Source organism: Corapipo altera, unplaced genomic scaffold (assembly GCF_003945725.1).
Source record: "Corapipo altera isolate COAL_440 unplaced genomic scaffold, ASM394572v1 69, whole genome shotgun sequence".
NCBI lineage: Eukaryota > Metazoa > Chordata > Aves > Passeriformes > Pipridae > Corapipo > Corapipo altera.
In genome coordinates, this window is record NW_020884908.1 from 59295 (window position 1) to 203473 (window position 144179).

The 144179-nt window shown below is 40.4% G+C and overlaps 1 protein-coding gene across 4 annotated transcripts; it reads right to left on the reverse strand.

The window, feature by feature from the left end:
• Nucleotides 1-6328: 6328 nt before the first annotated feature.
• Nucleotides 6329-109151, reverse strand: GAB1 (GRB2 associated binding protein 1). Of its 4 annotated transcripts, XM_027652722.1 has the most exons (12): nt 108718-109151; nt 50617-50911; nt 37129-37342; nt 33965-34045; nt 29480-30087; nt 27530-27615; nt 27027-27330; nt 15434-15523; nt 13170-13263; nt 12701-12824; nt 9572-9694; nt 6329-8230 (listed from the first exon to the last, which is right to left on the reverse strand). In XM_027652722.1, exons 1-12 carry the CDS (start codon nt 108787-108789, stop codon nt 8072-8074), a joined length of 2250 nt encoding a protein of 749 aa, XP_027508523.1. In that variant the 5' UTR covers nt 108790-109151; the 3' UTR covers nt 6329-8071. The 4 variants fall into 4 exon arrangements, with proteins under 4 accessions (XP_027508523.1, XP_027508525.1, XP_027508524.1 ...); XM_027652724.1 differs by lacking the exon at nt 15434-15523 and having other exon boundaries at nt 108718-109149; XM_027652723.1 differs by lacking the exon at nt 33965-34045 and having other exon boundaries at nt 108718-109148.
• Between the last annotated feature and the right edge of the window lie 35028 nt (nt 109152-144179).

The window sequence follows — 144179 nt, forward strand, 5'->3', positions numbered from 1 at the left end:
GTTTAGATACTTAAATACTCATGGAAAGATTTCGAAAAACACTTCGACACTTAACTCACATTGACAAATGTCTACTTTCCTGAAACTATATTATCAGAATAAATAGGACATATAGGGGCTTCCGATAGAGTTTTTATTGCAGAAATGGTGGGCTCTTTATGTGTGCTGTAGACTGTGCTTGCTTTGTGCCACATGTATTTCCTGAGCCCTTGGCATTAGGCATGAATAGCTTTTTGTATCAGCCTCCAGTCACTGCTTTTGGGTTCCTAGTTTGTATACATCGTCTGAATTCCTTTCTGCATTAGTGATTCTTCTGAAGAATAACAGATTTGCTATGTTAAAAAAAAAACACTTCTGCTCACTCACGAAAAACAGAGCAGCTATTATAAAATTAATTGTTTCTCAAACCTGCTTTAATTAAGCAGAGTATTTGGGGAGAAAAATCACATCAGAAAGACACAGCAAATCAAAGTAAGACTTCACCAAAAAATTAAGTGTCTTGGGAAAAATATAACAGCATTTATTCAAATCGTTATGATGCAGGGGAGACAAAAACTATGACCCCAGCCAGCTGAACTGACGGTGTTCCTGAGGGATGCTCTCTGAAGGAAACAGAAAAGGTCTGTGCAGCTGTGGTTCACCTGAAGATAGTCAGACCTATAAATAGAAGATACTAAATAAAGATATACAGTTCAAATCAAGTTTTTTTGGTTTTTTTTTTTGTTTGTTGTTTTTTTTTGTTTGGTTGGTTTCTTAGGGTTCTCTGAGTGTTTATTTTGTGGGGGTTTTTTGTTGTTGGTTTTCTTGTTTTTAAAGCAAAGTATCATCCCATTTACAGAACAGTTACTGCTTGTTTAATTTGAAGTCTCCACCCTTTGACACAATGCACCCACTAAAAGAAAACCTCAAGAACTATCCACTGGAAATTTATCCTTTAACTTTTATGCAAGTACACCTTGACAAAAACAGGTTGAAACTACTGATGAATCTATGTGTCCAGTCACTACAAAGTGCATTATCACAAAAATTAAGGCTGGAATAAGCTTGCATAAAACCATCCCACAGTTCAAGATCAGACCTGACTATAAACCTGCACCCATTCAGCTTCTTCCAAAGTCTGAGGGGACCGTATTCCAGGCAGCTTGGGTGGCTGGCTAGAGAAAGGGTGTGAGCCAGCATTTTCTGCTCCTTGATCCCATAGTTTGAAAGATGGCCCTCCTCCTGGTACACCAAATGCAAGGATACTCTACAAAAAATATAGACCACAGATACCATAACAAAAAAATGAGGGTGAACAATAAAATTCACAGCGAGATGTGGCACAGCCTGTAAAAGGCAGTACCAAGTGTACTTGCATCCCAATCCTAAAGTTCATCGTGTTCCTTTTACGCAAGTGAAACAAACCCACCACCCACCAATCCTCTCCAAAACTAAATTTTTGCTTCAACTCTTGATCTGGTTTTTAAGCATACCACTTCTTCAGAGCTTGTTGGTGCTTTTCTGGCACTGGCCACAGGATTTCTGTCCTTACTTCTAAGCTGAGCACTGGAATTGGGGGTAGCTCCACTCCACGGGGTATGAGGGGAAGGGGGCTCACTGCAAGGCAGATCAGAGGCTAAATCCTGGTCCTGGTTGGCTCTTTTAATTTTCTTCTTGTTTTTAAAAAAGTTCAAGGGCCAAGTCTCTTCCATGGTCCCTCATATTAAGCTGTGAGTGGGCAGAGCTAATGGTAAAAATGTCTTCAGGATCAACACTTCTTTCATTTATGAAGGAGAAGAAAAATAGTTAAAACGCAGAGTATTTTTAAAGTTTTGTTCCTAAACTTATATCTACATACCTGAGTAGAAATGAAATTATTTTGAAAAAGTTCTTGGAACATTCACTTACTCAAGGAAGGTACACTGGTGCCTTGAATATTAAATTCTGCTCCTCAAAAGACCATGCAGTGGATTTGTGTGTCTGGGGAATTTGAACCCTGTTGCACTTAAAGCCTTTTTAAAATGCTGCTCTATGCCTAACTGGAGACTAGGGAGCCTAAATCTAAACACCATTTGTTTCCAACATTTTGGTCTCAACTACAATTAATTTTTAAAATGTAACTAAACATGCACACCATGATTTCTAGGTATTACTATGAAGACAACCTCAGCAGAGGGTTGAATCACCATTCTGATGCAATTAACTCCAGACTCAAACTGAAGTACTCTAGCAGGCCAGTCTGAGGCATCTCCAAAACCCCTAGGCCTGCATCCTTCAACCCTAACAGGCAAGGAAAAAAACCCCTAAACCTTTCAGTTAAATCTGGATAGTTTACAAGTGTGTAAATCCACAGCACAACTGCACAGAAACAAGCAGTGCTTCCTTCCTCTAAAGTTTATTCCCTGAAAAGAGCATAAAAATATGAAAGCTTATGTATTTTAAAGTCTGTTAGGAATTCAGGAGAAATAAGCCATAATTATACTTTGCTCCTGTTCTGGCCTTCTGATTAAGGAAAAGCAATACAGGCAACTTTCATATGCCCAGTTGTATTTGCTCACATTCAGCATCAATGATCAACTTTCCAGATACCAACAGATTTTCTGTAAACAGGGGTTTAGAATAGAAATCTATACTTCACCTGTAAGTGTAAGTCCTTGGAATTTTAGTGGCACTAAAAAAAAAAAAACCTCTAGCACTTTATATAGCTAGTTACTAGCTAGTTACAGCTAGTCCAAGAACAAGTCAACTCTCTTGCAATGTCTACAACTAAATTCAATAAAGCATTGAGATGCCCTATATAAGCCTCTTATGCTTTCCCCAAATCAAAAGCATTCTATTTCATACTTAAAATACATTTGGTTGATTCTAGAAGTAATACTAAGCCTGGTTCTACTTTGTGTTATACCTGTTAAATATTTTCAGCAGACTGGATTTCCACATCCTCTCCTGAAGTGCAATCAAACCATCTGGGTACCCTGTGCAAGCCCCACAGACACACACTAAACCCAGGACCTCACACAGCATTTAATAAAATCTTATTAGGATTGGCCTTTCTCAAAATTGATGTGACACACATTTTTTTATTATTTCACCGCAGATATACCTTACCAGAAAAGGCTTGGCAATGATTACAGATCCTGTGAGAATTTTCAAGAGCATATCCCAGTGATTACTACAAAGGCTGATTTTATAACTACAAGAAAATTTCTAGAGTCTCTGTGTTTTATGTTCTGAACTGTACAGGATTTTTTTTCTATTCCATTTTACTGTAGTACACTAAAACATTATGTGTGTGCGCAGCAGATCATACAACTACACCCTTCAACTAACCTCTTTTAAAAAAGCTGAAGCCAACATAGATGGTCCCTTTCAGATAAAATATGGACATTTTCTTCTAAAGACCATCTAGAAAGAAAACCACTGGCATCAGAACAGTTTAGCTCTGTTTATCTAACGATGAGATGGCACAACCCATAACCTTTCACCAGGTCATACATCCAATGCCTACTATCCTTCCACTTCTGATACTGAAACTTAACACCAAGGATGCCAAACCATAAACATATACTGGGAAACTTATCACGTCAAAGACATTGTTCATAACCATCTCCAGCACCTTTTCTTTTTGTCCCACTTTGAGGTTCAGTTCTCAACCTGACAAGGTACAAAAGGCTTGTTTGGTTAAGGCAAAAAGCCAAAAACCTCATTGCTTGGTATGTGGTTCATCTACACCCGATCAACACAATGTTTCTGTGGAACATTTATTACACTAATTGCTGGACAAGCACCTGTTATTTGTGGTCATGGACCACACTGGCATTCCCAAGTAATAAGACAAACAACAAGAAACGAACCTTAAAGAAGCAGCGTGGTGCAATGCACAGATACCAAGAGCAGACGCAGGAAATATGGAGGATAATCTCCAAATTTAAGTTCATCTCTTAAGAGCTACAGGTATGAATATTTAAACAGATCAAGTGACATTACTGTTGTCTAAATTGTACACTTGTATGGCAATACCATTTTTGTATTGTAGGGCCTTTGCCTTGAGCAAATAAACATCCTTTGGCTCTTCATGACACAAACTTCTATAGTTAAGGATGGAACGGAAGCTCTGTCCAGGGCTGCTAAATTTCCAAAACACTTTTGCAGGACTAATATATATATATATATATATATATATATATATATATATAAATTCACTGCTGCAGGCAGTAATAGCTAAGCTTAAATGTCACTGTGATAAAAATCTTGCTTAGCTCATAGTGCACTGTGAAAGATGTAGAGCTGCCCATCGCTCCAATGACTCCCTACATGGACCAATGAATTCTAAATTACTTAATTAAAACAGCCATGTTGTAATCTGTCTGTACACCCTAAGTGTGGCACTATGGCACAACCATCACACGAGTGGATTGTTAATATTGTTTTAACATAAATACAATTCTCAGTAAAGTAAAAAAGACTAATGATCACATTTGTATGTTTTTCAATGTCACATTACAAATGTTTAGCAGAACAGAGCAGCTGTGTTTGCACCTGCAGTTCATGAGGTGATAGTGATTCCTACACAGTGTGTAAAAGTGTGGCTGTTGGTACTTACCAGATAACACAATGTTCAGATGATACCATGGGGCGATACCGAATCACCTCTAGAGTCAATCGGAGTGCACGAGGCACTAAGTTTTTCTGTTGATTTCTGTGAGCAAGATGTGGTGTATTTGTAAAAGACCTATTACATACATATATTTGCAGTTTATAATGAACCTGGTTTACGAAGGTTATACAGCAATGAAAACTATATCCACAACTGGTAACAGGTTGTTTTAGTGAAACAAGAAAGAACTTACCTGTCTAGAAATAGAACACTTGACAAACAACATTCACAAAATACTTCTGCACCAGTATCTACTACAGTTTCCACCAGCATCCCTCCAACTAGTGTGTCCTCACAAAGCTAGTGACAGAAAGTGGCACAAAAGCTAATATCAGTCCAGTTCACTTTCTACTGCCTACAGTTTTATGATTCACATTTTCAATTTAATATTCACATCCTCAGACCATCAAAGAGCTCAGACACGTCTGCAGCATGAAGCCCCTCTAGCTTTACAGGTGAAAATGAGTCATATCATCAAAAGTTAGTATCACACCTCTGATTCTGAACATACTCTGGAAGATGTGTAAGTAGGGAAAATGTATTAGGAATAAGGGGGAGAAAAGTGCTAAGAAATCTAAATAAAGAGAAATTTTGGACTGTTATTCAAAAAGCATTATACTGTCTGTACAGTGTGAAAACTACTGTTTTCCTTAGCAGAAGAAAGGGAAAAAGCCTAAAAATTGAGAGTGGATTCTCAATCATAATAACATCAACGTTGTGAATGCTGCCAAATATTAAATGAAGAAAAATAGGTGTAATCTGTAAACCAAGGACTGATATCAGCAAACTTAAAGCAAACCCACCTTCTATCACTGGCTCAGCAAGAGAGGTCAGCCTAGGAAACTGATTCTTTCAGGCTTTTATACCTCAGTCTCAGAGATTCTCACAACATCTGAAAACATAGCATTGATATTTAAATATCAGCATTGTAAAAACCCAAAGAGTTTTAAAAATAAAACATAGTCATGTAGTTGGTCAATGTTTCAAGGACAGACAAGTTAGGATTAGGTAGAAGATTCCAAACATTCTCCCTCAAATTCTCCCACCTCTTGAGAGACTAAAGAAACATAAGTTTGAAATATTCAAGATCCTCTCGCTCCTCAGGTGCAGGCATGAGTGTAGGAGTCCACAGCGTGGGTTCTTCTCCCCAGTGGCAAGCACTGAAACAATTGTGTAGGATAAACAGCAAAGTGATACTTTAACCACATTTGTGAAGAATTATGGGCATCTCACCAGTCAAGATGCACAGCTGCCATTGCTGTGGTACAATGCCTCAAGCCAATGCCCTCAAACAAAATATCATTACATTAGTTACCAAGTACTTACCATGCCTGTGGCTGCTTCAGCTGTGGCATCAGTGAAGGAGAGTTTGTTATGGGATAGCAAGACCATCAAAGCAGACCTGAGCTACAGCTCCAGAATCTTTACGGATCTGAGATAATTTTGATGGAGCCATCAAGTTTTCCCTGACTCACATCACTGCTTCAGGCTCCCAGAGGAGTGAGAATTCACATCATTTACCTTCTTGGTGCAGGGTTTTAAATCAGAGATTCTTTTTGAGAACTGTTTTAGCTGTACATCTGTTTTTTGAGAGGTACTAAGAAGCAGTCTATGATTTTGATCAAGGGTGGTTGGTTATCCAGGCACCCTCACAGACGCACTGACCCCAGTTTGCTGTTTCACAGGACAGAGTTTACACATCAAAACCGAACAACTTGATTTATTTAAAATTCACCTCAAAATGCATTGTGTTTAGTTTCTTTTTTAAAATGAACATTCAAAGCATCAAAATATTACTAATTTAAAAAGAATCTTTGTTAAGAATAAGATAATTTACATACTGTAGATTGTGGCTGTGAGGGGAGAGAAACAACCAATGGTAGATTAGGCACAGTACTAAGGCCAACATGCCAGAAAACAATGCAGCTCTATGCTCAACTTTTAAATGATCTGGACAAAATAAAACAATTGGGTGGGAAAATGAAACCAACCACTTACTTGAGGGTGTTTGTGTAAAATGAGAGTGTTAGTAAGTTTTCTATCTAGACCTAACTCATTCATGTATTTAAAAAATCTCTATCTTCTTCCAAATAACAAAAAAATGTTTCTAAAACCAAGGCAGATTATTATTTGGAACTGGCATAGTAAAATAAAGGATCACAGTATACAGAGCTTAAAATCCTGTACCAGGAAAGAGCAACGAGTGGTTTACAAGGGGATCATTTAGGTATATTATCTAATTTTTAAAAACAGAGATATAAAATATCAGTTGCATAGGGATTTAAATATAAGGCCAAGCAGGAGATTAAAGTAAAACAGAGCTCATAAGAAGGGCACTATGGTGTCAAAACATAGTATTTCCATTTGAATTAATGTCTAATTCAAAATCACAGTATTTTGCTAGTACTAAAAAAGTGAATGTCAAACTGTCCCATTAATCTCAAACTGAAAACTGACATTAGAACTTCTAAATAGTACAAAACTAAAGCTCATTGTCTAAACCTGATCAGTGTATTAGCACAACAGTGCTTGGTACGTACCTGATTTATATACTCTACCTTCTGTAAATAATATAAAGGTTATTTCTTGTTAATAAGTGTGAGATCACAATATTACTGCATGCCATCAGTGGTTTGCAGGCTTACTTGATATTTAATTATTCAGTCTTTGAAAGTGTAAGATCCCACCCTGCAGAATCTTCACCCATTGAACACAGAACACTGTCATTAATAAAATACAATAGAAGTTCCACCACTAACAACTAACATATAAGCCAGGATTGTAGGTCTAAACCCAGTACAGTTCATTATTATTAACTCACAGCAATTTTTGTTAGGAAGGTAACCTGTAGACTTCCAAATAATCTTGTGTGTATTAAATATAAACAAGTATGTAACTAACGGTCGTCTCTTGGCATTTCAAGTAGATTATTCAATTGTGAAAGTACTTCTGCAAAATCAATTTTGAGTTGTTAAAATGAAGTTCAAATATTAATTTCCATATCTACATGTAGCTTAATTAACCTAAAATCGTAAGGAATAGTAGTGTAAGGAAAAAAGAATTCTCCAGATGAATTAGGCATTAAGGTATACTTACTGGGAATACCTGAACCAACATTGTAACTGAAAAAGTGCATAAACATGGTAATACTACAAATGTGTTAACTACAGAACAAAAGGTTTTCTGAAAGCTAAGTGATATTATTTTACATGTTATTTACAGGCTGCGATTTTTCCAGACACCACATAGCCAATTTATGATCTGACAAGTTCCTTTGATATATTCAAAGTGTCCCTTGGCTTCCATCCTATTCGGTCAAGAACCTGCTCACACACTGGTGACTCAGGTGCTGTACAGTTGAACAACACTGCCGTTGTGGTTCTGTAATTCTTCAGAATTCACTTCTTCCTGTTCTTTCAAGACAGAGCAGTATTTTCACTTCACGCTTTTCGTAGGTGTTTCAGACTCTGTAGACTGTCTCCCATCAGTCCAGGCCTCTCGTGTGCTCTTCAGTGCTAATGTTTTCTGCTGGTCGACCACCACGTAATCAACTCTCTCGTCCGCCACGCTGCTGCCTGAGCCACTGCTCTTCTTCTGGAAAAGGCAAAGAAGAGTGAAAAACATGTTAAAATAAATTACCAGCAAAAAGTAAGTAGATGTCCCAAACAGATATAAAACAAGCATAGGTTTTCCTGAAAGGTCCGACACTGTCTCTTGGATTGACCATTTGAGAAAGTAGTTAAGCCTTTGACACTGTCTCCCACAGCATACTCCTGGAAAAGCTGGCAGCCCACGGCTTGGACAGGGGCACTCTGTGCTGGGTCAGGAACTGGCTGGAGGGCCGGGCCTAGAGGGTGGTGGTGAACAGGGCTGCATCCAGCTGGGAGATGGTCACCAGTGGTGTCCCCCAGGGATCAGTGTTGGGCCCAGTCCTGTTTAATGTCTTTAATGACAATTTAGATGAGGGGATTGAGTCCATCATCAGCAAACTTGCAGATGACACTAAGTTGGGGGGGAGTGTCGATCAGCTGGAAGGCAGGAGGGCTCTGCAGAGGGACCTGAACAGGTTGGAGAGTTGGGCTGATTCCAGTGGGATGAGGTTCAACAAGGCCAAGTGCTGAGTCCTGCACTTTGGCCACAACAACCCCCTGCAGCGCTACTGGCTGGGCACAGAGTGGCTGGAGAGCAGAAAGGGACCTGGGAGTTTGGATTGACAGGAAGCTGAACATGAGCCAGCAGTGTGCCCAGGTGGCCAAGAAGGCCAATGGCATCCTGGCCTGGATCAGGAACAGTGTGGCCAACAGGTGCAGAGAAGTGATTCTTCTCCTGGACTCAGCGCTGGTGAGGCCACACTTGGAGCACTGTGTCCAGTTCTGGGCCCCTCAGTTCAGGAAGGATATTGAGGTGCTGGAGCAGGTCCAGAGAAGAGCAACAAGGCTGGTGAAGGGACTGGAACACAAATCCTATGAGGAGAGGGTGAGGGAGCTGGGGTTGTTCAGCCTGGAGAAGAGAAGGCTCAGGGGAGACCTCCTCACTCTCTACAACTCCCTGAAAGAAGGTTGTAGCCAGGTGGGGGTTGGTCTCTTCTCCCAGGCAGCTCTCAGTGAGACAAGAGGGGCAAGGTCTTAAGCTCTGCCAGGGGAGTTTAGGTTGGATATTAGGAAGAAATTCTTTCCAGAGAGGGTAATCAGGCATTGGAACGGGCTGCCCAGGGAAGTGGTGGATTCTCTATCCCTGGAGGTTTTTGAGATGAGACTGGCTGTGGCACTCAGTGCCATGGTCTAGTAACCATAGCAGTGTCTCAGAGGTCTGTTCCAACCTGGCTGACTCTGTGATTCTACGATTTTGCTGGAGGCTCCCTCTTTCCCAGCAACTACTTGTGAATCGATTTTAAACTCTTGATGGCAGGACTGCAAGACCTGAAGATCTGCTTACCTTACGAGGTGGGGTAGATTTTCCAGAATCTAGGTCCAGATCTAAATACTCTACTTGTTTGTCTCCTTTAGGTTTTACCATAGGGCTGCTTCCTCCATCAAGACTGTTGCTTCCAAACAAATTCTGAAATCATAATATAAATAACTTCAGCTACAAATGTATGTGCTAGTGGTCCACATTATCAAATATGCTTATTATAAAAATGCCAAAAGGCTAAAGGTTAAAAAAGTGACTAAGAGGTCTTGCAATCAGTTAAATCATGCAAATTTCATTGACCTTGTAGAACAAGGGGGTATATTCTATGTCAAAACTGGGACAGTGTCAATAGCCAATGGAAGGGAAAAACCCAGAAACCAACCCCCCAAATTTAAGGTTGCCACCAAACCCATCTGTGCCTTCCACCTAATGTCCCCTTCATATCATGAGATAAGAATGGAGTGTGCTTTGTTCTTTTTAACTGTAGTTGTTGTATCTCAAATTTAGCATTACTTAATTGCCAACTTTTTTGTTTCCTTAAATTGCTGTTTAATACCTACAATAATTTCAGCTTTACAGTAGTGGCAAAACTTCAAATGAAACTTTTACATTTCATTCAAAAGTCATCATGATTAAGCTGAAAATCAAAAAGTATTATTCCATTGTTAAGATCAAAATATTAAAACTTTGGAAAATATGTGTAGGGCTGCCTGAAGTGAATTTGCATTGTATATACCTAAATTTCAATTAGCTCAGACTTTTACAACCTCACCTCCTCTGTCCTCTCCCAGCCTGATCCCTCCCTCTTAACAGGTGTTATAGGAACAGTACAATAGAAGGACTCTTCTCTAAAAGATAAAGAAAAAACAGGAAGACAGAGGGCAGCAGTCAGCAAAAAATGAAGAGGAAGGCAGAAGGAAAGACAGAAGGGTAAGGCTGACAGCAACTTGAAAGAAAAAGCAGAATATTGCTGATTTTATTAAATAAAACAGAAGTATGACATGTCCAAACAAGATGCTTCGAAGCTGATGACAGAAAAAGATGAAGTATGGACTCCTTGCTCAGAGAGAGTTGCAACAAATAAAAATTCTCAAAAAGTCTATTTAATAGGCAGATTTTAAAACAAAGGCTGTGAGTTATCTGGAAACATTCTGGTTCTCTAGGAAATAAAATATTTTATGGGTTAAAGCTCAATGGGCTGGGCTTTTTAAACTGAATTTAAATTTGTATCATTCAACTCATTTAATATGAAGTGGTAACAAAGGACAACAAACACAAACAATTGATACGAAGTTCATTTTTGTTGCCCAAATTCTCTAAACAAATTTCTGCATATTTAACATACAAAAATCAGATTCTGTATCAATGTTTCCAGCATAAATTAAAAACCAAAAAATAATCTGTTATTTCAAACAAACTAGGCAGGCAGAACATAGGCATTAGAAAACAAACTTTAAATATAATACAAATGAAACTGAAAGGAAATCTGCAGAACAACCTTAAAGAAGGAACGGTGCAAGCGAACAGAAGATATTAATGACAGGCGCCCAAGCCATGGCATTAATTATACCATCCTGGCATTGGCGTTAAATCCCTGAAACAGCCTTAAGGATCCACAGAAATCCCCAGTTTGAACTGCAATTCTGTGCAGGGAGAACCGCGGGTGGCACTAATCCTTTGTGTAAAATGGGATGTTTCCTGTGCCTGTGAAGGGGGGAACGTCACCGGTTACTTACCAGCGGCCCTTGCAAGAGAGGGGCTCGGTTCTAACATCACCAGCAACCCCACTGCTGGGGCACATTTCTCCTGGGAAGCACACCTGCACTGCCCGCAGGTCAGACATGGCACAAAGCACGGCTCGGGATGCTCCGCAGGCTCCTGAGCCGCCAGAGCTGCCCCAGGGGAGTCAGCAGGAGGGGCTCGCTCAGGGGGGCCTAAGGCGCGGTATCCAGAGGCAGCAGTGGTGAGCTGAGGGGAGGGAGGCTGGAGGAGACTGGGAGGGTACCCAGAGCAGCAGGGGACAGGGAAGCAAACAGCACTGCGAGAGGAGGGGTTCCAGGGTGTAGTAGGGACATGGGCCAGCACATGCCATATAAGGAGGCAGACAAACAAACAGGACAAAAACGGTGCTAGACAGGGCCTCTCCAAAGAAGGTAGTTCATAAGTGCTTTAAAAATGGAAAATGCTGCTGTATTCCCTAGGAAGAGCCCAAGCTGGAAAACGTGGTGAAGGCACTGAACCAGGCTGGATGGGGCTTTGAACAACTCAGTCCTTGCCCATGGCACGGGAGGCTGGAACTAGATGATCTTTGAGGTCCCTTCCAATCCGAACCATTCTATGATTTTATACTGAACAAAGAGCTGAGCTCAAGATTCAGGTTTTCCTCCAGTGTTTTATGGGTATTCTAGACCACATTTCAGTTTAGGCCTAGATCTACTGCTATTCTCTTTCTTTAAACTACTATTATTGTGTCTTCTTTTTCTCTCTCTCCTTTTCCCCCACCCCCAAAGAAAAACCACAGCATGCATCACTAACTTTTCCTAACTAGGTCTTCAGTTACTGCACTGCATGTGAAACTTTATTATCTGAGAAAGTTCTCCCCCAAAGGGGAAAAAATACAGATACTCAATACACACAGACTCCTTCTATCCTCTTCTTTGAAAGAAGCCTAATAGAAGTACACATGGCTCTGTTCCCATAGAATGCAAACAACAAATATCAATCTTTTTTTTCCCCCTGTTCCTTCCACATTTCTTGGAAGATGTCCTTTTAATACAGTTTTTTTAAGCATGTCTCAGAGGTTTTTAGACAGTTTCTTTCCCTTGATGTCATAATACTGAATTGGTGCATAGCCCAAGGACAAGCCATTATAAAGAGGAGACAGTTTCTAGGGAAGAGGTAGAAAAAAAAGTAATGCCTTGAACTGCTTTGTATAATAGATGTGTGTATCAACCATTCTCTTTATATGTGACTATGCTCTTAACTTCTTCAGGGAAATCTTACCAAAATTACAGGTTTTCTATGGAATTTTTTTATTATTATTTTGATCTGGAAGTATCAAGGGAGTGATGTTGAGTGAAGGACCTGTGTTTGCATGATTTAAAAGTAAGGACTGCACAGGAAGAGAGTAGTTAAGACGTAGATTTTACATACTGGGTCTTCAGTGGACTGATTTGGATTCATGGATACATAATTCTCTTCACTGTCGTGCGAGTCACTGCTGGAAGTTGTGCTATGAACTGAATCCGGTCTGGGAGACACGGGAAACCTGGAGGAGCTAATTACCAGGAATTATTTTACAAACAATACATCTCGAATATCTTAAACCTCCTGGTAAACAACAAAAATAAGCATATTAGAGCGGAAATTTTCATTCAAGTTTACTAGAGTGTCACATTTTTTGGTTATACACAGTCCCTTATACTTAATATTACAAAATAAAAATTCACACAGACACATTTTGTTTCAATATATAGACACACACACACACACATATAACACACTTCCAAAGGAAACTCCAATTTGTATTACACAGGCTAAAAATATAATACACACACACATTTATTAACTTCCTAGTGAACAAAACCAATTAATCTGAATAAGGAAAATCTAAGAAACTTACTCTCGTGCAAAACTTCTGGTGATAGGAGATCTAACTGGGGCTTGTAATTCTTCCCATTCAGGCAGAGGTTTTATTTCTAGTGGAGCTGGTTTTGCTAAGTAAGAAACAGACAATCTTAAAGCACAGAACATTCCAGAAAAAAACTTTTATATAGTAAATTTTAAATTGTAGATACTAGTTAGGAAAAGGAGACACTGTTCAGTTCTCAGAAATGCATGTTATATTAACTTATATTCTTAATCTTTTCAAGTAATGAAAAGCAACATCAATGAAAAAACAATTAAAATGGAAATTTTTTAAAATCCACCTCAATTTAAGAATTTTGCAGTATATACTTGTACATAGGAATTCTGTTTTGAAAAGAGATTCTGAAAGTGGCAGTATCAGGTTCAGTCTTTACCCTGCCACAATGACTTGTTGAACTGACAAGCCCAGGATAGGGCTGATGGACTATTTCAGCAGAGCCAACTCTTTTCTTGGCTCACGGACAGTTATAATTATGTAAAATGTGCCCTCGCTGCCCTTACTGATGAGGTTTCACAACTCAAACTGTGGGCAGAACCTGCAGCTAAGACTAAGTCTGCAAAAGTGAGAGATGAGCCAACACCAAAAGGAGCTTGGCTCACTGCACTGCTTATCAAGAGATGAGCGGAGTGGTGGTGTGCTTCTGCCATGCATGACAGCTAATATCGTTCTTAAAAAAAGTGCAATTTTTAAATTCCATTTTCAGAACAGAACCACGAATAGACTACTAGTGAGAAACCCATTATCCCTCCCTCCAGCTTGTTTAGAAGGTCTCACGCCTTCTAAACATTAGGAAAAAAAAAAGTATAAAAAGACTAGTGGGAAAAAAGAAAGAAAAAAAATTAAACAAAAATCACAGAGTCAAACTGCTGTCACAGTTTGAATCTCAACTTCATCCTCCCTAAAACTGTTTTTAGAAAATGAAATGCAATGTCATTACAGTATCACCCCTTCGTCTCCTTGTCCCTCACTCCATGAGTTTGCTGATTCACTATTGGCAGATTCACTAAGATCAAATGTCAGGCATGTAGCATTAGTTCATGTGGCATAAGAGCTGCCTTAAGTGACCACATGAGGAACTGAGAGAAATCAGTTGCCAGATCAGTGTGTTTGTCTCACAAGGGAAAAGCAGAACTGTACTCATTATACTTTCATTACACTCACTCCTCAGACTGAGTATATTAAAAGGTCAGCTATCATATACTGAACTTAACAACTCCAAATTCAAACTTTCTGGATGACTATCAGTTTTTGGTATCCCAACTTTTCTCCTTTTCCCTGTTAAGAACTGACAATTACATGCTCCAAGCATATCAAGCCTAGTCCAGTAATTCTGCCACTTTCACTCACTTGCTTATAAAAAGCTGCCACCACAGACTCCGAAGAGGAACTACAAATCATCCATCCAGAGATATAAGGTATCACATGAGATAAGAGTGGCAGAACTGAATGTGACATAGGCAAGATGATACTAAAGCATGAATGACACAAACTGATCTTTGTGCTTGATCTTGAGCTTGGCTCAAGTCCTCTGTAAAGGTCTGAGTCTACCTGGCAGGTATAAACAGTGGGCAAGGTACTGCTCCAGCAGAAACAGAGCCAGGACTTTGTCCAAAGCCCACAGCAAAAATATTTCATCCACTTGCAATGGGCTTTAACAACCAAAGGTAAGGATCAATGATATTCCTGTGAGATTTTTAACATTACTCATAATCTTCTCTACTTCTTGTGACTATATAAGGCACCAACTCGGCATGATGGGCTCATCACACTAATTGCAAACCTCATTAAGATGCATAAACAGATCTCTGCACTAGTATAGGGGCAGAGGATCAATATTTTTCTTCATTTCAGTGTTTAGCCAAAAACAGGGGACCAAAGTGAGCTGTGATTTCAGGTTATTGCCTAACAAAAGTTATTTCAAGTAACTTACAAGTTATTATATATAAGTTACAAGTTATATGTACATGCTTCTAAATAAACAGACAAAAGTAAATCCAAAATATGAAAAACTACAACTTAAGAGATCAGAACACCCATGTCAATATCAAGGAAATGTTTCCGTGCACTGTTCAAGGAAAGCTGTTGCTTGGCACGGAAAATGCATCCATGATCTTAGACTATAACAGAAGTAAAAAGACTATGCAAGAGCTAAAGTTATTGTAGAATAACAGTTTTCTTAATTTTTGCTTCATTTATTTTTATAAAGCTCCATATACATACAGTGCTAAAGTACATACCCTTTCTTCTTGTAGTAAAGTCACCTATGGTTTGTGAATCAGTTCGCTCTAAACCATGTGGTTTAGGTCTTAAAATTTTAGGACTTTGACCTAATTGGTAAAAAGAAGACTCTCTTAATAATATTCTATTTGTAAGTGGAAAATTGGAATTTTGTAAACAAACAGCACAACCCCCTGCAGAAAGATTAATGCCACAAGCATAAGCAAGCTGCTCAAGGAGAGTTTTACAGTCTAGCTGAGGCTCACACTAAGGGCTTAAGCACCAAACCAGAAACAAAGAAAACACTGCATGCAAGTAATATGTTGGAGGCAAGCGTAAAAAGTGTACAAAAATGCTAAAAAGTGCATCAACAAATACTGTAAATAATCACTACTATTAACTGGTTTCATGAAAAAAAATCGTATTTGAGCGGTATTGAGCATGAAAGGGGAATAGTCATGTTTCAAATGCAAGTTGAGGTACCTTCAGGGAAATTAAATTCTCCTTAGTCACAATATTCCTTTGGAAACAGTGATACTCTTGGGAGGTCTCCTATTCACTGGGCATCTCCCAATCGAGATGTCACAAGAATCTTCTTCAGCAGTGTATTTGTTAAACTTGTTCCCTAGAGGTCTCCATCTCTCTGTACCAAAGAGCACCTCTCTGGCCCTGCAGGCACAGTGGGATTTTCTTTCCATGTTTCCAGCCTGCATACTGTCCCTCCACCACAGCACACCCCAACCTCCATCACAAACGACCCTGTCATGAAAATGCCAATAAGCTCCCTACAGATACCAATGGAACCCCCCTCCCAAAAAGGGTATTCTTTAGCCAACATGACCAAACTCTGCAAGTGTTCCAGGTCACATGTTAAATAAACATGATCAACAATGTGTAATAGCCCTTAGCTTCCATTAAGTCTATCTGAAAAGGTGTTAATATCAAAAAAGGTGAATGTCTTCAAGAGGTCCACCAAGAAGCCTTCTGAAAGGTAAATCTTTACAATAAATCAAATGAAAAGTTTAAATCTGATAATGTTAGAAAATTGCCCTACAGCACAAAATGGAAAAGGACTGGTACAGACTCAGATGTGGGCTGGTACTCCCAGCAATGAGTGAGAATGCTTTGTAAAAAAATAAACTTGGCAACAAACACAAGAAGTTTGCAAATCTCTACCCCAAGGGTTTTGCATATGAAGTGCTCTATTACTGTTATCACTGAAGTATTGGGAATAATCAAGTAACAACAAGAAAGGTAAACACAATGGTTTTATACTGCATCTTAACTTCTACATAGTGCTTCTGAGAGACCATGCAGGTAAGATAAAATTTATTTATTTACTAGTAGTGCTGCTTAGCAACTTCCTTAAAAAGAAAAGGACATGGAATTATTTTGACATAGACAGTTCTTTCCCAATTTCAAAATCAGATGCTCCCTTAAATGGCTCGATGTGCCGATGGAAAGGGTGAGCAGTTGGGCAATGCTGACCAAAGACACAGATTGCGAAGTGGAACACAAAAGTATTTCTGTACAGTGTACTGTTGACTGGAGCCAAGTCAAAAGCACGACCCAACATGTTGGTGTACTTAATTCTGAGCTGAACCAATACTCTTAAGTACCTTGCCTACAACTCTCTGATAAAAGCTGGCCTTTATAAAAAGACCAGGGTCTTAAAATCGATTGAACAAATGTAGAAGTTCAAATGCAAACACCTCTTATTAAGAACAATTTGATGCTCAATATCATTATGTGATCATATTGATTTTGTGTTCCGCAGTTTTAAAATCTGATTTAAAAGAAATCTGGCCCAATACAACTCAACTTAAAAATGCCAATCAATTGACATACGAGCACAGATCATAAGTACAGTGAGAAAACTAGCAGAGGTAAGAGAGTTAATGAAAATATTTAAGCAGTGTGTACTTTACAACCTCTGTTCTTATTACCAAACAGACTGAAGTGCCTGAAACCCATAATACAGAGATAAGCTCAAGGAACTCATGGCTGTGACTCATTATTTCTACTCATGTTAATGATGCTACGTGGTCTCGTGCAGCCAACCTTTCTGAACTATGATTAGCCCTATTTGTAAAACATGGATATTATGTAACTGCCTGCTTCACACTTAATTTAGCACTTACAAACCACTCCAAGATTTCAGAAGTACAGGTCCCTATAATACTTCTCTTCCACATCAGACATAAACATACAAAACTCACTGAGCTTTCATCTCTTGCTGCTGGAAGACTGTTCAACCTCAATAAATGTGATGGCAAAAAAGCTTGCTGCTAGCAACCAGCCAGGATGGTGCAATTCCTGAAGCTTAATATGTCACAGAGAATTAAAATATTTGGGCAGGGTGTTTTCTTTTTCCTCTCTGCAAAACAAAAACCCAAAAGGCCTAATCTCTGTCGAGGAGTTTATACTGTGTAACAGGAAAGACCCCATACCGGGCACAGCAAAAGGGGAGGGAAGGGAGGGGGTGGAAATCAAAATCACTAAACTGAGATTATGTATTTGTCTAAGTGCAGAACTCCTATACCCCCTTTTTGCCCATTTAAGAAGATCAAGTGACACGAGCTAGGGCACTGAAAGCCCTTAATAATATCCCTTACTGCCTTCAAAAGACAGAATTTTCCCCAAGAGCACCTCTGAGAAGCAACAAGCTGAATATAATGCGGAGGAGAAAGTGCCTCATCCAGCACACTGATCTCCCTCATCTATCCCCAAATAATCACTAAAGGTAAGTGTCACAGGGCTGTTCTTCAAATCAGCACAGTGAAGGTGGAAGGACAGCAGGGCTCTATGGAAAGCCTGGCTCTGTACAGCATTCCAACGCCAGCAATATTGAGGAACGCATTTCCTGTGGTTCCCACAGGCCCAGATTTACCTCATCTCATGTTCAGGCATTCACAAAAAACAACACTTTTAACTTACACACCTATTCTGGGAAAGATAAATCCAGGGTTAAAAAAGAAAAAAGGTTTTATTTATGTAATTTTACTTTTTTTTTAACCGAAAAGGAAATAAATTATGTTGCAACACCACTGGATGCAAACCTACAAGGGGAGAAAAAAAACCCTAAATAAATTATGTCAAGTGAAACCAACCAAACAAGAAGTGAAAATTAGATGTTTTCACTGTTCAGTCAAGTCACCACCTGTGAAATGCAAAGTGCTCCAGCCAGGAGAGAGAGAAGCTCAGCCTCTGCACGTTCTATCAGACGAACAGTGCACAAGGGCACTCTGAGCTGAAAAATCACTAATGAAGTCTATTTTTCTAACAAATGGCTGCTTGTACAAACTGCCAGGCAGAACAGGCCATGGTGGCTCCAGCATTAGAGCGCACTCAGACGCATGAATTCTGCTCCTGGCATTTCGGTGCATGTCAATGCTGCCTTTGTCTGAGAAGTCATCAGGAGAAGAGTCCATTTCACATGTTTGATTTGGTTTCAAATAATGGTTTCAACTGAAAAACCTTTCGGGTTTTGCATCGGCTAATTGTATTCTCTTGTTGTTTTCCATAAAACACTTGGAATATAGTGTTGAGGGGAAAAAACATGTCCCACACTGCAGCGAATTCCTGCATCGATGTAGGTGGGTCCCAATGTTTTGGTGGACATAACACTGAAGAGCCTCATTTGTTTTCAGGCTATTGCCTCGAAGCAGCAGTACTGAACATCACTTCTGTTAAGGACACTTCTTTTCCCAACTGGCTGCTTGCTCCATGGCTTGCTGGTGAGGGATTGTACATCAGGAAATTGCAAACATCCTCACAGAAGAGGTCAACTCTCTATTTAAATATCAGCTATTTAGGGCTTAAAATTTTAAGGGAAATATACTAACGTGACATAAAATTTAAGAAATGTGTGATCTGTTAATGCTGTTTCCTGGCCAACGGCAGTAATCCACATGAGACAAGGAGATCAGACATAGGAATGTTAGAGCAGTGCTCTACTTGGAATAGTAGGGGGACAGCAAAAGGAAAAACCAGCTACATAAGTGCCCTGCATCCACAAAAGTACTTTCAGAGAGAAATAACAGCAGTTTCTTGTTTCCATTAAAAAATACACATCTTTCCCCCTTTTCTTTGTTACTAGAGGAAACCGAAATTTGCACTGAGGTCAGAGAATTCCCGTACTCAGAATCACTGTAGATTTTTCCTTGGAAAACAAGGCTGAAACTCACTGTCTTACTCCCACAGGATTTATTATTTGGTTTTCAATTCTGCAGAATAAACTCCCGCTTTCCTTCTCTTCCTCTTCCTCACCCCAGTGATCTCTGATTCCCAAGTACATGGTCTTCAGCACAAAGCTCTACAAATATCCTGAATTTGCTTTTTTATCTCTGTTTTTATAAGACTATTTCCTGCCAAGGTACTTCTAATTAGAAACATGTATTTAGTTATAAAACATTCAAATGGATTTCCATAGTAATATCCACCATCAATCATGTGCTTTGTTCTGGTCAGTGATGTGACATGAATGGTGATAACTACAGCCTCTTTAGGACAGCAAAACCAAACTGAAATCAACTTATTCTTCAATATTATGAAATACAAAAAGCAGTCACCTAAAGAGAGGCTCTCCAGTTTTCTCAGACATCTTTACCTTCTCAAAATAACTTTTCTCAGAGAACTGGTACTTTGAATGCTCCAGAAATTAAGAATGAATTTGGAAAAAAAAATCTGATTATGAAGAAATTCAACTGGATCTGACAGCTAAGGTTCACTGGTATTCCTAAAATATTTGCCAAATGCCATGAAACTATTCAGAGAATACCAAAGCTATTAATCATCAAAATACTATTTGACTGCTCTAATTTGTGAGTAACTCTACATGTCTGTATTTTAAAATCCCCCAAAGCATGATGAACTAAAAGCATTCAATAACAAAGTACAGTGTTCTGGAGTGTTTATTGATTAGCAGTTCAAACCTGCACTAAGATTCATTAAGTGCAAGGGACTTCAAAAACAAAACACGAAAAAAGTAATGGAATTTAACTTGTTCACTGGAAAAGTAAAGCCTAACATCAAGCCTATAAAAAAGCAAAGGGAATAGCATGACAATATGTGCATCAAAAACTACGTTTTCCTAAAAGAAAGCAATAAACACACAAGGAAGAAAAGAAAAATTCTATGGAGGGGGGGGAAAAAAAAAAGGGCATTATTACCCTTGTAATAACGTTAATACCCTTGCAATTATCCTGCTCTCTCTGGTATCTTTGGAGTTAAAAACTACCATCTCTACCGGTAGCATCAGAGCAAGTATTGCAGTTTGTCTTTAGAAAACTCGTGTGTTTGATTTTCTTAAAGCCATTGTGTCCAGTAAAGCGGAGCTTCCTTTGCAGCTGCGATGCAGCCATCCAAACGAAATCTCTACTGAAATTATTTGTTGTTTCAAAGTTTTGTAAGACAAATCACAGCTGCAAGTTAAGGGCTGGAGTATCGCAGCAAGGAGTTATGTAAACTTCATTTCAAGCTATTAAGTAAAAACTAGACTTGTAGAAATAGTTTGTACAGGCACGGAGGAAGTTTAATTTTCAGCTAAATGGGAGCCTTTGGAGCTTGTGGGAGATCAAAGAAGAAAAAAAAAAAAAATTCAATAAATTTGTATTCAACTTGCTTTAGGAATTCTGATGAAGCACCAAAACTTCCCCCCAAAACAGAATTTTTTTAGAATTCCTAAACAGAATGAACAGGAGTTTCCAAGAGAGAAAAGAAGGATTAAATGCCTGGATTTCTTAAAAGCAAAATGAATACTACTTCTGTTCAAAAAAGTCATCACAGAAATTACAGTTTCTTTTTTAACAGATCTTTAGTTCAGTTTTTGCTGCTGATTAAAATCACCATTCAGATTTTTTTCAATGCCTACTTGTCCTAAAGCCTGAGAACATAAGTGAACCTTTACTAACAACATGCAAGACAATTATGATAGTGTAGAACACTGCAGTGTTGCCAGCTTCTAGTTATTATTATTATTTATTATTTTAAAAGAATTGTCAGCTCCTGTATTCACAAATGCTTTAACAGTTTCTCTGAAGTTTTATTTCAGGTCAGTGGGATGCTCCTCCTGTATCAGGACATGTAACATGTTCACACTGTCTAACTTAAATATTTACATGTTTGAGTGTCTAACAAGGAAATTGTTCATTAGGCTATTTATAACTGCCTCCATGATTAATGAGGATTCTTAATTTCCTTAACAACTACCTACTTTACTTGGGATTTTTACAGCACCATTACTACACTACAACAATGGGTGATTATGCTGGTTATCCAGGAGCATCATAGTGGGTCCTTTGGGGACCAGAATGTGGCAGATGCTTCCTGCCACGGGAAAGCTCTGTACACAAATACCTTTTCAAAGTGGGTTTATACTCTTACATCAAGAAAACTGGAATTTTCTATGAAGTTAATCCATTTGGAAGATGCTCATGAGGAGTCATGGCCAAGATACAGTCACATTTTTAGAAGCAATCCACATATTTGTGGTTTAACCACAGAAATAATGTCTTTTAACACCTTAAATGAGAAAAAACTATGAGAAAAACAACCAGATAAAATTTTTAACATTTTTAAAAACAATCACAATTCCTAACTCCATGAGAATTTTCTTCCTCTCCCTTGGTTTGGTTTATTTGTTTGTTTTCTTGTTTTCAAGCTGCAACTGGGCATTTTCTTGGCATGAAAAGAAATGTGTGCATCACTCACTAAATCCAAGTCTAAATCCAAGTTTACCACATGCTGGGCTGAAAATTGTGTGGGCCAAGCAGCAGCCTCTTTTAAAGGCAATCATATGGACTTAAGTTGCAGGAAGCATCTCAGATTAAATTTTTGTTGCAATATAAGCCTTTAAAAAAAAGTGAAAATGCACTACACTGGTTATTGGTTATTTCAGCAAAAAAATCTCTGCAATCTTACCCAAAACCCGTGTTGTAAACTGGGATTCCCAAATTTTATACTGCCTCTGTCAGCAATCTGATCCTGAGGGTATTGTTCTATCTCAGCTCCCCGTGACTCTGAACTAGGACCTGTGCTAAATGGAACTCTCTCATAAGGTGTTTTTAAGGACTATGGATCAAAAACATGACTAAAATTACATTTATATTCATTCATGCATTACATTCCAATATTATATTCAAATGAATGAGATTAAATTTTTAACTTTCATTCCATCATGGTTATGAATTGTTAATTCAGCCATATGCCCATGGTTCATACATTTCTTTGCAGAACCTTAAAAAAACCACTTTGGTAGAAGTGGTCTCAGAAAAAAGAATTTACCAAGTTAATGTAAGCTGGGCATCAAACTGAGACTTTGAAGAAGTAAATTCCACCATCCCCAATTCCATCGCTGACTTAACAGTTTGATTCAGATATTGAAAAACTATATTTTATTAGTCAAGATGACAAGCACAGATTTCAACTTTATGGATGAGATAATGCCACATAGCTATAAGGACTCCTTCTGTAGGGCTCCTGAACAGTTATAGTTTTTAAAAAAAATCTGATTTTGTAGATGTTTGGTCTTAAGTCTTGGTTTAAGATGACATACTCCATCCCCCTAGTCCTGGAAATAAACCCTGGGGCAGGAGGGGGTCACTAGCATGCCCAGAGGTTGACAGACACTTTCATCTCAAACACTGTGTCACTCAAAGGCTTCCTGCTGACCTATAAAAAAGAATTCACACTTTTCTCCTTTCATTTTTGACCAGGCACCTTTTCCTTAAAATAGGCTGAACAGAAGAGAATCTGGTGTTCTTTGTTGCCTTGGCTGCCCACTGTGTTTGGGCACCTTTAATTCCACTGCTCCTTCTTGGATAAATAGTGTTTTGAGGAAGGAACACGTCACTGTCACAACAAATGTCACAACTGCTCTTCACAGTCTTTGAGCAATTCAGAGAGTAAGATTCAACTGCATGGATGGATGCAATATTTCTTCTGCTCAAAGCCTTTTGCTAGCAAACACGCTTCCAAATTAGCATCATGACTACATGCAACTGTGGCAAGCTAAAGCGGCCAAAAAGCAGAAATACAAAAATCAATACAAACAATGGTTCTATGTAATTAAAGAAGTAGCACCCTGAAAAAAAAATTAAATTAAAAAAGAGGGGTTTTTTTATCATTCAATTACAGGTGAATGCAGAAAAGCACCTGCCAAACACTCTCCGTTTTGTTCCAAGCAGTACATCACTTACCTTTTGGTATGCTTCTCTAAAGAAAAAGTAAAGTGCTTTGATTCAAGTTATTGGGGCAGGGAGTCAACACCATGTTTTGAACATGGTTCAAAGCTGCAGTTTTATTTTTCAGAAAGTACTGGAAGCTCCCTGTATTTACAGAAGCAGCTGTGAGCTAGAAAATGAAACTATGTGAACCTGTAGCGTAATCTCAAGGCTCTCTCTCTCTATTTTTTTTGTTATTATTTTTAATCCGTTTTCTAAAGCAAAGCTCTTCTAAAATCCAGTGGTAAAAGACACAGGGTATGTCATAGCTCACCATGGCTCCTGGCCCTGGCTACTCCTCCAGCTGGGAAGATCAAAGGGCCTTTGCCTCTCAGGACTGGGATGCACAAGTACCCTCCTCAAAAGAATGTGCACGTCCTTTAGTAAATTTTAGACCTATTGCCTACATTTAGTTTACCTATGTTAATGATTTTTCATAAATCAGTCCCCCGTCAGTCACTACTTCAACATAACTGTAGAAATTTGGAGAATATTAATGATTTGATAAATTACCCTGAACGTCAGCTGCTGTATGAGAGCTGTGAAGACATTACACACCACAGTCACTACTGCTGATGGACAGACTGCCAGGTCCTTGCTGCCTGACACATTATTCTTCAAAGACAGCAGAACCAGAAGAAAGTGAGTATCTGTTTCATGTCAGGTGTACAGAACAGAACAGCAAAGGGGAGAGCAGGCTATATGCCAGAGAAGGGGCCCTGCCATCACCAAGCCCTCCACTTTCTACTCTTGTCAAACTATACTGCCTGTAAGCTGTAAGCCCTTAAACCAAAGGAAAGCAGAGGAGATGCTAAACACACACATCTGACAACAAAAAGCAGTATATTCTTTCTTTATCTGCTAGTTTCACCGCATTATTTCTTTGTCAAATGCATTTTTAGCACTGAACAAACTTCCCTGGCCCACACCACCATGACTGAGCTAAAGCTAATGCTCATCTGAAAGGCAATGGTGATATTTCTCGTAGCTACTAAAGAGAAATTGTTACTTGGAGGCAGTGCAAACACTATTTTTGCAGCAATCTGTAACCAATAAAAAAAGATACAGCACCTTCTTCCAAGAGAACAGGAGATGTGCCCTCACAATACCTTACCCCAACACACCCGATCTCTGTGGTAACGCCATCTCTTAGAGAAGCACCAGTGGTCTTCAACAGAAATTCTTGAACCAGTGGCATACTAAAAAACCCCAACATTTAATGGAGCAATACCCAGAAGGTAAATATTTTATGTTCCATTTCCTCCCTTTCTGTGTCTGCCAAAGATTTATTGAACCTACTGGCCAATTCAATACTTTCTATGCACTCATTTGTAGCAGAAGAGCGTTGCAGTACATTTACATAAGCAGAAACAACCTGATAATAGAAGCTGCTACAAGAATTTAAAAGCTGAAAAAGCAACACAGAAGAACATAAAGCACACACTTGTTTTAATTAGGTAAAGGTCCACTTAAACAAGAGTTTTATCCTACTTTAATTCAAAAGAAACTGCAGTTTTATTTTCGCAAATGTATATCTGGAAGGAGTTATTTGGGTGGAGAACTCAGCTACTAAAATGGGAATATATTACCATTCTTATGTGCCATCATATCTGCTCTTCACAACAATGGAAAACTCACAGTAATGCACTTGATAAAATTTGAGTGAGGCTGTGTGTGTATGTGTTACTAAGATAAAATCTTCAGTGATAAATCAGAATCATTACCACTCTTGGTAGCTCAAGATCTTCACGAATTTTTTTGCAGCCCCTAAGCATTTACTATACAATATTTACTTTCAGGGACAGTTTTACTTTAAAATTGTTTTATCTTGTAAATGACATTAAATAATCCTATTATTTTACAGTGGTAACAGCTTCTAAAAGTCTACAGGTAAAAATTTCAGCCAGTCACTCTACACTTATTCAGAGGTATGTTAGCACATCTAAAAATCTTTTCCCTAATGTAAGCTAGTTCTTTTTAGCTGTAGAGCATTTGAGGATGGGAGCAAAGCAGGAGCCTCACATGCCACTTTCAGAATGTGAACCACTAATTCAGTTTCAAAAAGAGATGCAAGAGCAATGATGCTGCACCAGCAGACATCTGTGTGGCAGCTTTGCACTGCCAACAGCAAAAGTGAGATGCTTTTAAACACAGAAGTTTACTGCTTTTGAAAGTCAAACATTTCATCAGTAAAATACACAAACTGGCCAGCCAGGGAAAATATTTTAAATCAGTTCAGTGCTTATTTTGAGAATATTTTCCATTATCAGCTTTCATCAATCTGTTACTGTCCAGTATATCTTAAGAACTAAACAAAACTACTGTCTGGTAAAACAGAAACAATTTGACACATGCATAGAGCTAAGGTCTTGAAAAAGGCCATGCCTCGCTTTCTGAAGATGGACAGGCAGAATGAGACATTCCATTTCACACTGAGCTCATCTATATGATCATGATACTATCTACTTCCCTTAATTACAGGCTGTTTTCACCTAGTGGGAAAAATACTAATTTAAAGGTTTAGTTAGTGAATATTTTAGACCATCTGAATATTCGCCATCAAGCTTTCCTACAATGAAGTCAGGCATTCTCAATGTAAATACTAATTTTTTCAAGTGCATAAGATTAAAAATAGGACTTACTCATATGCAAAATAGCACAGAGACTTGACCTAATGTTCTGTAGCTGCCACTTCTACAAGAAAGTTAGTTATCTTGTCTGAAAAACTGCATAGTGGGGGAAACAAGTTCCTTAAGCATTTGCCTGTATTTCTGACAAGATGGCTGATAAAAAATTTCAGCTGAACTGGAAAATCCAAGCTATTTATTAGTGATTCTCTATACAAGTATCTCTTATAGACACATTGAAATCCTATCTTCTTTTTTCCTTAAGAACACCAGTCACTCAAATAATCCTTATTTAAAGGAAAAGTAAACAGTGTGCACCAGATTTACAAGATTAATCTTTTAGGATAGATTTGGAAGGGCCTTCTAAAGTGAAAATGTGTACTGCTCCTGTACCAAGCATTGTTATGGCTATAAATCTGTATTTTATCCAATGCCTTGTGTGCTCTCTCTGCATCATGAGTGTCTCCTATGTATGAGGACTAAAACTCACACCTCTAAATGTCAGCAATTCTGTGTCATTTTTTCTTTAGTAACTGCAGGGCTATAATATAAGCCTATGCTTGTATTTGGCACTGGTTTTGTGATGCTTTAATATTGTTAAAAATAATCCTACGATCCCTTTGTGTTACAATTATCTCATAGGATAAAAATTATTTTTAAAATAATTTCTAAGAATATGGTAATTTTCCACTAACTGGAAGCTGGGAGAGCTATGTTATTTTCTTACATGATAAAAATTAGTTTCTATTGGACATTTTCCTCACCTTTTCTGTCTGGTTTGAGGTTCCGATCCACTGGCGGTGGCTCACATTCTGCAGCAGGTACCGACCGTCTGGGAGGGGTCTTTGGACTGGACCTGAAACCCATGTGAGCAGGAGGAGGGACTTGCTTTCCAAATAATGGAAAATCAAACGTGCCTGGTATCATTGGTACATAGTTTGTTTCCTGGATGGGTTCAGTGAAGCTGCTGGAATGCTGTCGTGGAGGAGAGTTGGGATTCATTGGGACATAATTTTCATCTAGTTCTTCACTTGAAACACTTCCCACTGTCAACATGCTTCTGTTTTTCTAGAATTAACATATATTTCCTTTAACAAAATAAGTTATGCAATCAGCTGTGAATCATATGAGTTTTTTAACCTAATCTACTCAGATTAATAGTGAAACTGAAAAATCACAAACACCGTACAACTTGCTTTTTTACACAGGAACCAAGAGCATTCAAGCACTGTCACTGTCGCCTCACATCAGATCAAGTCATACTTACAAAGTGGTTATGGAAGCCCTCCAATGAATTAGATCTGTCATTCGGAAACGTTCGTGGAATATCATAACAGTCTTGAGAACTAATTTCTAAAGAAACGAGAAGAGAAAGTGGCTATTTATCATCCTTGTTCCTGTCACTTGGCACCAGGCATCCAGAGTCTGTTGTTATTTACTGTCTGCTTCTGAGAGCATACAAACACACCTCCTGAAGCTGTGGCCCATAGATTTTATCTGTACTTGGGAGGACTGTGTTCACAAACAACCTTAGCGCCCATCAGTCACAACGCGGTTTTCCATGGTGAGAAAAGAAAAAGGAATTTTTGCTTTTAAAAAAGCAGCAAAGTCTTTCTTTCAAACGAGCACCTGTATGAACTTAGTGTAAGAGTCGGAATCTGGGCCCTCATGAAAAAGCTATACTAAAATAAACAAATGGCAGATGTAGTTCAGGGTCTGGAGAAAGGTTTCCTGACTGATACTCTTCCCTTGGAAAGTGCTGATTCAACAGGATTCCATCTGTTGCAGGAACAGGTGAATCCCTTCTCTCAGTTCCCCAGTGTGGTCTCCAGGGGCTTTCAACTGGAACAAACTGCTGCAGAAGCAGAAATCTCTCCATTTTCAGAGTTGTGGCTCCTGGCAGTCCCCACTAAGAAGGTCTCAATCTTCGTGGGTGGTTCTTTGGTGGAGAGGGGTGTTTGTGGGACACCTGGCTCCCAGGTGCTGCTCATCCATGCAGGTGGCAGACTGCCTTATCCTGCAGCAGGCATGCCCCTTCTCCTGATGCCAATACAGAAACTGGGAAAACTCTGGGTTTTAGCCCCACCTTGCCCCGTAAAAAACCTCTGAAGTTTTTTTTGAGATTTCCATCTCAGAGGAAAATAAACACCTCTGCTATTGAGCACCAAATTAAAACAGTATTTTCAGAAAGGCTACTCTTCCTGAGATAGAGAATCTCAGCTTTAGTGTAGGAATATTCACCTACAAACTTAGGAAAATGAGAGAAGGTAAGCGGAGCAAACAAGGGTCTTTCAGGGTGTTACTTTGTAATTTTACAATGCTATCAACCACCAATATTATTACACTCAGCCTACAAAATGAATGACAAACAGGACAATACTATCTGAGCACCTGTATGTCACATCCATTCTGTATATTGCCTCCTCTAAAAGCCGTTCCCATCCCCTCATTTCAGCCTCTCATCCCATACCGAGCACAACTCAAACAATTCTCCTTTAAAAAGACCTCTAACAGTAGCATTCACCATAACCAGCTTAGAACTTCGCTCTAAAAATAACACTGTAATACCCACCTGCTTCAGGAACCTAAAAAATGATGAAAGCCAACACAAAAGTGATTAACAAGACAATACACAAGGCAGCACATCTAGAGTATTTAGGTAGCCACAAGGAATAACTTCAATTTCACTTAAAAACTGCACTAAGCATATCAATCACAAGTAGTGAAATAAAGGTCAGTGGCAATGATCACCAAATCAGGGTTGATCTCCAAGCTAGGGGTATACACCAAATCCCACTGACCTTCATGAAACTCTTTCAGCTTTTGCAGATTGGAACACAATTTACTAACTTTGGTCATTCTGAAAGACTGATAATGGCAGTATTGAATTCAGCTATATGAGTTTATTAGGTTTCAGAAAAAAAAAAAAGGATTAGTTCTTCAGTGCTGTTTTCTGAAGATGAGTAACACCATAAATACGTCTGGGTCTTCAAGTATTTTTAGCCAAGACCCAATACCACAGCACAATGTCCATCCCTTACTGATGTTCCCTTTAATAATCTCTTTTACCTCTTTCTTACGTACTTTGACCACAGACCGCCTTGTGAAGGGCTACACACTTGTTTCTAAGGGCTAGAAACGCCGCTCGCATCATTCATATCCCATCGTTCCTCACAAGACCACACCATTTAACACAAAAACTCTGCAGAGTACTGACCTTTCCGAAAGACATTCAAATCTACAGTTGAAATGGTGTTACTGCGGGAGGGCGGCACTCCTGCTGTGGGGATGCAGTAACTACTATCTGTGTCGGAAGCAGTGCGACTAATGCTACATGTTTCCACAGGAGACCGATCTGCAGCGTGGTGAGGTTTTGGTGGCCGAGGCGGAGGAATATCTGGAATAGTCTCCAGTTTGGAAGTCTGAGACAATGTTCCCTCTGGAAAAGTTCGTGGAATCTGATAAGTACCTCCAGGTGTGGGGGGAATGTCGTAGCTAATGGAGACGTGTCTCATCTGTGCGTCCAACGAAGACGTTGCCGACGGCGCGTTGAAAACGTGTTGCTCTCCTTCCGCGTCAGTCCCAGACGGAGACGCTGCCTTGGGTAAAACATCCTGGGAGTAACTCCTGGGCAGGTTATAGAGGCTGCAGTCTGCCAGCGTCAGTCCGGTCCGAGAAGGAGGGGAGTCATAGACCCCTTGCTGCGGAAAGAAGCCGTTCACAGCGTGCTTGCTCGCTGAGGGAGCTGAGGGGTTTTTGTGGGAGGGCAAGTTATCATTGCAGTCTGTTTCAGAAGAGCTGGATTTTGCCGAGTCAGCGTGAGATCTACATGTGAGATTGTAAGATTAAAATGTTGGTGAACAATACAAAGAAAAAACAAACATTACAAACGATAGACACAATGTTTGGAATGTAAACAACTAAAAAGTCTGTCAGTGTCTTCCAAGTTTTTATTTTTATTTTTTAAAAATGAGATGCAGGAACTCAATTATCAAGTATCAAATAGTAGTACTTAAGGATCCTAAGTGACTACATATGTACAAATCCATGCATGTGAAACACATAATACAACTGTGGAGCTTTACAAACAGCTCCACAACAGGTTGATGTTTCATAAAGCAAGTGATTTCCACGATGCCAATTTGGAGCAGTTTTTTTGGCAGCTGGGGGATTTTTTTTATTTTGTTTGGGTGCTGGGGGAATTTTTTTTATTGTTATTTTTTTAACCCATGCTGGCAACTAGCAGCACTTTAATGGCACAGTTAAAGGTAAAAATAAGACATTCCATTCTTGGGTTTACAGTACTTGTTAGTTCTAATCAGTACGAAAAAGATGTTAAGAGGAAAAAACATGACTGCTTGTAATGCTCTTAAATGCGTGCCCGATGTTGTACTGACCACATAAAACTCATTTGAAATATGTAAAGAAAAGAGAAGTAGGAGATAAGAACATAAATAGGAGGAAAACAGTATGCTCTTTGAGGGGAAAAAAAATCCATAGGTTGCATGTGCAACAGAGTGCTTTTGTCTTGAATGCAAATTAAGGCAGTGGTGTTAGATAAAGCTGCACAGCTTGATTTCTTAGGAAATTCTTTTATGAGAATAGCACTCACTAGTAGTGGTACTAACCAGTATTAATGTTTACTGAGTTTACTACCAGTAAACTTACGTGGAAAGTAACCACATTGCAATGATTTTATTTTCTTTGTAAACTTCCCCAGTTACTGTGCTCCAAGCAGAGAAATTCTGTTATTACTGGTCTTGATTCTGTATTGGACTCCTTGCTTAAATGAAAGTCAAGATAGTGGCAAAATACTGGTGGAGTTAAGGCAGTCCATACGCTTTTTGACCAATCATACCATGATATTTCCTATTTTCATTAGCACAATACCATACATTGTGTTAATTTATACATACATATGTAAATATTTCATCATGCACATGTTTCAGTGAACACCTGGTACTCTTACTAAGCTCGATTAAGCAACTGGACCACACAGTTCCGATACTTTTGAGGAATAAAATATATGGACTACCACAAGAAGCATTTTCCCCCTTATTTAAGAGGCTCGCTACCTCAGAGGGATCACAACCAATATTTAGTGTACAAATTTCATTCATCAGTAAGTTTGCACAAAACTTTCTTTCTCAAGGGACAGCTGCATTTATCTCCCAGGGTCCTGGCAACCTGAGGAAAAAGGAATCCAGTTTAGCTATCCAATTAAGTTTCCTCTGCAGTCATCAGAGAAATGGAGACTGTGTGAAACACAATCTGTTCTTCTTAGATATCCACGTAAACATGAGGAATCCCTCACAAAGTGCCTCTCTGACAGCTATCAAGGGAACCAACATGGTTAGCTTGGAATGGACATCTGCAGTCAAGAAAAATGTCATTCACCCAACCAACAGAACTTTTTGTTCTGTTTAATAGCGGAGATACAATCTTCCATCAGGACGAGCAGCTTATGAGATTTGTCTCACTGCAATTATACGACCTTCTCCTGTTAGCTTATTCTTAGGGGTTTTGGCTTTTTTTTTCATTGGAGAAATGCTCTGGTTATTATTTTAAACATAGTTTTCAGTTCTGTCTTACTGGCCAGAACTGGTTTCTAGGTAACTCAGAACATTAATCAGCATTAGTTTAGTGGACTCCCTCCCAGGAATAAGAGAATTTTCTCATTATTTATCCGTGGCACAACCAGGGAAGCAAAACTTCCTGTATTCCCTCCAGTGCTAACCACGAAAAAATATATCTCTTGTCTCTTAACAGTTTACTCCCTTTGCCTCAGAGCTTCAAAAATTCATGAATGAACCACTGGAGGTTTAAAATGTTTGCAAAAAATAGAGCCTATAGGACTGAAGGAATTACACGAGGTTACAGACCGCGTAATAAATTGTCAGCAGTGTGACCAGTAACACTGAGCTCAGCCCCTGCTGCAGCCCTTCCTCTTTACTCATAGAACTGATTCAGGAGTTCCTCGCTTTCTAGATGTACTCTTCCAGTTCCATGATATTCATTCAGACTGAAATCCAAGTAGAAGTCAAATGTTTTTCACATAAGCAAGTGTGGCGAGGATTGGGATCTCTGTTTTTTATGCCATAAAAATAAAGCGGGCAGTCTAGAGAAGCTGGGCACTGACAATCAATTGCAGAACCAAAATTATTAGTTCCAGTTCACTAGGATATACTTTAAAATGAAAAAAAAATTCTAAAACTACAGAAATAAAACATCAACACTACATTTATCTTACAAAAACACACAGGACTATATAACCAGAGCTCAAAATGCAACAACAGCATATGTACAATGCCAGTGCTTAAGGATTACCCATCACATGAAAGCAACAAATGCTTTTTTAAATATAGGAGTTTTTCTGGGTCAAAGTGGATGGTGCTGCTTCTTGACCACAAGCACTTAGAAGACTTTCAAAAACCATGACACATGAGACAGCCAGGTCTGTAATTTGCTTAGCTGATGGCAACAACTTACATTTCTCATTATAAGAGGGCATTTCTGATTTACTTCACAACTTTTAAAGTAATCTTTTGGAATCAACTTCTCAGTCTACTGAAACAGTTTTCAAAATATGAATGGGTTGTAACCAACCTGATTTTGCAAGACTATAAGTTTGAAGACAGTCTGAAACAAAGAAAGCAGTTTAAGTCCAAACAAAGTCAAGGAATTCAGCCTCTGAATTTTAACTAGTTTTCAAAAATCAGCATTAACCACTGATCATGATAAGAACACCATGTACAATTCTGAAAATGCACAGTGCATAGTTGACAGGAACAAACTTTACTTGTGGGGTTTTTTTTGTTTGTTTGGGGTTTTTTTGACAGGATGCCCAATGGCTTCTCTACTTTGGGAATTTTAATTTTTTCCAAGCACTTTAGTATAGCTCAATAAAAAAAAACCAATTGCCTTAAATATTCCATTAACTACTGGTTATTAAGATAAGCATTATTTTTTTATATCTCAGTTTAAAACAATGGCAAGGCTGGATATAACACAATGATAACTCCTCACTTTACAAGCAGAGGATGGCTATGACATGAATTCAGTGTTATCACAAGTGGGTATCATGTATCTCCAAATTATGCTCAGTGGCCAAACTATCCCTTACCCAGTATTAGGACTGGATATCTCTTTCCACATATCAAGAAAAGAAAACTGTACAGCCTGCTGGACTACAAGGACTAGGCATTAAGGTGCACAGAAAAGAGGTGCAAGGGGAATCCAGCGAAAAGCATCCACGTACTAAAAACTACATGTTGACAGAGACCCAGCAAAAAATGTTTAAGAAGTGTTTTAGTCTGAGGGGCAATCATCCCATTTTTGAAAATGCTGTACTCGGGGGCTGGCTTGACCACTCATCCTTTCCAGTTGATACTTTTCCCATCTGCAGGAATCAATATGACTGATTAAACAGAATATTACGAACAAAATGGCAGCAAAACTGCTCTTGTGTGCAAGTAATCCGGGACAAATGAGCAAGCACAGAAAAAAAATGTGGCAGATATATAAATAAATAATAACTCAGCTTTCTTTCCAGAAAATTCAAGCCAAAGTTACAAGATTCTTCTGTTAAAACTCACAGAACACCATGCAAGACGTGTCTCAAACAAACAATATTTTCAGGCAAGTTAATGGCTCTGTCATTAATTTCTCACACGTGTGCCAAGAATGGCTACTGTTCACTCACTGCAGTGGAATCTTTTTACTTTCAAAGTCTTCTAACAGCAGGTATTCCTGCCCTTCTTCTGAGAGAAAGGGTGACCCTTGGCTGGTTCATAAACATAGGAAAGATGAGGAAGACAGCGTTTAGTATTTCAGTATACCCCTCGAATGAGCCAGAACAATAAGCGAGTTGGAAACAGTCTTTGGCTGCATTTTCCTCTCTAGGATCCAAACGCAAACCTTAAAATCTCACTAAATGTTACAGTCAATGTTCTTTCTCAAGTCAAGAGTGATCAGTGCATAAAACTATTTTAGACAAAATACAGAGTGATTGTTACAGCTGCAACTGCTGCATCCAAGATGTTCTCACAACAGTATGTGGTGCACTGTATGACATTGTAATGAAGCATTTCAAAACTATTTACTAGTTCTGAAACACCACAATTCTCAAAAAATTCCAAAGAGGCAGCTTGGATACTTCCTCTATATTTCACAGTTACCCATCTTGCCCAGAAAAGAACCTCAAAGCCTTGAAACAAAATTCAGTGGTTCCCAGATTACCTATAAAGTAAAATGCAGAATTAGAATAGAAAACGTTCCCTCTGCATATTGGCAACTTTTAAGTCTAAAGGGAAAACATCATAAAAATAAAACCATTTAATTAACAGTACCTGCCTGTTTAATTACAGCTATTAAGCTTTGCACTTTGCACTAAGTCTGTATGAAATACACAGATATATTGCTCCAAGCCTGGAAATTATTAGGAAAATGATGAAGCCATTTAATTTTTTTCTTCGCTTTTAAGGATGTGGACTCGGATAGTGCACAGAGTGCACTCTTACTGATCATCTTAGTAACATGCTACACAGATACACAAAGCTCTAATTCCATAGCAAAAGGTCTATATGCTCTATATTTTGGCCCAAATCCAGCAGAATATCTACTTTACTTAATACATTAAGCCCATATAATATCCAAGTGATCACAATGCCAATGTTTCACTGTCTTCAAATGTTCCTACAAAACCATCATTCATTTAAACAATCTCTACACTTCCAAAGATTTTGATCAGTTCTTTCTCAGTTCACTGGGCATTTCATCTCCGTTGGACCTTCTGCCTGCTCCAGTACCTTCTCCCCTGTGTTATCAGTGCCTTTCTTGAGAAATTCTGCAGGCTATTCATGGACTCTCTACTTTGCCACAGTTTCTGTCCCCTTTTACGGTCTCCTCAGCCTCTACTTAACACACTTATCACATAACTGTGGAAATCAGGTCAGAAAGTGAATTACACACCTCAACCTTCATAATTCCTAAAAACACACTTCATGTGGTGGTGTTAAACTTCTGCTCTGTGCCCATCCCTCACAGAAGCAAACAGGCACTCAGACACATTTCTGATGGGCCGGGATGCTGAAATGAAAGTCAAGATTCCTCTGCCAAGTTGTTCTGGAATGAATACCAAACTCTTAAAAGCTTTTTGCAGGAACAGTGACATACTTCTTGGGCACTATCAGCTTCTAAACATCACTAAACACTGAAACCTTTAACGGTGAGAAAGCAGACACTGGGTTTCCCCTTCTCCTGCAGGAGTTTTTAGGGCACACCATGATGCCTGTAACCTGCACATTCCATACTCTGGGGGAACTGTAGGCTCATTCCCTGATTTTACAGGGAAGATTGTGAAGGGTGGATACTTTTCTACCATGTAATCATCAGTAAATGGAGCAGGAAACTCCTCAGGCACAACAGAGCAAGATAAAAATGCCAAGGGAGCACAGAGCACATGGCAGAGGGAAAACTGGCAGAGCATCAAGGTGTTGTTGAAGAAGGTACCGCCACTAAAAGGTATGGCCCTAAGGAAATATGTGAAATACTCACGAAAACACTTTCAAAGGAAGCTTTCCTCAGCTTCCATGTATTTGTCTGCAATCACAAAAATAGTATGACATTTTGTTTATTTTTCTGGAAATACCCCAGCAAATTTTATTTGAAATTACTGCAGAAAAGAAGTTTGCCAGAGGGATTTATAGGGCTCTCCAACAGAATACTCAAGGTTAGAAGGTACCTTTGGAGATTATCTGCTCCAGCTCTTCCAATAACTCTAAGCAAAACCCTTCAAAATCAGATGAGGCTCCTCAGGAGCTTGTCCAATCAAGTTCATTTGTGGTTCTTTTGTTTGGGTTTTTTTTTGTTAGTGGTTGGTTGGTTTTTGGTTTTTTAAAGTTTTTTTAAATAGAACACAGATTCCACTATGTCCCTGGGCAGCTACTCCAGGAATGGCCACCATGATCCATTCTGGCAAAACATAGTGATATTTCCCAGGTAGCTACCATGAATATCATAGTATTCTATGCAGGAGGTGCTGTGCATTTATTTAAGTTTGAAGTAGCAGTTGGAGAAATAAATAGACATTTAATTCAGTAGAAGTTCTAAATGCTTTCCTTAAAATTTCCAATTGCACGCTCCTCTGGAGAACTGACTGTGTGGGCAGCCTTTATTCAGCAGAAAATAAAGGTTATTTGAGCTTGCTTTTAAATATTTGTTATTCGGAAAAAGTTAAAATTTTGGACATGGAAATAGTGTGGTTTCAGCCTCCTGCATTCTTAATTATCACAAAATAATTGCCTTTTACTCTGGCTTGAGAGTTTGAATCATGCTAGAAATAGTAAACAAACACCACTCAAAGATTGTTGCACTCAGTGAGGTGGTAACCTGGCAGGTGATAACAAACATCAGCATGTTTTCTAAATCCCTTCCATGAAAGCTTTAACTGGCAAAACTGGGTCACCAAATACCAGAAGGGAGAAAGGCTAAATTCCTCCAGGTTTTTCAAATCCTAAACTGGATTAAGCACACCAGATTGTGGCTAAAGAAAGAGTACTTCTCTGCTCTGTGCCATGTACCACTCCAAGCTACAATGAGATGCTTGGATCACTGCATTATTCCTACACTTCATTCAAGCAATTGCTGCCCACACTTTTGAAGAACACAATATGGGTCTGGCACTGATCAAACAATTTATTATTATTGCAAAAAGTTCAAGCACAGAAAGAAAAAAAGCAGAAGTTACAGGCAGCTTCTTTGGGTAGATTATGTGCTCAATGTTTTGGCAATAAAAAAGTGCTTTTAGCACAAATGCTGTTGGCCTGTAATACAAACAAATGTTATTAAGAAACAAAAGTCACTTACCTCATGGGTTCAGGTTTTTTACTTTGACAGTTTATTAGCAGTAAGTAGTCTTGAGGATCTTCTTGACCAGAGGAAGACTCCAGTGGGGGGATGTTAATAAGCCGGTAAGGAGAAGGTAGGGAAGATTCTGCTTGCATGGAAGGTGGTGAAGTGTTGATGGGCAAGGGTAACTCAGCAGATGGTTGTAAAGAACTGACTGGTGGCTTCACAGCATCTGCAAACACAGGAGTAAAGCATTCCTTATGCAGTGAAGAAATAGTCTTTCAATACTACAAAAAGAAAATTATTAACAGAGGATGAGAGAATTCTCAGGCTTTAATTCGAATCTGTCAAAATCAGCGGACAGGAGAACATCTGGATATTAAGACTAGTTTCAAAGTATTTAAATTTATATATAAATCATTAGATTTTCAAACTGCAGTCAACTTCTTAAGTATGCCTTGGAAACAGAAGTTATGCCTTATTTAGTGACTGACTGTGGTAGTTTGGTCTAGGCCTTCCTTGGTGACCAGTTTGTAACCAAGGAAGGGTCCAGATCTACCCAGTATTCCCTACGATTTTTACGTAAGCCAGATTATAAGAAGAAAGGAGGAAAGGCCTTCGCTCTCTTTCCTTCAGGCGGTTTGGAGGTGCAGGTTCCCTGCTGTTGAGTCTGCCATGTTGGGGAGCAAGGCCTGGTAAGGCCTTGTTGACCTTGGGAGGCAGAGGTTGCCGGCGATCATTCCGGAGCGACTCTCGGTTGTCCCAAGGAGAGTGGTGGGATATTTCTTTGCTAACTCTTTAGTTGCTAGATCTCGGGCTACTGATTGGGAGATATATATATTTTATTTTGGTTTTGTTCCCTTTCCCTTCCCTTTCCATTGTGAAATTGTATATATATTTTAATTGTATATAACTGTAATATAGGTGTAAATATATTTATATATATATTTATATATATCACTCTCTCGTTTTGGGTTTTCTTAGTTGTCTTTTCTCCCTCTTCTCCCTGAGGTTTTTCGGGGGGAGGGGGAGGACACTTCTTGTGGTAAGGTTTGGAGACTTGGCAGGGAGCCAGCTTCAAACCATATCACTGACTTAACCTGCTTTCTGGTCACAGAAAGAACAAAGGTGCTGACAGCTGCACTGGTACATCTAAAAACACAAATCTGTTGTTTTAATCAAGAGCAGACAAAGGCCTATATGTTATTATAAGTTATATGGCAACCTGAGTTAGCACTTGCAAGTATTCCTCCCTTTTTTTGACCAAGGTCACTTCAACATTTGAGATTAGTCACCAGTTGAGAACTGCCCACTCTAAATAGCTGAAAAACAACACGAAAAATGCGGCTTTTCCAATGGAAGATTCCTTAGAACTATAAAAATAAGGCAGAGGTACAATCGGTACTATGTTCCACCAAGCCAAACTTTTTATTATAGTGCAATAAATGAAGCAGTTGTGGTTGGATTGGGGGATTTTTCCTTGTTTTGTTTTGGCTTGGTTTGGGTTTCTCTTGCAGGGGGAAAGGAGGTGTTGGATTGTGGGGTTTTTTGAATAACCTTATCTTTATAATTCTTATGCACTTCCTATCCATGTATCTTCTAAAGTAACTTCTTTTTTTTCTTCCAAGTACATGTATCCTGACTATTTAATTATCTAGGAGACTAGAAAATATTGACAGTCTGACATTAAACAATCATTTAACTTTTTCATTGTTTTAATGACACATTGACTAAGAACAACATAATTAAGCAAATTATTCCTCAATTATCAAGGCTCCCCTATACTTGCAACTCATTGTACATTCCAACTTGCACATCCCAGGAATGGATGCTTTTTATTAGCATTGTTTAAATGAACATATTATTATCCAATGCAGACTGCTCCTGCTCCTGTTAGGCTTACAGGCCAGGTATGCACTACAAAGTAACTTCAGCACTATTCTGGGAAGAACCAGATGAGCAGCCCAGAAAATAGCCCTCCTGCTTCCAGTTCTGTGTACACTAGGTACAAGTGATTTAGACGTGGAAATAGAAATAACAGCACTTGCTTTGAACTCCCATGGCACTTACAGAGGCTCAGAAATTAAATCCCACCACACCCATGTGGGTGGAAGAAGTCTAGGTGTATGAAAATTCCTCAACTCAACCTACCTGAAAAGGTAGGATAACCTAAAAAAAAAAGTTTTTATTAAAGGTTATGCATGACCTATTCATCAAGCTAGTTAGCAGGAGAAAAGTAGAACCAGACTGCATCCAGGGACTTGAACAATTTTCTATTATTTAGGAAATTCAAGAGCTCAAAAGAGCCTGTTTGAGGCACCTACTAATATTTCTTGACTCTCCTAATGCTGGGGTTCAACATCAGGAACAGAGAGGTGCCTGAATGGACGTACCAGCACGTACATCTTGCTCCTGGAAAAGACATAGCGGAGAGAAAGGACAACTATCTCTGTCCTGTTCCCTCCAGAACTGAGGAATGCATGAGTAAGAGTGGAGAGGAAAGGTTTCCTGCCAAATACAGTCTCATTCTTTGACCACACTTACAGACAAGATCCTCAAGAGCTTCAGCGTTCCACAGTCTTCACCCTGCTCCTTGTCCCCAACTACACACGGCTTTCATGTCATTAAATCTGCTTGGTGCCAAGTTCACATGAGGGGGGAAAAAAGACATCAAACAGGATGTCCATGGGGCTTCCAGGGAAGATGGGTGTGTCAATCAGACCTCATGTAGACAGGAGAGCCCAGTAGGTATATAGCAAAATGCATGCCTACGTGACGCTGATGCAATTAAACAGGCCACACACTGGCATTCCCAGGAAGAGCAGCAAGACTCAAGGGTAACTTTCCAGGGAAAAATAATATCAAGACTTGTTAAAGAGGACCAATGTATTCACTAAGGTTGGAGAAAGAAAAAGTTACTTTGAGAAAAAAGTGTGTGTGAGAGAGAAGGAACAAGTTACAGGCTGGCTATAAGCTGTGATTGGTGAAATGAGGCAAGGTGGTGCAGGCGATTATGCTAAACATCCTGGCACAGATCTGTGTTCTCTGAAGCCCATGATGCCATCTCTGATGGTGGCCCGATGCAGACATCAAGCCTGATGTACTGCACCCAGCTTCTGGGGCACCCCAATGAAGAAAGAGGCTGCATCCACAGCCAATGCTGACCAGCCCCTGACACACTGTTTTCTGAACTTCTCCTGCTTCTTTTAAATGCTTTTTTATTTTTAGCCTCTACTACCCTTCTGTGGCAGTGAGGTCTACACGTTATTACTTGTGTTATGAAAACCACTATTTTAAACCTGCTGCCTGATAGTTTCACTTGATATCCTTCAGCTCCCATCTTCAGAGAAACAGTGAACAATTGCCTCCTGTTCACAATCCCCATTCCCAACTTTACACAACTTTGTCACAGTTTTACTGAGTTGGTGCTGCTTAATTTTTCCTGGCACGGAAGCCATTTCATTGCAGATCTGGTTTCCCTTCACCCTCACCTTTCCTAGCTCTACTATTTTTTTTTCTCTTGAGAAAGGAAACTAATTCTTGCATAAAAAGCACAGGAAAAGGTCTGGGACACTCTCACTGATTTACAAAGACATAACAATAATTCATTCTATTCCTATCCCAACCTTTGCCTTTCGATTGTTACTGAATATTAAAGGTGATGCTGTCCACCTGTCTAGAAGGTTTATGGTCTGTTCTCTGAGCAAGGATTTCGAGCCCATTAACGGTAATGGTTCGTTAGGGACATTTTCCTTCTGATGAGCTGCCTCATTTATTTTGACACAGATACCACTTGATAAAATCCCTGATCCTCCTATGGATGTGTTGTGGGGTTTGTGTGTGGTTTGGTTGATTTTTTTTTTCCCAGTGGATAGAGCACTAAACTATTAAAATACTAACTTTCTGATCTGAAATTCATCCTCATACAGGCATTTTGTATGCATTAAATAGTGTGGGTTAATGACTGATTTAAAGAGCAAGTGAATTTAGTCTAAAGCACTTCATGCTGGGCTACTTCATATTTGCTTTATGCATTGATGGGATTTCAAATTTGACTACAAAGAAAACAGGCATGTTAAAGCTTTCATCACTGAGCAAATGAACGCTGTTTGCCTATCTGTACCCTCTCAAATGTTCTCTTTAGCCATGTAGTTCTGTAGTAGTTCTGAAGGTGATATGAAGGAAAGTTTCTCTCCCAGCAGGCTATTATGATTTCAAAGAGTACAATCATCAACTTGCTCCACTTTGGACTAGCAGATTTTTAGGGAAGGGGTCATCTGCACACCAAAGAGCATTGTAAGTCATTTGGTTTGTTCCCAGAGCTCAGACACTCGGACTGCTTTGAAATAACTGGGAGCTGGAAAAACAGCCAGAATATTTAACATGCAAATGAGTCTAAGAAGAATCCTATTTTGTTTTTATAATTCCTACATTCAGTGCAGCTAGAACAAGCAGCTTTCTCAAAACAGGGCAACAGTTTTATCTGTTCTCAGCTGTTTTGTTAAGAGCAGTTACAGACATCATCTTTGCTAGAATTTATACTTTTTCCCTCAAAACCATTTTTGCATTTCATAAAATTAATGAGGGAAAAAGAGCATTTTCTGAACAAGAATAATAAAAGGCTTCCCTTTCTTCCTTTTTACCTATATAAAGCTTCTTTATTCCACAAATTCCTATATCTGTGCTTTGTGGACAACCTAGAAGATCTGAGTGTGGGAGTTGCCATTTAGGATTAGATTTGTGTTTTGGTTTGGGTTTTTTTTTTAAATGAAAGCAAAATTTAAATTGTTTTCTAAACTATGATATATAGACTCTTAATATTCTAATTATGTAAATACTTGGAATGTTCTCATAGTGAAGAAAACAGAGAGGCCTCATTACAGCAAGTATTTCTTTAAATGTCAAAATTGCAATCCAAGTAAGAAAATGCATTCTTTCCAGCTTGTAGGTAGAAACATGAAAATAGAAATGGGATTTCCCCATTGGAACAGTGAATCAGCAACAGATATGCAGTGGCATGATTCCTCTGTTCTTCTGAGATGCTTCATTCAATCCATTTGCTATGATGCAGATGCTATTAAAATAATTAATGGCCAACAAAATGTCAAAGTAATAACTTCGAGCAAAAATTTACAGATACAACAGTAGAAGCCTTAATAAAAATACAAAAACTTTATAGCTTCAGTTTAAACCTTAAAAGAACTTTTTGCTGTTTTCTTGGGTTGTTTTGTTGGGGAGTGTGTGTTTCTTTTTTGTTTGTTTGTTTTAACTTAGGTCTGTCCAGTCCTTATCTCTGCTGCTTAACCTGATACATCCTGAAATACACTGTTGGAACTTCCTCTAGTGTCAGCCTGTACATGGTCTCAAGTGAAAGATCCTGGAATCAAAGGGCCACATGTCTGATGTGCCTGCCCAGAGCACAAGCACATGTACACTGAGGGGCACAGACAGACAGGCACTTGCTCTGCTCACACACTGACTCAGTAGGTGAGAGCCAGATCCAGCCCAGAGGGTGCACAGACACAAGATCCTGGGTTTGCTTTTCAGCATAAGTAATCAGCTTGCAACCCCTATGAAATCTAGGCAGTAAACCTCAATTCTGAACCTTCCTGCTATACTCAGAGAAGATCTGAGTGCATTTCATAAGTTTGTTTCCTTAGTTTAATGTAATCTCACCGTATCTCTCTTTTTCTGAAGACAAACATGATACCCTAAAGAACACTAATGAGCAGTAGCTCATTGTACATTATGCTTTGGACAACTGTGCCTCCTGCATCTGAACCAGAAACATGACTAAGTTCCTATCACATGCTGAATTTTTCAGCTTTCAGAGCTAACAGCTAAAATTTAGTACTTACTATCTGCAGTTCATATGTAATTTTAAGCTACACTTCTGGTTACCCATTTAAGATTTGAAAATACTAGAAGCATTTCCACTCAGAAGTTATTCCCCTTCTCCACCTGCAATTTTCTTTTGAAGACTGTTCATTCAAAAGGAGAAAAAAAGAAACATCTGTAGCCTGTTCTCTCCATCCTCAGATGGCTCACAGGCTGGGTGACACAGGAAAAATAATCAAGAAGTCCTGTTATTGACTAACTTCTATAGGTGCTTGTGAAGAGAAACAGTGCAGCTCACCACATTAAAACATTTGGGATTTTTTTTTTTTTCTCTAACAAAGCCCAGAGCTCTCCTCAGCAGAGCCATGGTTCTCTGACCACCAGGTGAGTTTTCCCAGCTGGGACTCCAGCATGGTGCCTGGGACCGTGGGCATCCCTGTGCCTGCCTCTCAGCACCTCACAGCTTGAGAGCCAGCAACCTGCAGAACAGTTTTCCACCCCACCCCTCTGCAATCCCATTCTCCCAGGGACTCGTCAGGTGATGTTAGTGGCACAAAAGGTGTCCAGCAGGAACCAGGGAAAATGAAGTTAATTATCTAGATTCAGTTTATTTTTCCTCAAGGAAGAGCGGAATCACCTTCCATGTGAACTTCTGTTACATGCAGCTGGTAGCTTAAGATAATAACCCCAAACACTCAAGATTAAGACTCTGATTTTACCCCCGATAGTAAATTATCTTTTAAATAGATGCATTTTTTCCTCACATCTTGTAAGGGAAGACCTACAGTTGCAGATTTTGTGCTCTATTCACCATCATCTCACTTAACCACCTATTCTTTCACCACATTATCTGAAGCTGAAGACATCTTAGTCCTCTCTGCTGTCTTCTCTTTCTCCTTTGGCTAAACAGGCAATGATCATAGCTTTGCCTCCCTTTACTCAGCTCTTGAGCCACCAGCTACCACCTCTATCAAAAATTTGGTTATTCCTATGCAATTTTGCCACATAACTCTAGCATCATCACAGTCTATCCTCACCTTCTTCTCCGCAATTCCATCCTTAAAAAAAAATTTAAAAAATCATGTTTATATGTGTCAGCAGCCATTATCCCTGAAACTTTACTCAAACAAAACAACCAAAAAAAAACCTCCAGAAAAGAGATGCCCTTGTGCAACTATTCCCTCTAAACCTACTGCCTCACTTTTAAGAGAATAGACCCACAGTCCTTCTCTGGAGGGTGTCTCTCCTAATGCTTAACTCAGTCCTTTTATGCTATTCTTTACTGCACTCCAGGTCACCAGTCACTCATCCTTCTGCCATGTCACCTTTGAGCCAACATTCTTTCTAGTAAATAATGTCTAAGAGGTACAAAAACTCATCATTAGGTACATCACCCCCATGGTGTAAACTTGTTGCAAATTTTTTTTAAGCTTATTACTCTGTTAATGCACTTCTCTTTATGCCACTCCAGAGCCTCCCTTCCTTCATCTAAAAGTGAGCTTTTAGTCCTCGCTTTTGCTATTTGTCCTTACTTTTGAGTCCTTCCATAACCAAGGTCTCTCTACTCTTCTCCCCATGTTATGGGGATGGCATTTTGATTTGCCAAGTGTTCCAACTTCCATCATCCACTTAAAGTTGTCAAAGAATAACATTTTTTATTTCTTACAGGCAAACTCTTCAGGCAGGAACAGCACTCAAAACACCTCCAGTGTCCACTATTTATCAAAGACCTCCTGAAAACCTCTTCTGAAAAAAGCCCAGAGCTCAACCAGAGTCCAACACCTGAGGCACTGACACTGTCACAATGGTCAAAGCCACCTTGTTTGCTTTCACTTCTTCCCCTGCCCCTGCTCCTGTGCTGATGTCTCTTACTGCAGATAGTAAGCTCTTAGTGGCAGAGTCTGTTGTCTGTTCCATGCGTGTGTCACAGGCAGCACAGGGATATCCTGATCGGAGATGGAAACACAGTGCAGCAGTGGTGATGCCTGACCATGCAGCACTTGAGAGGATACAAGGAGCCAGGGTGGCAAGGTGAAGTTATGTTCATCCTGTCACTGATACTGCAACCTGGCTGTGATCAACCTGCAGTGCATGGATCATCAGAATATGACGAAAAAAAGCATGGTTCTCCAGAAATAATTGACCCAAAGGCAGAAGGCATGAGAGGCACACACCAGAGAGCAGCTGCCTGAACAGAAACACTGCAGACTTTGAAAGTGCCGTGTGTGAAAAAAGCTGCATCTCCTTCAAAGTATGGCCCTTCTGATGACAAACTTTCTTTACCACATGTAATTATTTGTGTAAATATAATAGTAGATTTCAATGTCTTGTTCTTCCCTTTTCTTTTTTTTTTTTTTCTTCTGCTTTGCCTTGTTATTTCTTCTGGTTTACTTTGCTATTGCTATCTTTATTCAAATGAATACATGCAAGTAACATGTTTGCATACAGTAAGATTATTTCCTCCTTCCCCTGCTCTGCCAAGCACGCAATTCACTAAATTACAGAAACATGGAGCTGGATCACGTATAGAACATTCATCACAGATGTCTACTGAATTCCAGGGAAGGGCTTTCACAGCCTGTGCTTAGATATCCTTAGAAGGGTTTTTTTTTATTGTTACATCACTGAGAGAAAAACAAGTAACTTCTCTTTTCAGATAACAACTAATCCATGTCCTGCTTATCACAGCCTTTTTTTCAAAGTCAGTTCTTCCCTCAATATTTTCTTCCCAGGGGAAAAAAAAAAAATCCTTCAACCTTTCTTCTCATCAATCACTTTAAAAAAATCCATTTCCTATATTTCTACCTTTCTTTAAACATTTCTCCCCATCCTTCTGAAAGTTCAGGCCACAGTATTTCAGCAGACATCTCCACAGCACCAGGCAGAGAACAGACATTTCCTAGGTCTATTTACTCTCTCCACCCCAGAATGTCTCCTACTGGAGTTCAAAGCACACAAAACACAGGTGACACATTTTTACTCATAGTTCCATTTTAACTTCTAGATGACTTATTATATTATGACCTTACAGACAAAATATGAATGTTAAAAGTGCAATATGAAACTCTGAGTTAACCTAAACCCCATGTTCATGTGTAGCTTCCCCCACCTTTGCACATGCTTTTTAAAAAGAAAGATGCTACAGAAACAAAATTTACATTCGAAAACAAATGAAAAAGAAGCATTAGCTGAAGAAAACATAACAAGTACCCAGAAATTAATTTTTGAAAGTGAATTATTTACCTTACTTAAAAGAAAAAAATTCCTTCATGTTTCTGGCTTGCTGTAAGTTTAAAATGCCTAAACCACTGTGAACCCTTTCTTAAAAGAAACTCCCTGTAAAAAGCCATATATTGCATATATTGTAATTGCAATGAAGTCATTACAGATTACACAATACTATGATGCAATCAGAAATCTGGAGACTCAATGGCTGGTAATAATGACTGAAGAACATAAAGTTATCTATGTCCAAATACAAATGTAACATTGCAGATCTCCACAATGAAGAGATTGCACAGGCATAGACCTATTTCTAGTTGGAAGGTCACAGCAAAGCATTAGGTAAAAATGAGTACTCAAAATAATTTCTGAAAAAATAAACACAAACTAAGCATCATAGGAATCTCTGAGTCTTCACTAAGTATGAAAAGAACAGCTCACAGCTACTCTGAAATTATCTTTATTTTTTTGGTCTGTCTACAGTTATGACAACTCTTTGTCCCTAATTCCTCCCAACACCAAAAATAACAACTCCATATTTGTTTTCTAATAGCACTAGCCACCACAATTTGTAACTTCTTCCTTTGTAAATCCAAGAAGACAATGGGCCAGAGCTTCCAAACAAACACCAGCAGGAGCAATAGGACAGTGGTGCCCCTAGTCCTTCATGGAGCGAAGGATGCCAACGACAGTCCTCTCATAACACAGCCCTTAACCTGTCTGGCAAGAGACATTTTGTCCAGCCTCAAAGAAAACTATCCTCTGCTTCCACAGGCTAAAGGGGAGATCGGTTATGCCCCTGTAGTGGTTTGAACCTTGTTTTCCCCCAGAGGCTGAAAAGTGGTAACCCCCAGGGGTGGAGACCCCTGGAAGTTTTGGAGTTCTGTCCAATGAGCGCTCCTGCAGAAATGAAAACATATCACAAGCACCGGAAGAGAAGGGTTGTAGTTGGGTTGGTAGAAGAAGTAGCCATTGTTGTAGGAGACCACGAGGAAGGGGCCCGGAGCCCCTCGGGGCCTCTGGAGCCCCCCAGCCCCAGATGGGGGCTACAGGACAGGGACCTGGAACAGCATACAGCTGGGCTAGGTACCTGTAGTTGTGAGCTGGGAGATGTTTTCTCCAAGTTGGGCAGCGGCCGGAGAAAAGGCAGCCGAGCTGGCTGACCAGAGAAGCGGTGGCAGAGAGCCAGAAGAGATAAGACGGAGCAACAGAGACATACAGCACCGCAGAGAAGACTCCTGGAAGGAGAGTTGAGGAGAAGAGAGCCTGCAGCAGAACTTCAGAGTTCTGGGGTTAGGAACTGTACCAAACCCCTAAAACTCCTTTGAGACCTCCTGGAAAGGAGGAAGATGATGGACTCTTGCTTGAAAGAGCCTTGGAGTGCTACAGCACTTGCAGAGAGGAGCTGAGAAGCTCAAAGGCGTCCTGGGAAGCTGGACCGGGATGGAGAAGGAATGCGGGGGGGTTGACCTTGGCCCCCCTCGCTGCTGCTGCTAAGCTAGCAGCCTTGAGACAGAGCACAGAGCTCTGCAAAGGGGAATTTGAATCACCTGAGGAAAGGGACTGCCACGAAGACCCCTGAGCTTCGTGGTATGACATGGTGACGCGAGCTTGTCCCTGCTACACAGTCCACGGAAGAGAAAGACCCTCGTTTTGGAGACGACGGGCCGAGGGGCCTGGAGACCCCCTTGTGTGTATTGAACAGAGATCCAGCTACAACAATCCAGTTACTGCTGCATGCATGAGATGAGGAGAACCTGCTGCCTTAGAAGAAGCTGCTGCCCTGAGAGACTGGAAAGGATCTGTCCTTCTTTCCCTCCTGGACTTTTATTTGGAGGGGAGAAGAGATCTGATCCATTGTAAATACTATATGTCATGGTAGAGATAGTTGTGATCGTGTGTATAATGTGTTATAGTATTTATTTGTACAGTCATTGTAATATATTCCCTTTCCCCCATTCTGAGTCTGGTTGTGTTTTGTCTGGAAAAACCCATCTCACATTAGGTTGAGATGTGGGAGGGGGGATGGAGCTAGGGAATTGGATTTTGGGGCTATCTCAAACCATGACAGCCCCATACACTCATTTTGTTTAGTTCAAGACTAAAATCATAGAATCATAGAACGTTAAGGGGTTGGAAAGGACATTAAAGATCATAGTCCCACCTCTGCCAAGGGCAGGGATATATCCCACTAGACCAGGTTGCTCAAGGCCTTATCCAATCTGGCTTTGAACACTGCCAGGACTGGAGGAACTGCAACCTCCCTGGGCAACACTGTTCCAGTGTCTCACTACCTTCACAGTAAAGAATTTCTTCCATATATCTAACCTGAAATTCCCCTCTTTCAATTTGTAACAATTACTCCTTGTCCCATCACTACAGTGCCTAACGAAGAGTCCCTCTCCAGTTTCCCTGTAAACCCCCTTCAGCCACTGAAATGTTTCTGTGATGTCTCCACGCAACCTTCTCTTCTCCAGGCTGAACAGCCCCAACTTTCTCAGCCTGTCTTTGTAGGGTAGATGCTCCAGTCCTCCTATCAATTTTATGGCCCTCCTCAGGACTTGCTCCAACAGTTCCATGTCCTTCTTATGTTGGGGACGCCAGAACTGTATGCATACTCCGGGTGGGGTCTCACAAGAGCATATTAATAGTGCTTTTTTACTGCCTGAACTTCACCTATTCTTGAACTTCTCAAAATAAACTGGAGGTTAACACAGATTTTATAAAGTACATTTATGACTTGCTCTTCCACTAGTAGGAAGATTCATCTTGGAAAAATAAGAACTTGGCAATAAACACTCAGCAACTGATTTTCCCATTTTCCTTTTTTAAATGCTTCCTCAATTCACTGCAAGACATTACTAAACCCATAAACCAGACAGTACTGTCAACTGTCAGTTGTGTGAAGTAAAGGTGTTGGAATAATCCAGGCAAAGCTAAAATGCCCAAGATGAAACACGCAATGAAAGTACAATGGGGATAATTTATCAATACAACTGACTGGAGCAAAAACCAGTTTTGGTCCAAATGGCCTGTGATGCTATAGTTAGATCTCTTCACATCCATAGTGTGTTTCACCTTCAGTTCACCAAGAGATGTTGTAACCATCAACAGCAAAGGATGAGCAATAAACCAGCCCTCAGAGGAAAGGCCTCACGGTTTTTAGGGGACTCTACCTCTCCCTTCCACACAACAGACACGAGTTCCTTTGTGCTCTGCCAAAGAGCTGCCAGTTAAACACGTTTTCTCCTTAATTCCCAGATTCCTAGTTTGCCCCCAGAACCTTAGGCTTCTGTGCACCTCCTGCCCACAGCTGCACTGGTGCACTCGTTTGTTATCCACTGAAAGGCAACCACCTGCCCACCCCTCTCCCGTAGGCAAGGGATGCCTGGCAGACTGAACACTGAATCACCCGGCAATCACTCTTAGAAACGTGCTGTGGGTGGTCTCGGGTATGTTCAGGATGCCATGAAAATATGCTGGAACTGTCAAAACAAGCACCCTTCACTGAATTTGCTATTTGACTGGTAATTCACAGATCAGGTTTTCATGATAAAGTTTTAGTTCAAAACTGCAGAAACAAGAAAGAAAAGGGCCCCTCTTCAGAGCACAATATTTTCCAGTCACTTTTCAAGATCTGGCTAGAGCAGAAGTGATGCAAGCCCTTTTTCCCTTCACCTCCCTCAATCCACAATCCTGCAAAAAGCAGGGATTTAATTCTAGCCCCTTCAGTCAGGCATGCCTTATTCATAACCCTCTTACCACGTATTTAATCTTTTCTTGGGACTGTGCACAGAGCAACAGCAAGTCATGCAACCCACTAATCTCCACAAGGAATGCAGGAATAATAAGTAAATAAATAAGAATGGATTCAGGACAAGCAATGGCCACAAGGTATTTGTAAGGAATTAAACACACCATCCTGTTTCCTACAAGCTGCCTTCACAAAATGTCTATTTTGGTAGGATTAGAGCTGGATAGTGCAAAACTACAAGTTATTTTTTGTTTGTTTTAGCTGGTGGGGGGGTGGATTTTTTTCCCCCAAGTTCCAAAGCAGACGGAGAAATGGTAATATTAGAAACCTGACATTTTGCACTCATTCCTGCTTGCATAACCATATGTTTTTATACCAAATGGGATTCCTTTGATGATTATGATGATCTACTGCTGCACATGATTTTACTTAAAGATTTTTCCTGTGTTCTCAAGACCTAATGCCATGCAAAACAGAAGAGCGTCATCCAAGTTCTATGGCACACTCAATTTGTAACAAGTTCTTCATATCTCCCTCTGTTCTGCTTGCTTTTTTCAAAGAGTAACAACGAAGTTTCGTAGCCAATGGATGCAAGTTTTAAAACACATGCCAGCTAAAGATAGCCATCTGATCTTTGAAACATTCTTTGCATGTAGGCACTGCAGCTTCTCAGAAAAAGCAACAGAACTTACCCTCATCTGTAGGGTTGAACCCACAGATATCACAGATACATCGGACCCACTTATTCATCTCCTCCTCGCTGTCTGCTACCAAATAGAAAACTCGGTCTATAGTGTTGATATCAAAAATATAGCTGTTTTCAAACTCTTTTTTGTTGAATGTTAATCCAGCATCCACTTGTTGACACAAATTTAAGTCAATAATACGGATAGGCTTCTTGGCATGGTCATTTTTGTAGTATTCCAACACATCCGGATCCCCCGTTAAACGGCCGCTCCGAAGAACAAACCATCTTCTCTTCCATGCCTGAAAATTGGAGAGAGAAAAAAGGGAGAAAAATTAGAAGAAATCAGACTTTAAGACCGTTTTGTGTATGGCTTTAACCTGGGTTGAACCAAGTGTTAATAAATAGTCCAATTATTATTTTAAGAGATTACACACCAGATACCTGCATTTAATACAATCTACTTAGGTATTGTTACAGCAGTGGACTTGAGGATTAGCGGATTTGTATTTTGAAGTTTATTTCTTAGCTTTGCTTATAACGAGTGGATATATAAATTAAATCACTTTTTACAAAATGAGAAAGAATGAATTCAGTAAAGAAAGAAAGGGGGAAGGGGACCAGAAGGTGTGTGGGGGGGGAAACTCCACACAAAAGCCTTTGAAGGAAGCTCTCATAGGCATGGGGAAGACAAAATAAAATACAGTTTTTCAGTGCTGCATAGCATTTTGTTTCCAATATCTGTTGCTTCAGGCTGATGCATTTTAACTGAATTTTTCACTGATAACAATGGTTGATCTGCATTTAAAGAACAGACAATGCTCACATTGTACACTCGCCTCGATGCCAGGGGACCTCTGCACTCAGAACCTCATAATATTTCTACAGTAGTACTTCTCACAGAAAAAGAGCTACATTATTCTTTTTGAAACCATTAGAGAGACGAGGATGGAGAGAATGGCCAAATGTTATAATTTTACCACATAAAGCCAGTCTTTGGGGAAGGTACATCCACAGAAGAAATATATTTGATAATCTGACGCTGTGCCTATTACACCAGCCCTCCTGAAGCTGCAGAGACAAAGAAGTTGGTCTGAGAGAAAAGCACAACTAAATTGCCTCATCTTCTAACTGATCCTCGGCTGCCTTTCATTCCTATGGGCCTCCATCACCTGTTACAATTCTGATCAAAGGCGTTAAACTAAGAAAACAAGGTTTGCATCTGGCTGTCCTGTTGCTTCCAACAGCAACTTTATTGCCCCACTTGTTCCTCAGCTCTACCAGCAACACAATATTCTATGCTGCAAGCTTCTTTATATGCCCCAAGTCCAGGATAACAGGCACAGCAGAAGAAACCAGACGTACTGCCACTGCCCACTGGAAGAGCTGCACTGCCTTCAGAGTCAGAAATCTGAAAGCAGAGCCCAGGCACAGTGGGGAGCCATCACTGTGTCATCCATTTGTTCTTATGCTTTCCAGCAAAGTTGGAGACCAAGAAAAATCAACACAGTAGCCAAGTCCCTGCACATCATGCTACAGGCTCGCACTGTGCCCCAAGGCACCCCATTTAACTTCTTTGGGAAACTCAAACAAGGTTGTCAGCAAATCCTTTGGAAGATCATAAAAAAAAAAAAAAAAAAACACAAAAACAAAAACCAGAAGAAATGCATAAATAAGACAGGTGAGTGCATTTTCCTTTTGGTCAGCTCTGGTTGCAGGCTAACCGAGGAAAGGAGTGAAATCAGCAAGGATGGTCCCAGAAGAGGTCAAGATGTGTGATGTCCCTTACACACTGGGAGTAGGTTTCAAAACAAGTGTTTCTTACTATGTATTAGGAAAAGATTCAGAGTCCTTTTTGTGAGGCACAAGAGTGCTTCCATTTCATTTTTTGTAGCTGTTACCTTCAAACAAACTAGTAGAAGGAGGACATAAAGGACACAGAGGGAGAACTGCACTGCCATCTCCCAGCTCTGAACTAGTATCGTCAGCTTGGCCCTGGAGACTCACAAAACCCTCATTGTGAAGTGGGAATGCCTTTTTGGGGTATCAAGCTTAGAAAGCTATTATGAAAAGATAATACAGAAAGCAGGAGGAAGGGAAAAATGCCAGACAGCTTAATTAAGGCTTGTGATCCATTCTCCAACTACCAACACTCAAAAAGTTATTTGATTTTAAGATAATGTCTATACTTCACAAAACAAGTATATTTATTGTAGTTGTACAATATATATGTATAGTATATTGTATTTATTGTGTATTATATTATGATGAATACAGCATCTGCCTTTAAATGTTGAACTGCGTGAATCAAGTCAAAGTCTCAAAGAACTATTTCCATGGTAGCAATAAGTTTAACTGGGTGAACACTCAAACACAGAAGTAGAAAACATAACAGACAAAACCCCTTCAAATTTAGATTTCAAAGATGGGTATATTCTAGTAGCACAGCTGGATAAGCACTGTCTAACAGCGACCCAAAAACACTAGCAAAGTTTGTTTTGTTTCCTGTTTCCAAATCAAGTGACAACTTAGATGCTGGGATAACAGGAAATGTCAGTCCCGGAGGCTCTCTCTCCAGGCAAGGTTGGTCACAGATAACTGTTATAAACCAAACTGCAAAACTCTCCTGCTTCAAAAACTGCCTTTATCTTTAACCTCAGTCCTCAGCCACTCAGATGAAATTTTCAAAGCTGAAATCAGGAGGGAAGAGATTAGAGATAGGAGAGGGACAAGAGTTGAGAAGCATGATGTGTTTTATCTCATAATTTGTGCAATAACAAAACACCATGCAAAAAACCCCATCAACTCTGTACCAACCAGGTGTGCCTCTTCTATAAGTTTATTTCTAGTACTATGTTAAGGAGTAAAAGGTTCTTAGCAATTCTGATAATCTCTGTTGAGCATTAACGAGTAAATAGGATTCTCTAAAACTGAGAAAAACCAACCAGCTAAAGGAATTTCCTTTCAGCCCTTCAGGCTACAAAACAGCAACTATAAAGTACTTAAAACATTGAATTTAGCCTACCAGCACCTGCTACTATTTTTGCAGAGTTTTCACATAGTGCATATGTGAACGTTTATTTCAGTCCTATAATGAGTCACACTCACTGAAACTGGCACAGATTATATTCAAAAACAAAAGCAATTCCATAAACTACACACTAATAAGGCAGATACAAAGGTTCTCTGGACTACAGTACAAAGCACAATTTAGCAGCAGAATAAAGCTTAAAGCTAGACAAGCGAACTGACATCAGCACCCTTGCTAATCATAGGACAAAAGGGCCTCTATATTTTGTCAAAGTGCAAAATGAGCTCACATAAATCACTCTTTGTTATTTGAAAATATCTGGGATTCTTAAGGCTGGATCTATTTTTAGCATTTCAGTATTTGTCACTGTAAAGAAAGCTGTACACTGCCTCACTGAAGCACAGATCAGTGTGCTGTATGTGTACGGAAGAGCTTCTTCAGTAGCAGCTTTCCAAAGAGAAATCTCCAAAAGAGAGCATGGGCACATGTGGAAATACCTGTATTTTCCTTTTTTTTTTTTTTTTAACCCCCTTTGGGCATTTTTGTTTAAAAATTTTCCAATTTTTTTTTTTTACAGAGCACGTTACAGACTATTTCTTGTAATCACCCAAAAAGATGCAACCGGTTTACGTCACAGGAAAATTACAGGTAGTAATTATTTATCCGTCACATAACTGATGTTATCAGCCATACATTATCAACACACTCGTTTTCTGTGCTAAAAGTCAACTGCTTTAAGTTTGAGAAGTCGAAAAAATAGCCATGACGGGATTTAAACATTTTGTACAAATATTATTTAATTCTGGAAACAAAATTGAGCCAAGAAATAATCAAACATATAAAATACGTTATTAATATAAATAGGATTTCAAAATATATTTCACAAATACACTACCAGTTACTAGACACCGCTTGCAGAGCAAATACTTAGTTCAGAAGTAAAATGGTTCCATTTGTAAGCGTAGTAAGGCGAACGTCATGGGAATCAAGCTCACCAAAAGCCTGTGTAGGCTTTGTAGATTATTACAAAACACGGTTTAATAAGGTTTGCTGCTTTTGTTTCAGACTAAGAAGGGCCTTGTGTGCCTCTCAGCTTGTTTTCTCCTTTGAGCTGCAAAGCATATCAGCTGGCCTAACATAGGACACCACCATGCCTGCCAAACATTGTCCTGTTTGTATCATGAGACCATCGTATCATGAGACCATCATAACTATAGAAACAGGCTTGTTTTCTTGTTTTTGAGGCAGGCTGAAATCTGACAAGCTGCTCACCCACAGAGCATCAAATGATCAAAGGAACAGTGGAGTTCTGTATTTTTCACACAGCGTTTTGAGTAGGTTACAAAGTAAAAACAAAAAATTCTTACTATTGTTATTTTTTTTCAGTAAGATATTTCCAAACTGCTGATGTAAAAATGAATGAATCAGCTAAGAAATTGGCAGAAAGCATCACGTAGCAGTGTTAAGAGTTTAGTTGCTTTTGGTTTTGTTGTGTTTTTTTTTTAATACTGTAGCTAATCCTATATCCAGTACACCAATTATACAATATATTCTCCTTACAAGAGGTGTATCTGTTGAACAAGTTGTAGCTATACCTCCCTTAATCTTTCCATTATGGATTTCCCCCTCCCCTCCCATCATGTACACTTGAGATGTGCCTCATTCAGCTGCTGGCTATAGTTCCAAAGAGGTAGGAAATAGGGGATGTATATGTAAATGGAGAGGGAAAGGAAGGAGGAAGGGGCAGGAAAGAGTAGATAATTTATATTTTTAAAAGGATTTAACCTTCCATTTGGATCTCCTCAAGCTGTTGCTCAAGAGGCCAAAATGATTACATGACATGTTTAAATAAAAGCTTAGAAATGTTAAGTCAAAGACAACTTTTTCAGTCCATTTTTACAGATTTTGCCCTCATGTGACCAAGACAAGTACCAAGTAACTGTGGTTACTGATAAACTGGTCAGTTGTGCTCCTATATTTTCCTAAGTATTATTATCCATCAATCTGTCATTTAAAGCTGATTTTCTTCTTCTAGCACATTTACCACCTTTTTTTTGGGGGGGAAGCATCCAGTCAAAAAAAATCTTTACAAACTGTTGAGCACTGGCTAAGCCGAAGAGGGTATCACATTCCACTCTGGTAATGCTGCTCATAAATCTTTCCCTATGTATGACCAGTAAACCCAAGAATAAAATTACAAATCTCAAGCCTCCCTTCTCATCTCTCAAGTGTGCAGACATTTGTGCTTAGGTTTGCATCTCTGAACTCCACAAAGTACTTTTAAAAGGGCAGTATTTGGCAACCTCCTTTCTCAGACAAGTCCACTAAGACCCGGAAGAAAGAAGTGACTTACCCAGGAGGATCCCCAAATAAACCCTGACGTTTTATAAATGCACAACAAAACATTTCCTTGCTCCAAAAGACACTATGAAGTAAACAGAAGACATAGAGAGCATGAACCAGAGAGAAGTAGGAGCAGCAAAAGGCACAGCCCAAGGTGACTTCATCATACTCTCCTGGACATTTGCTTAAGTCTTGAAGCTACTGTTGAGGGCTTTTCCCTCATCTGCTGGGATCAAGGCTTAATTTTATTTATACTTTTTGCTGCCACCTATTTAATTTATCCCTCTCTCTCTTTACTTATTTTTCAGTGCAAAGGCTAAACGACAGTGAAACTGGTAGATGTCTTTGACAAACAACCAGAAGAGGAATCACAAACAGAAGCTGAGTACTTCTCCTTTTTGCCTCCACAGTTCTAGTGTCCAGGTGTTCCATTCATTGCAGGAGACAAACACGCCTCTGGCACAGCTTCACTGACTCACACGTTAGACCTGTGCTCTGCATCCCATTAGAAGCTGAAATGAAACAAAAATAAGTGTCCCTCACACTGTGCTTCTTTTTAAATCCTGTTTGTGGTCGGCACCGACCAGTGACAACTATCACTGAGGAGCTTCATCCCACAAGGCACGTACTTGGGAGGACTGCTCGGAAGTAGCAAGAAGAGGTCACATTAGGTAACAGTACTTCAAGTACAGAACTTTACTTTTTCCACTTGCCACTCTTCCAGCTTGCAGACCTAACTCCCAACATGGTGAAATTTCCAAATTTCGGCTGGCGTTTTCCCTGAGAAATTAACACTTTGTAGATTTTTACATGGAAATAAATTAAGGGGTGCTTTACAGAAAGCAAGTTTTTGAAATATTTTAAAACCCGTTTGTTTGGTTTTGTGTCTTGTTTTGGGGGTTTTTTTGTTGTTGATTTCTTTTTTAAAGACCTTATCATGAGCACTACGAACTGAGGAATATGTAATTACTAGTTAGTTCTGAAACCACCATCATGATACCAACTGGCAATTGCCGTCCTCTTACCCTCTTCCCTAAAAATAATGCCCTTTATCTTTTGAAACCTAAGATAGAACAACTAAACTGAGTGCAATAAAAAAACATGTCTTACTGTCTTAATTCTATACAGAACAAATTGCATTTCCAGGATCTGACAAAATAGTCCAAACTTTCTACTTTTAGTAGTGTTAAATACTAAGAAGTGTAAATAGACTGCTGCAAAATAAACAAATGTGAGATGAGGAAAATACTGAATACATTACAACTTTCTTTAAATACTTAAGACTTGTTTTCCAGGAAGCACCATCTTTTCTCACTGAGCAAAATAAGGAAAAAACAGTCTCAGTGGAAGTTTCCACTCTCCTGGCCATCATCCTGATCATCTGTTCCGAATACACACAAGGCCAAAATTTCCTGTTTTCAAACTATTGTCACCATTTTCTAGTCTTGTGCTGTCGATTCTAACTTTAGCTTGTTAAATAAACAAAAGAAAACACTGAAAATACAGCAGAACAATACCTCCACACACATTTGCTGTGAGCTCTGTTTCATAACTGAGGTTTCAGCACGTGAATTAATGTCCTAACGTTACACCGCTAATTAAAGCGCCAAGAGAGGTGCAAAATACAATGTAACACTAACTTCTGCTTTATTTGTGAATCTAAAACTGAGTATCTTAACAGTCCTTTCCATTTTGCATGGGGATCCTTGATTTTTTCTTACCTTTTGTTTGATTTTTTTTTTTTTCCCTACAGCCTTATCCCTATTCCCAGTGCAATTGTGCAGCCAGGTCTGTATCATCTAATTCACATTAAACTGATGCTTATGACTGATGGCATCAGGCACTTCAATAAATACTTACTTCTCTGCTACATGACAGAAATTTTCTAATGGTAAGTACAAATTTCCTCCTGCACACCAGAGAATTATCACCATGTCTTCACCAAAGGAGAGCCTATTCAGAGCTATGCTGAGCAATAAAACAGGAGATCTGCAGCAGTGCAGCAGATCATTTCACTGCCTCCAAGCCAGGACCAGTGACCAGACCATGTCTCTATATTCCTAGATCCTCTAATCCAATTCTAATGCCTATAAAAGTTCTGCTGCTTCTGATCACTTGCAAACCTACCTTTTCAGTTCTAGCTGTTGCACTTCACCACCCATCCCGTGTGGCTAAGACATAACTCCCAAACGGTCTTTTCAGGAACACGTTCCCTATCACTGACAGGAGCTTCACCATCTCCTCTCACTGCTGCATCCCACTTGACATGGCATGAGGTTTGTCACAGCATAGGAAGTGTATCTGTTGCAGGTCCCTTACTCACATATCTACATGGTCTTTGCTTTGCTGCCCTGTTTCTCACAACATTTCAGAAATTTTGTGGTTTGTTCTCTGGTCACAAGCATGTTCTGACCATCTCCCTCCCTACTCTTTCCCACATCCAACCTATTAAAAATAATAGTGCCAGGAGAATCTCCCTTCTCTCATTCTAATCACACCATCTTCTATTTTAAAGTTCTCCATTTATTGACTTGCTTTATTGCAGTTTGGGGCCTCTTTTCCTATTTTTAGGCCTTTTCTTCTTAGAAAAATCATCTTTCTTAACTCTCTGCCACACTTGCAAGTCACCTCCTATTGCTTTATGTTCTATTACCAATACTAGATTAGGCTCATTTTTCCTCCTCTGCTGCATCTCTCATCTTCCTTTAACTTTTGAGGGCTTCCCAAACCAATAAGCATGGGTATGACATCTCCTTCCTTCAGATTCCTCCTAAGGATCAGCCTCTTTAACAGTACTTATGATCACCCAACCAAATCACAATATGGCTTTGCATCACATGGATTTATTTAAGAAATGTTGTTTTTGTGTATTCACCAGACAAAGGTTTGTTTGTTGTTTTTTTTTCTTTTAAAGTTGCTTCAGTCTTTTCATCAGCTTTTAATCAGAAGCCACTTCCCCCCACAAGTCTTAATCTAAGAAAGCAAAACATTTGGGGTAGGTTCTGCCCTTTTTTTCTGTACAGTACTTACCACAAGGATTACTACTGTGCTGACAAGACCCTCTCGACAAGTTGCACAAAAGCAACACATAGAAAAATGAAAGAAATTAGCATTTATAAAGACACGGTAAGTCCAAAGCTGAAAGGTCAAGCCTACACTCCATTGACATCAACAACTGCTTTCCCACTAATGGCCAGGGATGAACTATTTCACCATATATTTTTGTCTATTCATTTCTCATATCCTAGGAGGACAGTAATTTTGAAGTGGTGTTTGCAACAAGGTGTGAAAAAATCCCCATTCCTTCAGATCACAAGCCCGAGTGCTTCTTGTAATATTTTGTACAAATTGAGAGTTTTCTCTTTCTTTCCTTCTTACTCATCCATGTAGATACCTATCTTCATCGTCTGTCAAACACTTATACACAAGGCAAAGCAAGACAAGACACTAGAATCTTGTAAAAACATGCAATTCCTAAACACAATTTTGGATCCTCTAAGGGACGCTGCAGTTGCAACAAACATGCAAGACGTGCTTCACTGCTTCGTGTTTGGATCACTCAAGCATGCTCATTTTGCAAAGTAAGAGGTTTCTACACATGACAGAAGCCAAGCATTTTGCACATCATCTCTTCAACAAAATATTTATAAGCCTTAAACCCCGTGCTTTGCAGTTCCTCTAAAAGAAAAGGCAATTGAGCTATAGAAGCAGCAGTCTCTCTAACTTCAATAGGGAATGATAAATTAAGGGGGATTTAGCAATGAACTAAGGAGGACAGTACAAAGGTACCCCATAATTTCTACAAGTAGCCTCCTAACTAACTAGCCTGGTTTAACCTACTAGTTGTATTAAAGAAGCTTCTACACATCCGTTAACACATATAGTAAAGTCTCCCATGGAAATTCAGACTGTGTTTTCAATAAGCCCTATAAATTAAACTTAGAGCATGTTGACAGTCCATCCTTATCCCTTCCTTCTGAGAGCAGGGCTGTGCATTCTCTGACATCTTTGCAAATCAGGTATCTGCAGATCAAAGCAGAAGCCTCTTTTATAAATGAGTGGGCCACTACTACAGCAATAAAAGGACTGGTAGTTACTCAAGCCATTTACTCAGTAAAGGGAAAGCTAAAGGAAACATATTGTTCTGCCCTTTTTACAGGGAGAATCAACACAGTACTTTTTTAAATGCTGTGAGGCATTGCAAAGAATTCCTTATTCTAAGGAAGGGGAAGAATTAGGAATGGTAATCACAGTGTGTACTTTTTAAGAGTAAAACTATTAACTTTTCCATTACAAATCATCAGATCTGAAATGTGCATGAACCATGTGGTGGCAGGGAGAGCTGCTAAGGAAAGTAAAAGCTAAGATAAAGTCAGCATTATGTCTGATAGACACACTCTCCCTTTACATGGCTGAAAATATTTACCACCTAGGCTCCAGCAGAGTTTTTTTCTGAGCAGAACTGACCTAAAGAACTCCAGAGAAAAATTCATTTTAAACCAAACAAGCACAAAGTCAAAATTCTTTGCAAGACATTATGATCTATAGATTCTTTTTACAATGCTCCTTAACATGAGTTACAATTGCAACAAAAATATTGTTTTTCCAACGTGTCAAACAATATACTTTTAGATTCAAATTACTCACTGGTAGTAACAAAATAGTTAAGAAATTTGGAAACACCATATACCAACAGCAAATTCAACTACATACGAGCATTCTTGAAAATTTAGATGCTTCACTATAATTACTTGGATTAGATTATTAAACACTCCTCTAGCTCTCATCAGGATGAGGAACTTTCTCAAAAGTTCCCTTGTGCCATATATTATTAGGATCAACAGCTTTGTGGAACTTAACCAGCACAACCAATTCACTTATCATTTTTTTCTGCCCACCGCAGAGCAATGTTCTGAACCCAGATTTGTTCTCAAACCAGATGCCTCGAACGGCGTGGCCACAACTGCTCCCCACAAACGCAGAGGCTGGAGGAACCTGCACGCCGGGACCAAGCCCCAGGCAGCCACGTCTGGCTGCTCCCGGCAGCTCCCTGTGAGCCTCCCCGGGACAAAACTGAAGGACTTGCACCAGTGGTAACAGCCAAGAAACTACAGACAGGTCTTGAATAACAATACAAATAAAATCTTCTTTTCCTTTTTTCCCCCCCCCCTGGAGTCAGTGATACGACTGAACAAACGAGGTTTAGGTTCGTGCTTCAGAAACAGAATTTACCGAGTCAACTTGTAAATCAAAATGAAAGCTACACCTCTTTTTGAACAAAAAAAAAACCCAAACATTTTTCAAGCGCAAAGATAACATTCTCTACGGAAGCCTTTGTTTACTTCAATTCATTTGCCATATGCCTAAGTTACAAAGCAGAAAAATAAACAACATCAAGAACACTTTTTTTCTAGTTTACCTCTTCAAGTCTTCAGAAAACTTAAGCAAAGTCCTGGCCATTTCTGTAGTTGTGTCTACCCCAAAAAAGCAAAGCTTTCTTTTTCCTGCCGGCTTCCCACCTCACTCTACACCACCCTATCCTCATAACCTTTGACCAACAGGAAGCAGACACAATGGACTGAAAATAACAGCAATTGTAAGATTTCAAATGATTTAATACATGAGGGGTGGGCTTAAGATTTGAAAAACTTCCCTTGCTTTGGTTTTTCAACAGTTGCTTAAAACATGTTATCTACATAGACTTAGAACATTTGTTCAAAATCCTGGGTTGAACGAGGCTAAAAACTGTGAAACGCACTTTTCAGAGCACAGAGTTCCAAATTCTTACATTTGTTGAGATTCTGTGTTTAAGCCATGGTCATCAGGATATTATATACAACGAACTTAGTTTTCCAAGAGTGTAAGCAACAGCAGTAGAAGTTTCTTACAGCGCTACCTCTTTTTTTAAAAAATATTTTTATTTATCTGAGTTTTGAGATCAGTAATAGGTACATGTCCCACATAATAATATGACATTCCTGTGAGAAATGTAAGCGCCCATTTAAACACTGCAGTTAAAGCTATAAAAAAATCACAGTGATGGGAAGCCACAGATACAAAAAGGACCTTTGCTAATTCTAAGTAGCTGAGATACACTTTGCAGTGTAGAAGGGAAGATCTTTATCTTCTCCTCACATAAAAGCCAAAGCAATGATCCCATAAACATCTTCATTAACAGTAAAATATTCACGTGCTTTAAACCACCGTACCAACATCTTGACAGGAACACTTGGGGGTTACAGATTCCAAAGTCCAAACAGGCAATTACAGCATTTCTTTTTATTAGTTTTAACGTTTTTGTCTTGCACTCCAAGTACCTGCCAAACCCAAAATCACATCCCATCCCTGCCACCCCTCCCCAGAGCCCTCAGGTTCCTCCTCTGCAGTCACACCACAACACACCCAGGTCACAATGACAAGAGTAGAATGCACCAATGCAGAGAGGGACTCTCTGAAGAGCTCTGAAGATCTATACTGTGTTTTCTGGAGAAGGGAAGGGGCAGAGGGGTGGGGAAAAAGAGTCAGTGTCATTTTTACACAGACTCCTTGTCCCGAACACAGGATGACTAAAAGGTTCTTCCACAATCATAGGAGCTGGTAACCTCCTCAGCCTTGCCTGCAAACAACAAGCAAAATTTCAAGAATGTTACAGCAGAATAGCTGCAAGCATGCTGAAATGCAAGGTCATAATAATGTTCCAAAGTAATTCCCAAAGAATTTGCTACCCCCCCACACACATTTCATCAAGCATTGGCTGTACCTCTCTTGCATGTTAGGCACCGCTTCATTTTAGAGGCATTTTAACAATGGAATTACACTCAAAACATTCTTTTCTTGGCAGGGGGAAGCTCAGGCACTGCAATTCTGCAGGCTAAGACTGGATCTACCTTATCAATGCAGTATTTCAGTAAGGTCTGCTGGGGCTCAAAATAACTCCAGAGAAGCCCCTCGCACCCCTCGGTATCCAACAACAACTTCCAAATACAAAAAACATTCCTAGAGCACACGAGCAAGCTTTTGAGCACAGCAGCAGAAGCCACTACTGACATGTTGTCATAGTAGCTTGAAGCACAAATGGTTCAACAAGGGAAGGAAACATGAGGTCCTCAGCAAGCCTGCAGTTCAAGAGTCCCTTGAAACTACCCTGTCTGCTAACAGGATCCTCCTTTTCCCTTCCCCCATTTTAAGACACGACCTGATGCCATCACACCAAGGAATAACAGAGAAAGGATATCCTGCCTAGATTTTCCATTATACAGATCAAATCATCAATCCAGAGAGGTCTTTGCTTACACATGGGATAAAAAGAAGATGCTTACAACTGATAAACCCTGAGAGGAAGCAAGGTTGGCTCCATAACTATTTTTAAGTAGTTAGCATTCACACAATGGTCTAAAATTAATGGCCAACCCCCAGGGTCCATGAAATCTTCATTTAAAATAGTAATAATAATAATAATAAAAAAAAGGAGTTTGCCTATTTGAGGGGGGGAAGTGAAAACAAAAGAAATAGAAGGTGACAGATACAATCATGTTTCTTCCCAGACTCACCTTCAATTCAGTTTGTATGCTAAGTTTAAGTAAGTGAAAAGATAGGCAGCTTTATGTCTTTTTCCCTAAAAATGAAGCATTTCCTTCAACAACTGATGGGAGAAATCTTTCTTCAACAGCTCTTGTCATTTTGACTAATACTCTTTTGCTGTAAGTATCATAGGACAGATAGTAAGTAAACACAGAAAAATAAAAATATCTTTATGTAGCTGTATCATGAAAGAAGGAACTTGTTTTTTAGCCCTCATTTCCAAGGCCAGCTACCACAGCTGTGCTGCAGCTCCCAGCTGAACAGCTCCCTCCATCTCACCACATTACAGACAAAGGGCATTTAGTTTACCAAATGGCCAGTGTTTCACATTTAGCTCAGCTAAAAGCATCCCACATCTAAGGCTTCATCTACGCATGATAAGAAAAGTCATGCTTTGTGCATCTGGACAGATGATGAATACAAACATCCTTGGTATAATCTAAGGATAAATAATTTAAATGGCATCATGTCAACATTAAATGCACTGAAAATGCGTTCTTATGCCAGGCATTTCTTTGGATAAAGAACAAGATGAGGCAAAAGGCCCTGTAAGATCATCTCTGTAATCTAGGAAATGCCCACAAACTCAAGACATTTTAAGTATCATCATTCATCTCCACCTTTTGCTGCCCAGAAGGATTTCTTCTTTTAAGCATCTATCCTTGTGGAGGTGGTGGTTGTTGTTGTTTGTCCTTTTTAATAACAGAATCACTCCGATGAGTAACTAAGAGATTCATGGAAAACAAAAATTGCCTAGAATTTCTGATCTCACCACAAACTCTTCCCCTCCTCCTCTGTGCACTAGATAAAAAGTGAACAATTAGCCTGCTGTTTGCTCTGTACAGTGAGATTGTTCATTTCTTCATTTGTATCAGATCAGATCACGGAACAGAGAAAAACATTCAAAATAGATTAAATAAAAAATCTATCCTTAAACCACCAACACTGCTATGAGAACTTAAACCCCATCAGATTTTTATCATTTCTTTAGTAGTTTTGAGCAGATTCAAGTGTTACAGTCCCTTTACTTCATCTGGTTTGCAAAGTACTTCACGTTTTTAGGATTTGCTCTTTGACATAAAAAGCAAGCACTGCCTTATCCAACTGCTTTTTACACCTTTTTTTGTGAGAGTTTCATAACCAGCTTCACTTACCATAAAATTGTTTAATTTTTAACTTACAGGAAGCAAAGAAACTCTAAAACTGGACGCCTTGTTACTTTATTTATTGGCTCTCCATACGTCTAAACGGCATCTACTTTGTTTACTGGCTCGGAGCTCTTACCACTGCCAGCACTTCAGGAACAATGTAACTGTGGAAAGGGGAAAACATGTTTTTCTACATTTTGTTTGTCATCTAAGAGAATTATAAGGTACACAGGCAGAAGTTTGAAAATATTTTTAATAGCGGGTAACCTCAAATGCACAAAACAACCTAATTCAGCAGGTATTTTTATCTCAACTCATAACTTAACCCGTTTCATTCTGGAGCCATTTATGAGTAATAATCACTGCCAGATTTGCCATAAACCATGGTTATTTTTCAATACCTGTACCATGACACTGAAAAAGTGTATTCTATTTCTAAAGATGACCATTTTTTAATCCTTAAAATGGAAAGGGCTTTGGGACAACCACAAGAGGCATGAGATCAGAAACAGGAGAATTTTGTACAATATCTTGTACAAAGTTTTCCACGTCTTAAAAATACAAATCACATTTTAATGAACCCAGTAAGACACACAACACTGTGTGTCTTATTTTTTAATATATTAAAAAATGCTGTTGTAACAATGTATCAAATTCCAAACAAAAAAAGGAAGCTTCTCATTTTCCCCTCCACTTACAGCGGTATCCAAAGTCTTTCCACCCCTAGGGAATTCTGGTGTCACCTATATTAGGCTGTTTGACAAGGATCCACTTGGCTGAGCAGTACAGCAAGGTGAGAGGGATGCTGCTGGTCAGGCCAGTGACACTCTCCAGGTTCTCTGAGCACAACTCCCTCCCACTCACCAGCACAGCCAGCAGTCCTGGCACGAGGGAGGGCACAGTGTTCTGTATCAAACAGGTGAGATTTGGCAGAGGAGTGTACTTTTACACCCAACATCAGGTCTCACACAGCTTGCCTACGCTGTCGTTGACCCTCAGTGCTAAACAGATGTAATGCACGTATTGAGGTCTCCAAGTGGATGGCTACCCTACTTCCACAGCCAACCATCCATCCTCCCTCCCTCCCAGACCTCAAAGGCTAACAAAAATGCAGAAAAAAAAAATTAAATAGCTACTCTAAGCAATACTCAGCTGACCCTCACATTTGAACACGTTGGGTTTGCCTCTGCTGCAAGCCTCTTCCTTCCATCAATCCACAAAGCCGAAGCTGCTTATTCCCAACTTGAATCATGAGAGAAGAACTAAGACCAGCACTAACAATGTCAAACCATCATTTTGGAAACAACTGATATGGAATGACTGTATCTTCACTATCACTGACTGCACGAGCAGGACACCACCAATGTCATGCTTCTGGTGCTGCTGGAGGCAGCTCCAGCTCCCGGCCAGGCAGGTGCCACTCTGCTGGAGTATAAACACTGCTAGGACTGCTCACATCAGCTACTGACAGACACAGTCCAAATCATTCCAGTCCAGAGGAAAATTACTTTGGTGATCAAAGTCACTGAATCAAAGTAACAATAAACACAAAAAGCACATATATATTAACGTCTTGGCACCTTAACCAAAATATGCTGATCCATCAATTTGCCAGTCGCTTTGTGACTGCTAAATAAGCATAACCAGTATTTTATTGTGTGCTTTGTACCTCTCGTAACTCTGCTCAAATACTGTAATAAAAGCACAGTTTAATGGTTGACAGTTAATGGTTTGCTCTGCTATGAATGCCCTCCCCACAGAGGCAGGGATGGATGATTTTCTGCACTACCGTGTGTGTCTTGAACTGGGCACAGAAATTAAACACCTTCTGCCTGAGCAAAGCAATGACAGTGTGGGATGCAGCTTGAGGGAGAAGCTCCAGTTGAACTTCCTTTAGCATTTAGAAGAGGTATCACATCATACCAACAGAATTGACAAAATTCCCACAGAACGTAAGGAGAAGTTTCAGTGATTTTATCACACACAGCAGAAGTGAGCTGGCGGGGCAGAAAAGAGTATACAAATGACTGCTTTCTCTTTGATTCACAATATTTAGATTGTTATTTCCAGCCCAGGTTAAACAAATTGGTGTTATGATACTATTGTTAGGCTGGATGTATAAACACACTTATGCACTTTTGGAGGCCAGCCAGCTCAGCAAACAGATTACAAAAGAAACAGGGAAGAGGTAGAACACGAGCTGCTGCTCGAGTTCACCCACCAGGCTGTTATGGAGAGGGAGCAGGGGGTGGGAAGGAAGAAAACAGAACAGTGGAGCAAAATATGTTGTGAACACGCTATTTTAAGAAGTGTGGAAAGTTTCTTAAAAAAAAAAAAAAAAGGCTCAAGAGTTGGTTCATACTCAGCAAAATAACTCCTGAATATTTCATACAGACAGACAAGACACATTGAGCAGTTTCCATCAGGTTGCTTAACGCAAGGCAAAAGAAACAAAGAAACACTGGATATAGACTTCTTACAGTAAAAGGAAAATCAGTGCCCAAAGCACAAATGACCAGCAAAATTTTAGTTAATAGCAAAAAAACCCCTTGTTTGTTATCTTTAAGAACAAAGAATAAGGACAAAAGGCACTTTCTGAGTAACCTCCACTTCATCTCTCATGAGGAGGGCTCAGCCCTACCCCCTTCTCTTCTGCAACAGCTCCGGAACTTGACTCCAATTCTCCATTTCTCTAAAAGAATGACATTAAAAATATTTTTTTTCCTCATTTCGATCAGGAGAGGTGTTTGAAGACAGGTTATTTACAGTTGTTTACCAGGACACTCAGTTTTCAGATACAGAGTTGAAATAAGTATACCTGGACCAAGAGAGATTATGGATTTTTCAGCTACCACAACCAGCCTATGTAAGCAGAAAAAGAGCTGTAACTTTTAAATAAGAAAGGCAGAGTAACAAATACTGTCACGGACTAATCTCCCTTAGCTAACATTTTTTCCTGATGAACCTGAAGTCCCTTATCTGTTCCAACAGCCAGCAAGGCTGGGGTATCATCCCTGAGAGATCACCTTCTAAGCAGACCCAACATGCAGAGAGAAAAAAGCTGCATGAAGAAGTCAAGTCAGTAACTCATCCTCTTTGAAAAGGACCTTGTGAGATCTCTCATGTATGATTTGCTCTCCTTCGTCCACGGCAGACACTCTGGAAAGAGTAAACTGGGTTGCAGTCATACCAACAAAGGAGGTTTCTATTCTCATAATCAAAACACTTGCCTTGTTTCACTGGAAACACTCCATAATTTTATATTCTATTCAGGGGAACAGGTCCTTCACTGGCAAAATACAGCTGCAGAACAAGGCCTGGATTTGCTCTTAAAGTAAAAAGTAACTGAGTAGTAGTTCCATCAACTGAGTACCCACAAACATCCCAGGAAGCATCAGGACTTGAGCAAGGTCTCTGAAAAGGAGATCTTGAGATAATTCAACTCAGCCAATGAAAAATATTGGTGTACCATAATATATATACATACCAGATATTGTAATAGTCAAGTAATTCACTTCAGCCTATGATACAGAAAGATAACTACATAAAATAACACTTACAGTGAACAGTTTAAAAGTTAAAAAAAAAGCAATAAAGTAAAGCTTGTCAGTTCATTTATTTTCCTAAGCATTTAGTATTTGATGAAACTTTACTTGATTTTGCATACAAATTGTTGCTCTGCCTCTTATTTGGGTATCACTGATATCCAGTATAACCCTAAATTTTAAAATCAATCATATGAGATGATCTCTCCTATCATCAAGCTATGCCATTTTTACTAAATTGATAAAATTAAACTTGAAAACTTGGTGTGTATTTGCTCTGTGGATCACATTTCACACAATGCTGGTGTTTAGAACCTGTTAGTAACTTGTACAAGTTTGTGATTTTATTTTTTTGTCAAATACATATGAAAGAACACTCTCCTAACAGTGTGCATATTTCCCTACTTCTTCACATACTGGAACAGGTTGTTGTTGTTGTGGGTTTTTGGTTTTGAGTTGGCTTTTTTTTTTTTCATGACACCAGATCCAAAATAGCTCTTAGACAAAGTTCACTTCCTTGCGGAACTGCTAAACAAATAGAACCACATTTGACAACAGAATTCAGAAGATATTGTTGGGGTTCTCCTGCCAAAACAACGGATTATCGGAGCTTTTGTCTCAGTGGATGTGCTTATTAACATTATACAGTACTTTCTCTAAGCAAAAGAAGTGGACAAACTGCTCAAAACACACAATGGAAGTTATAAATGTTTTTTCTTTTGGTCCCCAGCCTCCTAACAGATTAACTGGGCTATATTTTAATACAGAAAAATCTGACTATACAGCAACAGTAGCCACTACCAGTCTCAGAATAGCAGTCTTGACCTTCCAAATTCTTTTCTAGTCACCCTTGCTTTACACATACTTTAATGGTGGAGACCCAGAATTAGAAATATTTGTAGCTTGCTAGCAAAAGCAAAGCTCAAGTATAGGACTACTCGAGTACACTACTTTTCATTTGAAATTCAGTGTTTTCAATGACCTCCTTAAAACAAGCAGGTGTGAGGAAGTCAGATAGGATTTCTGTGCACCACCAGTTCTGGTATTAGCATGTGCTGCCTGCCACACTAGTTGTAAACAGGACAGGCAAGAGGATAAGGAGTGACACAATTCACCTCATCAAAGGTCAAGACCAAGCTGACCTGCAGAAGAAACGCAGATCCTTTATAAAACCAGAGCTGTGATATGTACATTGTGATATTCCACAGGAAGTTACACAAAGCAGAAGTATGTCCTCTCAACACTTATACCACAGTTTCGCAGAGAACAGCAAAGCATAATAAAGCATGATAAAACTAAGCTAGCACAAGCCTGACACTGACTTCAAGATAAAATGACATCATCATGCAGAATCTTACTTTAAAACATGGAAAGATGGAACATCCTTCACCAGCCTCCAGCTGCTGCGACCGTTATCCGGGAGAAAAATCCAGCAAGATCTCCATTTCAGCATCACTCCAAGGAGAGCACTACACCTACTTAGCATCAGTCCCCAGCAGCAGTGCAACTGAAAGCTTTGCAATCTGGTAGACTCAATGAAGGTTTTAATCATCTAATGAGATTACCTCATCTGTGTGTGGTTTCCCAGTGCAGTCTCAAGGGCAGCCCATTAAGGCAGTCCCCTGACACGCAGCATCAATCACGCTAATCGCCTTACTCTGCTATCACTCCTGCAGCCAGGGGACTGCCACGCACACAAACCAAAACCAGTGAGAGTCTCTACCTCACAGGATAACTGTGAACAGAAAGCACAGCCAGCTCCAGCCCTGAAATTAACGTCTCTTCTATCCAACAGGTTATAAAGGAACGTTCTAGTTTTAAATTTTACATGCGTTCTGTGCTAAATCGTAGCAAAGTACAACAGCTCTTGTATGGAGAATATGAAGTTCACATGTAACAATTTACATGTTTACAGTTAATAAACTTCACTTTGGAAATAAAGCTTAGCAGAACACCAGTAGCTGCCTCTTCTGAAACACAAGCTTCCCCAGTTACCACCAAGCAGAGCTCACGAAGCACAGGGCATCGCCCATTTTACTGGTACCAATATAAAAATGGTATAGTAATTAATACCATTTATTTACCAAAGCCAGGAGCATCCCACCTCAGAGTAACATAGAACAATAAAATTTGTTCTATTTGACAGATGAGGACAATGAGAAAAATCTAAATATTAAAACTAAGCTTGGCGTACACTGCATTCTTCGGTTGCAAGGGGAAAAAGCAACCCTGATATATCCCAAGGTAAGACAGAGCTCCAGCTGTTGTATACACATATAAAATCCAGGCACACTTCACTGCTCAAAAGACAAGCAGAACAAGCCCCTCTAGTACCAGCTTTTTATATGAGAAAGATTAAAGGAGCTTGCCCCAAAGCGCAAGAATCATGGGCAAAAATCTAAGACATCCCTATTAGTTAGCACTGCCTCATCACATTGCCTTTACCTCTTAAACTTTTCCCAAAGCACTTGAAAACAGTGCTGCCTGAATTTCAACACATCTTCATTCAATGAAAGAAATTAAGACATAGTTAACAATACTTTTTTTTTAAATAGCTATATGTATCTAAACTTGACTGGGGACTGAAGAAGAGGTCTCCCTAACCTTCTCTACTGTATCCTTTTACCATTAGCTGCTTTCAATGATGTGAAGGAAAGGGAGGGGAAATCAAATAAAGGAGACCAGATGAGTGCCATAACTCTATGATCTTGTCACATGTTGGCTGAAAATATACAGAACCACTTAAAACTTGACACAACCTGTAGAAAACAAGAATTGAAAAAAAAAAAAAAAACAACAAAAAAAGACAGAAAAGCAAAACACACACACACAATTCATATGAAGCACCTTCAGGCCCTTACAACCCTTCTGCTGTTTAGTAGCCTATTTTGCTGGGCCAAGTATCCCAAACTCTTCTGAAAGCATCTCAATCCACTGCCAGAATATTCACTTAACATAAAAATGTAAACTGGAAAACCAGCATGGCAATCTCAGGGAAAAAAAGGCATTTGCCCTTGTTATCCCAAATTAATTGCCCTTCAGAATACAGAGTATAAAACTAGGACATGCATGGTTCTCTCACCCAGACTTGATTACTTTTATACTGAATTAACATTTTTGATTTCTCAGACTTCCAAACAAATGAAGGAAAAGACTATGATCAAGAATAGTCAGCACAGATTCATCCAAGTGAAATCATGCCTGGCCAACCTGACGAAATGACTGGCTTAGGAGCAGTTAATTTTAATTATTTTGATTTCAGGAAGGCTTTCAGCACTGTCTCCCATGACATCCTCATAGACAATCCCAATGAAATATGGGCTTTGCCAGCATGTCAGAGTCAAACCTTCTGCTCTGCTTAGTCTGGTAAGACACATCTGGAGCTCTGCATCTAGTTATGGGCTCATGTGAGCCTTGCAAGTGCTGGAGAAGGTCCAGGGAAAGTCTGGAGACATAATTAAGGGACTGAAGCATCTTTAATATGAGAGGCTGAGAGAGCTGGACTGTTTAGCCTAGAGAATAAAAAGGATCTTATCCATGCATATAAATACCTGGAGGGTGGAAGTAAAGACAATGGAGTCTGACTCTTCTCAGTTGTGCCCAGTAAGAGGACAAGACACAACGGGCACAAACTGAAATAAAAGAAATTCCATTTAAATGTAAGGAAAGTCTTTTTACTGTGAGGTTGACTGAACACAGGAGCAGGTTGTCCAGAGGTTTCCACTCTTGGAGGTGCTCAAAACCCAGCTGGACATGGTCTTGAGCAACTTGGCATTACTCTGAGAAAGGGAGTTGGAGTCCATCTCCAGAGGTTCCTTCCGCTCTCGGTAATTCTGTGACTATATCAATAATCAAGCAACCGTCAAACATTTTATTTGTTGACTGTTCTGAAGTTTTATTTTCACCACAAATTCACAAGCCAAAGGACAGTTTGCACAAGCAAAGACCTTCGAATTCTTTCCCATTTGAAACACCATCACAATAAAATCCCTTACTACCTACAAAGCCATTTTGAATGGTCTGTGAGACACCCCAAACTGGGAACACAACTGAAACAGCACGACAGGTACACAGACTGCTACACAACCTGATCTCTCCCCATTTAGAGGTTATACTGTTAATATACTTCAAAAAATGCACAAAATCAAAACTCTAGATACAAATCAGCAATGCATCTTCCACTATTCCATCAAAATAACTGAGTTGATAAAAAGAAGAGAAGGCAAAAGAAAGGAGGGGGAATGCATTTGACTTGGCTACAAAAAGAAATGAGTAGGAAAAAAATAGACCTCTAATAATGTTTTACTTCATCTCAAGTATCACATATTGACATTAAATGTAGCATTATTATTCTGCCACTAGCATAACACTGAAATCTGCCTAGAAAGAGCAATCCTTAGTCTCTGTAAGCATGGAACATTTGCAGTGCAAAAGCATCTGTCTTTAAACTGCTGTGCCATTAATAGAGTTAAATATTTAATTCTGTCTCATCCAGGAACTTTTTATTGTTTCCAAATTTGAACAATCTTCCCAAAGTCTGCTAACAGCCTTGTGAGACCAAGATTTTCCTTTCCTTTCCCCACAAAAAGTTCCTGTTGGAAAGTACCAAAATGCTTCCCAGGGTCTTTCAGTCTTGCTATTGAAACTAACAGGGGTAGAGGACAAGGAAGGACATCTTCCCTAAACAAACCAATAATTATCTCATTTTCACTCCTTTTCTAACACAGAGACAGCTTATGACAGATATCCAGAACAAAAAGTCATTAGCGCAACCAGTTAAAACATGATTTAACTAAGACAATACTATAATGGGAGATGTTAGGCAACCTAAAACTTTGAAATTCATTGGTTGGTCTATCCATAATAAGATTCCTGGTGTTATTACGTTAGTTTCCATAGGGATCCAAAATGCTAATTAAATGAAAAGTCAAAAAACATGTGAGTTGCACTCTCCGTGTGGAAAAAATACCAAAAGGAAATCAACTTTATATGAAGTTTGTTTTACCACACAGCCCTACTTAAGGCCTCTGTTTGATGTTCTATAAAATTGTCATTAAATTAAAGTAACTCTAAGCCCAGGTGGGAGAGTCACATAAAGCCCAAGGAAGCTGCATTAGGATGAGAGAATTTCTAATAGTAGAGCACAGACTTTATTGGCTTTCTGTCACTCATTTATCAGTGGTACCATTATTCTCCTGCAAGCATTTTTGTTATTCACAGCAGAAAGGCACACCAGTAAACACACTGTATTGCTGACTAGATCCAGTCTGAGCATCACAGAGATAGCCAGGTACTTGCTCATATTGATGAAACAACAGTGAATCACCAAGAGTGCTCAGAGGATAAAAAGAAAAGGAAAAATATGTTGCCCTAGAAAAAACCCAAAAGTTTATTGAACATATCAAGTCACTATTCGCCTTCCTGCACATTTTTCTGGAGCATGTTGAATGGGGAGGAGGGATAGGGAAGAGCAGCAGGTAAGAATTCACTCATGCAGATGACCTGTCATTTAGAAAAGACTAAGACTAAATGAAGAAACAGCCTTCTTTTTGAAGTAACAGATTCATGCAATTCCTGAATTTGCATATTTTCATTGACCTCCTAGGTCCTGAAATACTTCTAGTGCAAGACAGGCATGTTAAAATTGCACAAACATGTAAGAAAACAGTGAGTGGAAAAGAGTAAAATACAGGAAGAAACAGATTTGTGGCACAGGACAAGTGGGAAATGGGGATTTGCAAACTGCAGTTATAAAAATAATTATAAATACCTTTCCCAATTACGGCCATGTATATCAGGAAATTATTATCTCAAGCTTGGTATGCAAGACCACAATAATGCCTGATGCCTGACAAGTCATTTTGGGTCATAAAAACATGCTATTTCTGACACATTTCTCGTTGGTCAGAACGTACAGATTGCTCCACACTTCTAACCAGGGCATTGCAATAGGCACAAATGTTGAAAGAAGGTTTTAAGAAATATCTTCCCACCTGACAGTAATTTCTTTCTGACTCCACTATGATGAAGCAGAGTGTGAAGCTGTGCTGGAACTTACACCCACAGAAAACTTTAAAGATGAGAAAATGCTTCTGGAGGTGGACATTTGACCACATTACGTATGGGATTGGGGTTGTTTGGGTGTTTTTGTAATTTTGCATATTTAAAAGAGTCTGTCCTGGGAAAGTGCAGGTGCTCCTTAGGCCAGCATGCTTTCAAACCTCACCTACAGGATTTACAATGGATGTAGCTCAGAACCACAAACCTCAACATATACGCTCCACGGCACCGCCAAGACCACGTCTGTAGAAGGGCGTATCTCAGCCTGCCCTTGCAGTTCCTGTCTAGTACACTGAAAAACCTACCTGAGCAGCACCAGACAAGATACACACACGTTTGTATACAGGTTGATAAACACCCTGTATCCCAACAGCTCAGAGCAAGGAAGCCTGATCACTTCTACTGATATTATCCCCTATCAACGCTCTCAGACAGCCGAGCAGTGAACAACCATTACCAGGGGACAGACCATCTGAAGAGTAACAAGCTCCAGGGCGTTGTCTTACTAACAGTCAAAATAAAAAGCTGGCCTAGACAAGTCTTCAGAGGCAGCAGAGCTTGAGCAGAATGAGCTCTAGACCTAAGATGTTGCTAACAAGCAACCTGCGATATCTTCTAATCTCTGTAGTGCAGATTCAGGTCTGAAAAAAAAAAAAGGATAACATCTTTTTTTGGACTCTGCCTCCTGCCCCTAATTTCTGTTCTACATTATTACATACAGAGATATGGTATGCGTACACCAGAAACAACATGATTTTACAATTATAAATTACCATCATTTGGTAAGACAGTGATTTCAACCATTGTTCCAAGATTACCAAGTAGTCACTCGTTAACATATGAATCGAAACTACATAAGATTTTACGGTACAAATTTATAGTCAAAAAGCATAACAGAACAGTCTCATTAATTTTACTTGATTAAAAGCACACTTGAAGTATTTCACGAAGTATAGCGGGTTTTCTGGAAGAGGGGGAAGCACTAAAGTGCACGCATGAAACCAGAGACAAGACATATGGATGGGGTAAGCTGTTCCAGGTGCAAAGTATCATGGAAGAAACAGACCTGCAAGAAGAGGGAAAACTGATTACTCAGCCCCAAGACCTGATGAATTGAAGCAGCATTATCTAGCAGCTTTTGTGCAAAGCTCTGCCTACACAGGGCAAGCTCTGTGCCCTGTCCTGCTCTGGAGGGAGCTGTGGGGCAGCACACACCTTACCACCCACTGAACATACTTGCAGGGCCACAGTTTTCTGAGGAAGGATGTCTGTATAGACTCAATATGGCTGTATCTTTGATACTTTGTCTTCAGGATTCCAACTTGAAAGGGAAAGCTGGTTGTATTTGTTTATACTTGATCAGAGGTACCTCTTAAGACGATAAAGAAAACAACTCTTGCTCATCCTTCAAGAATGTCCCAACAGCTGTGCATGGGTGCACACACAGTTGCAGATATGTATTTTGAGAGGACAGGGAGAACAACAATTGATTTCCTGCAAGTGTAACGTCCTGTTGTTTCTCTGAGGTGATCTAGAGGATTATCACAATCCCAGATGTTTACAAGGGGAAAGAGAAACTGCAGTAACTCTGCGCAGGATGAGACAGTTGACTGCCTAAGCACATTATCCTAAACACAATTTCAATGTTTCATTACTTTTTTCTATAGAGGCTCTCTGTTCCAAACCCTGGAATTGCAAGCTGTAGGACATTAACAAGCATACATTTGAGTTTCCAGCCACTTCAAGTGTGCATGAGGCAATGAACTTATACAAAGTATTTTTAGACTTCCTGCAATCAACTGTCCTCCCGGCATTGCTCAATATGACACACAGTTGTCTGAATGATGCACTTGTGCTAACATACACTCTAATTTTAAAGTTTCATTTCTATGTTTTCCATAAAATAAGTACTGTCAAATTTGCTCATCCAAGAAGTTGAATCACAAGTGATTAAGGGTCATCTAAGCTAAACCATATTGTGTAAATGCTTATTAAATTATACTTATAAAAAGTAATTCATTTTATCTACATAAGATAATTGTGTAAACTACACAAAACACTAGTAATGACTGGGCGTGTATAGCAAAAATTCTGCACAGTAAAGTTTTGCCATTACAGAGTCACACAAGTCTTGCTTGGCGTTAACCTACATTGTCTGTAAAGGAAAATAAAGAAGAAAATGTTGCCTCAGCTTTACACATCCTTCAAGACATAACAACTGAACTCCAAGAACTGTCCTATTTCCTGGTATGGTTCAGAAAATATTAAACAATTGAATTATTTTGAGGAGTAGTTGGGAAAGGGGGTGGCAGTTTCTATCATCTATGAATCTCACATGTCCAAGAAAGGGTCAAGTTATATATATAGTTATATATCAAGTGCACCTACGACAGCCAGACAGAAGTATTCCAGTACAAGAAGTTCTTGCAAGAAAATAACCACGGTCAGAGTGATTACTGGAACAAGCTAATTATTCAGCCGCATTGAGTAACAAATCACTACTTGATGCAGCTTCAGACTATCCACTATTATAATAAATACTGTCATTAACCATGATTAGGCATTATCTCTAATGAAGAAGCTTCAAATGAAGGAGCTTGCTAATTAGCTCTGTCCTAAGTCTCAGAGCCAACAAAGGAATCTTAGAAGTCTCCTGCTACCAATTTGTAAAAACGGGTGAATAGGACTGGTCTAATAAGACACTGATGACACTTATTCCATTAAGAAAACAAAAGATGCCATCAAAATGTGGTGCTATGATTTTAATCTGTTAGTGATGCATTTCTTTTGCTCTATGACTGCTCTTGGTGTACTTAAGTATGGGACTGCCACTTACAGAAGAAACTGATTGCTACTTCTGGAGCCCGCCTCAATTCATCATCCCCTCATTACTACCATTATTATCAGAATACTAAGTCATAGAAAAATTGATCACACTGCCAACTATTCAGAAAAAAATTATAATAAGTTTCACAAACTAAAGCTGGTGCAGAGACTTAACTGAATTGCCTTCGATTAAAGGCCCAGCTGAAACTACAGTGCAAATAAAGCAGTTCGTTTTAAAGAGTCAGTTTTCACAGTAGTGTCCTGTTAGAAAGAAATTCAAATTCCTTTTGGAGAATGACATCAAAATGACCTCAGTTTCATGTTAATAAGGATGACTGTTTTCCTCAGACTAAATGATAGCAGACAAAGAATTTAAATGAAGGAAACAGTCTGGGGGAGGGAGGGGGAAGCCCTCTAAAAGTGGTGAAGAATTGCCCAAAACAATCAGAATCACACTGAACGATTCAGTGCTGTTGAGGCTTACTACAGTGTGTACAAGTGACAGTAGAGCATCGTATTCCTTTTTTTCCAGTTACAATCTTGGTCTTGATAAAACCAAGAGTAGGTCAAGGAGTTAAAAATCAAGACACATACAAAGTTAAGGATCCTTTTTAGTGAGCACAAAAAACATTTCTCATTATGATAAAAATGGGTTGGATTAACTGTGTAAATTAGGAGAAAAAAAAAAAGCCTCTTTTGCCATTTGAGCTTTTAGGACTCCTCTCCCCTTATGTGCAGCACAACCAGCAGCTACACAAATGGGTTATTGAAAAAGAAGCTTTACTACTTTGAACAAATTTCATATATTTGGTGAAGTTAAGATGGCTCTTCACTGGTCAACACATATGCAAAAGCATCCAAGCAACTGTTTTACACACTGTTCACTCCCTTTTGCATCACATGCAAGGAATTTTTCTGAAATACCATCTGAATGCAAGACTATTCTTGCTATCACCTGCAGGTCCAAAAGTACCATGGCAATTTCAAAGAGATCTTGCCCACACCTGTGAATTCCATAATTTTGGTTATAGGCTAGTGTTTCCATCACAAACTTGGTCCATCTTTAGACATTCAGAGGCCCAGGACAAACAGCAGTAGCTGCAGTAACAAACTAAGTCTCAGCTTTTCAGAAGGCAAAAAGAAGAAAAAAAATAAAAAAGTCACCAGACAAAATTCCAGCTGCCATATCGGCTCTGGGTTTACATGTTCAGAATATCAACAGTGACAACAAAAGCCAAGGCACAGAGTCCAAACTCTAATGACTCTTGCATTTGGATAGATCCCTCTCAGCTGTCATGGTATTATCCAGTTAACTCACTTCAATCACTAGGAAATACTCATCTATCTTATTGACTAGGGATGCCTTAGGAAAGACACAACTTGTCACTGTAATGCTGTTAATGTGGAATAAAACCAAGTTTGTAGAGTAAACAACTGAAAGGAGACAATATGAGGAGAAAGCATTGGCTCCTGCAGAGAAAGTACAAACTCCTGTCATGCATCATGTTTCATTTGTCTTACATCATGAAAAACTAAGAAATACTTCAGCAGGAATTATGTAAGTGTTTTAATGGTAAATTATAATCTGAGAGCTACAAATAATTAATTTAATAACTATGGATAAGAGCAGAGCATAAACAGAAAATTTTTGTTCACACCGAGGTGAACAAATGAAGTTGGTATTTATGCCAAGAGTTCACAGACTATTTCTAATAAAGCACAAGTGATACTCTTGGTACTCCTAAAGACTATTATGAAAAAATATATACACTAGGAGAAGCATGAACACAGAAAAAAAATTTAAAACCATAAACACTCAGTTTCATGTTATCTAGTTTGATAGACTGAAAAGGTGAAAACCCTTGACATCTCCCCAGTCCTCTCTGCTTTGCCATTTAATACTCAGTATTTCTTTTTGTTAAACCTACAGAAGGACTAATTCACACTGAAACAAGTGATTGGAAACTATTTCACTTCTCCCTACAGATATTCTCGTTTTACCATCAGATCCTGACACCCAAATAAGAAAGTCTAATTATATTTCATACAGGTTGTTATAGAGACTTGCTACTCAGAACACACTTTGCTAACTATTCTCTAGTGCTTTTGACTGGATAGTTAAATGCCATCAGAGGAAAGTGTTTGTTCAAGCCTTAAAAGAAAAAAAGGCAGTTACAGACAAAAACTGCATGTATAAGTCACAAGAATTTATACAAATCAAGAAATACGTCAGATTCCAGTCTTATAAGCACACCTCCCAAAGTCTACAGTTAAAAAACAAAACAAAACAACAACACAGAACAAAGCCCCACAAAACCCTTCACGTGAGTGTTACTGCTATGCAATATGTTGGGTGAACTTAGAAGCATAACCAGAGCAAAGTTCCTCCTTTAAAGCAAAATCAGTACAGTGATTCCAAAAAGCAGAAACAGTGCAAGAGTTCAGTTTATATTCAGTATGAGAATACCATTTACTCGGAATATGACAGCAGCCAAGGTTAGTTTTACATTTTCTCACTTTCACTGCTTTACACAGGTGCTGCATGACGGGGAAAAAAAGTCTGTTCTTCACAGGGAGAGACAGAAACTATGTAGAACATCCCCAAAACACACTTTCCTCCCTCTTTTCTCCTTGTCTTTTACAGGCTGTTTCTTAAAAGCATGGAGTGAGTCACCAGTCAGATCCATCTACCTAATGCACTAAGAAGAAACAAAATGTTTTGCAACAGCCTTGGTAAACTGGTAGTCACAGTTTTAAACATAAACACAAACCACTGCAGTAACGCAGAAGTTTAAAAAGTTACTGCAATAGCAAAGACTGTATTTCAATTGTTTATTAGGCTTTTTCAGACTGTTTTGAGAATCTAGATAGTTAGCAAACCACCACTAGGATTCTTTTTCCTCCTGCAAGCTTTATGTTCTGAGGAAGCAAAACCAATTGGGGTTTTTTTGCTAGCTTTCTGTGGTATGTTTTCAAACATCCTCCCTTTTATTTATTATTACAGTTCTTGAGGAGAACTCATAAAAAGATTATGAGGAACTGCTTTCTCTAAAAGTTGACCAACACTGTTTCAAGAAAAAACATATTAAACACTGTAGTAAATCCAGTTAATGTTTCACCACACATTTAAAGTCTCTTTAAATCCAAGTAAAAAGTCAATGAGATTGAAAGCAAAGAGAAATACCAAGTTCTAGCCTTGTGAAACAGGTTTATCAAATTATGATATGAAATCCCTTTCAAGATGACTTCAGATTTCACATCATTTTTTCACCACAGTTTAGTAACCTCTACATGATTTCAGGCAAAATGCTTGACTTTTTCCAAAAGAAAAAGTAAATATAGAAACTTTCAAGATAGTAATAATCTGAGTGGCTACTTCTATTTATTGTACCCATAGTTATCACGTGCAAAGAACTCCAACTATAATTTTTAAAAATTTGGTTTGCATGCTACGCTTATAGCTGCACACCTGCCCTTTTGTTACACAGAGATAGTGTACTGACCTTAAACATCAAGCCTGTTGAAGGAGACTTCCATCAATGAAATGCAGTGGCTTAATGGCTTAATGGAGACAGACCATTAGCTTACAGAACAGCATCATTCAGTCTCACCAGAGAGAAAGTAAAATTACCCCAGTGGGACAGAGAGGGAGTCTAGGAAGGAGAATAAAGGGAATGTGAAGCCCATGAGCAGGATTTGGACCCGCTGAAGACGGCAGGACAGAAAGACAGGACGTACCTTTGCCCTCGGTGCTGCCCCTCTCCCTGACTCACAGCACCGGTCTGTGCCTCACAGCGGGTCTTCACACAAGTGGCACACAGAGCACAGGCTGGCCCACAGCCAGCTGGGTGACTTCAACTGCTCCATATTAATATGGCCACGGAATCAACAGGCAGGGGACAGCCGGAGAAAACGGAGGGGGTTGCGCCCTTTGCTCAGCAACCCCCCTTCCGCAGCCAGCAGGTGGATGAGCAGGAAACCTGCTCGCTCACTGGAGCGTCACCCATGCCAGCACCTGCTGTGCCACCACCTAACACAGGCCACAGTTTGCTTCAAAACAATAAAAACACAGACAGACAGACAGACAGACATCCCCCTCCCCGCTGGGTGGCTGTCACTGTTCACACACCAAGGTGCACCAGCCACGCCACCGAGCGCCTCGCAGGGGCACCTGGCAAGAAGAGCCTCTTCATGGTAAAGGGTAAGATTAAAGAGATGGATTTTGAAAAGGCCTTGGAAGTTTCAGAGGGTGACAAAATGCACTAAATTCCTGCAATAAATTATCTTGCACATTCTGAGCTATTTCCTGATACACGAGCTGTTCAGTCAAAAAACTTAAAGGTCAAATTTGCATCAATAGCCTCGCCAAAAAGTTTTCTACAGAGAAAAAGAAAGAAGGAGGAAAGGCTAAAGAAGCAGACAAGAAAGTAAGAAATTGGTATATGTATTTTATGCACGAAAAAGTCACATGCAGTGATGAATCAGTCTGAAGGGGAGAGTTATTAGCCTTGTTTTAACCAATATTTTTTATCTTTTATTAAAGTCTTTCTAATTAGTGTATTCTTTTCTCCAGTGTTACTTGGAAAGCCTTCTTTCTTTAAAAAGAGGGGAGAGGGATTAATGACTGTCTCAGTTTTAATCCTTCCTCACACTCCCACACAGAGAAGATTTTTTTTCCTTAAGGACACTTCACAAGTACTTCATTATGTCAAATTTATTTTCTGTGCCCAGTATATATAAAACAAGCACTTGCCATTTTTAACTCATTCAACCTGCAGCCAAGAATCTTGTCACAGAAATTGAAAATTAGGCATAGTGCTGTTAAGAGAAAGGTCTCTGAATACTTAAGGTATAACAGTATGCTTAAGCAAGCAAACACATGAAAATGCCAAATGTCATTTCTTACCTATGTCACTGGCAGATTTCTAATGACTCCACATGGGTTTGGCTTGGTTTTTTTTTTTACACTTCCTTTTAACGAAGGAGAAATGGAAGCACCTGTATTTTCTAGGACTAGCACATCCCAATAAGAAAACTGAAAAATCTTAATTACTCAAATCTGTCTAGTTCCCAATTAATGAAGAATGCATAACATTAAAAGCTCCCTCATTCAACCAGCTGGTATTTTAGTGAGATCATATTCATATTAAAGATCATATGTTAGCACACACTCAGATGGGGAAGAAAAAAAAAGCACAGCCCCATGCATGCCTTATTTTCACACCTCATACTGTCAATAAAACTTTTCAAAAGCAAAACACACAAAAAGAAAAACCCTGTCCCTTAATGGAACCTGGCACTCTGATTTGCAAAGTAAACAGAACACATTCAAAGTTGTTACAGCTTAGTACTGGTTTTGCAGTGATCAAATCATAATAAGCCATGCACAGCTAATACCCAAGAAGGAAGACCTCTCAGTAGCAAGGTTTCCAGGTTGCTACTTTATCCCCCTCAGCTTCTCCACCTGAGAAAACCTGCAAGGTATGTACCCAGCATCACTTAGGCCTGTCATACACCAGTGCAGCTGTGCTGCTTGGCACACGTGCAGAGAGCCTGAATTCTGTCCAGCCCTTCTCTGCCTGCTGCAGATGCAAAGGGAAACCAAGAACCCATCACCTTTTTCACACCTTGCTTCAGCTTTCCCCTGTAAGGTCACCATTTTCTCTGGGGACACAGATTTAGCCCTGAAAAAAAAAAACCCCGTTACCACCAGGTGCTGTGATCCACCAGAAAGTAATGCTGAAATTCCCCAAGAGAACAGATTCAGCCCAGCTGACAGCAACTGTAGGTCTGAATGACATATTAAAACGCAATCAAGCTGATTACATTATGCATCAAAACATGGTTAAGTGGTACAGTTTTGCTGCAACGTTAAAAGAACATCTGATCTTCCTCTGAAGAAATACAGTTTCACTGTCAAGATACTGACAAGAAAAAAAAAAAAGATAAAAGCTGCAGTGAAAGAAACAGGGTTTTTTTCAGCAGTTTCTGGATTAAAAATCTAAGGCTTCCCACACCAAGATTTATGGAAGTAAAGAGTGAATTTCCTGACCTTGCCTTAAGCAGATGGAAGAGACTGTAACACTACAAAGTTCTCCTATTCCTTTTGGCTTTTTTTGTTTGTTTTCTTTGGTGCAAGTTACTCCCGCCACTCCCTTCTCATCAGGTGTAGGCTCACTTCTAAAGCTCCCAGTAAACCACCTCTCCTCTCAAGCACAGCCTGGCTGCTGCAGACCAGCTACTCTCCAGGTTCCTATACTCAGAACCCAAGATAAAAACCAAAGTTTCTATCTGAAGCGGAAACATTCATCAAGTCAAGAGAAGAGGAATCCAGCAAAGATAAGCAACAGCAGAGAAAGAAGTCCATGAAGCATGTCTTCTTTTACACCATCATTTTTTCTTCAAATGTCAATGTGCTGGGTTTGGCTGGGGTAGAGTTCATTTTCTTCATAGTAGCTGGTATGGGCTATGTTTGGATTTGTGCTGGAAATGGTGTTGATAACACAGGGATGTTTTTGTTATTGCTGAGCAGTGCTTACACAGAGCCAAGGTCTTTTCTGCCTTTCAGCAAGTGGGCTGGAGGTGCACAAGGAGCTGGGAGGGGACACAGCCAGGACAGCTGACCCCAAATGACCAAAGCGATATTCTAGACCATATAACATCATCCTCAGCATGTAAAGGTGGAGGAAGAAGAAGGAAGGGGGGTGTTTGGAGTGATGGCATTTTGTCTTTCCAAGTAACTGTTACGTAGTTGCCAGCTGGGGTTAAACCAGGACAGTCATTCAAGGAGACGAGAAGAGCTCCACTGTGGATGTGCTACATTTCTGCTGCAGAAAAAAATCACAAAATTAGAGTATGCTGAGTTGGAAGGGACCCATCAGGATCACTCAGTCCAGCTCCTGACCTTGCACAGGACACCCCAAGAGTCTCACCATGTACTTGAGGGCATTGTCCAAATGCTTCTTGAACGCTGCCAGGCTTGGTGCTGTGACCACTTCCCTGAGGAGCCTGTTCAGTGCCCAACCACCCTCTGGGTGAAAAACTCCCTCCTGATATCCAACCTAAACCCCCCTAACTCAGCTTTATGCCGTTTCCTGGAGTCTTGTCACTGGCACATTCCTCCATAACAACTACTAACTTTGGGTGGTGACAGACCTCTAGAAGAACCCCTTTGCTCCAGAAAAGGGAAGAGTAGCTTATGAGGAAAGGACACTGTCAGAACTTCACCTATCTTTCCAAACGCAAAGGCTGCAATACACCCAAATAACAGATTTTTGATCCCTACCTAAGTTCAACCTAACTGAGAAGCACCTGCTGGGGATACCAGCCAGAACCACCAAGATACCCCAAGTTCCTCAGCAAACAGTATCAATACTCACAACACGCTGTAGAAGACCTTAGATAGCTTTTGCTTATCCAAATTGTCCCTATAGTGCAGTGATTTTAAACGGGAACTCTCCTACTATTTTTAATTGAAAACTTTCCACTTCAAGTTCTCTCCAATTTTTGGATTCTTGACTAAGGGAGACAGCTTAAGTCAAAACAGCTGCAGAAAAGAGAGAGAGAGAGATATTACAAGTTTGTACACACTTCTGCATACCTTTGCATTAGGACTTTTAAGGTGGTATGGCTTTGTCTTTGAAGGCCTGGAGAAACTCACCTAGAGTAATATTGTGAATACTAAATTGGATTCAATGCAGGGTAAAGATCAATTAGGAATATAAAAGTATGCTTTATTGGACCACCACCAAGTCTACCTGTGAAGCTCCCAAGAGCTCCAGAACCGTACTTCTGAGGCTCTGCTGTTGTAGCCCAGGGGCCACATACATTTATTTGCCCTCTGGTGGTTTCCATCCACATGTTCAATACGTCCGTCACTCACAAGGCATCTGGGCCAGCGAGCGCTCACCACCCCACAGTCTACTTTTAGAACTACTTTTTTTTTTCTTTCCTGTTTTTAACCCAAAAGGGTTTTGCTGATTCCTCTTATGAACAGTGATGCCACAAGGCAGCTCCCAAGTCTGAGGCACTCTCTCATATAAGCACTGCAATTTCAAAATGCAGACTTTCACGGGTAGCCAAGAAGATACAGCAGGAATGAAACAGATGTAACTATTAATGCAAGACTTTTCTTCCAACATTAACCTTTCTCATTAACCTTTGAGACCTGTACACAGTCTTGCATCAGATCTGTGGAATAAAATGAAAAAAAGTAATTTTCCAAGTTAAAGAAGATTATGTCCCACAAAGCTCTCTGCAGACAGCAGAGGAGTGGATGTCTCTTCTTCCTACACAGCAAGAAAGAGTCTACCAAAGAAGCAGTTAAGTCATCCAGCATGCCAACAGGAAAGGTTTCACTTTTCATGACTGAAAGAAAAAAAATAAACACAACAAAAACATACGCAGACAACAAAAAAGGAAATTCTGCTTCCATGCATCAGGCCTGAGCAGGAATATTCACTAACAGTAGCTTCTGACTCAAGTAATAACTTCAACAAAAAAGTTGTTCCAAGTTAGTTTTTGAGCTATTCAAAACTAGTTAAAAGTCTTTGCATTTTATATCACGATCCAACAAATGAAATTCCTTCCAAAACCCCACCCTTCTCTCCTTGCCAAAAGTTCACAAATTTGAAATTCTAGCCCCATCCTGGATTAACAATTCACTGCTCTGTCACCAAGTCATATTTCGCAACCAGCCTTCAATGCATTCATAGCAAGAACCATCTATAAAATCCTAAACTGCCAAGACCTGCTCCGATGCTCTCACTCCACTTGCTCCCACTCTCATTCAAGACTCCAGCGTAGCTTGAAGGCAGAGACCTGGAAAGAGCACCTCTGCCAGGGGTCCAGGTATTTTTCTGCTACAGGTACTGAGGTATCGATCAATTTAAACGGAAATATTCACAACGTGTCAGTAAGTCTGAAGTAGAATCAATAAAGTTATTTGTCTCATTTCATTCTTTCCTCATGAAGGAGAGGAACAACTACTACTCAGAGAAGTTGCTGCAGATCATGTAATTTTTGGTGTATACACTGAGAATAATAAATCAGGAAATTCTCCAGAGCACAGCACTCGCAGTCAGTAAAAAATACATAGTTTCTCTACTCTGAGAATGTGCTAGTATCTATATTTTTTAAATACTTTAAATTTTACTCCTATAGATAGTTTTTTCTGAAAAGGCTGGTCAATAACAAAATTAACTTCTGAACACAAGGAGAGAAAGCCATAGACAATCTGAAATTTAAAGACTAATAAACAGCATTTGATTTTAGGATTTCTAATTACTTTTACATGATAGTATGAAATTCAAAGATGAAAAATTTTAAATAGCAAAGCTATCTGGAAGCAAAGCTCTTAGGAAACAACATGACAAAGTAAGTGTATTTATAGGTTTGCAAACGGGGGGGATCACTGAAGCAGCTGCACTGTTCTTGCACAGTGGACAAAAAAATGCAGACAGAGAAGAAAAAAAGGTAGTTAAAACAATGGCTCCAGTACTTAACTTATTCCTGTCTTAGGTTATCATGAAAGTATTACTGTTTTTTGTTTTTACTTTAAAACTAGTGCTTTTTTTTTCTTCCCCCTACCTGATCCAGTTTTCGTAAGTGCCTTTCCCAGTTTTCATAATTAAACCCATTAAATAAATAATTATACGGCTATGACGCATGTTGCTATGGCAAGGATTGCGATAGCAAAGATTCAAGCTTTTATGACTTCACTACAAGGTCACAGAGAAGCCTGTGAAACAAGAAAAATGTGTGGCAAAAAAGGTTACTTCCATTAACATCAACTGCTAGGAAAGATACTGAGATGGAGTACATGTCTGCACCCTGTAGAGTGGTCTGAGGGTGAGTGTTTCATCTTTCACTCCAGCTGCTGTAAGAAGTCACAGAAGGAAGAGAAATGTGACTCCCAACTACCTCATCCTTCTGGTTTTGTCAGAAAGGTTGGTCAGCACAGCGCTCCAACAGCGCGCGAGGCCCCAGGGCCACATACATTTATCTGCCCGCTAACCCAGCTGAACACTCCTTTTTGCCTTTCAAAGTATCCGTAATAATACTACAAGGCTGTGATCTTTAAAGAGTGTGCACTCCCTGCCAGCTAACTTTGAAGCGGCGCTCAAGGAAGATAAACACCACAGCCTGGCTTCCCATAGGAACACCGGCATCTCCCGTGCCCGCCGTTCCCACCAGAAACGCGCACGTCCAGCCTGGATGGGAGACGTACCGCAAGGCGCATGAGCAAACCAGTGGTGCCAGCCCAGGGCAGGAGGGCAGGAACATCTGGAGGTTCTCTCCAGAGAGCCAGCTGCACTTGGTGGTTTCCTCAGAAGGCTCTTCACTGAGTAAGACAGAGCCCCTCAACAGTCTCAGCTGGGAAGGGAGGAGCAAGGAGAGGCCTCCAGCCCTACACCCAACAGGGTTTGGGGGGGAGAAGAAAACCTGCCCTCAAATTACTGACCAAATTTGCTCCCAAAACAGTTAGAAACCACTGTTGCTGAAGGCCACAATTTATGACAAAGAAGCAGCCACTCAGTGCTGCTGGCCTGGCATCGGCCCTTCAGGTGACAGAGGCCTCCATACAGAGGCACAAACACCAGTCTCTAACGAGGAGCCTAACAAAGATAAAGCAAAGTGCCTCTAACCTGTTGCTATTTTTACCAGTAAATCTTGTCCTAAAAATATTTGCGTGGGGGAGGAGGGAAACAAAAAAAAGGAGGATTTAGTAGGGTGTCAACTAAAACCTTCTCATCAAATACACACATGTATTTGAAAGCAAATAAACCGCTTTGATGCTGCTCCGTGGTGAAGTCCTACAACTCAGCGCAGAGGACAGGCAAACAGCCTTGCACATTAAGAGAAGAGGTGGGAGATTCAAAATTAGAGATGAAGAAAGCACACACTTGTACTGAACTTTCAGAACAAGTTATTCCGGTTTAACATTTTTCTTCCTGAACTGACATAGCATAAGTAAGAACCAATGAACTAATGAAATGCAAAGCTTATCCCGAAGCATGAAAGCATTATAATTGTGCTGCGCTTTGCTAATTTTAGAAGACGAAGAAGAATGACTATACTATAATAAGTCAAATGTAAATACACAAGGCCATCCCATCACGCACAGTGCATGCAGCCCACATTATTCAATTCTTCACTGTATCCTCTCAATTTAAGGCAACAACAGCAGCAAGGAATTCCTCTACTAGCTCCAGTTTGCTAGACACACAAATCTATTCTACTCCAGAGGAAAGTTTACCAGTCACAATCTCCTTTACTTCAAGGCAGGGCTTCTGCCTGTAGCTTTCTCCACGCACAGAAATGTCAGACAGTGCAATATAGAATTGTAAAGTCTAGAATCTTCACAGTGCTCCACGCTCCTTGTTGGCTCCACCATCACCTCTGGATCCCAGAGAAAGTCAGATTTTCATCACTATGGTACCCACACACTGGGCTAACATCAGTATAGTGTGAAGATGGTAGTTTCCTACACGACACAGAAAATAATTGGACTGAAAATTGAAATAGTAAAAACAAAAAAACCCAAATCAACAAAAGCAAACCACAAAAAGCCACCCAAACCCCCAAACTACTAAGAAGTTTCAAACAAGGGAAGATCTTCCCCTTCCAGCAACTATTTCCAGATAAAAATCACTATGGGTCATGGCCTCTGCTGTTATAAAGCCAGAGTTTTGCACAAACCTTCTTCCTGTAAGAGAGATTAAGGAGCACAGATAACCACTTAGAAATATTGAGATACAAGCCACATGGTAAACTATACATGAATATATGCTCACTATCTCTGCTTTAAGTTACCCTCAAAAACTCTGAACAATCCAGGTCAAGCAAACTATGACACGCACATTAGGAAGGCTATCAAAACAGGGAAAGTCTGGAACCCTCAAGATTACAAAGATACATTTCCTTACAACCTTTTGGGAAAGTGGGGAGAGCACAAGAAAAAAAAAATCTGGAAATGTTTTGTTTCAGTGGAGCTGTATTTTGAGTCTTCTGATGACATTTTATTACAATTTTCATGGTAAAATTAAAATATTTAATTCTTTACTGTGAAAGAAATAACAGTTAAATATTTCTATTTTATCAAAACATTTTTCTACAAAGGTCATTAAAACAATGGATTATAATTAAATATTTCTATTCATCTAGATAGCAATTCTGATATGAATCTGGGGAGTCTTCAACTTGAGAGGAACTTCAACTTTCTTGTTTGAGCAATTTCAGGTTCTTAGAGACTACTAGATGTTACATATTAATGTTCAAAAGGAACAATAAAAAGCAAATCTAAGCATAAAACCCCCAAACTTTTACAACAGACTGGATTTTATAGCTGAAGCAGTTCTCATGAACAAAACTGGAAAAAAATATATTAACTGCAGAACTTGGTTCAAAACCAGACATATTTCATGTTTTCCTGTTTAGCAGAATAGCGATCAACTTACAGTACCTCTGATTAACTGGCTCACTTGAAAAATTCCTTACTAAATTTTGTTTAGTATTAACTCATGAAGTTGAGTCCAAGAGGAAAAGAAAAAAAATGCAACTGGCACAATTTTGCTTAGCATTGAAAGTATTTTGCTGAATGACTATTACATTCTTTTCATATTAGATCTTCTCAGTGAAAGAAGTAGCCATATTACATGAAATATCAAAAATATTCCTATGATGAACTCCAAAAGCTCACCAAAAGACCCAAGAAGGTGATGAGCTCGGGGAGGGGGACTGAAAAAAAAAAAAAAGAAGTCACCTCATTTAATATAAATTGTCCAACTACACAAACAGTTCCACTGTATTTCAGAACAAGCCCAAAGACCATCAATAAGAAAATCTGCCACTTCCATTTACCTTCCTTAGGAACCCATGTCCCTGCCCCCCACCTTGATTTATTTTTTAAATACATAAAGGACAGTTATGGTATTTTTTGAGTGCGTCTGATTTCCCCCAATCTGCAAAAAATTGCTATCATCATTACAAGGTGCATCTCAAAAGCATATAGACTTTATGTGCCATTAATGTGTCCTACCACAGGGGCATATTTTGTTAATGCTATGTAAGATATTACAGTACATTCACGTAGCTCTGCAGAGTTTAACCACGCTCACCTAACAAGACAGGCGAGTTTGGCTTATACAATACGTAAACAAGCCTTAGAGCAAACATGCAGTAGAACAAGTTGAAACATTGGTTACATTAGTTAAACCTCATTACACCTGAGTAGCCTCTTCATTTCCAGTTATTCCCATTAAGAACACTGCAGGTTAGCAAGATCAGAAAATAAGAAGTCATCACCTTCTTCATACCCTTCCCCCCCCCCCCACTTCCAGGAATACTTTGCACAGATTCTTGCAGAAGAACAATCAGAGAGTGCACAAACAGCTCTGGATCACTTCCAATTTACCGGCCCATCTATATGCAGACAGGTCTATCTTTTCCCCCCAAGCACGGTCATTGCAAAACTCAAACACGGAGCCTGCTCAGTGTTAACTCGATCGGCAGCAGCCTTCGGAACCTCGATCCCTGTCAGTACGTGCAGGATCCTGGAGAGGGGGCTCACACAACTATTTCCCCTTGGACAGCAACAGCCTTGGATTACACTCCGGCACTTTAGGATAGAGATTCTCTCCTGCGCAGAGTAATTAATTCTGTTTTGTCACACATCATTTTTAGAGAACTTTTAAAGACCCGTGAAAACAGAAAGTAGTGGCCCCAGTGGCCGTATCACTGCTGTAAAGGTACTTCCCAGCTCCAACTCACTTCAGACTTGCCTGACACGGGTTAGGAAAAAAGTACATGATTGAGGCACAGTCCAGGGAAGACAAGGCTGATGCCACAGGAAGCACTCAAAGACTCCAAAGCTTTCTACTCTGTTCTGATGAGGGAATGCATGTGGTGAATTCTATTGGCTTCAGGTTTTGGGGTTTGGGTTTTTTATTTTTAATATATATATTCTTATTAGAGTAGTGAGATCATCAAATGAAAGAAATTTGGCTTTATAGTTAAAATTGCATTCTTTCAGGGGTCAGTTTTCATATTTGTGTTTGCTTTTATATCTCAATGGAATCTGAATCATGCACGCTATTCGGGGCTTTACTGAAGGATGACCACAAAGAAACTCTACAGCTGATACAGAAGACAGCAGCTTATCTTGGCAGTGCTCCCAAAAGAGCACAGATAATTCCCATGCTCACCAGTCTGTATTCTGTCAATTGTTTCTATGCAAAATTCAGGCCATTTTTGGCCTTCATGGATCTCCATGTGGGCAAAGTCCAAGCCACAAAGGAATCTCTCACTCTACCCAGATTAGACTAAAAAAGAGCAGTTACATTTAAAGCCTGCTACATGCTTTCCAGGCAAAGAAAGAGATGCTTTTCCCCATGAACTCTCCTGAAAAATTCATACACGGTTCCTTCCCTCAGTATAGACATAAGAGTATTTCACAAAAATACACAAGTAAATAGAATAGCCTCACAAATCCTTTGTACATGTAACAGAATAAATTAGCTTCAATTGAGAACTGAATGAAAAAAGCACCCTCTAGTTCTAATAGTTCAGAAAATAGTTTCACCACTTAATCCCAAACTTAGTGCAGAGTTCAAAAACAGAGATAAATCTATTAGAGCAGGCAGGAAAAATACTGAGATACAAGTCTCTATAGAGATACAGTGCAGTTACAAATAGCTTTTAGTACAACCTTCAAGGAGCCTGAATTTTATGAATTTATGAAACAAAACAGTTGCAGCATTTAGAGATATACAGGCCAGTCCTGTTTAACATCTATACTGATGATCTGGACAAGGGGATCAAGTGCACCCTGAGTCAGCTCACAGATGACACCAAAATGGGTAGGAGTGTTAATCTGCTGGAGTGTAGGAGGGCTCTGCAGAGGGCTCTGGACAGGCTAGATCAGTGGGCCAAGGCCAACAGCATGAGGTTCAACAAGGCCAAGTGCTGGGTCCTGTACTTGGGTCACAACAGCCCCATGCAGTGCTACAGGCTGCGAGCAGAGAGGCTGGAAAGTGGCCTGGCAGAAAAGGACCTGGGGGTGCTGGTCAGCAGCCAGCTGAGCATGAGCCAGCATGTGCCCTGGTGGCCAAGAAAGCCAATGGCATCCTGGCCTGGATCAGCAATAACATGGCAAGGAGGACCAGGGCAGTGATCGCCCCCCTGTAATTGGCACTGGTGAGGCCACACCCCAAATCCTGTGTCCAGTTCTGGGCCACTCAGTACAAGAAAGGCAGTGAGGTGCTGGAGTGTGTCCAGAGAAGGGCAACAGACCTGGGAAAGGGTCTGGAGCAAAAGTCTGATGAGGAGCAGCTGAGGGAGCTGGAGCTCTTGAGCTTGGAGAAACGGAGGCTCAGAGGAGACCTTACTGCTCTCTACAACTATCTGAAAGCAGGTTGTAGCCAGGTAGGGGGCAGTCTTTTTTTCCAATTAACAAGAAACAGCACAAGAGGCAATGGCCTTAAGGTGTCCCAGGGGAAGTTTAGATTGGGTATTAGGAAAATTTTCTTCACTGAAAGGGTTGTCAAGCACTGGAAAAGGCTGCCCAGGGAAATGACAGAATCACCATTCCTGGAAGTGTTCAAAAACCACACAGACATGGTTTAGGGGTGGACTTAACAGTGCTGGGTTAAGGGTTAGACTCCATGATCTTAGAAGTCTTTTCCAACTTTAATGATTCTATGAATATGTTTAGCAAGTCTGAAAAATAAGACACCAGCTACAGTTGGCTCTATCTGGAAAAAGCCCACACATCCAACCCATGGTGAATGCAGGCCAACACCTACGTGTTCCTGGAATGGGCAACTCCAGCGGTCAAGGGACTTAAGTTAGGAAAGTTAGGAAAATGTTGGGCATATGTTAAAGGAACAGAGAATGTGAGCTGTGAAGACAAATTCCAAGAAAAGAGAAAATATACTTAATTTGGTAGCAAAACATTAATGGCAGCAGTATACAGAAGATAAGTCAGAGAAAAGGCAGTGTTTAGGAGGAGAGACTGAAGCATGTGTCATTGATGCAAAGTTTACGTAAAATGAGCATGAGAAGTCATCCATAAACAGTTTTATGGCAAGGAACAGCAAAGATGAAGAGACAGAAGCTAACACAGAAGCTGCAGATCCTCAGGGTAAAGTGAGACCAACAGGAAAAGGCAGGGGGAAAAGAAAATAAAAAAGAGTACCTTTTACCTTTTAGTAAGGACATGAATTAAGTTACAAGAGTAGCAGGGTGTAACGTCACAAGGCTAAATACAAGAGCTCAAGCAAGGAGTTTTTGATTGTTTCTCAAGTGAATGAAGATGAAAAGGGAAAAAAATAAAAAGTATGAATGAACTTTTGACACAAGACTCAGCTTGGAAAAGGTCACCTGTAGGCCTGTGTAGGCATCTGCACAGGTCATGAGGAAAGATTGAATCAGGTCAAACCCAAGGCTTCCCAAATATGGAGATGTACTAGTAGATTCTGGGAAGGTTCTTGGCTCTGAATTGTGTTCCAACCTACCCCTCACAGACAACCTTCTGGGCAAGGCTTATTTACATACCCATCTTTTTACCTGAAGGACGTGGGAATGGACATTTTGTGAAGATTCTCCTACTTCCTACTAGGAAGGCAAAGATACGTATTTTGTTGTCATGCCACTAATTTCTAAGTTGTTCGAACTGTTTTAATTACTATATACACACCAAGAGTTTATGGTAAACGCTGAAAAATATACACAGTGCTTTACTGCATTTAGAATATGCACTTATTTGGACACTGGGGTAAGTGTTACCGCACTCAATTGAAGTTCAACGTGTTCTTTCAAATAATTTCATTAACAATACTTAATTTTTAATCCAGACCTGTAACAAACTTAGAGGACTCCCTCATTTTGTCTTTTTAAGTTACAGTAATAAACGACTAACAGAGCTACAGTTAGACCAATATGCCCTTGCTATCACATACAATAATTATCCGAAACAAAGTTTCTGAATTATGCTATCGCAACCTTAAAGATTTGTTGGGTTCTGCTTAATCTTCACAATACACCTTTGGGCAAGCCTGGGAAATTATCCTTGTAAACTAAAAGCTACAATCCTGCAACCACATCTGCATCTGGGGACCTTTTCCTACAGGTGAATGTTTAAATGCTACCAGGGAATAACTGCAGTTGAGAGGAGTTACACTTAATAACCTCAATGAACTTTCTTCCGATCTGTCTCTTTTTAACTATGCAGCCTGTAGTTTAGGGATCTGTTATTAAAAAAATCATTAATCAGTGTTGGATGCTGCACTTCTTCATGAAAAGCCAAGATTAACACATTGAGTCAACAACTTCTATTTTGAAATAGTTTAATTCTCTAAGGAGATGACTGCTTTCCCCAAATGATGCAGACATGTCTGCTGTTGTCTGGGCCAATTCAGAGGCTTGTTATTCACTACTCGGTTGATTTCAAAATCAGACTACCCCTTCAGAAAGTTGCAGAGACTATGACATCACATTTATGATAATTTATTGCACAATTACAGTGGCTACATCCCTGGATTCTATTTCGTGGGAAAGCATGTTTCTACTACAGTCTCAACGACTTTCTTGGCTTACGCCTGTTGAGAGAATCACAAGTTTTGGTATAAAGCTTAGCTTGATTTTTTCATAACACCATAAAGGTGTTTAATAGCAACTCAAGGCTGCATAGTTCAATTGCCTAGAGAAATATTTGCACTTTAAATTGAGACTTACTGAAGTTTCACAAGCAACTCAGAAGCGCTGCTTAACAATTTGCTAAAAATCATACAACACTCACCAGATTTCCCTTTGGTACTAATGTCTTCTTAAAGAAACAAAACGCCTGATATCCTTTGAGGAAGCAAGATTGTCATCGCCTCAGATGAATGACAATAATGCAATCACTGAAATTCAATGCAACAGCATCATTTAATAGCCTCAAGTTCAAATGAAAAGGTTTGTGCACCACTGTGATGTTTATTGACTGGAACTGATAAAATAGTACTGTGGAACATTACAAGACAACTTAAGGCAATGCAAATGACTGAAAAATTGGGTTTCATTATGCTTTGGTCAGTGTTATCTTCATTCTAACCAAGACACTTTATATTACAAGCTTAAATTAAAAGACAATAGTAGACAGGTCTGTAATGCTATAATTACAGGACCCAACCCTTACATTTTTGCTTCTGATTCAGCAAAACTTTCACCACACAGCGTACAAAGGACACAAAAGTATTTTCTACATTATTTAACATGGCATTTATTTGAATATGTACTTTTAAGTTTCAAGAAATCCAAAGCACATGCAACAAACAGATAAAATAAAAATATTTTCATGCAATTGTTTCCACATTCAGTTTCCACATGGTACAGTGTTATTAAGAACCAGGTTGCCATCATTTTAGACTAGAATATGTTACAAACAGGATACTGCCTTCTATCAATCATCTTTCTTTCCAATTCCCTAGCATTGTACATTACCAAATCACAACCCCAAGAAAATTACTTTCTTACTCCAAATACAGGAAACTCAACCCCAACCATAGAAACATTAATTCCTCCCACTATTGTGGGAAAAAAATATAAATTCTTTAGTACACACAAGCAAACAGTGTAAGTAGGCAATGATAACAGAAAGGGTATCCAACCTAATCAACTTCCAAGATGAGCTACCAGGTTCAAAATCCCTCTAACTTATCTTTTGGGGGAACTTCATCCCTTCTTTCACTGACTGGATAAAAACAAATGGCACAAGGGAAAAGCCTATGTCCCTGTGCATGTGGAAACTGGAACATGAGGCATTCCTACTGCACAGAACAGCAGGGTTCTTCTGCCTCAACTGTCTTTTCTGAAATTTACTTTAGACTAGAGTAACATCCTGTTGCTTTGTCATACTGGCACAACTTGCAAAATGTTTTTGTTAGTTTTTTTAGATCATAGACATTATGCTTTCCATGCTATACAGAACACCGTCAAGAAAATCAAGGTAAGTTGTAACTGGGGAAAAGAAGGTGTTCACTCTTCTTTTTTACAACAGAGCATGATGAAGTCAGCATAACACTGAGGCTGTTCTTACCTCATCTAATCTGTCCTAAATATATTTTACTTATTCTCACTTTTGTGGCATCTTAGGAGGAAGAATTGGAGACAGGAGTGAGGAGGTACAGATGGATAGGAAGGTACAAATGCGAAGTTGCCAAAACAAGGACTGGATCTTTCCTGTGTTGTCTCCCTTTACCAAGTTAAGTCCATTTAACAGCTCCACATGCAGTTGCAGTGTAGGAGCTGTACTCTTCAGCACACTGTGAGGCTGGTCTATCATGATTCAGGACGAATCTTCCCCATAAAGGACAGAAACCAGCAAAGAGAGAGTGTGAATGCAACAGGTGAGGTGAGGAATCTCTGTGGGTGTTAGCTGTGTCTTCCATGCTTCACTCTGGAGTCACAGTAAATTCAAAAATAAAATGAAGGATTTTTCAAAACTTAGAAATAGGAATAATAATATGAAAAGTGAGAGTGATACACTCCTATTTCACAGCTTTTACAAATACGGTCCAAGAGGTCCATCAGGCTGATGGAGGCAGACCATGTGTCCCTAAGTACCCTGCGTTATCTCCCTGCCTTGCAGTGAAAGAATCCAAAAAATGAGCAAAGCCCTAATGTTAGACCAGACAGAGCTTCTCACAAGTGACTGGTTAAACGGCAGACTCTGTGTATCTCAGCACTGTATGTACATGCAAGGTATGAGAGAGAGAAGAGGCGACACCAACAACAGCAAGACTCGAGGCAACCTAGTTGCTACTGTTATTAACTTCAGAGGCTCGTCATCCCACTGTTTATACTCTGCTTTTATCATCTGCTACCATTCACCTGCTGGTCCTGATCAGCCGAGCAGCTCCATCAGTTTAGAAGATAGGAAAGACAAGGAAATCAGCTGGCCACAGAAGCATGCAGTAAGCAGCTTATCCAACCTGTACACAAGTGAATTAGCTTCCCAAGCACACTGCCAGAGGGACCCCCCCACACACACATTCATAAACACAATTTCAATTTGGAAAGGTGCCAGGAGTAAAATGTTTGTTTACTGCAGGCAGGAAGAGCTACCTATGATTCAGACATTAGGAAGTGACAGGAAGGACTAAATTATGCAATTTAAAAGTAGGAAAATAAACACAAAAGAGTTCCAATGAGAGGAAGAAGGAGAAGGAAAGGACAAAGAGACACAAGTTTTGGATCTTCTCTCTCACTTGCGCAGGGCTGAAGCCATTCATTGCAGCAGGAGGCCCCTGTAGGATTTCTTCACCTTTTAACCCTCATTCTAGAGCCCCTAGCCAGGGACTTTCCTCCTTAGCACTGAGTAAGAAACATCTGTCCAGCTCAGTCTCCAAGCTGGAAAGGACAGATCACAGTCCTCCTTATTCCCTATTTTGTTTAAGCAGAGCGAGATTTCAGAGAAGAGCATTCCATCCCTTTAAACAACAGCTCCCAGAAGCAAAGGATTGACAAAAAGAAGGCTCATTTTCCAGCCAGCTAAGGGAGGCAGGAACATACTTCAGCTCTGTCGGCTGCTGGTTGCAGAGACTGATAGGAAAACCTCTTCCTGTAAGCAGAAAGCAGGAGAAGCACTCCCATGGGAATAGCACTGCCTTCCCAGCAGCTGTTGGAAGCAATCGAGCATCTCAGCAGTGCTGCTTAGCACTCTGCACCTCCCATCCACGGTTTGGCAGATCCCACCAAAAGTTTAGTTTCTTAAACTGCAGTAATAGTTGTGCATAATTAACATGCCCATTTCCAAGGCTAAAAACAGCATACCAGCAGATTTGAATCACAGTAAGTTATGGTTGTACTGTAAGAAAAGCCCACCAAAGAACACTATCTAATTTATGAAATGATGGTGGTGCCTCCCTCAAACAATCAGTAAAGACCTTCCTGACACTCTCTTTATAAATCAGACAATAAATTCCTGGTCTCTTTTTTTTTTTTTTTCCAGGGAGCTGCAGAGATTCACAGAAAAAGAGCCATCAAATCAAGGAAAAATGCAAAGGACTGTGAATTAATTTAGCACTGAAGCACACACCACAGCAGAAAACTCTGTAGTTACTTGTCCTGGGACAAAATTACCCTGGGACGAAACCAGGGTTATGTTTCCCAATTTACACTAATGAGTCATTTGAATGCTACTCTTCACTTTAGATTTCCCCCCTGCCCCATTTCTCTCTTCCCCTCTCCAAAACTTCACAAAAATCAAAACCAGGTTTTATCTTAGTAAAGACTCCTGAGTGCATGTAAGTGTCTTTTCTCTGCCAACAGACCTTCAGTAGTGAAGAGTAACTTAAGTTCTTTCTCACAGTGCTGACAAGCTTATGCAATTTAACTTCATTTGTGCACACAGACAACTGTATTAGATAGGTCATAACTAAGAGCGTGACATGACCTCAGCTTTGAGCTTTAAGAGCATTATTTCACACTGAGTAACAAGTCATTAGACTGCAAAACTTACTCACATGCCATGATGCAAATAATTTCAGCAGTAACAGCACACAAACAGTGAATGGAGATGCATTAGGACATGCAAGATTCAGGAAGATACAGTTACTGATATTTTGCACTTATTGAAGTTATCTCCCTTAGAAACAGGAAAGGATTTTGTAAACAACAAGTTTATCTAATGCCACCATGAGAACATCACCCAGCATAACACATTATCGAAAGAAGAAACATTTCTTTAAGGGAGAGCACCACAAGAAATCATGGAATTACACAACAAGTGACAGATTCAAAAGGGGTAAGTTTCTGTCAGTTTGTGGCTTAAACATCAAATTAAGTTCATAAAGATCACTACTTTCTAGGAAAGCAGAATTGCCAGATGGCATCACACCCATAGCCTACCTCTGACACTTCCCTCACATCGGCAGAATGAGGAAAAGGCTGGATCACATAAGTGAACCACAGGAACTGGTAACAACTCGACACTTTAGAAGTCTCCTCTTATCACACCCCAGACCTCCAAGCACTCATGTTTACAGCTGGGGGATTCTCTCCAAGCCTCCCCGGAATCTCCTGCATTCCCAATGTGGATACCACATGGCAGAGCGTTCCACTGCCTCATCTGTCCTGGGAAACACAAGTTTCTTGTGTTTCAAACTGCACTGCAAACCCTCCCCCCCACACTTTCTCCCTGTCTCTTTTTCTTTTTCTTTTTTTTCTTGTTAATGAAACCATGCAAGGACAAATTGTGAATTCAGATCAAATCCATATATAACTTTGACATCCTCTTTCTTGGTTTTTTCACAGACCAATCCCTGTAATAATCATTAGGAGCACCAAATAAATTATCCCCACCATCTCTTTCCTAATACGTTCCTTGCTTTTCAGTGTTAAAAGGGGCAGACGTGCTGCCAGTATTTTACCATATTTTTAAGGACCACAGATATTCATATTCCTTTTTTTTAAAAATCATAAATGTTTGCTAGATTCTGTATATGGACTTTGGAGTTCACTGAGATAAGGGACTGTTCACATGCTCTACACTGACTGGTTTCCAAAAGCAGTCCTTTCAAAGCAGCAATCATCCCTGCACCATCCCAAAAGCAGGCACAGCTTCCCTACTACATCTGATCCTGCTTAAGAATCTACATGGAAACACAAACGTCAGAAAACTGTAACAGAAACATGCATTAAGTGTGAATGGGAACATTTGTCTAGCACATTACGTGACTCAGTGCAGTTATTCTTCATACAAAGGGAAAATGACAAACTGACACATAATTTTTGGAATTGCTTCTTTTTATTTTTTTTTTATAAATGGGTATTATTCCACTTTGAAACCTAAAATCCATTTTTCATCTGATATCACGTGTTTATTTACCCTTTTAATAACTCTCCCAAATGGACTGTAATTCTTATGTGTTGATTGCATCAAAGGTCTGTTTGAAGGCAAGGGTATTAACTGTGTTTGAATAGCTCCCTGTATTCTTACTCCATACCCCAAATCTAATCCTGTGAACTCCTACTGTCAGCAATAAACACCTACAGAGGGTTTATTTTGTTTTTAAATCCCAAGCCCCGGACAACACAGAAAAATAACCCAAAATCTAATTTTGGATTGATTTTTTTTTTCCCCCCTTTTCCCTTTGAGGCAGAAATACTGAAGAGCCTGGTAGTAGCTGTGGCCCCAGAGAGAGGAGCAGGAGGAGCACGCTGGCCTGCACCACTGAAACCCATCACATTCCTCCCGGGGTGGAGACAGGCTCACCCGGAGCAAGGCAGGCAGCAGATCTGCCATCACCCTGCCCCAAGGCTGGCTGTGCTGGGAAGTGGGTGGGGAACCAGATTTACTTTGTGACAGCCACTATCTCCACTGCCACGAAGGGTTTATCTGGCGTTGTTTTCACTTATAAAGCAGCAGAACAACCCACATGTGACAAGCGAGCTGGCTGGAAAACTCCTGTGTGGGAAACAGGCAAAGGGACAAGTTTGCTTTTCTCCTGCTAGGCAAGGTTTTATCCCAATCCCCAGCTGCCATCCCCAGCCTTGCCTGCACATCACCCCACACCAAGACTCCTCATCCTGGTTAGCCAGCGTGTGGTAGAAGACAAAAATTACCTCCTTTTATAAATTGCAGAGAAGGCAAAGCTTTCTCCTGGCTTCCTGGAAATTCTCAGAGAAAAGAACAAGCACATCTCCTGAAAAACCATAGTTGTTTTTAAACCACTCTGCCAATAAACTGCTGTACAAAATAAAAACGAGCACAAGCTTTTCATTTAATTCACTTCTTGATGTGGGGCCTAAGCTCAGCTATCCAGAACTGACAAGCTGGTATTGGAACTTGGTACAGTTTCCTAGCCAAAGTATTGCCTCTTTTTCATGGTATGTTTTTAAACAGAATTATTTGCATTATGTACAGATATTATTTATAATGATACACAAGCCATATGGACATAACTGCCTGACATTTTTAATTACATATTATTATGCTACCAGCTCCAAGAGAGACAACTGTCATGCTGTCATTTACCCCAAACAACTGCTATTTACCAGAAAAAAAAAAAAAGGGGGAAGAAAAATGTGTCACCATAACCTCAGGGAGTTAAATCCTAAAGTTGTAATTCTGGGGCATAAAATGCAATTAAATATATTCCTTCTCGTCAGTTAGAAAAACAAAAACATACAAAGAAAAAGCAGGTTAGAGAGTTCAACAGTTAATTCAGTCTCTTTCATCTCACAGAAAGTTACCTTATAAACATTTCCCTGCTGGATTCTGCCAAAGAGACAGGCAGATACTACGTAACATAATATTGCTTTTTACAACTAAAAGCAGTATGGCATGTTTCAAGGAGCTTCAAAAATTCATCAGAAGAAACAAAACCTTTGTCAACAGCTGGAAGCAAATACAAGTACAAAAAACATACTATGAAACCTTTTATTGGAAGCCAGGGGTGCTTTTTAAAGAAAAAAGAAATACAACAAGCATATTTCAGTGAACAATATTTACAAAGCTAACATTATTTTTGTAACTATGAATACTTTTTCTAAGGTAAACAAGCCACAGAATTCATGAAAGAACCACTGCAATAGCCTAATCAAGAACTGATAAAGGGAGAGTTGAGAATAAACAATATTTTACTGCAGTTGGGAGATGGCAGAATCCTCCCTCCCCACCTCCCCCCTCAAAACCCAACACCAAACCAAAAAAACCCTACAGTACTGCCTTAGAACTAGTTGTTTGTACATATGAGGAGCTGAATTCCCATTAGAGTCCCTGAAACAGCAGCAAATCACACTGGCCTACAATATTCCCCTGTACACAACACATACCTGCCTTGACAAGATTATCCCTTTCTGTCTGATCTTTCAGCCTGCCTTGCTCAAGTCATTTGCATGACATAAGGTCTGTCCCTCCTAATGAAATACTGCCATGAAATTGCAACAGGTGAAATTGCTTCTATTGGCAATAAAATGATTAGTCATTGAAGCACAGAAAATTTCAAGGTCATTTTGAAAAGGTCTCAAGAAGTCTGTCACAGCAACACTACAGAAGCGGGGATGAAAAAAATAAGGAGGTGCATCTTTGCTTCACATTTATTTGCTCTACATCAAAACAAAACTTGCACCCCATCAGTTGTACTCCCCTGCTTGATTTAAGAAAATATTTCACCCAATATATTTTGGTGACGTCTATTTTTAGACTAGAAAAAGGTGACAGTTAAACTGAAGAAGTATAAGATAGCCAAGCCAGAGCCATCTACAGTACACAAATTTATTCTTTCCCTTAAAATTACTACATTTTGAATCACTGATGTTCCTTCATTTTTTTGCCAAGCTTTCTGTCAGAGCCATAAACCAAATTTAATGGGAACTGAATGTTTTCTAAATGTCTATAAAGATACATTTAATTCCGATTATCTGATCCAGAAGTTATATCAAAAAAACACAAAAAAACACCCCCATGCCTCAGAAACGATCAAACCATCCTTCCAAGAGTTTTAAAATTTAAAGAGAAAAGAGGACACTCGAAAGAGTTCTGTTTGTCACTTTCCTCTCTCTAAACAAAGGACTGTTGAATACCAAAAAAGATCAATGAAAATGGAAGGATTACCTCTCAGCTAAAAGAGTGAACTGGTCAACCAAAGGCTTCCAGAATTGGTGCTCATTTCGGCAGTCAAGGCCTACACTTTTTTAAGCTAAACTGTCCAATAAAACATTCATTTTTCAATACATCCAATTCACTTTTCACACATCTGCTTGGGGCTTATGATTGACTAAGAGGCGTGCAAAACAAGCTCATCTGCGTATAATTGGAAGTCAAATTCATGGTATTTCATTATTTCCTCTGCTTAGTACATGTGTTGCTTACACTGAATTATTCAATGCTGCAAGACCTCGTGCATTCATGGAGGGGCAGCCACTATGCAGCACCAAGAAAATGGAAGACATCAGTTTGCTTTTCCACTTCCTCTCACTGCTCCCTGTTAGTTCCTCATTGAACTGTAATCCCCTGTGATTAGCTGCACCAAATCTTATTAGCACACCTATCAAAATACAGCAGCATAGTGAAAGGATATCCATAAGCTGCTAAACATCCAATTGTGAACCATCTTCAACATCACAAAGAGTCAGAAGTTGACTATTTCCTCATTTCTCCGCTATCGTGGTCCCAAATTAAGGGTTATTATTTAGCAGTTGCTAAGAAAAATTTTTCACATCCTTTACCATATTTAGAATATCTGCCTTATTTCATATGTCCAGTAGTTCACCTGCACTTCAAGAGGAAAAGGACAATATCTGTTACCTACACCTCCAACTTTCCTATTTGCACCAAGCAGAGAAAACATCCAAGTAGTCCAGGTACTGTCTGACCATACAAGCTGAGAAACATTTAAATTAACAGTATCCATCAGTGTGGTATACTACATAAAAGTTAAAATAACTAGTGGAAGATAATCCTGCTACACATATATTAGACTTCTTAATCTGTTTTATACGCTGTTGCCTGCTCTTACCTGCTGAAACCATTCCCAGGGAGCTGATTCAGAGCACAGGTCAAGCATTAACAGTGCTGTAGCTCTGGCAGCAAAGTCAACACCAGCTGCTGATGCGCTCTCAAAGATCACAAATACTTGTACAGTGAGTTCCACACTCCTCATGTGAGACACCCAAACAGCAAGTTTAGGGGGTAGGTATAACCCTCTATATACCAGAGACTGATTCAGCATCTTCAGTTGGCACACGAAACAATGCAACTTCCTTCTATAATCAACAAAAACACTGTGTTTAGTCATGCTTTGAACTTCATGGTTTTCGGTTTACTAACCCATGTTTGAAAAGATCAAAAGTCAAACTGCTGTTTTCTGACTAGTGCACAGCAGAAGGGGAGGGGCAGACTTCCTTCCAGAAGGAAAGTTTTCTGCACAAACACCAATTCCTGCAAGGTCTTCAGCAACTCCTGGAGCAGCACAAGCACAATCACGTTCAGAACATTAAGATGTCACATAATGGTACTTGATTACACATCTGTCTTGAGTTAACTTAACTTGACCCAGCTCCACAGGGACAGCACTGAATGATGTCAAACTAGCTCATCTTGTTTCTTTCTCCTGTAAACCAACCGGATTGTTAAATTTGCTCACTATGCTGATGAAAGATCACAAAAAAAAGCTTTAACACAAACAGGTGTCTTCCAGAAAAAGGGCCTTTGTCAGGCACTGCAGCTTTTACCAAATTACAACTATTCTGCTGAATAAAACATTTCTTAACACCATTACATATCTTAGCACATTTAAGTATTACTCAAGACAGAAGAGGCACCTATGTGATTAGTGCCAAAGAGCAACTGCCAAATAAACCACAGCAAAATATTCCACTTCTGTACCCATACTGTCTGAGCCTCTATTTCAAACATCAATAACTAAGCTTAATAGTCTGGCACTTTTCAAGTCTCTGTCTATGACTGAAAAGATTAGAAAGTCAGAAGATACTATTTGTAGCCTTGTCTGAATTACATCAGTGCCCCTTATGTCCTAGGGAGCTCAGGCCTATTTCTCATTTTTACACTCTTTGCTTTTAAATAATTAAATGCACAATCAATAGGAATAGTCAAATAACCACAGGATTTTTAGTAACAATTACATCAAAATTGATTCCTAATTTACTTTCAAAAACATCTTAAGAACTCTCAGAAGTGCAGGGAAGTCTTCTAGATACAGAAAAATCTGAACCAACTTACCCCAAAAAGTGTTTAGTCTATGCAGGATATTTTTGATGGAGTTTTATCTTTTATCAAATAAAATGTATTTTACTCTAAGTAGGACACATTAGAATCACAGAACTGTTAGAGTTGGAAGGGAGATAGTCTAGTCCAACCCCCCTGCCAAGGCAGGGTCACCTGGAGCAGGTGATGCAGGAACACGTCCAGGTGGGTTTGGAATGTCTCCAGAGAGGGAGACTCCATAACCTCTCTGGGCAGCCTGTTCCAGTGCTCTACCACCCTCAAGGTTAATAAGTTCTTCCTCATGTTGAGGCGAAACTTCTTGTGTTTTAGTCTATGACCATTGCTCCTTGCCCTGAAAACAGTCTGGCACCATCCACTTGGCACCTGCCTTAGAGATATTTATATTAATGACATTCCCTCACAATACTGAGAATTATTATATTACCTCAGTAGACTTTCTACAAACTGGTTTCATAAACCAACCATCAATGCTAAGACCCTGATTCTAAGCACATCCAGTTGTCATACTGAGCCCTAGTCTACCCAAGACAAAAGTGTAGTAGTTCTAGGAGAGAATTTAAGACTTATTCCCATTCGCGCCAGCTCTTCTCCCTTGCTTTACCAAGGACAGCTGTGTTTAAATATCTGGTGGTTTCATAGCATAATGGCAGTAAAAAACCCTCTATGCTGCTACCACAAAGAATCAGCTATTTTAACTGGCACGTGCACAGCAGAACTGCAACGTAGCAGAAAACCACGAAGCCAAGGCTTACTATCACTTCATAAAGGACAGATGGGGAGAAACGGGCTTTCCAACTGCATCCTTAAAAATAAGGGGACCAGAGCAGAAAAGGTACAGCAGGTAAAGCACGTAAATGTTTGCAAAGTTGAAGGCAACAGAACAAGGGAAGAAAGGAAAACATATAAGAGGCTAGCAGAAGCTGTGAAATCTAGCACTCCTCCATCCCTCTGCACAAACAAGTTCTTTCAGGCACTCGTGCAACCACAGCATAGGCTGTGGAGGCCTGTGCCGGATTTAGTCCCAGCTCCCTTCCCCTTCTCCTCCACTAAATCCACATCCCCATCTTGGACCCCCAGCTGGCACCAAAAGTACTTTCCTCAGAGATCTGCTGCTGGAAGCAGCCACTCTATTCCATCAAACTGTTCTGAATACCGGCTCCAGGGAACCAACAGCAGGTGCCAATGGCTATCAGAACGTTAATTCATACCAAAAACACATGAATGAGGCATGAGAATAGAACTCCCTTTAAGGAGGCAAACAGACATTGACATTAAGGCATACATTAAAGGAAATCTGACTTTTCCACCTGCAGGACAGGGTTGGTTGGAGATTTTTCTTTTTTTAGCCTCAAAATGACTGTAAGCCAGCTTTAATACCATGTCCCACTGTTTCAAACTAAAAATTGAAGTCCCTGTGAAACACATGCCTATGTACTAGCTTCAAAGTGCTCCTTTACGCCCTTCCTAAGAACTGAAACCACATTTAACTGCGATTTTAGACTTTTTATCTCCCTTTCCAGATGGTAACCTGGGTCTGCCCCAACACTCGCATGCAAAAACTAATAGAGCGTGAAGCTACAATTTTCCATATATACATGTGAGAAGTATGCGTTGCAGAAAAGCCATTTCCTATCGAAATCACTTTCCCATCTTTTCATCTGGTGCAGCCCCTTGAAATATCACCACTATAAAATATGGCTTTAAAAAAAACACAGCTCTCTCTCTCTCTTCTGCGCCTTCGCTTAAGCGTAGAATTACAGAGAGCACAGGCCAACCCTTCAGTCAGTGCACTCAGCTAAAGTTCATCGTCTTAAGGACGTCAACTTTTTGTTTGTTCAAAGACGGCGACCAGAATGTCAAGGTCACTTTTAGGTCTTTGAAGTGAGCATGAACCTCCAGCCTACAACCGACCTGGTACTACAGAGGAGCAGGAGGAATGTTACTTGAAGTCCTCCTCTAAACAGCACCTTTCTTTTATACACACAGAAAACAACGTGCAAGATTTAAACTCAGGACCTTATGGCCTACAATGCATGAAGATGATAAACCAAGTCATGTTCATATCAGCTTTCCATATTATCACTCTGCCTCCTCAAAAAGCAGGTCCCCCTTTTCAAGTGAAAATTAAGGATTTACCTCTTTCAGACAGGGAAACACTTGACCAATGCTGTAGTGAGGGTTATCCCCTCAAAGGTTCTGTGTGATTCCAGTATGGAAGCATGGCTATAAATACACTGAAGGGCCAGCTACACGGAAAGAAAGCTGGCATATTTAGGGATTGATTTATGGGATTGATTTAGGAGGGCAAACTCTCGCTTACAACTCTGTTTGTTAACAGACAGCACAACTGTACAGGATTTAGAGTCTGAGTGGGAAATTTTTTCAAACTTTTAAAAAATATTAATGCCTAATTCCTACATGCTGGTAAAGAGGCATCCTGTGAATACACAAATAGACATGGAGAGTTGGCCAAAAATACAGTCCATGTCCAATTCAGCAGGGAAGCAGAACCCTGCTATGTCCCGTCAGGATGTTCCCTTTGCAAGTCTGATCCTGTGTCCTTCGCACAAACAGGACTCTTGCCATTGGGAACCAGAGAGTGGGCTATCCCAAATATTATTTTTTAATTTAAACAGAGTCTCATTTCACCAGTTTCCTGGCATTTAAAAAAAAAAAAAAAACACAAACACACGTCCATAAGAGCAACAGTTCATCGAGAAGTGGTTGCTAATCGCTAACAGATGAAAACAACAAGGTCACGTTAAGACCCGTAATTCACAGATTCTCAAACAAATCTGAAAGTTTAGCTGCTTAAAAGGGAGAAAAAAAAAAACAACAACCAACACTGGAAAAAGAAAAAAGAAAAGAAAAAAAAAAAAAAAGAAGGCCCAACATTTTGTCCCAATTACACAGATGCCGCGAAGCGAGCCGGGCGCCAATGGGAAAGGGCTCAGCCAGCAGCGATGACTCCTGGCATCACCCATCCCTCCTACGTGACCTGACAGCCTCCCCGGCGGCCCCGCAGCTCCGCTGTGCCCTGTCACGGAATCTGCCCGCTCAGCAAACGCGCTCCATTTTCCTGCCAGGAGCGCGGTGTCCGCTCCGCTGCAGCCCCTGCGAGCGCAGCCACTGCCGAGCAACAGCGGGAACAACTTCGGGAGAAGAGACAGGCATTTCTCTTACAACTCCCTCCGCCTTCTTCCCGGTGCGGAGAGCAAGGGCAGAGCTCCCCCCCGGCCCCAGCGGGAGCGCTCCCGGGGCATCCTCGGCTCCCGCCGTCTCCGGGCCGACAGCCCCGGCTGCGATCCCGCCGGGAGCGGCTCCCGAGCGCCGGGGCGCCCCCCCGCCCTCCCTGTGATCGGGCACCACCACCGGCACGGCAAGTGTTTACGTTTAAAAATACATATAGACCGAGCCCCGGATCCACAGGGAAGAGGGGGGAAAACTCCGCCCCCCTCCCTGCTCCCGACTCCCTCGGAAAGGCGATAAAAAGCTGGGCTGGAAACATCTGACCGCTCAGCGAACCTTTTTATAAGGGGGGGGAAAAAAAAGAAGGGAGAGGAGAAAAAAAAGAAAAGTAGGGAAATAAATAAAAAAAAAAAAGGGGGGGGGGGGGAAATGTTGGGGAAGCCGGACGGGACGTGCCGAGCTGAAGTCCCGGCTGGAAGAGGGAGGCGGCCGGGAGGGAGAGCGGCTGGCCCGGGCCCGGCCGGCAGGGACCGCGCGGGGAGGCCGGGCCGGGCCGGGCGGGAGGCGAGCGCGGAGTCCCTCGGGAGACAAGCGGGGAAAAGAGGGAGAGAAGGAAGGGGAGCGCGGCCCGCGAGTGGGAGAGGGCACTCACGTAGCGTTTCAACTTCTTCTCCGGCGGGGACTTTCGGAGCCAGCCCGAGCAGACCACCTCCCCGCCGCTCATGGCTGCGCCGCTGCCCGCCGGGGCGCTCCCTCCTTCGCCTTCTCCTCCTTCTCCTCCTTCTCCTCAGGCAGCGGCGACGGCACCGGCGCCCGGGCCGAGGAAGCCCCGATCGGCGGCGGCAGCACCGCGCCCGCCCCGGCCTCCCGGGGCTGCGGGGCGAGGGGCGGGACGGGGCGCGGGGTGTGTGTGTGCCTGTCTCGCTCGGACAACAACCCGCCGGAGCGGAGCGGCGAGAGGGGCTGAGGCGGGAGGGTCCCCCCTTCCTCCTCCTCCTCCTCCTCCTCGCCGCCGCCGCCGAGTCACACGGACATCGGGAGCGACGACAGGGGCGGCCGCCGCCCCGCCGCAACTTCGGCGTCCCAGGGCAGGATCCAGGATCCAGCCACCGCCCCGCGCCGGTGGCACCGCCCCCGCGCCCCGCCGGGACCCTCCCGCCGGGACCGGCCGCGGGGGGCTCCGCTCCCCTCCCTCCCCTCGCCCCGCCGAGCTCAGCGCCGGCCGCCGCGGCTCCACGGGCTCGCTCCTTCCCCTTCCCTTGCTTCCTCCTCCCCCTGCGCCCGGGAGGAGGGGATCGACCAGCGCTGCTGCCTTCCCTCCCTCGCCTTGCCCTGCGCGGGGAGTGGCGGGGCGGTGGTCTCGCCTCGGGCTTGGGGCCGTGGCCGGGGGCTTGGTCCGCTCCCTCCCGGCCAGCGAGGGAGGGGTTTACCCTGGAATTCACCGCGCCGTGTCCCCCCCTCTCCCGCCTCTCAAGCCCCTTTCCCCCTCAGCGCCGAGCGGCGGCACCTCCCCTGCCGGCCCCGCCTGCCCCCGCCCCAGCGCCGCCCCGAGCGCGGCGGCGGCGGCTCCCCCCGAAACTCCGCCGGAGCCTTTTCAAACAACAAGGGCTTGGAGAGGGAGAGGGAGAGGGAGAGGGAGAGAGAGAGAGAGAGGGAGGGAGGGAGAGAGGGACGGGCTTCCCAGAGGGATCCTGGGAGCTGTAGTCGGCGGCCGGCGGGGACTGCGACGGCGCGGAGAGGCCGGGGGCGAAGGACGGGCTCCGGGTGCTGCGGGCGGGGACCGGGGGTTTCTGCGCTGTTCCGAGGGACGGGGACGCGAAACGTGCTGAGATTTAAACAACAAATATTGAAACCGAGGCTGAAATGATGATTCTTTGAGAACCTGACGCAAAATCGTTCGCTAGCGATGGGGAAAACAAACAAACAAACCGACCCCAAACAAACAAACAAACAAACAAACAAACAGCAACCTAAAAATCCCTATTATAACTGCATTAAAAAACAGTTCGACCAAATAAACTCCCCTTAGCAAGTCTGGAACTGCCTTAGGGAGAAAAAAAAAAAATTAAGGGTAAGACCCAATTCGTTCACCATCTCTGCTGTGGGCGCTCTCTGTCTCTTTCACTATGCCAGAAAAGACTTCCAAATACGTAATAATAGCAAATAAAATATATAATCAATATAATCAAATAATATTGCATAAATAATAATAATACATTTTACGTTTTCATTTACAGTGAAAATAACTATTTTTTTTTTTTATTTGCAGATTACTAAACTGCAGAGTTCTGCAATGGGACCGCTGCTGTGCTGTTTAACCCCGGTGCTCTTCCACTGCAGAGAAATAGTCCCCCTAGTGTGCCTGGGCTGCAGGGAGCCCGGCAGTGCTGCCATTCATCCAGGTATAGTGCATTAAAAAGTTACAAAGGTGTAGTGCATAGGGGCATTTCAAGAAATAACAGGAAAAAATAAAGGTGAAAGCCCAGAGGTGTTAAAATCTGCGCAGCAATTCCAACGTAAATCTTTTCGCGGTTATTACGGCAGGTGAAGCACTATTAAGCACTAAAAGAAAGATCATCAAAGAAGGAGATATTTTGCCGAAAGGTTTTGAAATAAGAAAACCAGTGAATATTGGCCTTCATCAACATTAAGAGTGCACAGATCCTGGCATCCAAACCATCCTTGCATTCATTTCTGCCCATCATCACTTCAGCTGCCTCAGTGGGGCCAGTGGAAAGAGAAGAAAGTGATTTGATGAGTGCAGTTGGTAAACATGAACTCAAATTGTACTGTTAGGTTTAGATTTCAAGCTGAGTTTCGGTACAGCTCTTTTTTTTTTAACTACTAATGCCATTGTTTAAGAATCTCAACATTTGAGATTATCCAAGTGTCAGATAAGAGCACAAAACTTTCCAGTTTCCTTTAGAACCCTGGAGATGATTTAGTATTGTCAGATCAAGAACATGTAGAATCAGTGTAAACTAACTAAAAATACCATTGGCTTTAGGGCGTTGCAATGTGATCCAATGGTTCATTTAAATCCCATTAATTAACCCATGTCTTGAGGGCCAATCAAAGAAAGCCTGTTTTGGCTCAAGCAGACTCTATGGAGGCACCAACCAAACAAGTTATCTGGTCCAAAGACACAAGATTGTCCCTGAGGTCTAATTTCAAAACATTACATTTGTATTTTAAAACATGCTGAAACCAGTATTAGCCTGGACTCCAGCATTAGTTTTCATATATTTGTTTGTCAATTCATTTTCTTGGAAATAGCCATCCAGAGACAAATGTTGTATGAGGGTTTCATCCCTGCCATGTAACGATGAAATATACATTCGGGAAAAAGAGCTAATATCCTTGTGAAGAATAACAAGTAATAAAAACTGCCTTTTAGACCATACTTTGTTGTTGAGCCTAATCACAAGCCCCAACACTGGATATAAAATTGCTTTATTGCATTGTCGAATTGAAGAAAACATAATGCAGCAAAGCGAGGTTTCCAAATCCCTAGTTAAGATGTTGTCTGATGGTCTGCTCCCTTCTTACTCATGGTAATGGATTTCCCTCCCTGCTCTCAACCATTTGAGTTACCCATCCACAGTCCCGCTGGCGCCTTCACTAATCATCTCAGGAGAGGGCTGCACAGAACCCTCTCTTCCCAAGTAAGTGAACAGCTAGCAAATCCAAGATTATTAATGCTGTGGATTTCTGTGCCTAACCAGCAATGCTCTACAGTTCATAATTTAGATACCCTGTATTAAGGTAAACCGGAGCAATTAAGACTAATGAAATACATAAACAGCACAACATTTAGGTCTGACTCTTAACACCTGCATATTTACAGCTGTAAGACTGTCTATGAAGAGAATAGTGAAATAATTATGCCAGACAGTTGCTCCATGTATAAAAATTCTTGCACTTAGCTTACTTAGACTAGGCTATAATTTCCTGAAATTAGGATAAAAATCACAAAGACCTCTGTCAAGAATGACTGTTAGACTTGGTTTGCCTGCTAAGCTCTTGTCCTGAAAGTTTAAACAACATTAAACGTGCTCCATTTTTAAAATATGGTTTATGCTTGGAAGTACCAAATACCCTTTGGGGACAGCCACTGCTTGCAGGACTGCTGTAACCCTACATCAGGACACAGCCACCCTTTCCCCTCCCTTTGTTCCCTCTGGTTATTTCTGTGCTGTTCCTCAGGAAGCCTGAAGGACAAAGGTCCTTTAAGCTCAATTAATTGCAGTATGGAGGTCTTTGGTATTTCTGTACAAAGCCAATCCTTTTAGGAAGAAGAGAGAAGGGGAGAGGATTTTTTTTTTTTTTTTTGGAAGAAAGAGGATTTTCCCTGTTTTTAACAAGCAGCTTGCAATTGGCAGCTGCTGGTGGCCAAGAAGAGGATATCCCTAGAGAAGGGAGCTCAGGAGGGAGCCATCCTCACTGCCCACAGTGCCAAAATCCAGCTACAGCTCCCACACCATGGGGCACATCACCATTCCTGAATCCCACATAGCCACTGCCATTCGAAACAGCACCTGCTCTGTGACCTGTGACCAACACAACATGCTGAATAAAATACACTTCAGCTGGCAAGGTGATGCCATGCCCTGGTCTGTGATGATCATACACATGGTCACGGTGCTTGTGCCACCCTTCCAGCTCACAGAGCACGTGCAAGATGCCTTGATTCCTCCACTGGCCTTGTCTTCTTCCACAAGTGCATTCCAAAGCATTTTAAATGGTTCTCCAAAATTTTGGAGTAGACTATTTATATATCTCGCCAGATAAAGTAGGTCATGTGGAAATCCTATTTGCCTCTGGTTTGCTTGCCAAGTCGCCCTGACAAAGGAAACAGGAGCTGATAGAAGAGGAGATTAAATACACATGGGTTTGTTTTTAAAAGTAGAAATGACGCTAATTCTTCATGCAAATAGCTGAGAAATTCTGGACTTGCATAATAAGATAGTGCTTGCTACAGCTCCCAACTTTGTATTATACTTCTAATATGAAAACCTATGCATTTCTTTCTGGTTTCACCTTTCAGTCACAGTCAGCTGTGGCTCCTGATAGTGATCCCTAAATTCCTCCATGCACTTTGCTTACATTTTAAAACAAAATTTGTACTTTGACAAAAGAGACTAAACACCCTAATAAAAAAACCTCAAACCCTAATAAAAATTAATTTAACAAAAAATGTTGCATGTCAATCTATATTCCAAAACACCTTTAGGTGTTTATGTAACAATGAACCAGTGCAAAATGACAGATTCTTTTAAGCTTGCAAAAACCTGCATTTACACATTTGTTTTCATCTCAAATATTTCCCTTCTGATTTCAAAATTATTCCCACGTAGATTTAATCTATGTAGTTATTTTGGTCAGTTCATGGATGACATTATCTACTGTTTCTGTCAGACTGTAGTTATTTAGATTATTTGGCAAAGAGATTGAGGAAAGTAATACAAACCAGACATAATTAAATGAGATGACTGTATTCCACACACTTTAGGGTTGTTTACTGGTTGTTAAGATACCTCATCTCTTTTCTATGATTACTTTTAATATTGATGTAGACAAATAAAGCTCACACCAAAAAGGACTGGGTTTGAGTTCTGCATTGGTGTAATACATTGAGATTCCCTTTGTGTATTTTGTAGAAAACTCTCATTCCCAGTCTGGAGTGGAAATTCACTGGTAAATGTTTGTCCTCTATTTTTCCCTCAGAGGATCAGTTGACTACCTTACTTCATGCAAGGGAATTTCCCTTTTCTTTCTAGGTTAGGCAAGAAAGAAGGAACAGGCTGGCTGGTTGGCCAGCCATGCAGAACCTTCCTCAGGTCTACGTAGTTCAAAAATTAATCAACAAGCTTTTCCCTCCATCAGGACAATACCTTTGCACCTATCCTCATGTACTGAAAATGTGTGGACTTTTTCTATCATAGGGAGCATTTTACAAGTTCAGCACAATGGAAACTTAATAATTCAGACACCTTAGGCTTGGTCTTGTAATAGAAATAAAAATTACTGTAGAGGTGATCAAGTTTTCAGGACAAAAAGTAATACATGGTCATATAAGAGACCAATACTCCAAAACTTTGCAGAGTCAAGAAAGCATCAGCCATGCTGTTGTGTTGAACGTGGTTTGTCCTCCAAAAACACAAGGTGGAAGTGGTACTGAACACTTCCCAAAAGAAAAATTGATTGCAACGTAGAATACTGGGCAAGTTAAGTCCAAGAGACAGCAAATATGATGACATTGCAGGCTGGTGGTTTCTGTTACGGCATAAAACAGCAAGCTCATATCAAAGAATACTTTGGTTATACAACAATTTCAGTAATTCAGCTTACAATGCAAGTCGACTAGATATTCTGCTTTTTCTTACCTTTCTTTGTTGGAATCTCCGTGCTTAAGCAGTTCCTTACAACTGATATTTTGAAAATGAAATAGGGAAATCAAAAGATTTCCTAGGAGCATCTGAAGAAAGAAGGAAAAATGTCTGAATGCAAGTCAGGGTTAAGAAGTGTTTAGCTGAAGCTCCTCTCTTCCCCTAGCAGATTAATCCAAGAACCATGCTGCAGTGCTCCCAAATTTCAATTATTAAAGTAATTTAAAGCAAAAAGGACAGTCAGATATCTTGAAATATTTTGATAGCCAGTGAAAATGCATAGTCAAACCCAAGAAATTTAGGAAAAAATTAAAGATGCTTTTGAGGAGAGGCCCATCTAACAAACACACAGATGTCTCTGAAGACTGCAAAAAAAGGACCTATCATCAGAAGACAGAGACAATGGCAAGAAGGTGCCTTTCTAACATGTTCTCAGGCTAAGGAGTGACACATTAGGGCCCAAACTCAAGAGAAATTAGCACCACTACAAATTACCTTCTCTGCAGACTTGAGGGTGCCTCCACTGGAAATGCTTCGCCTTTGTTCTAAGCCTTTGCTTTTCAAACAGCCACATTTACTTATCTTTTATCTTACTGGAAGAGTAAGAAATACAAGCCTCTAATACTTTCTGCTGGAGTAAGGGCAGTTTCAGGCATAGTCCTAACACTTGGCCTGCAGCCTCAGCCAAAGAGAGCCCTCCTATGGTATTCCAACTAGCTGTGCAAGCCACCTAGGCTGGGATTCCCCTGGCTGGAGTCACCCACAGCCTGGTGGCTTGCATATGCACTGCTCACCTACACCTTCTTCATAGTCAGTGGTGAGATACAGGCAATTAGGACATATCTCATCTCTTCCAAAGGCAGATGTCTAAATTGATTAGGTGAATTGTGCCCTTGAAGTGCTTGTTTATCTCTATTGACTATAAAAAAGTCTAGACACCTGGCTCAGAGCTAGACAGCCGTGCTTGTGACATGTAAAGTTAGGTAAAATGAAACCTGTGAGGGAGAAAGGCAACATAATCTCAGTCCTAAATGGGGGGGTTATCTGTCTGTCTATTTATTTCTATCTATTTATTTTGCTTTTGAGAATTTTGAAAATCCTCAGCCTATATCAACAATAGGGATAGGAAGTCTAATCAATTAACAGACTGGATTAAAAGCTCTGGGAACCAGAGCCAAACACTTTGCCTGAAGACAGGACAGTCTTGTCCAGGCAGAGCACACTGAGGAGATGTAGTTTTTCTACTTATTTATAAAACCTCTATTATTTTGGCCTGAGATTTCCAGAGCCTGAAGCTAAGGAGATATTTAAATGTGTTTCTACCATTATTAATATTATTTCATCAATCTCTAATATCTAAGACCACTGTAGCATTTTAAATCGCCAAAATATGAAACAGGAAGGTGTACTTCTTGTCTGCCTTTCCAAACAGGGGAAGGAGGATTTTTTTACTTTGCAAGATTTTAATCATTTTATTTTGTTTTATTTTAAGAGCTTTCACACTGGGGTCTGGACCCATCAGAAAAAAATTTTTTTTTTTTCTTTTTGGTAGATCTGAACTCTTTCAGGCTACATGAGCTTTCCTAGCAAGAATTATTATCTTCTCAGGAATGCACTGTAGTGGAGCAAAGCAGACTGTCTCAGCTAAGTGAGTGGAACATACCATATTGCCTGAGCTGCAATTACATCTTCCAAACATTTCTGTACTCCTCAAACCACAAAGCAAAAATCATATTGGAGCTGTGTGGTGCCACTGTCAGGGAAGGAGAAACTCCTGGCCCCGAGGTGACACAGTGTCCGAGACAATGTAAACACACACAAGGGAAGTGGGGTGGCAGGAGGACAGCGGAGTCACAGCAGCTTCCTCAGGATGTCTCAGACCAAGTCCAGAGAAAAGGATAGGAAGGGACAGTTATAAGTAATTTTACAAGTAAAATTAATGATCAGATTCACAATTTAGGAACACTCTCTTGCATTATTTCCACTGCTTTTGGATGACTGTCAGAGTTATCAGTAATACACAATGACATGAATCTGAGGAACGGGGAAGATAAAAGTTTGAGACAGGTATGGACTCATTCTTGCTATTACTGCAAAATTCAGGTGAACTCTGAAGAGTTCAGTAAAAGTCACTATGATAATAACTTTCCTTTTTCTTCTTGCCACAAAATGATGCCTCTGACATTTTTCAGTGGAGTTGAAGCGTTAGGAGTCCCTTCCGCAGCTCCTCAGTCATGAAAGGGAAACGCCGCGCTCCCCTTGCTTCTTCCAGGCACAAAGAAATATTTTAATTTAAAAAATAAAGAATAGGGAAGAAGGTTCTAAACTACAGGTGGATAGATAGAATGTTCTATTTGTATTTAGAAGCAAAAATTTAAGTTTCATGAGAATCACTTCCTATCTCTATCCCTCCACCTGCCACTGTCTCCTGGAGGGTAATATCCCAGTTCACTGATCAGGCCATCACCTTCTCTACAAGGTCATCCAAGGTGGTAGGAAATGAAAATATTGCTTACTTTATCCTCCACACAACTCCAGTATTGATAGGTGAATAGCCACCATGAACAATTCGTAGCAAAATTGCCACAGTTCGCAAAAAAAAAAAAAAAGAATTTAACTGTTCACAGGAAACTTATGATCAGGAGCTACATTTGACCCCCAAATAAATATTTTCCACGTATTGATCCATCTGTCTTTACTGGAGACTGTTATATCCTATTTTAAAGGCTTAATTTTCACCATATTTTCTAGAGTATAAATCCCATGTTCTTCTGTAAGCTGTCCATATTTACTGTGGGCTTTCACAGACATAGTTTTTTCTGGTTTTTGAGATGTAAGCCTTTAGTAAAGGATTTGGTATTTCAGGGAAAAAAATATTTATTTTTACAGATTTTCATGGCAAAGCTGTAGCTTGAATTGGTCGCTTCATTTGCTGTGTGCTGAAATCTGTTCCAGAACAGTAGCTTTTGCAGGCAGGCAGGCAGGCACAGGCATTCCTGCCATTCAGTATCTATTACACAAATACTGTAGGAAAAAGGCAGTCTTCTGAGGTTCGTTCTAGGGCCATTGGTGTAGGCCTCAGGTATCATTAAGCTCTTTCATCCCATGTACTGAATATTTCACAAAGTGTTCTTCTGGTGTTTTTGGGTTTTTTATTTTTGGTTTCTCCTGAGGAAAAAATAAAACATTTAGAGTTAGGATGTGAAAAAGCAATTCAAATAATAATTTTGCTAAGTAGTGATTAACAGTGTTTTTTTAAAGGGTAACACCTACTAGAATTCTCTATAAATGTTATTGTTAATTTTTCCTAATGCTTCTTCTTCCCGGTGTTTTCAGATTGCTTGAAAACTTCCTCTGGGTATTCCTGTTCCTCTGGAAGCTGGATGTGTTGCCAGTGTTTCCTTTATAAATCAGTGATGCAAACAAAATCCTCCTGGAAAACAGAGAGAAGGGTGTGAACAGAAAAACACGCAGCGAGCTGTGGTTAACTCACCTCCTCAGAGAATGGGAAGACTGGGGGAGGGAAGTGGGGGGCTGCTGAGACCTGATCAAAATGGTGCAAACGAGAGCTCCAGACTGGGCTGTGGGTGGTCGGTGTTTATCCAGACTCGCAGCAGGTGAGCCCTCCCCATGCCAGCTTTCACACCACCAGCAGACACTGCCAGCAACTAAAAGCAGATAATGTGGCCAGACAGGACTGAGTTGCTTCTTTGGTTTAATCATGTTCCCTCCGATGTACTTGCTGCTCGACACTTCAGGCAGAAGGAGAGAAGGAAGAAATAGATCTTTCTGACACATTAGCTCCCCAAAGGGAGAAGCTGACCCGTAAAGGAGAACAGCTCACCCACCACCCCGCATGCAGTATGTTGCTGAAAGTAAGGATATAAGACCAGCATTGCTCTCTACCCAGTGGGCAGAGTGAAGTTATCACAGAAAGCGTGTCTGTCTGACTTTTTTTTTTATATCAGAAAGGGCATTGCTGAAAAAAGCTCACTGTTATGCTTATTGCTTCTTAATATTTCTACAGTGTTAATTTCCTAATCTCTTTCTTCGTATTTCCAATGTGTGAAGTTTTCTATGTACAGACAGCACAAGCCTTTTCAGTAATGTAAACTAACTCAAGTTTTGCAGTCCCACAGATAAGGACAAAAATTACTTAGACTGTCTTCATCCTCAGGAGCAGCAACCTCCAGTTTAGCAGGAGAGGTAAACTGCATGTCCAGAATAAGGAATATTCAATCAGAAGCTTCAGGAGGCTGGGAAACCTGGATGTAGGTGGGAAGGGACTCTCTCTCTCTCCCATGACTAAGACCTTTCCAGATCTCATTGGAGGGACTGAAACCCAAGGTAGAGGTTGAGGAAAGCAAAACCCCAGTTCATGCCACTGCCTTGTCCACAATGTCTCGATCATCCTGCACAGTAAGACACAAATCTGTTGCTTACTTGATCAGTCACACGACTCCAGCATGGAGTGTTGGAGAGGGTGCATGGCAGGGTGCTTGTGGTGCTGTGAAGAGGCCATGCCTTGCCAGGAGTGTGAAATGAGTGCAGCACCTCATCTCCTTTCTCCCTGGAGAGGAAGAAACAGCAGGGTGCTGTGAACTTGGGGGAGGGGGTGGAGGACACAGCAGGAGGGTGAGGGGAGCAGACACTTAGGGGGCTTGGAGCCAGGCATACAAACAGGGCAATGACTCACTTGTCACCCTCCTGTGGTCCCAAGCAACTGCATGTGAACAGTCAGCTCAGTCTCTGAAAGCTGTCTTGACCCTCGTGGTTCTAACCTGTTGTGAGCCTTTCCATGAGAATAACACGTTCCACGTATTCCTAATGTGTTATCACATGTATGTAATACCACAGTCACGTAGCAGGAAGATCTGAGTTTGCAACACTAAATTCTGTTCTAATCCTTGGCCTCCCACAGGCAGCAGATTAGAAATAACCAAGTATTGTGATCAAAGAGGCAGTGAGCTCACAACTTTTGTTCCACCAAGCCTCTTCCAGGAAAGGAGCAGCTTTGAGGTTCCTTTCCTAACACTTCCAGCGTCACTCCCCAGTGCACTGTTGGATGGAGGTGCCTTGTTGCATGCAGTGGTACCTTTCCTCTCTTCCTGGCCTAGCTGTTGGGGAGTTTAGGGCAGTAAAAAATGGGGTGTTTAATCCCATTTGAGAAGTGCTCAACACACCTGATTGAGCAAAGCCAGTTAGAGTAATAGTGATAGTAAGCTAAAGTCTGATTTGTTACATGCATGTACAACCTTGATAAAGACGTATTTACAACCTAACCAAAGGTTAAAAGTGACTTGAAATCGCTTCACATGATAAGGTGAGAATTATTATAACCTCAGGTGTATTTTACGACCTTGATCACTTTTATGTCTGTCAGTGATTATACATCTCCATCTCCGTGGAGGAATCAGGCTCTTTACTGCAAAACACCGAAATTTGCACCCCCACATTTTGTTCAACATGGTTTTGCTTGCAAAAAGAAGTTGTTCTGTTCTGGGTAAACAGTTAATCTCTTTCTTATCCTGGTCCAATATAGCTCATTCTTCCCATTGAAAATGATCTAGCTCCTACACTAAAATTTTCTGTCTGATAATTGAAGACCGTGCAAACTGTATATTTTCTTATGAATATATAATTAGAGCCTCCCATAAAACAGGTTTTGAAATGTGAACTGTTCCTGACTACTAATGTCAAAGTTGTTGCAATGATTTATTTTCATTAGTTGCAACATCCTGTCATCTTAATAAGAACACAGTGCCTTACATATCTAATTAGAACAGAGTGTGAAAGCATGAAAGAAAATTATTTAAGAGTCTATTAATATTAATGGTCAGTAGTAATTTTGCTTTAATTTTGTTCTGTAACAATTTAGCTCTAGCACTCCCAAACCCACATTGCATGCAAGTAAGGAACATGTATTTTCTATAGGACAAGTGGATGCCGCTATTAGTCAAGCAAAGAGAAAGATAAGGTAAAAATAAAAAAATCAAAGTAGAGATGGGGTAAAGTAAATAAAGCTGTAAGCTAAAGGGGACTGCAGTGCTTGTATTGCCCATGGGATTTTTTTGTCTTAAATCATCAATTTTTTGAGGTGGGAATGTCTTTCTACTTTGCATGAGATCTAACTCCAGGACTTTTCAGGTATTAAAGCCAGTTTCATTCCTTCTAGGGGAACAGGAGAGGTATTAGGATAAAGAGCCATGGGGCAGAGTTCTAGGGCCTCATCCATGCTACACCTCTTGGAAGATAAAGGGTTGGGGGACCATGTTGGAGGCTCATCTGCTTCAAACATTTTTGAAGTGGGGAGGGTGGGTTGGAGCAGAAATTTAGTATGACTGTGGTGCTCATTATGGTGTTCCAGGGATGTGGTAGAGAGAAATACTGCATAAACCCAGTTTTGCAGCCAGCTCAGCCTCGTGCCATAAGCAACTGCCAAGTTTTCCCATGCCTGCTCTCAAGCTGCCTGTGTTTGTCCAGCACAGCAGAGAGTGGGTCCTTGTTACTACAAGCATGAAAACAACAATCAATAACAACGTGGCCTCTGGTTTTGAAATACGCAATAACGATGTTTGGGAAAAACCTCAGCCAGTGTGTAAAAACAAGACCTGGTGCTACAGGTCAGCTTTGTTGAAGTGAAGAGTGTTGTTGAGTCTTGTATTTGACCTTTCCAAACTTAATGAAAGATTTGTTGTAGCACACAGATACATGTTGCTCTGTTGCACTCCTCTTGATGGGCAGTCTTTGACAGGTGTAAGGTGGGCTGTTTTGGGGGAGGGGACTGGGACCCTGAACACGTGTGTCACAAACTGGCTGTACCCAGGCCCAGTTGTACCAGTGGCAGATGCTAACTCATGCCAGCTTTGTATTTGTGTAAGCAGCCAAAAGAGATGCACTTGCATTTATACATTAATTCTACTTAACACACTGTGAAAAGCCCAGTCATGAGGGGACTTTATGACAATGAACTTAAGCTGCTAAAAGGACTGTGTACAACTACGAATCCACTCTTACATGACCATGTGTCTGTACTGCTCTTTCCACAAAGCCCCTGTAAAATCTCAGCAGATAAAAAAGAGAAATGCCCTGCAAGTTGTTGAAGCTGGCGGGAACTGAAGTAATTTTGCATTATACTAAACTGAGGGAGGAAAGTGCATGGCACGTTACTGAAAGCTGCATAAAAAAAAAGTGTAAATTTAAATAAGAGACCGTATTGAGGTGCAAAGTTAGTACTTGGTCTAAACAAGCTGTAACTCAGCATTTGCGCATTGCAATTTCCTAAGTTTCTCTGAGGGAAAAACAGCAAAATGAGAACGAAAGATGCTGCGTTTGTTGTTTTCTAGTTGAAGTGCCTGGGCAGCACCAGAGATGGGGAAGTGAAACTGTTTGGGGTAGATGGATCACACATAAAAAATATTATAGGATATGGTCTAAATGCCTTGGGTAACAGTCATCCACTTAGACTCCTACTTGCTGCATGGGGTACCTGAGTCTATTTTGAGGACTTAGACAGACTCTGTGTGGTGGCACAGGCCTCATCCTCATGCTTTTTATGGAGATGCATTTCATCCCAGTTGCATAACTGTCAACAGCTGCAGCCCGTAATAAATGTTGTAGATGACAGTTGTGAGAGGGACCTTTCTAACTTGCTGTGATGTAACTGGCATGGAAAAGGTGGAAAACAGAGTAGCTGGGAAGCAGCAAGTAACCATGTAATGCTTCAGTTTCTGTACATATGGTTTGTATGTGAGGTGAAAACATTTTTCACTTCAAGGTGGAGATACCATTGGTAAGAGGCCACAGGCACAAACAGAGGCGCCACATTGTAATCAAGCTTTTTGGAATCTGTGACCTTCAGAAACACGGGCTTGGTAAGGTAAAAGGAGCAGCTCCCTTATCTTGCCTGTAGATAGGGAACCAACAAGCGCTAAGGAGTTCAGATGCCTTTCTGCAGAGGGCAGGGCTCTGCATACGTACAATACAATTAGAGCACAGCTTCTCACGCTGCTACTTTTCGCAAACCACCATCAACCAAGACAGACCTGCCACATCAGGAAAGCCCATATGTCATGGGAATCAGCAACATAACTTTGGAAAAACAACACAGTGTGGTACACCAACAGCTTTCTAAGAGATTTCTAAGACCAGAGCTTTCTTAAAGTGAGAATCACTTTGGTTTACAAGTCATTGCAATTGTATGGAATGCCGCCAAGGTGCATGTGTGAGTATAACTATATCCCTGCGATCTTCTGGAGAGTTACAGGAGGAGATTTGCCCTGTATAATCTCCTGGGCTTAAAAGCATTTTCAGTATCTGCAGATATAATGAGCTTAGAAGACCAAAATCATCACTGCTATTTATTTATGCTTTTTTCATACACTGAAACAATTAATAAAGGTTCACAAAACCTTTGTCGGTGTTTGTTACAGACCTGCTACTGCTGATGCAGCAGTGCAGCTTGTGGGAGGGGAGGTGTATAGCCATGTAATGACATTTCCTTGGGGATGGGGAATACATCTGGGGTTAATCAAAATTGTAAGTGTGCACAATGCCAAATGGTATTAAAACAACTAAGTGCCAGTGCTATTGCAGCTTGTCAGTACTAACAGTAGTAGATTTGTGCATTGTTGTGCATTGCTTTTTTTCATTTATAGGTCCTTCCGTACAGAGGTAAGGCATTGGTAACCACATTGCCTTTCTCCTTGTACAGGGGGAATAGAGGCTGTGCTGCTTTTGAATCCAGTTTTCAGGACTCCTCCTTCCATCCCACCGAATTCCCTGCACCCTGAGGTCAACTGTGGCGTATAGGATCTAGGGGCAAACTGGTGAAAGAAGGTATAAAAGTGTCTTCTGCAGAGGCTGTGCAGAGCTGGAGTAGCTCCAGGGCAGCTTTGTGCCACAGATTTCACTGTAAGGTGAAGTGTCCCGGTTTGGATCCACCAAATCCAAAGAGAACAGGATGCAAAGGCAGACAGTCCCTTTAAATCTCAATGGTGCCATGTCATCCTAGTTGTACCATGAGCTTTAATGGTACCGTAGTAGCTTTTGATTTAGTATCATGTTAGACTCTGGCACAGGTTGCCCAAGGAAGTTGCGGATACCCCATCCCTGGGAGTGTTCAAGACCTGGTTGGATGGAGCTTTGAGCAGCCTGGTCTAGTGGAAGGTGTCCCTGTCCATGGCAGGGGGGTTGGAACGAGATCACCTTTAAGGTCCCTTCCAACTCAAACCATTCTGTGATACTATGATTGTCTCCACACAAAAAAATTAACACTGTATCAGACACAATTTCACCCACAGAAGGCTTAAAAATTAATGCTCAGTAGCACGGACTTCGGACTTCGGTGTGCACAGTAACAATGCATTTACACACTGCGAACCCCTGTTGGTGGAGGGTTTCACAAGCAAAGGCTCAAATCTGGGGAAAAAGCCAGAGGAGAAACATCTTTTTGAGGAATCAGGCAGCTCTAGGAAGCTGCAAATCTGTGCTCTGAGCCTTGAAGTGAACAAAATGTGGCAGAAACGTGAACACCCAGCGACCAAGATTTTCCAGGGTGCACGATGAGGCCTCAGTAACAAACAGAATGACAGCAGTAATTAAGAGCAATATTGTATAACTGTTTGGCTTGCTAACAATCTGCATGTTGCCTGTGTAGTTTCCATCATTCAGCACCTGTGGAACAGCTCGATCTCGACCCAAATCTGTGTGAGGACAAGGCTGTGTTGTGTCCCCAGCACTGCACAGGAGCCACATCACGCTGCAACTGGCTGGGAGACCCGAGGGATGGGATTTCCCTGTCAGGGCTCCTGCCTCGAACACAGATAAAGCACTGTGTGCTGTATCCATGAAATGGATGCATTGCTCTCTGCTGAGATAGATTTGCTCTTTTTTTTTTCTTCTCATTCAAGTCATCGGTTCTTTTAGGTGAAAGAAATCAGGATCGGGCTTTTTTTGAAATTGACTCAAAATAGTAAAAATCCAACATAATATGGATTTTCCAATGATAGTCATTTCACGTCATTAATGAATAAGAACTTCTATACCATTTTGGAGAACTGCCACCACTAGGAAGTTTGGGTTTTTTTAGAAGGAAGACTATTCACTAGGAACGGAAAGGTCAAAGGCAATTATTTTGCCTTAATGATCATGGCTGTTTCTTTTGACAATCACTATAACAATTTCTGGCATGGCCCTTGAACTGACTGAAAACCTAGCTTGAATATTATATCACTGAATGTTTGGAGTGCAGTTTTATATCCTGAATTTTTATTTTAGACCAGTATTGGAATTGAAAAAATGAAGCTGTCTTGTTTCTTCCTGAAATGTAGCAAAGATCTCAGGGCTATTCCAGTGCCTTTCTTCTCCTATTACCATCTGGAGAAAGCTTTGGAAGAGTTTATATACTGTGAGGGGAAGAGTATTTTTAAGGCCCTTCTAACAAAGAAATTTCTACTTAGAATCATGCAAAGTAATTAGCAAGTGTTGCTGATGGAAGATCATTTGAGACCATCTGTACCAGAGACCTCACTAGCAGCAATACATTTAGGAATGCCATTAATTATGTGTATTTAAAACACACAACTGAAGAAGCAGGAATCCCTTTCAAAGCCCTACCTGACGTTTCTCTGCTAGTAACTTTACCCACTTCTCACTTCAAAAATTGCACTTCATAAATTGCACAAGATTTGTATGAGTTTTTAGGTATATTCTCTCCATGTAAATTTACTGAAACACAATGGATCATCTCCCCTTTTAACCTGGGGAACAGGAGCAGATCAGTCTACCTCCTGCCTCTAAGTGAACTTGAAACATGGCTGCATTTATGCAAAGCACCATCACTGTTGTGCATCACTGCACTCCCCAATGCTCCCATGGACAAAAATAAAGTGTAGGGGGTCAGGGAGAAATGGACTCTGTTGGGACCTTGATTGTTCTGTGCACAAGAGCAAGTGCTGGCAGTGACAAGCAGTATTGTTGCAAAGAAAATCTCAGCAGAAAATACAATAATCTTAATAATAATAATAGTTTTTTAAAGTTAAAAAAATTGAAATTTTGCAGAGTGGTTATAAAACTGTGTCAGCTGCAGTTTTCTTTTCCCAAAGTTTTTCCTTTTCTCCAATCAGCTGTTTATACATGAATACTTTGCTGTGAGAAGCCAAGGGAGGAAGGTTATGTTCAGTAGCTTGTACATTAGATGAAACACAGAGCAGTAACTTGCGACCATGCGTCACACGAGACAACTTCTTTATGGTGTGACAAACTTTTTGACTCCCATTTCTTGATTAGAGGTGGGAAGAGGCAGGACAGATTCTGCTGTAGGAAGAGTTGCAAAGCAACCAAATACTTTGCCATTTGCTTCCCACCCCCCTCCTTCTGCTCAGCATCCCCAATCCCTGCGAAAGTGTACCTAACCATAATAGTAATAATAAAAGCAACAATAAATAGAAACTCCTTCACACAGAACCCTGTGAAATTATATAAAGCAAGCCAAAGATATAGAGGACAGAAAAAACTGAGGACAGAATAAAAAGCAGATAGGAATGCAGTTAATGGAGAGGAATATGTTTCTGATACAGAAAGGCAGCCTTGCTAAATTTTTGATCAAACATATCTGCACTTTCAATAGAAACCAAAGTTGGAGTGTGAACCCTGAGGCAATGTGTTCATAAGAAAACATATTTTGCTTAGGTAGTTCCCAAGGGAAAATATGCTGATCAGTGATCATCCTTTGCAGTTGCTTCTGCACCTCTAATGTTATTGCCTGCAAGAAATGTTTGTAATAATGTATTTGAGTTTTAATTTCCATTAAGGAAACAATAAATCATGTCATAGGTTTCTGAATTCACACACATAGAAAAGGAATTACTTTTCTGGGACAGGATTATTTTCTGTTTCTTTCCCTGCACATGCAAGTCTGTCCAGTTCCAGTAATGAATTTGCAGCTGAAAAAGTGTTTGTTGCTTAATCTCATACTTCTTGTTCTTAAACAGCTCGTTCTTCCAGAGACTTGTCAGCATGGGGACATCTGATTGCCCCACCTTACACTCTTCTCCAAAAAGGCCTGAGATTTCCTGGTTGCAGACAAAAGTTTGGAGAGATGAATCCTAAGCCCCTTATGGATCTACAATTTATCACTCAATCAGTCTTACGGTTTTGGAATACTGCAAGTTAGCAAAGTTATTTTCCCACACATTTCTTTGCCTTCTCTTTCATAATAAGGCAGAAAGGAGGAAAGGGGGGAAGGCACAGACTGAAATTTTCTTTCACTTCTGTGTGAGCCATGGGAGGGGAAAGGCTGCTAGTGTAGATTCCTTCCTCCTCATTGCCTTCACACACATAAGGGCCAGGCTTTGGCTCCGAAAGCAGAACCAATCATGGTAACAATTTACTGAAAATCGTGGTGAAATGAAATCCTTAAAGCTGACAGTCCCTGGTGATTGAAATTAATTAAAATATATTTTAGTTCATGCAATAGCATGCGCTGGATTTCCCTCCCTCAAAAAAAAAACACGAAAATAATAGGAGGCAGCTTCCCGTCAGCCAGAGCAAAAGATACTTTTAGCCTTTGGACCTCAGTTCCAGCCACCAGCACATTCCAGATTCTACTGTTTTTTTGGCCCATGTTACATGTACTCTATTGCTTAAATTAATCTACTGGCTGGATTAAAGTCCTGTTTTTAAATCTGAGAGAAAAATGGACAAAGAGAAATCCAAGAAGAAATTGAGCAAAACATGACACGGAGGTGAAATATTGTTTTCCACATATAGGGCCAAATGTGAAGTCAGTGGAGTAACTTTGAACATACAGTGGTGGAGCTGAAGGCAGGATTTGGCCCTTGAAGCTGGGGATTACTAGGTTTGGAAGAGAATGCTGGTCACTCCGTTGCAGCTTGGCTCTGACAAAATATGACTTCTGGACCTAGTCCCAACAAGAAGGGAATTATTTCAAACAATAATTGTTTTGTTTGCATAGCTTAGGATTTCACTCAGTTATAAATACATCTTTTAAATTAAATTTCCCTTGGAAAACAATGATTAAAGGAACAAATTAAATTCAGGGTATTCTTGGTGAAATCTAGAGCTTTGGGTGGGATCTATTGAGCCCAAACCACTGCTTAGTTTTTGCCATGACCACAAGAATAGGATGTTCAATCTGAAGCAGAGAATAAGTTGGCCACATGGTTTCCTTTGCCTTTCCTGTAACAAGACAAAAAATTCTCAGGCAGCAATGGCACAAAGTTTGTTGTTTCTCTCTCTCTCTCCTTGCTCAGCAAGGACAGGCAAACTGCGGCTTTCAAAACTCTTCATCTGTGGACCACACACAGCCTGAGGTTAACGCTATTATTGTTCCTTTGTCAGGCCTTTTTTGTCCACTCTGCCAAACAAATTGCTTGTTTCTTTATTAAATAGGGTTCTTTTCCAGTAGCTATCTCCCTTAACCTCAATATAATTCCCTTTTCTAGAAAAGAAGGATCAGCTGTGTTCTCATCCCTTAGTGAAATGGCAGAGATAACATTTCACCAGAGGATGTTATGGAGTGTTCCCTGAACAGGCAAAGCAGAATAAACCAAACAAACCCACGCCCATATTTTCCCTCTCAATTTAAAGGCTGAAGAGTAAGTGTATGGTACTCAGGTTGAGCTCTGGTTACCCCAACCTCTTCAACTAATTTCAAAGACAACTGACCCTTCAGAAAGTAAAAGTTGACTTAAAATAATACCTTTTTCACAAAATGTTAATTTTCTCTTAGATTAATATCTATGAGATATAAGAACTGTCTAGAAAGCCTTTCTGCTTTCTGGGATTTTTCAAGGAATGAGCGGGATGGTTATCTAAAAGAAAGATTTCTGCCTGTGTGTGCAGAGTAGCTGTCACTGAATGTATCTTTGGTCATTGCCAGCATTTCCAAGACTTCATAAATTCTCTAAAATACCTTCTTGGACTATCATTATCTTCCCTTGTTTGGTTTTCGGTTCACTACTCCTGTGTTCATATTGGCTCTCCTCATTTTGTTAGGACTGTGAAAAGAAGTCCAGGACTCTAACTTGCACTTTTTATTCCCAATACAGTAAATATTTTTCTGGTGTCGTATTTTTTTAACCTTTCCCTTTGTCTTTCTCTTTTCTCTGACTGGTTTCAGATTCTCAACTACTTATTAGGTCCTCACTTGTGCTTATGTCCTATTATGTGTGTGATTCCATCTTTGCTCTCTGCCATTTGCCCTCATGAGCAGACAATGCCAAACTTCCTGCCCCCGCATCCCGTAGCATTCCTGGCTGCGCCGTGCCATCTGCTTAGGGGGTCCTGTTTGCTCTCTCTGGGAGCAGAAAACCCTCCAGAATGGTGGAGTGTGGCTTGGTGTGAGACCCAAGGCTAATGGACCTCAGGTATCAGCCCTTCTCTGCCCCTATGCCTAATAGCTCTACCCAGAAGGACTGGGCTAATACATGTACAGTCACGGTCTAATCAGATCAAAATCTGATTTCTGCCTTTTGTTGGCTGGCAGGTGACAGTTAAGTCTTTCCTTTCAGGCTCATTAGAGGGTGTGGGAAATATTTTGACTTTTTTTCCTTCTGGGATTTGTACTATTCAAAAAAGATAATTAAAAGAATATATTTTATAGGGTATGCCATCTGGAAGCATGGTGTATTCCTATGAAACATTATTTTTTGCAGGTATTGGTTTTTTTCCCCCCCAGAATGGACAACCAATATGCCAAATTTGGTTGGAAATGCTCAGATCAAAACCAAACTAAGTTGATTTCTTCGTTTATTCTGGTTAACTATGCTGCGGTCTGAAGCCTGCTCTGCTCTGGGAAGAGGGGAAGCAAGGGCAGCCGGGAAGTGAACCTGCTGGCTCTACCACCACAGGAAGGGCCGCACCCTGGGCCACCTTCTTCTTACTCCTATACCACCTCTTTCTGTCTGTGTTCCTCACAGAACATGAGCTGGTTTTGGGGGAAGACAGAGATGCTCAGCCTCTCAGTGCCTGGGATGGAGATGGGCAATTTAGCACCTCTGCCCTTGCGTCAGAGCAAAGATGGCTTCCCAGGCTGAGCCACGAGGGAATGGCAAGGGAGGTTCACATCTCTGCTTCTCCACTGGAGCAAGCAGAAACACACAGACAGAGAGGAATGTTTCTTGGCACACCTTAAACTGTGGTCACTCAGCACCTTCTGCTACAAATCCCATGAAATTAGCCGAAGAGGCAGATTTTTGATGACTTAGAGAAATAGTCAACGTTTCAAACACATAGGATTCAAAGTATATATTATTCCAGTTATGGCCTCTGTTGAAACAGTAAACCTCAGTATAATGCACACGCAATAAAGTGTTAGAAACTGGTATGTATGTTTTGCATGGATATGTGGCAGTGCACTATTTTAAAATCAGTTTTCCAAATAAAAAATTAGCAGGGAAATGTATGTTTATACTGTTAAAGTTTCCCAGGAGAGCAGTCAAGTCACCTGGCTATCACGTTGAGGGGATGAGGCTTCCTCAAGTAGCATCCAGCAAAAGAGTACCTAAATATAAATCATCCCTTCTCTCTGTTGATGGGGTACATACTGCTGAAGGTATCTTACACAGTGGCATCTACAAACTGCTTTTTTTTTTCCCTACTGGGACAAAATAAACCAAAGTAAACTCCTAAGAACAGAATAATCCATGTGTGTCACCAGGTGATACAACTTCCCCCCTGCAAGACAAACACATGGCAAATTATACTGTAGAAGGCACAGAGCCAGGCTACAGGCTGTGTTGAGACAGCGCTGAACCAAACACGGAGGGAAGGAAATTTTGGTGACATCTGCACTGAAATATGGACTGTTCTGAACTTCTGCAAGAAAATAATTAATGTCATAATATGCAATATGAAGTTTCTGTGTGAGGGAAGCTTGTATTTATAGATGTTCTATGTATAGATGTACAGATGTAGAACGGAAGAGCTGTATGGAAGAGTGGGAGTTTCTTCTTCTCAATCAGTAGGTATGCAGAGGGCCACCACGAAAACAACTGGAAGGGGGAAAGAGCTTGTTTTCATTGCACACAACTGGAAATCACAGCATATTTCTGCTAAGAACCCAGTTGGTGTTCAAATCCTACTGGAGATTTGGAGATACTGCAGGGATGTCATTTTGATGACCTCAGCAGAAAAATTCATAGTATAGGAGGTCAGAAGAGACAGTACGGATCTGAAGGGTAGACACCTGTTTCTGGAAGGAGGAAGGAAGTTATGAGGGCTGCAAGCCTGCTGTTAGCACTTCCTGATGGAAACTGCACACTGCAGATCACAAGGATGGCTTGTGGCTGCCCACTTCCCAACAGGAGCACAGCTGGAGCCAGCCTGAGCCACCAAACTGACAGGATCTCCTCTGCTGAGAAGGGAGACTGGGAAAGCACCAGGCAGAGAGAACATAACAGAAAGCTTGTTGTGAACAGCAACTGGCAAACAAAATATTGATCTCTCCTAGTCCTGTGTAGGTGTCTGGGAACTGGAGAACCGGCTGGATGAGAGGAGCTGCTCTCCCTGAGGAGATACAAGCAGAGGAGTTGTAACAACTGTATGGATTCCTTGATACTGCATGCAAATAATTTCTGTTCAGCAGAGTGAAATGTGCCCAGCATACAGGGAAGCGAAACAACAGAACCCAAACTATCATCCCTGGGTATGATCAAGTGCCAGCTATGGAATGACAAAGGTACCACTGGAAAGGGAAGGGAACACTTTTGAGGGGAAGTTTCCCTAATGGGTCTGAAGAAAAGGGTGTTCAGCACTGTCCTCAGAAAACAAAATCTCCAGGAGTCTCCCTGAGCTCATCCAAAGCCTCCACTACCAGCAGCTGACAAGGGGACAAGAAATGAAATTAAACTATGAAATTAGAATGGCATGCTGTTCTTTTTGTCACTCACTGGCACAACACAACAAATACTTGAGGCAATAAAATCAGGTAGTGAGGAGCCATCTCTGCACTAAAACCAAAACTCAAATGAGTTATTATAAATAAAAGTACAAGGCAAGCAAAAAGTCACTATGAATAGCAGATTCAGCTAGCCTGGAATCATGTATGGTCAACCAAGGAGGATGTTCCAAAGAAACTGGGGAAAAACAGGGAACAACATGTTTAGCTAGTTTCCCTTACGAAAATTAGAGTTAAAACAAAAACATGACATCTCAATATCCCTGACAAAAGGCCTGCTTTTCCCACAGGGCCTGGTGAATGTGAATTACAAGAAGTTAATGTTGTTGAAAGGAAGAAAATTGGATAATCTGAAATGTGGTGCTGGCAAATGTCCTTGTGTGCCTTCTGGTATGAAAAAAAAAGGAACACTAATCTTAGCAACACTGCTAGAAAAACGTAGACTGTTTCCAGACCTTAGCAGCCACACACATACTTTTATTGTATCAGATATGGCAATGGAAATAACTACAAAAAGCTTACTATATCAAGGTGGGAGGGGACAACCAGTAGAGAAGTGAAAGCAATTTATTTGATAATGGTTCTAATCAGAAATCTTTGTGCAGCTGACATAACAGAGTACTACAGAAAAGGCATAAAGGGAGTCTGAGGGATACAAAAGGAAAAACAATCCCTTCTAGAAAATGTAATTGAATGTGAACATAGAGAATATAATGAATTTCCAGTTATTAGAAAGGAAGTATTATATTATCACAGTGTTTTATCTCCAAATTCACCTCAGGTTGACATATAAGGAAAGGCCATGAAAAACAGAGAAGCAAGGGACTGTCAAATTTACATCAAGTGTGCTAAATTAATTTTTATAACTTTAGAAATATTTTTCCCCCCCTTCAGTATCCATTTAATGTAACAAAGTTTTCTTGACAACACGTGAGCTTCAGTTTTCATGGATGGTCTCGCAGGACCAGAGGGATCGGCAGCATTTCTGCAGTCGGGTAACCGCCGGCAATCTCGAAATGTAGAGATCTGCGTAAGCAAAATGAATCTATGTAAGTGTGTATATTCTTAGTGGATAAAAGTTCTTGGCAAACATCAAGTAAAGGGAAATGTTCTGGCTGTAAAAGTTGATGAGGCCAGCATTTTTGGATTTCTCACTTCTTAGCGATCTTTTCCAAAGCACTAAGTACATCTCTTCTAAGCAGTGGAATGCGGCTTAAAATGCAGTGTTGCAATAAGCAGCTATCTAATCTGGGAAAACAGGTTATGTTTTTAGACCTATTAGCAAAAACCGTATTAATTAGCCCATTTTTAAATACTGTTTAGCCTTCTGCGTGACTAATGACAGGAACGAATTTAAAATATTAGGCTTGTGAATAGCTAACATATTTTCTAAATCCCTGACTGTAAGGGGAGCTGAATTTTTCTTTAAAACTCATTAGAACCGGTACTGATGCATCACAAAATATTTTTCTTTTCGTCTCCACTCATGATAGCTAGGATTCTTTCATCAGTGCTGAATTATTATTCTTGTGGCAATACTGTGACACAAATCCTAAAATGTAGATGTTTCTGTATCCCATGGAGTTTATAACGTGAAAGACAAAACAGATTAGCCAGGATACAGTGAAAAATTAATTGAGAAAATTCCAGGTTTGTTTGTGTTTCTGTTTCCTCCCTTCCTTTGGCTGATGGTGGTCTGCAATTCTCTCAGCCTATATCTCCTGCTGATGCTAATGCAGCAGGGACTGACTCCTCCCATACTGGCAGGGTATCAACCTCAAAGGGGTTCCAGTTTGCACCTTGTAGAACTGGCTTTATCTCTATGAAAAGAGGAGTTTACTGGAAGGCAAAATCCTGAATTGCATAAAAACTAATGCTTGTGATTAAGACACCTTGGTAAAACGTTTGCAATGTAGAAGACTTAATCAGTACATCAAACACATCTGGAAGGAGCTGGGGTTTATCCAGGGAGGAGATACCGGAATGTGAAAGTGGACTAGGTTGGGCCATTGTAAACTTGAAGAATGTAGGTCAGGCACATTGCAAATCTGTTATCACATCTTTCCTCCAGAAACAAGATGAGAACATTTAAAAAATAAAGGCCAAACAAATCCTTTGGGTCAATTATTGAAGTTAACACTGTGGTTGAATTTGACTCAAAGTTCATAATTTACAGTAAATGATCTCTTATTTATGTAGTTAGGTGTTGACCAGTATTTCCCCTCTGATGTCTTTATCAGAAGTTTCATATTTTCCTTAATCCTCTCCCTTCTGCACCGCATATCACCAGAAAAAAACATCTAAAAAACTCTGCTGTTTTCCCTGAATGTGACAAAGGTTGAAAGTAGAGAAATGGTGGAAAATCCTGATGGCTGATGCTGTGGCATTGTCTAGGAATGGAGGCTCTTAGGTAGAAACTTGTAGTGGTATTTCCATGGATTGTTGCTATTTTTCACAAATCATTGGTCTTTGTGATTCCTCGAGCAGGACCCTTCTCTCTGTCTGCAGCCAGGCGCATTTCAAACAGATGTGAAATTAGAGTTCTTTCTTTGCGGAGCACAGATGGCAGTTTTCCTCCCAGAGTTCACCTCTGAAGATGTTAGGCAGATGGGAACGGGCCATTAGGTATCTTTTGATAATTATGTTATATCATTCTAGCCTATTTTCTGCTCTTAGTGTGTATGCCAAGGAGTTAGGAAGCTAAAGTCCCTTACAGATGTGTGATAGAGATATCTCACTTATCCTTCTTTTCATGGTGTTGCTCCCCAGGTTTCTCATCCCAACCTTGTCAAACTTGAATATTCCCATCAGCATTACCTCTCTCAGAGTAGAAGTCCTAAGAATGACAAGACTAGTTCTTGTCCAACATCTAAGAAAGGTGTGAGTGACAACAGCCCCTGAGAGATGTCAGTTCTCCAGAACATGCATTTGCAGATTTGTGAGGCCCAAATCACCAGGGCATTGTGCAGATTCAAGGAACCAGTTTCTTCTCAAGCACCAACCGGTAATGCCCAAGTCTTCTGAGCCAAGAGGTTATATACCCCCAAATTTCTGCAGGTTCCAGAACAGCAGGAATTAGAGGTGTGCAAGCCTGCTTCATTGGGTTCCCTATCAAAAGCTTGACTTTCTTGTTGTGCTGAAATGGATAACGAGGTGTAATTTGAGTTTAGTGAAAATTTTATGTGCTGATAGCTTTTATGCTGTATTTTTCCTTTTCTCCCAATGGTAAAAATTGCAGTAATAATTATAGCAGTACAGTGAATATTACTCTTGTCTGCAAAGGCTTTAAGTACTGAAAAATATACCTGAGCCATTAGGAAGCAAAAGAGGGTGTAGTCTATTTTAAGAGGCAGTTATCCAGTTCCAGGTGGTTGGAGGGCAAGATCAGAGCATTCATTCATGATGTGGGTGGTCTGGACTGAGAGCTGAACCCAGTGCAAGGGAGTGGACTGCACAGTGGGAGAGAGAAAGGTTGAATTTATTGGTTTTTTTACTTTATTCCTTTAAGTAGAAGTTATTCATGAAACATCCGTAAAGGCGAAGCTGTTGGTAGAGCTGGTAGTGCTTAGTTTTAAATTGCTAAAGATATTTAAGACAACCTTGGGAGAAAAAAAACCCACCGAGGAGATTAATTTTCAAATTAAAAGTGGCTGTGGGGTAAGCACTCAGATCTTAAACAATTCAGAATTTTGGAAAATCTGGATCCAAATCTATTAGGCCATGGCAAGGTATATTTCTTATTAAAAAGCTTTATTTTGTATCCTCAGGGACCTCCCTGTGCTTGTTTCATTTACAGAGCACGAGGGATTATTTAGGAGGGGTAGGGTAGTCATCTTCCTCTGGTGATGGCATAACAGGACCCCCACCATAAAGGGGGTTTTGGAAGTGCTACAGTGGTGTAAATTAGCAAAATCAACTTTCTGGCCAATAAGTCTGGATTCCAAACCATTACTCATAGGCAAAATATTCCATAATCATATTACTGGTTTTACAAGCAAAGCTTTTTCAAGGACATTTTAATTTAGTAGGGAATTTTCTGTCAAAGAGAGGAAATGCTGTCTTTTTTTCTTTTAAATTTAAAAACTAATAATATTGTACTTTTGCTTTCCGTGGAACACACATGAGTTTGTGATGCATCAGGGATGAGAGCAGGTGCATGACTTCTGCAGCACTGCTGGGAAACTGGTCCAAAGCCCCTGTCAAGATCACTGAAAACAGACCTATTTTTAGTGGCACTGATCCCATGTATGACAGAACAGAGTTTTTGGCCCTCTGTACTTTCAAGGTCACTAAAGACAGCAAATAGAGAAAATGGAGAAAAAATTATTCAAGAGCAGCTTGATTGGAGCAAGTGAATAAGGAGGCAACATTACCATCCATTTTGCACGTAATATACCCTCTCAAAGTCAGCTGTAATTGGTCTAAAAGGTTTAACCTATTTGAGGCAAGTTTAAGGTTGGAATTTCATTTAGAAAACCAGAAAATAACGTTTCTTAAAATTCTGGAAAAAACAGTACATTTGAGCGTGTTCTATTTAGTCTTTTTATGAGCTATTTCCAAACAAAACTGTAGATGGACCAGGGAGGATGTGAAGTCTCCATCCTTGAAGACACCAAACCCCAAAGGCACAGACCTGGGACCCCTTCCCTGGTTGGAGAAGATGACCCCCAGAGGTGACTGCCACCCTCAGCAGTTCTGTGATCCTGGGAGTGCATCCTATCCTGTTTTAAACAATATCTGAAAACCTTTGCTTCCTGGGCCTCTGGAGTGGTTTAGAATTGCACCCAGACAGGAGTTTAATTCTGTTAACCTTTTGTTGTGTGTTAGCCCCAGTAAACAGCTGAGTCCCACACAGACCATCCCCAGGCAGGATGAGGAGGGGAATGGAAAGGGCAAAAGTGGGAAAATCTGTGGTTTGGGATAAAGACAACTTAACAGGCAAAGCAAAAGCCATGCGTGCAAGTAAAGCAAAAATAAGGAATTCATTCAGCACTTCCTGTGGACAGGCAGGGTTAATTTCTGCAGTAGCCAGGAGGAGGCATGACCAGGACCCAGGGGCTATTCTATATGAGCTCATGTCATTGCCGGTGGCAGGGGGAAGGGACTCTCTTCATAGGAGAAGGGGTTCCTTAGGGTTCAGAAGGGGGTTCTCCTTGGCAGAGGGAGCCATCAGGTATCCTCTGTTGTTGGGGGCAGGGAGGGATGGGGGTTTCTCTGTGAATAAGTTTTTCTCTTGTACCCTCTGTCATTAGTATTGTTGCTGTTACTGTTTGTTTCCTTATCTCATGGCTGTTTCCAGTAAATTGCTCTTATCTCAACCTCTGATCTTTGCCTTTTGTGCCTCCAGTTCTCTCCAGCCCACCACAGCTGGGTGGGGGAGAGGAAAGTGGGGAAGTAAGAGAGAGTGGCAGGAGGTTTGGAGAGTCTCGGTGGGGGCACTGGATTGGGAAGTACCATTCCTGATCCACAACACACCCCCAGGAAAGTAATACCATCAAGCATAATGGGAAGACAAAAACCTTATCCTTGAAGTTCTCCCTTCCTCCTCCTTTCCCCCAGAATATTGCTGAGCACATCATGTGTCCCAGCTGTGCCTTCCCCCACCTCCCAGGGCTCCCCCAGCCTACTTGCTGGTGGGGCAGCAGGAGAAACAGAAAACCTCAACACTCTGCAAGCTCTGCTCAGCAATAGCTAAAACATGGGGGTGTTACCAGCACTGGTTTGGTCACAAATCCAAAGCAGAGCACCATGCAAGCTACTACAAACAAGATTAACTCCATCCCAGTCAAAACCAGTATACCAGTTCTTATGACCACAGTGCTTTATCTTCCTCAGTTACCTCCTAATGTCACCTTACATTCAATCAGTAAAACCAGTATTTTATAGCTATTCCAGCAATTTACTTTGTTCAAACAGCAATTCCAACAAGGTAGTTGTGTAATTTTTTTTTTTATTAATAATTTCTTTCAGTGAATCAGTTGTACTCAGCAACTCTAGTTGTAAAAGTCTCTGCCGAAAGAAACCCCATCACCAACTGGCATCACACATAACAGCTCCAGCAAGAGGAGCTCTGCAGTACTGGCTCATATTTCCATTCTCTGTTGCACCTCTATAAATCAGGGGTCAGTTAATTCAGATTTAGAGGGTGTAAGTGGGAACTGACACTGGGTTTAGGCTTCCCTGCTTTGCACTGGTACCAGGCTGTTGTGTTGCAGGCAGCCACCAGCTACTAGATGTCCCAAAGCCACATCGTCTTCAGCTTCCCAAAGCCACTGTAGCTTACGGTCACCTGGAGGGAAGAGATCTGGCTTGCACACCTTTGTTAGGAAGAACTTCATTACTCAGGTGACCAAGCACAGGAATAGATTGCCCAGAGAGGCTGTGGAGTCTCCCTCACTGGAGATCTTCATGAACCATCTGGATGCAGTCCTGTGCAACGTGCTCTGGGATGGCTCTGCTTGAGCAGGCAGGTTGGACCAGATGATCCACTGTGGTCCCTTCCAGCCTGACCCATTCTGTGATTCTGTTACTCGTTATGATAAATAGAAGAAGTTGTGATTAAAAAAAGAAGAAAAGAAAATTAGAAGGCACTAAAGGGAAAACAGAGAAAAGGCGATTGGGACAGACGGGGGGGGAAATAAACATTAACATGAGAGAATATTTAGCTATCACACACACCAGTGGAAGGCTGTTGGATGGCTGTAGGCAACTGGAACACCCCAAAGAGAGAAACCCAGAGATCACCAGCCTCCTCCTGTGGCTTATTGCCTGGTGTATAATGTCCTGAATACATTGGATATTACAGGCTCATTCATCACAAATGTGCTTTAATGGAACCAAAGGTCGGGGCAAAATTAATGCTGAGGAGAAGAGATGGCCTAAGTGTGTGTGGTAGGGGAGATGGTCGTTTGTGCTCTAGTTTAAGTTAGAAGGTTGCTGTGTGTCTGTGTAAGCACAGCTTTTCACTAATATCTACTCAAAGGCGACAAGAGCAAGCACAGAGTACAAAATTTCTGGGCTTATGAGCATATGGTTATGAAAAAGCTAAATGAAAAAATCTTAGATATACTAGGTAAACACTAAAAGATGGTTTTAAACTGAGACAACAAAAAAAATAAAGATGCTAAAAGGCATAATCCATCCCTGTTGGGAGAGTGTTATAATACTCAGCCACACGAAAAGGGTACTTCAGCATGCAATAGGAGCTTTATCCCAAGCTATTTCATTTTGATTTCTCAATTTAACTCAGATTTTTAATGTTTCTTTCTGACAATCTTGAGAAAACTGTACGTAGAAGAGTTAGCAAGAGACTCTCTTGCAACTGGGACTTGATGAGATTTCAGAGAAATAAATGTTGCAATCATTTATTGAGATCACTGGGGTCTCCAGCTGAGTCACTGAAGAAACTATAAGCAAACACTATGGGAACCACTAAGTCCCCTTAGAGGCTGTGTGTACATTTTCAACTTGCTCTGCATGCAAAAGCAGCTCAGAGAAAAAAAATTCCATATTTATGAAATCTGAATTCACTTCAGAATATTTTAATAACAATAATAGCTTGATTAAGATCTAAGTGAAAATATGAAGCTCTGAAATGAGTTATTTTAATAGTACATAATTTTCCCTTTTAAGCTTTGCCTAGAAAGGAGTTAATCTTCATGGACCAAAGAACACAACATGCATAGGAAAGACCTTCTGAATGGTTATTCATTTCTGTAATGTTAAAGACACACAAGCAATTGTGCAGGGCCCACCCACACAATGAGGATGGCAAAAATCAAGCTCTATCAAACTTAGGTATTGCCAAAACTTAGATTGCCTATACAAATGCTGCTCAGCCCCCTTCCATGCAAGCTTTGTGATAAATTCATTACTTTTATGGATATAAATTATTCTTTTACAGCTGAGTCTGCCTTAATTACAGAATTGCCTGTTCAAAGAGCTTGATAGCTGTAAGATATTTAGTCTTCACAGTTCAGCAAGTGACCTACTTATTACCCACCACCTGAAGGCTACAGAGAATCTCTAATTTCTTCAGGTGAAGGGAAGCTGCAGGAAGGATGATGATCATGCCACTGGAGAAGGTACCATAATGTGCATAAAACAAGAGGATTAATTTAGGGACACTCACAACAACCTCAAGAGTTGCATTTTCAAGCATTTCAGCACTTCCTAAATATATTTCATCTAATGATCTGACTTCTGGATGTTATTTCCTGGGGTTTTTTTTGGTTGAAGACCCAGTCACAAGCCACCCCCAAGAATGGGGCTCAGTTCTGATATGCACTACTGACGTAGAATTGAATTGTTATAATTAATAACAGGAGAAGATCCATGTTAGGAGTTATTCTTTCCACAACATATATCCTGTGTTAAAATGATGAAGAAACTACCAAGGATATCCAGTCTAAATCTCTCTACCTACAACCATTGAGAAGATGTGTGTTCACACAAGTCTGAGCTGACTAAACACTGTTCCTTCAGTCTGACCCAGGATCACAACATCCCAGAAAAGCTAAGCTGAACTAAAGTTTCACAGGCACTGAAAAGGAGAATTTGCCCTCTCCCCCATCCCCATCCCTTCTCCTCCATGTTCCTGCTTGCATGATGTTACTTCTTTCCTTGCAATGGCTGTCCTGCTTGCTGGATTTTCCCTTGAGCTGAGTCAGCTTCACACCTCGGGAAGGACTGACTTCTGGAATAACCACAACTCAGTTTCAGGGACATTTCTATGTCCTCAACTCTGAGTGTGAAAAGGCTGAATGGCTCTTTCAATTCTATCACACATTTGCCTAAACCTCCCATCCTGTGCCTTGCAATCGGACCAGGGCCGGGGCTACAGCTGTGTTAGATTCTGTTTTGGCTGCACCCCAATGAGCAATGGGGGGCAAATTATGTCACCTCCTTTGGCCTCGTGTGCCTGCCTGCTTCAGAGAGTGCTGTCACAAAGTGCTGTTCATTCCTGTGATGGCAGTTTATATTTCTATACATTTACATCTTTAGATTTCAGGCAATGACTTGTGTGAGACACATTATCTCATTGCTGGTGTCACATAAGCTCGTATTTATAGGGATTTATTTCTTGGCCACCACAGAAGGAAATGATCTAATTACAGACTAATATAGTAGGATCATTATTATGTTAGCTGCCCAAGCCTTCTCGTTATAAAATCTCTTTTTGCATTGTCTGTAATTTGGAAGTTTTAACTCTTCAACCAAAATCTCATCCCATGAGCCTTCTCCAGTCTTTTCTTTTTTTTAATAAAATTTTCTGCCAAAACCCATGCTAATTTCCAAGAATGCCATTGAAAAGAGCGATGCTATTTTCCTGCTAGATCTTCCATATGAGGACTCTGGCTCACACGTAGCAGGGACAAGAAATTCAGGGTGCAGGGGGGAGTTAAGGGATTGTCATTTGAAAAATCAAATGCAGTTTAGCAGTGTAGAGAACGTCTGGAAAAAACAGTAGTTTGCACATGTGCCAGAACTTTGTAAGGTCACTCTTCAGAGATGCTGTCTGCAAAGAGCATGCTGGACTTCATAAGGCTCTTCTGTGGCAAGAAGTTTTATATACCAATACCTCTAATAATTGCTCCTTCAGACTGAGTCGTTGGTCTACACAGCAGACTTAAAGTCTCTTGGGCTGCTGATAAATCCTGTTATTGTCAGTACAATTACACAGTTGAATTTTCCTTGTTTGCATCTTTCATAAGCTTAAGAAATTTGGCATAAAAATAATGCTTTAAAAAAACCCAACAACAATATAAAACTCCCGCAAAGTGAGGATTATTATCCCCATTATACAGATTTGCATCTGAGATATGTGAAGTTTAAAGCCATATATATCCATTGGGTTTTGGGTATTCAGCCAAGAAGTAAAATTTATTTTTTTTTATTAATATTATTTTCTTTTTTAAATTTTTCTAAGCACGTGGCTTGACACAGCTGTAGCTGTGTGTTCTCAGACTTCAGCAAACCTGTTTCAGGTCTCAGAGACAGGCATTCAAAGAACAGGGAATGTACAAGATAAAGACTACCTGTGAAAAACATGGAAAAGAAAGTGGTCTCCCACAGCCCGTATCTGACCTTGCTTTACATGGAGGAATACAGCTAAGCTGGGAAAGGGACTTCCTGACCAAGGACTGACTGACAGTAATATTCTCTTGACACCATATTTCTATAAAGTCACCCACCAAGATTAAACTTTCTATGATGTGAATAGGCATATTAATTTCCCAAGAAGTATTTGGTCAGAGCTATTTCAATATTAGCTTAATATTTCTGTGGGTTTTCCCTCTTGTTTGTTTGTATGAACAAAACCAGTATGAAATTATTAGTATATTTTACCTTGGAAAAATATAACCGCTGCACAGTAATTATGGCAAATATTTGTATGGCAAAGAGTCACATAGATACAAAGATAATACCAATTTCATAAGATCAAACCTTTCATTGTGATATGTTATAGAACAATAAGTACCTTTTATTTGGAAAACCTGAAGTCTAGTTACAGTAATCACTATTACACTGTGAACTTGGGCACTGGGAAAAAGCTGATGACAATGTTAGTCACACAGTATTATAAAACTAGCAGAGGAAATAAAACACAATATTTTCTTTAAAACTGTTGAGCCGTTCTAGCAAACACAGGGAACCACTTGTAATTAAGATAAACACAACATCCTCTTAGTGCTGCCCTGCTCACAGCTCTTGCAAATAGCACATATGGTCTGTACTTTTATCATGTGTGCTTAGACCTTTTTTCTCCTAATGAACAATTCTATGTGTGGTAGTTGGGAGCAAAACAAGACTAAAGTTAAATACACTCTGGCTGTCTTAACTCAGAATTTCCTTGTATTTATGGACTTATATTAAATCCCTAAGGTTATTTTAAAATTGTTTTCAGTGTTATTTTATCATTAATCTTATTATCATCCAAAAAAACTGCCTGCAAATGATTGCTTTGAGGATTGGCAAACACATTGGTACAGCTTGAAACAATTTATTGAAAACATGTTGCTTACTTAAGAGAACATGCCGTCTTCAAATGCTGTTGGTGAGAAATGTTCATTTCTTGAATTTCCATTCTATTCATGGATTCTGAAGACAGGAGAAATACATTTTAAAGTGCACCTAGACTTTGCATATGTTTTTAGGACCACCTTACCTTAAGCTCAAGAGAAGGGATCTTCCTCATCTCCAGGGCTCCTCAGTGGGGGCACACAGCAGCACACAAGCCAAGGGAACACTCCTTTGCAAAATATTTGGTCTTTCCTCCAAAGCAGAAACATGCAACCAGTCAGATTGTAAATTGGTGAACAGTGGTTTAATAATGAGAAGGTTTGAGTTTCAGATCAATGGAACAATAATTTTTAGCCAAATGTATTTCTGTGAGCATAGTAGGTACAAAAAGTATTGATTTACTTTTCACCCTGATACCTCTGAATATCTATATCAGTCATTTGTACATTTATGTAACTCCCTAAGATGAAATACCTTTTCAGATGAAATATCTTTGCTGTTTTATAGCTGGTGAAAAGGAGGTACAGCCTGAGTTACACAGAGCATACCTATTAGAGCAAAAGTATGAACCGCCCCAAATGTGAGTCCCAGCTCAAACAGGATGAAATTTCCTCTCACACGTGTGTGATGGAAGCTCCAGGGGCTGGATCTACTCACTGAGCACTGCTAGCATTGGAGCTCTGTGCTTTCCCCTGCAACATGCTGGATATTCACTCCCCTCTCCAGGCTCATGGTGGGTATCTTGCCAACAGGACCTGGGGGGACATTCAGGGACTTTCCCCAATTACCAGCTAAGGCAGCAAACTAAAATGCTCTGTCCATTCCAGATTTAAGAAACACATAAATCTTCACTTTCCAGAAAACAGCTTATTTCAGATGCCATTTTTAACTGATACCTAGTTCTCACTAATTTTTATTTCCCTACATGAAGGTTTTGAGACAGTTGTGATTTTCTTCTGCAGCTGTAAATCCTGTTACTTCTGCTGTCTGTGTGAGCAGCAAATACAGAGGCTTTCCCCCTTTTTCCCCCTTTCCTGGTCTTCCATTGATCAAATACCTTGCCATCTGCACTTCTTAAGAACACAAAAGCCGAGAGCTTTTCATCATCAATAGGTTCTTATGTTTTCACTAACTTGGGAAGGGGAAGAAAGGAATAAAAAGGAAACTCCAGAGTTTTCAATGTACGCAAAAATCCCAAGCTTTCAACAAAAATTCAGACCACAGATCATCTTCTAGTGGGATGAAAGAAATCTGTTGGCTTTCAATGCAAAAATTTTGCTACAACACTTTTAGGCCAAGATTCTGAAAAAAAATATAATCTCCATTTCTGTATATTCATTTACCTGGTTAGATCTGAAGTTCTGCCTGTATATCTGTCTGCACTCAAATTTCATACAGAAACAAATGTAAATCCTTTCTCCAGACTAAAGAGAACGAGAAGGAGCAGGCTCACTCAGAAACTCAGCTAGAATCCCACATTTCTAGCTTGCTTTCCCATGTGGTCCCTTGTTTAAAATACATAAAGTCTGGATCCAAAAGCCCAGCAATCCAAGTTGACTCTCCTATATTAATATTCTTTCTCTTTTTTTTTTTAATATCCAGTTTTGAATGAGGAGAGTGACATATGTGCTTAGGCATTCAGAACAGCTTCCTTTTAAAATTAAATATAGCTGTCTTGTAAAAAAATTGAACTTTAGAAACATGATAGATAGAAAGATTCCCTCAGCCACAAGTATGCATAACTTAAAATCATAGCCAGACTTCAAAGCTCCTGCCTTTACA

What these genes read in the sequence shown, in the direction of transcription:
- GAB1 (XM_027652722.1), bottom strand. Translation starts at nt 108,789, where the DNA reads ATGAGCGGCGGGGAGGTGGTCTGCTCGGGCTGGCTCCGAAAGTCCCCG. An exon ending in CCTCAAACCAGACAGAAAAG is followed by an intron (nt 15,524 to 27,026) that starts GTGAGGAAAATG and finishes TTTACCAATTAG; the next exon opens with GTCAAAGTCCTAAAATTTTA. An exon ending in CTTTACTACAAGAAGAAAGG is followed by an intron (nt 13,264 to 15,433) that starts GTATGTACTTTA and finishes TTTCTTACTTAG; the next exon opens with CAAAACCAGCTCCACTAGAA.